Genomic DNA, 144,179 nt, shown 5'->3' with positions numbered 1-144,179 from the left:
TATCCACAAAACCCCTCAAATTCTGTTGTGCATCTACAGATGTACAGATATAGGGACCCTCTGAAAAGAACGACCTGACACCTTCTCTACTACTGACTGTGTTCTGTCCCCAGGGTAAAACAATCAGGATTTCTTGGAATTAAAAGAAATATTCTTCATGATACATAGAAAAATCCAAATCAGGAGAGCAGGTGAAACTCTGTGGCTTGTCTCTTTTTGGTCTTAAATTCTAGAGCTATCACTGTGGTTAACATGCAGATAGCTCCAGATAGTTTTTCTTTGTTCAGTGATTGCAAGATGGTTAAAAAAAAAAAAAGAAAATGACCCAGAAAGGAAGGTTCTGTAGAAAAAAGTCTGTGAAAACTTAAAAAGGTTCTGCCTGACTCATAAAGGTCATTTAGATTCAAGTGTCTGAGATGAATGGATTTATATAAATTGATTAGTTAGCCAAGTTTTGTACACTACTTTGAACATATATAGGCATCATAGCTGTTCCTAAATGGCCCTCATAAGTCATGCAGAAAATATTTTTCTCTGGGTCAGTTAACTAATGAGATATGATGCCATTCTTCAGTACCAAATGATTTTGACTTAGCTGTTACATGAATGCATAAGTGCACGGTTTTTTGTGTGTGCCAATTACAAATTTATATAAGTATCATGATTAATTTATTCTTAACATCTTAAGTTATTGTTATCTTGGTATTCTAATGCTTTCTAACAGATAACACTACATAAGTATTTAAATTAATAAGCACATCTTTAGTAATTGTAAGATTCATTTTTATGATGCTTTCAATTAGCGTGAATCAACTGGTTAGTGTGAAATGTCCAACTCCTTGCACATAGTGAAATCATTTTTTATTAGTCAAAGATAATAAAATAATATAATAAAAAAGGATAAGACGCTTCAATAAAATTATAGATATGCCCAGAGAACTAACATCTGAGTACCTCAATGTCTTCTGCAGAAAAGGATCAGAGTTCCTAAGAATGAGACAAAAAGAGGAGTATTTACTACCTCATGTATTGTGATTTCCACTTGGTAAGCACTCCAAAACTAAATTCAGTTCTAAATTTTCTTAGAAGATACTCTACAAACTTTTTTCACCTTATTTGATCCTTCTCTGTAGCAAAGCTTTCCAATAGCAAGAACATATTTAGTAGACAATCTTTAAGCAATGCATTCTTTGTGTATCCAATTCTCATTTCATGTTGTGAATGCCATTGACTTTGACCTTGTAACTAGTGACAATAAATGCCACATTCCTCTCTGACTGCATCATATTTCAGGACATACTCTCTGACAGCATCTCTCAGAAGGACATTACCAGTGCATTATGGGCCGTACTCTTACGCCTTTATTAGCCATAACAGAGAAGAGAGTGAAATTAAACCCTGGAGAACACTTAAACCATTGTCTTAAGCCAAGACAAGCTATAGAGATTGTACTAGTGATCTGGCAACTTGTATATCTGTAGAGCTTCAGGGTTTGTGATGAAGGGACAAGGCATCTAGGAGACAATAATGTGACACTCTGCAAGAATGCAAATGCTGTTACCTCAGAGACAATGGTTTGAAAGCTTACAAATTATACCTTCATTCTGGTGTCTGAATCAAATCCACTCCTGCATAATACCCTTGTAGGTATTTTTAATTGTATATTACTAGTGTGCCTCATTCTGATGAAGTGTTACTACAATAAATCATCAGTCTGCTGCTCCTTTGATGAGCTGTTGCTTCAGCATGCCATTGAATCTGTCATGCAAATGATATATTAATAAGGTGTGCCGATGGTGTGTTCTACAAAAGATGGCACTGCCTACAATACAAAGGGTTTTGGAATGTATTCAATATGATTGCAAGATAAAAATTCAGTCAGTATACAGCATGCTAGGAGCTGGTTTCCAAGCTACACTATAGAATCTTATGTTTCTTAACTATTTCTGGCATTATGTTTTCGCAAGCCTAATTTCCAGGAAATAGGCAGGGGAAAACACTTTTCAAAAGTACTGTTTCAGTTGAAGTAAGACAACCAGTATAAAAACAACTGCTAGCTTTTTATGAAGCAAGAGGTTTTAATTTCACTATACAAAGAACAGGGCAGAAGAGAAAGTACATAAATACGTGAATTTAGTTCTATGATGCAGCTAAATGAAGTAGTACAAAGCTGCTTTGATAGATATGAATCTTACACACATATTTAACTTTGTTCTGGAGTAGTAATCACAAGATCATTACTGTGACCTTAAAATTATGTCCATGATCTAAGTAATACCATAAGAACTTATAAAAAAATGATCAGGTCTCTACTCTAGTCCTTTGTTTTAATCTAGATGGAATAGAAGAAAACATTGTAACTAACAATAAAAGCAATCTGTGATCTTTGTAAGCACTTCGCTAAGCATTAAATTATAATCACAGATTGACAGCCATAGAATTATCCCATTTTTAACTTCTCTTGGTTTTTTGCTTGGGAAAAAATACATCTGTGAATATCAGATACCTTTGAATTCTAAATATCGTGGAATATCTTCAAACAGGTCATACTAGTAGAATCATACCCCTATAGCAGTAATATCTACTTTAAAGAAATCATAAATATTCCTCCAAAATTCTTGAAACTTAAATTAAATTTGGAGCATTTTTATCTTGTTTTGGAAAAGCAATGTGTAGAAATTTTAACTAATACAAATTCATGTGAAAGAATATTCCAATTACCTTTAGATTTTACAGTACACAAATTTTTTCAGCGGACAATGAAAAAATGTTAACTTACATTGACACAAATCTGATATTTTGTCAGAAAAATATTGATTATTATATAGACATATTATGTTATGGGTAAGAAACACCTGTTTTAGATTACACATAATACAAGATCTGAAAAATTGTGATAAAAATTGTTCATACCATCATATATATAGCTAATGGTGTCAGAACGATGTTATGTTGTTGCAAATACGATAAAATGTTTTCAAAATACCACCATTTTGAATTAATTCAGTAAACACATATGTCAAAATAATTTTCAGTATTTTCTCAAGTGAATATTGCTTGTTAGTGATAACTGTATGTTTTCCTCTGGTACTTACCTACTGTATAGCACAACAGCAATACAAAGAAACTAGATATTCATGGCAGTTTCTTTCAAAAGTATTTACTGTTTCATTCAAATCTAACACAGTAAACCAAAAGGCATGAGAATTATCAGAGACACCAGAATACCAGCACTGAGAATAGTTTAAAACTTCAAATACAGAGAAAATCTGAAACAAGTTTTATAGGGAAATGGTCTTTTACAAATTAAAATGTAAATTTTGTACTTAAATAATAAAAAAGTAGAATGCTTTGACAATTTTAAATTTGCTCTCGATTTTTTTACTGAGCTTTTTATCGAGACAATAGTTTTCTGGGAATAATTTCAGTTCTGACAACTCACTCACTGTCAGAAACACCTCAGCATAAAATTTCCAATCAATCACTTCACAAGCTCTCTTCTAAACACTAGCATCTATTTTCCACATAATATGATGTACATCAAAAATGTGTCTAGTATCTCTTCTTAGCTAAAAAACAATAATTTTTTTGTAATAAAAATTTTCAAGTTTAGATGAAGAACCTCTGAAAGAAGATGGTTTTCTCATTTTTCACAGCTTACAGACTCCATTTAAGATTCAGCTTGTTCCTTTCCTTGTGACTGGAGCATCTCCCCCACGAGGAGAGGTTGAGGGAACTGGGCTTGTTCAGCCTGAAGAAGAGAAGGCTGCGAGGGGACCTTATAAATGCCTACAAATATCTGAAGGGTGGGTGTCAGGAGGATGGGGCCAAGCTCTTTTCAGTGGTGCCCAGTGACAGGACAAGGGGCAATGGGCACAAACTGAGGCACAGGAAGTTCTGTCTGAACATGAGGAAGAACTTCTTCCCTCTGAGGGTGACGGAGCACTGGAACAGGCTGCCCAGGGAGGTTGTGGAGTCTCCTTCTCTGGAGATATTCAAGACCCGCCTGGACAAGGTCCTGTGCAGCCTACTGTAGGTGACCCTGCTTCGGCAGGGGGGTTGGACTAGATGACCCACAGAGGTCCCTTCCAACCCCTATTATTCTGTGATTCTGTGATTCTGTGATTCTGTGATGCCCATTCATTACATTTCTGGATAAAAAAAAAAAAGCAGCTGTTCATGCTATTGCCCCTTTACATGATATCTGACTGGGTGGATGCTTGAACTTCTTTCTGTTTTCTGAAGGTTTCTGTGGTAGTTCAGACAGTTCTAGTACATAGATATAATGCCTCACCCCACCCACCATCTTACACTGGGTGTCTAAATGTTAGGGAGCAGTGAGGGCAGGCAATTCCACAAGGGAGGCGAGCCAGCAGCCATGGGTGAGAGAATTGCTGGTAGGGCAGGGACCTCATGGGGGTGGGGTACAGCCCCACAGCTCCCAAACAAGGGAGGCAGAGCAGGACTGGTGCCAGAAACCATGGGCAGATGCAGCTCTAGGATGACCAGGCAGGTGTGTGGGGGCCATGGCAGTGGGTAGTTGTCCAGGTCAGCAGAGGCACCCCTACAGTGCAGTCTGGGTGAGGGCCAGGACTGAGGGCCAGGGTTCCAGTGCAGTCTGCACTGGAGGAGAAGAGGACCTACGGGGGTCAATCCCAGACTTGCTTCACTGCAGCCTTGTCCTAGATCATTGCTGCACTGCAGCAGAAAAGGCCCTCATCTTTTTCATAGACAGGTATTTTTTTAGTCATAAAGTTCCATGGACAATTTTCTTCATTATTATTGTTTTCCCCAAGTCAGTCTTTCAAAAATTCTTTTCTAGAAAAACCATAACAGCAGTCCAGTTGAGGATGACTGGCAGTCAGGCAGGGGTTTGTTAGTGACAGCACGCTGTGTTCCTAGTCCCTGAGACAGACTTCCCAAAAGTCTCTCTTCAGAAAAAACTCATGTTGTTTTCCCATCTCTGCTTGCTGTACTAGAAAGGAGGAAAAACTTGCAAAAAATGCAAGTTGTAAACTTTTTCTTTGTGCTGTAATCATCTGAGTGACAACTAATCTTTTTCTACAACTGAATTCAATGTGAATATTTCTATTTTCCTACAAGCTGATGAAATGAGTACTTGACGGATCGTAGTTAGTGTACAGCCTTGCTCCATCTGTAACAGGAATTAAAAAGAGATTTGGGAAAGGTCAGGTAGCTTCTTACCACCAAAAGTATTCCCCATACTCATGGAGGCATAAAATGCATCTCCTGCTTTCCTACACACTCTTGAAGGCATATGAGCAACAGTTAAGGTTTTTCTCAGGAGCTTTATGCTAAAGAAAAAACACAACTGTCCAGGAGCGAAAAAAGAAAATAGCTGTCAATAATATTTTAGGAAGTAATTAAAATATTGGGAATTGATCAGACCAGTTTATAAAGAAAGCAGAGTGAGAACCACAAAGTCACAGATCTAAATTCCTTTTCTTACGAGATTCCAAAAGTTGGGAAGAAAAACGCCTATTTTCTAAGAGTCAATTGAAAAAATACTTCTAAAAAGGACTTTGGAAACTAAAGTCTGAAAAGCAAAAGATTAATTTAAAAAACTGTTGGTACAAAATTCGTTATATAGCTAAATCTCTGAGACTCTTGGCTCCTTTTTTTTTTTTTTTTTCTCATTAATGCATCAAGAGACACAGGGTGTCTGGTCAATATTCTATAGCTGTGGTGGTACAGCTCCATCCCGCCTCAGCACTGGACCACCTGGCAATCTCAGAGTCAGCCGACATTGTATTCTTGCTTGTACTGCAAGAGAAATTAGCTGGGATAAGTAGTCACTTTTCTTGCCTTTAAACGAGAGTGGTGAGTTGGGATGATAAGGCACTCCCTGATCGTACCTGGAACTTCTGCTACCTCTTTGATAAGGGTCAAAACTGCACAGTCTGAGGAACACCAAAATTACACTATTGTTGGCAAGAATTGCTTCACACTTATCATGGCCAGGATAGAAATTTACTGACGAAAGTTAATCATCTTGAGACACTATAAACAGCAGTACCAAGACAGGCCCTTTGAGCTCTTCTGGACCGCAGCGGGCTGAGTCAAGGCTGTGGAGCCCCAGGCCAGGGTGGGCAATTGTCTCAAACACTCATCCTGAGAAACTGATGAAGATGCATGAATTAAGCAAACTCCTAAATCAGGCATTGTGCTTTGGGGACTTCCTCATCTTGATAAGTGGGTGTGGAAGGCATACCTTCGGAGGCAGGGTGTTGTATTGCAAAACCCAGCTATGTCAAGTGGGAAAGAAAGTTAAACACTTGCCTTTGGAGGGGGACTGTGAGACCACCAAGAACTCGCATCTGCCATGCCCACTGACTAATTTTTGAGAACTTTCGGGAAGCTGTGAAACAGGCACCCAGAGCGTATAAGAGCAGCGGGGGCCAACCTCTTGCTTTGCATGCTCACCGCCAGAGGACCCCGACCACCAGCTCGGAGACCATCACTGTATCCAAGGGTGGTGATATTTTTTCTCTTATTTCTTCTTTTATCTCTCCTTTCATTTTCCTCTCCATCTCTGACTTTCTGGACATATAAGGGTAAATATTGTTGCAAGTTTATTAACCTGCTATATTCTGTGGTTTTGTGGAATAAGACATTGTGTTGTTAAAACCTTCGTCAAGTCAATTTCCGCTTCCAATCCCACTGTGCTAAAAGTAATGCTATGAAGTTGCAAAGTTGTCATTTTTTTGTAATTCTACAGCCATTCCAAGCAAAGCTTTGTTTTTAGTCAAGCCTCTTGGTCATTGTTATGACTCTGCAGTATTGCACAGAGAATTAAAAAGCTCACCTTCCTTATTTCCTGCTGAGTGGGACAGGACAGATGTCTCTCAGTGCACTTCAAACTCTGAAGTTCAAAGTTACTGTCGCTGAAGGGACCTGGGCTGAACTACAGGGATCCCTAACTCCTGAAGGCTTGACTTTTGCCTGTTGACGAAAATCATTTGAAGTGAGTATTTCGCTGAACTCAAGGGGAATTTTTAACAAGTACCTTTATCTATGCATATTGTCTGCATACATGTGTGTGTGAATTGATTCAAATTATAATATTCTATTATTGTGATTGTAATGAATCCTTTTTAATGACTGCAAATGCTAAATCAACCAATGATTAATTTCTGCTAAATTCCTGAGATTTTCTCTCTCTCTTTCACTGTGAACAAACCTTAAATTGCTGCTAGACATGTCCTTTAGACATAAACCATTGCAGTCTAAGGCTAAGTCTGGATCCAGCCACACCTAGGCTCCTGTCTGAGGAGGAGTTTAGAAAGCAGGGGGGTCCATTCCAAACCTTTCTACTCAAAGGGAGGGTTTCCCTTACCCCTTACCTCTTTCTTCGGTCTCTGTATAAACCATTCTACCTCAATCCTACTTCAATTTTGTATTCCATTCTTTTAAGAAGTAATAGAGTGAATCTTGCCAATGAACTTTGTTAAATCACATTCTATAAATTTTTATTAAAATAATTTCTTGCAAATACCTTTGACAGTGATTCTTTAAGCAGCCTATCCACTCATTCGCGACAATAGTGAGGGCCTTAGAAAATCGAGTCTCTCCAGGTTTTAAAACATCCTGCTGCAGAGTCACAAACCTAGATTCTGAAAACCTCACTAAAAGCTAGTATCCGTTAGGATCTCAGTGAGTCCAGCTGTGTTACAAATGCCCAAGCTTTACATAGCTTAGACATCAGGAGTGTTTCTCTGTAGTTGACAATGAAAGCATCAGCTAGCCAAATGAAAGCCAGTACTGAAGTGACAGATTAGCAGAAACTAGTGGAGGTCACTGAAACGTGTTTCTGGATAATTAAAAATGTCATCAAATCAGGCCAACCCATGGACCCGCCTGGACAAGGTCCTCTACAACCTACTGCAGGTGACCCTGCTTCGGCAGGAGGGTTGGACTAGATGACCCACAGAGGTCCCTTCCAACCCCTACCATTCTGTGACTCTGTGATTCTGTGAAACTTTCAGTTATGATCAGAAAATTAGTATTTTGAAAAATTACAGATTCTCCTTTTCTTTGCCATTGATTTTACCTCCAAGATTCATGTTCTACCATACAGTAGAAATTATTTGGGGAAAACAAACAAACAAAAAGCAAGAAAACAATGCCTAAAGAATTTGGTGCAGAGAATCATTAGCAAGCATAAATCATACATGAAGGTCCTGTACAAAACTCCCAGAAATTAGTGACAAGATACTTCCCGTCTTCTCTTTGCAACACTCAGGCCAACACTCACAGATAGAAAACATGTAATCTCTTCATTATAAGTACTAGTACAGTAACAGTTAATAGCACACTTAATGGAACAGTTTGCTCCTCGTGTTGCCCTGGAAATATCACAGGCCTCTATTCAAACACAATGAATATAATGCATTTCCTGTATACTGAGGAAAGATGCAATAATCCTTAAGAAACTACATCTCTGAGGTTCCTTATTTCAAGGACTTTACCTACTCATCCGTTCCTGTGGAGCCACTCTCTGTGATATGATTTGCAGTGCAGATTTAAGAGAGTTTCTCAGAAGGTAACTGCCATTTGATAGAAGTTAAAATATATATAGCAGATGATGTACTTTCAGACCCAATGGAACCTGATGTCCATGTGTGAGGTATAATGATAACTGGTTTATATAAAAGACGTAAACAGTGTGGACACAAGCTGAAAGCTAAATTAAAAGAAAACATTTGGTTTCCAACACGTATGTTGAAGGAATCCTTGTGTGCAGATTGGCTAGTCTTTTATATGAGGCTTGAGCAACTGCCATACGATAGTCACTCTCAGTAGATATATTTGTAAACGATTATGTGGGAAACAGATTTTTAAATAGGCATTTATTTTAGTATAGATAAGAGTGAAACATATTCAATAGCAGAAACATTTCTCCTTTGAGGGGGAAACAAAGAGGCTTTCTCTGCCCATTATTGTTTTGGTGAAATTTCTTGCATAAGCTAAAATTTTCCGAAGTGTCAAATTGAAGGAAGTTCTTAGAATGTTATTTAGTCAGAAAAATCTCTAGAAAACCAATCCTTGGTCCAGCAGACTAACCCAAGTACTTGGACATATTTATTCTTTACCTGATTTTTTCAAAAAATGGAAAAACTTTTTTTTTGTTCTATTTACAAAGCTAAATAATATTATACAAGTATTTACTATCATGCTACTTTCCCAAGAAATTCTCTGGCTTTTTTTTTCATGTTCTGCACACAGCAAAAAAGTAAAGAAATATTTGTGGATGAATGTTGTTTCCTTGTAACTGACAAAGCAGGGTAAAACCAGGTATTTCTTAACAGCAACAACAGCTGTTAAAATGATATTTTTCAAAAAAATACAAATCAGCCTCCAATGAGTAAGACTCGTATTTGTGGAATAACAGCCACTTACAGTGTTAAGCGAAAGTAATCCTTTTTTATCTTAGAAGATGTGGCTTATGCATTCATAAGAATATTTTAGATGTTGCTTAAAGATGAAGTAGTTTCTATTATGAGTGCATAAAGGAAGATAAAAGGTTGCTGGAGTCTCCTAATTCTATGGCAGAAAATTTGTCTATTTATTAATATGTTTTTATTTATCTTTTGAAAAACACTTTTCACCAAGAGAATATGAAAGTCATGGAATGCATATCTGCAGAGGTGATGTATAAATGTGTTTTATAAATGTAAAGAAATAAATAGGAATTTATTATAAAGTTATATTCCTCTTTCAACTATGATTGTTCCTTTCCTGACTTGAGCCTAACTAATACCAGCACCGGAACTTGAAGATTCACACATGGTCTCTTTCTCTCTCCATCCCTCCCTGTATCTCTCCCCCCCTCTCCACTCTGTTTCCCATAATTTAAATGACAGCGTTTGGCAATATAATGCTAACTAGTAGGCCATAAGCCACGAGATGTCTCCATGATATGATCTGTTGTTCAAATTTTATAGCCAAACTTCATAGAAATATTCTCTGCAGTAAAAACATAAGTTTCTATTTAACATATAATAAAATATTTTTTAAAGAATTAAATAAGTTCTCTTTAGCCTACAGGTACCCCTCAGTGGAAAAAACATTTCCCTTGATTGATGGCTCCTCCTGGCTGGAATTCAGGTTTCATTCTTTCTGTCTGTGTTGATCTCCCTCCTTTTATATTCAGGAATGCACCATTTCATTTGTCGTTAACCTTTTTGATATGCTGCTCTTTGGACTTTAACTTCTTTAATATAGGATGCCTCTTAATGACAAGGACAGGTGACTGTTCAATTTAAGTGAACGTGCTTAACTAGAACGTGGGAGAGGAATTAAAATCAATAGGGGCTAAACATGAAAGGATATAGCAGGTTTAGAGGATATCACCAAAGACAGAAAGGGGAAGGAGGAGCTACGCAGAAATAGATAATGCTGGTTCTCCTGGGGAAAAAAAAAATCACTCCGAAACAGAACAAATGTAACTTCAGAGATAATAAAAAGGTCTAAACATCTTCTCTGAAGAGGTGCTGAGGAGGCTCAGTTCTTAAAGCTTTTCATGAGCAAATGTGCCTAGCCCTGATGAGAAACAGACAACACACTCTAACGTCACTTGAAGGCTTAAGACTGGGCAATAATGTCATGCTGTATCTCAAAACCTAGGATCTGAACTCAAACTCTTTATTTTCTGTGTTTCTTTAGGGAATTAATAAGAACTACTTGTATGTTTAGAGAGCTGTATACCAAGTGAGTAATACAGTTAAGACTTAAACTTTAAAAAAGGAAAAAAAAATGTATAATATTGGTGGAATGCTCTCCTACTGAATGAGTTCAACTTGGCTGAGTTTTTAAAGTAAAACTGTAGAGATTTTAATGAAAGTTTATAAGTGAAATTACAAAGGATATATCAATATTTAGCATAAAAATTTAGAGTCTTCACCACCGGAATTTTTTTCTCAATAAAAAACACCTGAGGTTTCAACTGCTCCCAGAGAGCTGTTTCATAGTCCTCTGGTTTCTGCTGGGAAGTTTGTTGAGACTGTGATTGGGGGAACTTTTGGGCATGATACTTTTCTTCATTGGAAAGGCATGAAAAGTTAATAATAGACTAGTAATAAATGTCTTACCTGAGACTAACCTCTATTCTTCAAAAATGTCCCCATTACAGGATAGTTGCTGACGTTCCTTCAAACTGTAGGCATATATACATAGCTGCAATTAACAGCCCCAAAGGCAGCTTATTTTCACTTCCTAATCACTGGTTTCAAAGAGTACCCTATCATCATGTTCGATTATCTCCAGTCCTTTACAGACCAACATTTTGTATTCATTCATTTTATGTTTGGGTCACCAGCTCCCAAACCTTTTTATCTGGGGTCTTTGGGGAAAACTTGTAATGCTTACACCAGTTTTTAGTTCTTTCTGACGAAGTCCCAACAAACGTTATCATTCCTTCTTTGTTATCAATTTTTTCTCATGGCTCTTTTGTGTATATTCCCTTTTTTTCCATTTGTCCATTTTTTTACAAAATACTTTCATGATACAGAAGAAAATTACACTGGAAAACTCACTAAATCAGTAAGAAATTATGTTCTTTTTTTATTTTTATTTTCTCTATTTCATTCAATAATTCCAGCTTTTCTGCCTTTAGAGAATCATAAACTCTTGTCCTATACTGTTTGTACACTTCAAAGTCTTGCTGATGGGTTTGAAAATCCTAGTTACTCAAAAGGGACAAGTAAAATTATATTTTCTACAGCAGAGGTGATTAAGAAGGATCTCAGTTTTTGCATAGATAGTTTCTTACTCAATATGAACGAGCAGAAGTAGGAATAAGTGGGAAGAGTCTCTGCTCAAGCTGTGTGTGGTGATTGAAAGACAAATGACTGCAATGCATTTGGAAGTAGAAAGGAGTGATCAAAGTGTCTATTTCCGAAGACCTTCTCTCCTCTGTGATTCCTTTTTTAATAGTTATAGATCCCATTGTGCACCTGGAGATGACAAGCTGCATGTTTTGCATTACTGTATGTATGGATTAGTTTAAAATGTCTGTATAAACTTAACTAAATATTTAACAACGAAAGGATTTTAAAAGTTTTTTATCTTTCTAGGAACACTGAAACAGAGAATATACAACTTCTGACCAGAAACGAGTGTAAGTGATACAGGAGGGGAATATGCTAAGTGAGAAGTTATGAGTCCAGAGGTCAAACAGAGGAGAGATTCAATCACAAATATGGATTTGTTTTGACTTAAAATTATTACCCACTTGGTTCAAAATATGTCTTAAAAATGATTTTGAAAAACTAACAGTTGATAGGTAGGGGAGATTTGATAGAAAATCTGTAAAATACTCTGCTCCAAACCTACCACAGTTAATAGTTACTGTAGGAGTTTTTAATCAATGGACACCTAGATATCCCTAGTCAGAATTTACTACAGCACCTAGACTTAGTATTACTGTATTAAAAGCTGATACTTCCTAATAAGAAAGTTTATCTACTTCACATCACTTTTACAGGACATCAGGATTTAACTATTTGCATAGTGTTCCTTTTATTGTATAGTCATATGAGTCTTATCCAGATCTGGTTCAGTGACTATGAGCATGAGAACTACAAGGTACTGTTAAGAAAATATGTAGCATTCACATCTACACATTTGCAAGGGAACTGTTTTATAAGATTAGAAATCTAAGCAATTATAACAAGACCCTCCCTAAAACATGTCTATAGTCAAATACAAGGATTTTATTTTATAAAAATGCCCTGTAGACATGTCAAATGAACAGTGATTTTCTAACGCTGCAACCAGGAGGTCAGAAATAACAGTAAATAAGGTGGGATTGTACTTGTTAAAAAGTTCAAGAGGTGGTAGCCTCTCTGCTCTACATATGTATATACTGCATCTTGCAACTGGAAAGCAAAATTAAAAAACACGATTTGTTACACTTACGTGCAGCTTTCTCACAGTATCATCTTTTTATTGCTTGCACTTAGAACAAAGAATGACCTTTCTTGCCAGCCTTAAGTTATTTGAAATATTTGCTTAGTTTTTGCATCTATAAAGTGTTATTGCCAGCACAACTACTGCATGTGATCATGTAGGAGGATGGTTACTTGTTAAAAGGGTGGGCATCTGCAAAACTCCTGAAGGAATAAGGCAGTGCACAAATAAGAAAATTTGAAGTCTTGGGCTCCTGCCTGTATTTACTGTCATAAAAAAGTAGCCTGCCTTCCAAAATGTTTGGATCCCAATGATTTTACTAGAAAATACGAGAAACTCAAATGTTCTTGATATTCATTGAAGATTAACATTCATCCTATACCTTTTACTGAAAACTAAACACAACGCTGATTTCTACTAATTCTATGTCCAATGAAGAGTTCTTCATACCCAGAACATCTGTAAGAACCTCTTCATTATTTATCTCTAACAAAGGAAATATCTTTGTTTCTTACATATATTTAAGAGTGCAACGAAACACTCGATAGTTATCTACTTTGTGTGATAGGACATGAAAACACACAAAATGAGATTACTTAATATTCTTCTTTTGGGAAATAAAATTATGAGAGTAGAATTTCAGTGAGCCAGTTAAAACCTGAGATAAAAATAAATTAAGAATAGCAAAGGTCATGGGGTTTTCAGGATGAGCATTAAATTCACTACTGAACAGAGGCCTGTTCAGAGGCCTCCTCATCAAGTTTATTATAATTTGTAGAAGCAAAGACAAGTTTAGGTACAATGGAAACTCTGAAGTTCACCTAGGCCAGCCTTCTGCTGAAAGCAGGGTTAAATTCAAGCTGAGATCAAGTTGCTCAGAATCTTGTCCAGCTGAGTTCTGAAGAAATGTCTGTAATGATATCAATAATGACAGTAGACAGAATGGGAAATTCCAAAACTATAAACATGAATTTCAACACCTTAAGCTAAAAAGAATATTTTAACAAGTCTTAGGTACTTACATATATGCATATATTTTGTGAATTGAGGAAGGTTAGGTGCTTAGCCCACATTCACCAGTCTGCTATACTTGTAACTGATCTTTAACAGGGATTAAGTTAGCTCCTGCCTGTACTGTGTAATAAAAAGTCTTGTGCCATATAACTAGGTCTTGTAATGCTGAGAGTTATGCTGACGAGGGCAATTTTAAACGTGTCTGTACCTGACACTATATACAAAAGAAATAGAAGCCCAGCAGCATACCACCTGATTGAAGGAAATGCTCTGATTCAGAATGAATTTTGGGAAATAAATTAAAGGAATCAAAGGACAGGAGAAAGTAGTTTACCTCTAAAAAGTGAGGAAGACCTGATGAGACAGCAGGTATCCAGTAAAGAAAATTCATTCCTCAGACGTCTCAAAAAGCAAGGCGTAGAGGATAGGTTTTTGCTAAAGAACACTCCGCATTCTGTTGCCAGCACAGGCAGAACATTAAAAACAGCAGCTGGGGAAAGTTATTGGCTATAGAAGAAAAGTGAGAAACCTTAAAAAAAAATAAAATTATAATTTTTTTCACTATTTTTTCACTTTCAGTGAAACTTTTTCCTCATCAAAACCTTTTACTTTTTCCCCTTAAAATTAATATTGGAAATCAAAGGTTTCACAGGGCTATTCTTTTTATGCTGTATGCATTTTCTCCCATCCTTTCTCCAGTGCAGTTGTTAATGTTTCTCAGGTGATAATTACCCCTCCCTTTCTGAAGACTAAAACACCTTTCTTACTTCTCCCATGCCTTAAATTTTTTTTCTGCTTGGCACAATCCAAGTCTGAAAGCATATAAAAGTAGTAAACATGGGTAAGTCAAACTCAGGGTGTGATCTGATGTAGTTCTTTCCACATTTGTTAGTTTTCAAGGCTTGTAATTATTCTGGATCATTTGACTCATCTGGTATATAACAGTGGCCTACAGAAATTTACTGTCTTAACTGAGGCACCCACAAGGGACCCTGGGAAGGAAAAGCCAGGGGCACAAGAAGCCAGGGGAAGGCGTATGAACCTTAACAATCACTACCATCCTGGCCTGAGTCTGAGGTTTGCTCCTTGTCTTTTAGATACAAAGCAGAAGTGGTGGGCTCAAAAGTTTAGTTTTCACAACTACACTACTTTTTTCTAATTAAGAATATTAATTGTCACTTGTTATAGTTTGGCTGCGGCCGGCAACAAAAGCACCACACGGCCGCCCCTCTCCCCGCCAGGGTGCGAAGGAGAATGGAAAGAAACAGGCAGAAACTGGTGGGTCGGGATAAAGGCAGTTTAACAGAACAGCAAACAAAGGGAACAGGAACAACAACGATACAGAAAAGGGGAATACACAACACAAACCGCACAACCCAGAGAGCCAATGTCCTGGACCACCGCCACACGCTCCTGAGCCGCAAGTGAGTTTCCGACGCGCAGCCCCTCCCCCCCACACTGGAGCCCAGCATGACAGCACATGGTATGGAATACCCGGCTCTGTTTGGCCAGGTGGGGTCAGCCCGCCCAGCTGTGCCCCCTTCCTGGATTCCAGTGAAAATTAACCCTGTCCTGGCTGAACCCAGGACATTCCTACAGCCTTATCTCACTTCCTTCCATGAAGTGTTTTCGTTTCGGAGGTGTAGTCTGCTCCTCCAACATCTTAATTTCAGAATAAATATTTTGATTTTCACTTGCTAAAATAGTAGCTGGAAAACAGAAGGGTTGAACAGTGTTCAGTTTTTAAAAGCCAGGAGGACAGATTTCTTTTATGGTTAGGACTATGTCTTAGTTATGCTTTGATTCTTTTAATTAAGAAGATAAAAATATGTTTTCTATCAAAACTTCCTGAAATGTAATTTCCCAGAAAGCTTCTGCTTTTCCATATGTGGGTTTTTACCCAGGTGGGGGTCCCTGGGCTGAGACGACGACCACAAAATGCACAGTACTTGTTGTCCTGAGCCCCCTGGGTCACCAGGGACCTTCACATGGACCAGATACCACATGCCAGCAGACCCCCCATAGGTGGACCAGATGAAACGGGAAAAGGGGGCCCCACATCACACCTGCCTGAAGAAGGGACAGAGGGCAGCCTTCCTGGACCTTGAGTAAAAGACCTCCGTACATGTGTACATCTCCATGAAATGATCACAGTAGTGCCATTCAGCAGGGCCCAGAGTGCAGGGTCCTGCCAAGGACTGAGGTCAGCTCAGAACTGGCATGACCGAGGGGGTCCTGTCTCTCTGGAGCACTGGGGACAAGCCCTGATGTGCTGTGGGGACACTCATGACTGGCCTCAGCCCATCCCTGTCCTCACGGCCCTGCCTTGGGCTCCACCAGGTTGGACCCATCCATGGGCTCATGTCCCAGCCCAGCCTTGGCCCGTCCCTGTCCCCAGCGAGGTGCCTGATGCTCAAGGCTGGGGCTGCCCCAGTGCCCCCCAGCTGCCTGCTCCTGGCTGGCACCATGGGAGGGGCCCTGGCTGCCAGGCCCTGCTGTGACTTGGTCCTGGGTCCCTGCAGCGCCCTGACATGTTCCTGCAAAGAACCAGGAATGAAGCCGCAGATCACTTTCAACTTGTTTTCTGCCTGTGCATGAACTTACTGTAGTAATAATATCAAAATTAAATAAACATTGAAGAGGAACAAGAAGGTGAGAGTTAATTATTTTCAATTAATTGCTGACATTTTGAGCAGCATTTCATTTCTCATCTCTCCCCTCCCCCCTCTCTGTATAACATTGGGACTTCTGCCAGTTTTTTATTGCTTTGATTTCCCTTAGTGCTTTTTGAAAAAGAAGAGCTTTAACAGGTGAGAAGTTTAAAATCCATTTTAGTCAAGTGACTACATGGAGGCAGGGCAGCATTTGAAAGCTTAGCAGTTTATTTCAGAGGGAAGAGGGATAAAAGGAACCAGCTCATCAGCAGCAGACTGAAATCCACCTTGCCAGTTTTGTGTACTTGTGTTATATATAGTCACTGCAGCCACACACTATACAAAAACAGCCTTTGGAACCATTTGGACTAATAAAAAGAAGGGGTTTTGCCTGGAATAAAAAGGGAGTTGGCTGTTTTTCTTCTCTTTCAGCTGCTGCTGCTGTTGTTAAAATAGGACAAACATTTTAAGGTAAATCTTATTAGACAAGATGGAAGAAGACCAGCAGCCAGAACTGACAACAAAAAGCATGTGGAGTTTTAGATACCATAATCCATTTATAGGTCTAGTCATTTTCAGATGAATATTTCTTAAGTAGCCCCTTGCAAACATTTGCAAAACTCCCTGCAGTTGTCAGCTAGTTTAGTCCCACATATTGTCCTACCCTTCACTGCGCATATGCTGACACCCTGCTTTTTTCTTAAATCCACAAGCCATTAGTTACTGAGAACTTGCCTTCTGCCTCTGAGGTACCTTTGTCACTATAAGATCTATTCCAAGTTCAAAGTTAACCATCTTATGTTATGTCAGGGTTTTTCTGCTGCTGTGGTTGTTTGCAGACAAATAATTGAAATGTTCCACCTACCTCATCTGAATCAATGTCTCTGTTTTATTTTACTTGTACAGCTCCACACCACTGACAGACTTCTTGGTGCCAGTGTTTCCAGCATTATAGCCAGCATAGTCATTGACTGCGCACATTAGCAATCATGACTCAAAGCTTTGTTAATTCGCTTGTTTGCTGTCAAGACATATTGCTAACCTCCTCCTCCCCCCCCCCCCCCCCATATAGCCCTCGTGGTCAAAAATTGCTAAATAATCAATGATGGGTGCACTGAAAATGGCAATGAGTCATACTGATTTTCTTGAAAGGCAGCATATTTCTATATTAAAATTAAAGAAATAAGTAAATTACTGAACATTCCTATATTATGGAAAGCGGTCACATACCGTACTTAGATAAAAGCGCAGCCGGATATTTATGAGGCACCAGTTTTCTATAAATATAGAAATTTGGTAATTATCACTGTTATGCAGCAGTAATAAGCACAGCTGGGGAATGCTGCTGCTGTTGTTTCACTGTCTACAAAGCTAAACTTCAGACTTGTAGGTCCTCTCTTGTCCTCATCTGCTTTTTTATTCTACATGGAAAAAAAAAACTGCAGGACGTCGGAGTTAAATCTGTGCCTGGTCCAAACATCTGACTGTTAATGGCATATTACAAGGCAAGTGGAGTCAGTGTGACTGCTTCTGTATCTTTGGATCAAGCCATGGACATTTTTCAGAATTGAATCACTGCAGTGTCTAAGCAAAGACGTGAGACAGAAAACAACAGTACTTCTCTCCCACTGTCCCATATGTAAGTTTCCTAGCTGTTATAACAAAAATCTGGAATTACATCATAGCTCCTAAGTCTTGCATGCTTGCTTCCTACCTTTCTGTCTCCCTCCTACTTTCCTTTCCTCCCTCCCTCTTTTTTTCTTGAGCAAATACCAGTGGTGTTGAAACTGGTGGGCAGTATAGTATTGAAGAACCGTAACTGTAAGATGATAAACAGTTAACCTGAACTAATAATATTCAGAAAGCCCTAATTACTTTGAAATTATCTGGACACATAGGCAGCTGGTGGATAACATTGCAAATTGTCACCTACTAATTAAATGTGAGAGATTCATGTACAGACTTCATTTATAGCTTATGGAGCTTGGAACAACTTGACTTGATAGAAATTGCAGTGTAATTTGGATTTGATTTGTTTTTTGGTTTTTTGTGTTTGTTTTTTTTTTTTTTAACAATAAAAAGGCATGTAACTGAGGTATTTCTTTTTATTTCCTCTCACTTTGGACTCACAGAACTAACACAGGGCTGGTGTCTTTTGTCCGCTCCCTCCAGCATACTGTGTTTTTGAGTACATCCTTCATGATCAGATACAATTATCTTTAATATCAGAGTTTACTTTATCTACACATCTTCCTTTAGAAATGAGATGTCCCCTAAAGCTGATTGGAAGAGTGCCTGTCTTGGTTTGGCCGTAGCCGGCAACAAAAGGGCCACGCGGTCACTCTGTCGCCCCTCCCCCCGCTGGGTTGGGGAGGAGAATGGAAAGAAAAAGGCAAAACTTATGGGTCGGGATAAGGGCAGTTTAACAGAAACAGCAAATAAAGGGAACAGTAATGACAGTAATACTGAGAAGGAGAATATACAAAATAAACAGTGAAATGCACAGAGCCACTCTCACTACCCGGTGCCCCATGCGTTCGCTAGCAGGGACTGCCTTCCCCCCAGCCAGCTCCCCAACCAACCGGAACCCAGCATGACGGCACATGGTATCGAATACCCTGTTCTGTTTGACCAGGCTGGGTCAGCCCGCCCGGCTGTGTCCCCTCCTGGCTTCTGGTGAAAACTAACCCTGTCCTGGCTGAACCAAGCACAGTGCCCTTTGTTGCCCCTTTGCACCGGCTTTCCAAACTGGCTGGCTATGCTGAGGACAGCTGCACTTCACACTGTGAAAACCATTGTAGATGTATTTCATTCCACTTCCATTTCTGCTTTTATAACCAAGAAATAAATTTGCTTTTTTGAATCTGCGGCTTTGACAAATTTTCAGTTTTCTGTGAACTACACAGATGGAGAAGTCCTGTAACAACCAAGTCAGACTAACCATTGAACCTCTACTGGATTCCACACAATGGTTTTCAAGAGAGTCCTACAAGATCTGTAAAGTACCAAAAGCCATACTGAATTTGATCCTCTGGACAGAAAGCGTCTTATTTAATGGCTGTTAAGGGAGAAATTTTTGGACCTTGTCCATAGTCTGGCTGTGCTTCAGTTTTCATCTTTCCTTCTTGTAAACCTCTACAGCTGGAAAGGGCTATCTGTGAAAAGAAATGTTTACAGACCACATATTAATTAGTGATTTGGGGTGTCTCGGGGCTTTTTGTTTGCTTTGTTTTGTTTTGTTTTCAGCTCATGCAGAAAGAGGATATGATAAAATAGAAAACAAGAAGAACAAAAGAGAAATAGAGAAGGCAGGAAGTAACGTTATAACATAATAGCAAAAATGCAGCAAAACTTCGTTCAGGCCTTCTGTGAGGCAAAGACGATTTTATTAAAAACCAAACCAAAAAACCCCGACTAATTTAACTCATTAATAGTCACACTCATGCTCACATAGTCACAGGCATCAAGATCTTTGTATCTTAGCAGCCTCTCCAGCATTCAGTGACTGAGGCACTCGTTCAATAACTGCTGGTGCCAGGATGATACAGATTCCAAGGAATACCATACTCATCATCTCCTCAGGTTTTCTTTGGTTGGTAACTACAGTTTTGCTTGTGTCCATTGGACTCTTCAGAGTTTAATCTCTCCGTCCTGTCCAATCTCTATGAGTCTTCAGAATTAACTCAGTTATTTGTCTATTGATATGGATGTTTTGCAAATCAACCTGTAGGGAGGTCTTGATGACCACCTGATAATTTATGCACTATTAGCTCATGCTAATCTTGTAGGTGTTATTTCTTCTTTCCCTTCCATTGCTTCTAAAGTTCAAAAAGCTGTTCATTCTCCATTCACACCAGTCTTCACAATTTTACTGCGGTTCCCTGCAAATGAAAGTTGCAAAACTGATTTCCTATGTTTCTGGTTTTTTCTCTTGTGTCAGCTAATAGATTAAAGCCATTTCTCAAAATGCGATGGTATGGTTTTTAAATAGTGTGTAAGCAAACTGTGTAAATCAGTAAACATTACTTTCTGGTCAGATGTGACAGCTGAGGAATATGTATGAACACTTAATGGTCCATGGTTCTCTGACCAGTAAACTGATCATTACTGAAGAATACGAAGTCTTTGAAGTGTCCTATGTTTATACAATGATGGGCAGATTGTTTTGAGGAAAACAAATTCTGACGGGAAGAAAAGGCAAGAAGGACATATCTGCCTAGAGATGTGAAAGCACTTTCCATTCCCAGCTTTCATCTGGGTAATACAGACAAGGACATATCAGCTGCCTTGAGTCCTGTAACTGCAATTCCCGTCTCAAGGCTGGGAAAGTCTACGGAGAATTTTTCAGCACATTCTCTTCTTTCTAGGTTTCTTCTATATTAATTTTTCACTTTTGATTATGGAGCCTTTAGTCGGAACCATGGCCATTCTTATGGTCTTCTGTATATTAACTTTTTAATCTCGTCTGTGCCTTGACTTACCTCTCCAAATTTTCAAGGCTTCTTTGAGTGACATTATCATCCTCTTACCTAGAACGCTGATGTAATATTAAAATTATTCACAGAAATTATATTGTCATTTCTAAAAAATATAGCAGAACATAGATATTTTATATTCTCTGCAGTTTCACCTAGACTACAATAATTGCCACATAAGAGTGTGTGAGGGGAGAGAAGAAAATAAATGATGGATGATTACTCTCCATTATAGTGCTGAGAGGCCCAGTCACATCTCACTTGACTGTAGGCCTCTACTTTCAATCTGTGAATTAAAATTTTAAGTATGAATGAGAAACAAATAGTTAATCACATCTTGTAAAAGCTTTTGTGGGACCTCACACAACAAGCCCACACAAAACTTTATACTGCAAATCCACAGTCCTTCACTGTAAGCCACCCTTAGAGAATGTGACAAATTGACTAAGGTGCAGCACGATATACTCAGAGACTCTAAAAGGTTAACAAGTAGATGTTCCATATTCAGTCTGTGCATTGATAGATATTGTAGTCCACTAGCAGTCTGAGCAAAGAACTAATAAGTACATTATAGCACCCAAAAGTAATACAGCAGGAATCTAGTTTTCTAAATCTGTGCATGGCTTTTAAACAGATCTTCTGCAAAGGTGATTAAGTTTTTATAGGTAAGCAACAAAAAATGTAATTTTAAGTGGGTTTGAATGCATTGGTAATCCACTGGAAAATTTTCTGCAGTTTGAATATTTTAACACCTTGAATTCATAATTAAAAAATCATTAACGTTATTGCAAAAACTGGAAAAAAGGTGAAAGCTCATGCAAATACATGTGTTGTTTGTTATTATTCTCTGTTTTCTCTTTTAAGTATCAATCATAAGGAAAGAGTCCTCTTCCCTGTCTTTCTTGGTCTGATTCTACACTGCCTTAGGTAGTCACTATCTTGTGGGCAAAGAAGTGTGAGTATGATCAGAATAGTAGTATTTTACATGCAGTCTGAAAAGCTATAAGAAATTACCCAGGCTGCAGGCAGTAGAGAATTGGATTCCCTGCCTACAGAGCATTGTACACTACTGGCTAGTGCCCTGTTTTGCAAAGGTAAAAGAAGCACACAAGATTTATTGACGGCTGTTTTGTCAGGCAGTGAAGCTTTAATCAAATACTCTTTCTTGCTCCTCCTGACTTTCTTACCAACTTATTTCTGTTCTTGTTTTTACTGGCATACAGAAGCACAGATCACTCAGGAAGCAGAACTAGAGATTGCCAGAAGACTACACGTATTTTCCTGGCAAACTTTTGCTAGTGAATATATAAAAGCCTGCGATAAGGAAAAATTCATCTAAAATAACTAAAATAATCTGGTGTTAGGAATGTTATGGGTCTGAACATCTTTCTGCACTGACTCATCCCTTGAAAGTTACACCTGCTTTTGGGAATTACGTTTCAGAAAGGCACATTTTGTTACCTGGGAAACAGCTGCGACTGCATGTCTATATTTAGCTAGAAGGTATTTCACTTAGTGCACATTTCAGTCTGATATGCCATTTACTTTTTATTTAAGCTGTTAATGCAGTCAGTCCTTTGCTATCACATCTGCTCTCTTTTACTCTTAAGTCTACACAGCTGCAAAAGATCGTGCTGTAAGGATGCACCTCTGGTGACACTGCCACATTTCTGTCATATCCAGAATTTCTACAGAAGAAAGAGTAAAAGAATATTATTAACATATTTTAGGCCATAAAGAAAAATTCTATGCACCATCTTCTGAGGATTCAATATTTCACCAAGGCAGGTGAGCTAATAAAATCACACAAGGTGACTTAATTTCCTTGTATTTCACATCACCATTGAGAACAAGGGTATTTGTCTATAAGACAGGTACTTGGCAGGAATAAGGTCTGGTGAGGAAAAAAGGAGACTTAAATTATGGAATCTTATTTTTGTTACTGGAATTGAATTGCTGTGTGGCCTTGGGTAAGTCACCTAAATTGTCTGTGCCCTGATTTTTAGCTTCATCTGTGTAAATAGACCTCTAACACTTCAGTAAATGCTATTAAGCTTGAAAAAGACTTTGAATTCTTCATGCACAATGCATAATATAAATGTGAAGTTTTATCACTATGATTGTTATTCTCATTCTGCACTGACCTTTCCCTAATTAAGGGAAACAATTGCATTACTGAATTAAATGTAGCATGATTCAGCTGTCAGTAAATCTAATATTATAAGGCATTCTGCTTTCTGTAGATGAATGATATTTATTTCAAAAACAGGTACTTTGTAAAGCCATTATGTATAAATTACTAAAAATTGATTTAAAACAGAAAATAAAAGAATTGAGAAAATATAACCACAATTTCCTACTACTTTCTTGTCGTGATAGAGCAGAGAAAGCAGTGGAGAGGACTAAGATTAAGAAATAAAAAAAATGTTATCATATAAGCCTGTTTCCATACTGGTCTACATTTGTTTATTTTTGCATTTAAAAATAGTAAAACTGCTGACTGAAATTATTAAAATCTTCTGTTTCCTCCTCAGTATTAAAAATATTAATTTCCCTTTGCTTAATCTCTTTTTATCTTTTTTTTTCTCTCTCTAAGAAAACCACTTTACTTTTTCTCCCATTTATCTTCTGGAACATGATACAGAAAAATGCTTGAGATGCCTTCTGAATTTCTTGATCTTTTCTATACAACAATATATAGAGCAGCTTTAGTCATGATAACTGAGTGATAAAGATTCCCATGCACAAATATCATGCGGCTAGAGCCTGCCAGGGTGAGCTGTCTTTTCCCAGTTAACTACTGGGAAAGTGGTCCTGAGTGGCACACAGTAAGGAAATGATAACACGTAGTTTCAGATATTCAGCCAGAAATGACAGAAATTTGGAAAGGTGCGATAAGTATCAGTAAAGCAAAAAAAAGATAACTCAAAGCTGCTTAACTAAAACCAGTGATTTTCTAGGTGTACACGTATGCAGTGTTTAAGGCACTCTAATGGCTAGAATTTTTTTCTTTACGATATCAATCATAAATTTTAAAATATTACATGAATTTAATCTAATCCCAAATGAGATTTATACCCATCCAGTAACATGGACTCAGAATGTTGCTTTAAGGCCACAAAGAATAAGAATTACACAAAATGTGATATTACTTCTGTTATCGGGTTGGAAGAACAGTCAATAATACAGCTTAAACTCATAAATAAGGAAATAGAGCTTGCAGGGGTGGGAGGAGGAAAAGCTATCACAATAGAGCCCAGTGCTCATCAGTTATAGATTAAAGAACATCTGCTTTGATAGGCACCAAAAATAAATTAGCTGAATGTCTCACAAGTCACAACACCATGTTCTTTCTACAAACCGAAGACTTCAGTATTACGACACCAGATCAAAAGCTAAAAAAATGTATGGAAGTACAGCTGAGAACATCAAGGGCATTGACATCGTCCCATATTCCTGGAAGTATGCGAGCATTTGTTAGATTAGACCATCTAGGTAAGGACACTGCATAGCAAATTACAAAAAACTTTCCAATGTTTTCTGCCAGTGAGTCTGTGATGACTTCCTGACTACTAATTTAACGATATGTGAGGATTACTTGAGTATCTAAGCAAAAAACACCATGTGGGCACTTGAAAAATTTTCAGTATTGCTAGAGCTACTTGTGAACTTGTACAGTAGCCTGTGATCATTCTCCAAGTGCTTTTTCGGATGGAGAGTAAAAAAAAAGAACATCAAAAAAAGAGACAATTTCTTTATCTAGGAGGCAATCTCAGCAACATATAACTTCTGTGTAGTACGAAAAAAATAGGGCTCATATTTTTGATCAATGAAACATTTAAGTTTATTTCGACAGCCATTGAAAATTTAAGTTGAATACACATAGTATTTTATCATGACGATTAGGACTGATGTATTTTTATCTTATGTGACCCCTTCTATAATCTTTTCATCTTTTGTGTTAAAGCCAAAAACATTAGAAAGGCTATCCCAGGACCTTTCTTAGAAACTTCTTTCTAACTGTGATGACAGAATTATTCATGACCATTTTATATCCAGATGATCATGCACAGGATTGTCTTCTAAAGCCGATCATACTTGTCCTTCTGATATTTCCACACTTACAAAGAAAGTCATCTTCTCTCAACATTTGTTTTACTATCTCTTCTAACATGATTTCATAGGGATTATTCCATTCTTATAGTCATCCTTATAGTCTTTTTCTACACCTAATAGAGGTTAATTTCACCATTATCAGATGCAAAATATTGCACAGAATATTTTGAGAAAGATCCTGCCAACATGTTAAAAAATGGGAGCAATGTTTTCCTATCTGTACAAGAATACCTTGCTTGACGCATCCCAGGATATAATTAGCATTTTCACATACATGTCACACTGTCATCCTATTACTCACCAATATATTCAGATTTTTCCTTTCCTTTGTCACATACAATTGATGTAGTTTACATTTATAGGCTCACATTCTTATTAATCCTAAAGTATATGTCTTTGTACTCTGTATTATTACATTTAATTCAGTTTCCACTGCATTAGTCCACAAGTTCATCTGATTCTTCCACTTATTGATCTGGTTTTTCAGAGTATGGATAATACTTTCAACTTTGTATCACATGCACATCTCAGACCACCCATTTACTTCCTGCATGAAGGTCTCTAATAAAAATATTAAACAAGTCTATCCCAAGAATAACGACTGAGGAAAATCACACTCTAATCTCTTTCTGGTCTGACCTGTTTGATGTAACTTGTGTCACTTTCCTGTTACCTAGCTATTCATAACTTATGATGAATATTAGTCCTTTTGAAATATCGCTTTCTATAAGGAGCTGTATGAAGTGCTTTTGTAAGTCGAGATAGATTGGACTGACTTGACCATGATGATCTAATAGATCTATGTCCTGGGTTCAGCCAGGACAGGGTTAATTTTCACGAGAATCCAGGAAGGGGCACAGTCGGGCGGGCTGACCCCACCTGGCCAAACAGAGCAGGGTATTCCATACCATGTGCTGTCATGCTGGGTTCCGGTGGGGGGGGGAGCTGCCCGTCGGAAACTCACTTGCGGCTCAGGAGCGTGTGGCGGCGGTTCAGGACATCGGCTCTCTGGGTTGTGTGGTTTGTGTTGTGTTTTCTCCTTATCTGTATCGTTGTTGCTCCTGTTCCCTTTGTTTGCTGTTCTGTTAAACTGCCCTTACCCCGACCCACCAATTTCTGCCTGTTTCTTTCCATTCTCCTTCGCACCCCAGCAGGGGGAGGGGCGGCCGCGTGGCACTTTTGCTGCCGGCTGCAGCCAAACCATAACAATCAGGAGTCAGAAAATATGCCTATATGTGTGCTTGCCAACATGTATATCTGGAGTGAATCTAACGTGCTATTGCTTAAATACAATTTTGTAGCTTACTGAAGGGTCTGTGGAGTTCCATGGATTTGGTAATTTTTTCTCCAAAATATTTTCTAAGCCATTATGCAGCACTGAGGCCTATTATGAACATACATGTGATGTACATACAGTGCTGTATTTCCCTGTCTCCATTCAAAGAGCATTGCCATCATTCATTCATAGAACTGGACTTTCAATTTCAAGTGATGATTCTTTTAAGGAATAGATTCTTCAGGACAGAGACTAAAGGACTATCTTGATTTTGTTAGAATGTGCAGTCTAAGATTTGTTTCAATTTTAGATACCCTTATTTCTGTTACACACTTTGTTGTTGTTGTTGTTGTTTTGTGCTACATAACCATTATTTTTTCTGAATAGCAGTCACATTAAAAAAAAAAAAAAAAACTGAGTCAAAAATACTCCTTTGGTAACAGGAATAGATTAACCTTGATCTTTCTTCCTTTCTGAGTATGTATTAGGATCACTTTTCCTCTGTTTCCTATCCCTCCTGACCCTTTTCTATTTTCATCTTTGTCATTGACTGCTGTAATTTTCTTTAAAATGTTGTTTAACTATATTTTGACTATTTTCACTTTGTTTCTGTACTTCCTTGCAATGGTGTCATAAGCATCTATCTTGAAGATTCTTTTTCCATACTTTGTGCTTGCCTTCCTAATATTCTTTTGGACCTGTTTGAGGTTGTTTTGGTTTTTTTTCATTCAGTAAGTCTTGCACTTCTTCCATATCAGTTCTTTTGCCCTTCTGCTTTGAATAAAAGATGCTGCTCAAATTTGCCCTTTGTACAGAAAAAAATTCTTTGTCTGTTCTGCATTCAAATCCTTGTGTTCCTCATTCAAGCTAACCAATACCACCATTTAGAAGTAAGAAACTAAAAATTCAGAGGCTTATTTTTGTCTTGGATTTCAATACATCAGTCACAGATTACTCTCTAATTCTGCTATAAATATACTTTCTGATTTAAAAGAATTTATTTCACTGTTCATTTCAGTATTTGGTAGAGATATCTGCCAGCTCCATGTACAGGAATATCTTGTCCCTACAGTAATTATGATATGTATTTCATAAAACATGTCTGGAAAATTGTAGTCTTTCATAAATATGTCACGTTTTACTTCTAGAATTTTACTAAGATTATTACCTAATGAGAATCTGTAATTTCATATAGGTTAAAGGAAAAAATATCTAAGAAAAAAAGAAGACATTGGAACTTTGTCAAAAATTAAATTTAAATTCTATCTAAAAACATACCTGCTTTAATTATTACTTTTCGCCTAATTTGAACATAACCACTAGAAGTTTTGAAAGTTGAGGATGGCAACTGATTAAACATCAGTTTTAGGACTGACCTTAACTTGAATTATTTTTGCTTAGTCAACTCTTTTCTTTTGTTTCCAATGCTATTATAAAAAAGCTGAATTAACCATCCATTAACATCTGAAGCTAACTTGATCTTGCTCTGTGATGGCTAATACAGGTTTTCTTCTCCAGTGTGGCTAAAAAAAAATGACCTGAAGGGAGCATTTTGAAATCAGAAGGAAAGAGAGAGGGTATTTTAGTGAGTGTGTTAATTCAGTACTTTTTGTCTTTATTGAGACTGCCAACAAGGATGTTGAATTAACGGTCAGCAGTTCTGTGAAGACTTATTCTCTGTGACCTAGTTTCAGAACACAATTCATTTGACATAGGCTCCCTAATAGCCAGCTGAAAGTAATGAAATGTCTTGCAAATATTATTGGCTAGTACCTGCTTCCCACTCACAACTCAATTTACATAGGTAGTGGGTCTTCTTAATTCATTATTAACTTCCTGAGACAAGAAGTCCCTTTTCTTACTCTGTCCTTTCTTCTACACAGTACCACTGTTTCTTAAAAACTTTTTCTTTTAGAACTCATAGAATACACAGGCAGAAGGAGAAGACATCAGGTAGTGTATAGGGTTTATGTCTTTTGCCTGTCTTTTGTAAGAACTAGGCAAAATTCTAACCACCTGTAGACACTGGTAGAGAATTTTTTCTAGACGGATCTAGGAGGCAGCTCTACCAGAAGCACTGATTACAAAAACCATTGCTGCAATTTAATTTTGCAACCCAAATAGTAAGAGTGTCCTGTGCATCTTAATATTTTAGAGATTAAAACGTTGTATAATGAAATTGATTTATTAAAGAAGAAAAGAAATGAAGGGGAAGAAGGAGAGCAAAATAACAGAGAAAGGTGAAGGAGTATGGGTTTAACAGAAGTTGATAAAATCATGTGACCAGTCATTTATTTTTCGAGCTGCCAACATAGCTAACCTGCATAATACTGATGGACTATCACTACTAACTGATCTTTAAATTGTACGCCAATATTACACTTTATACCTATTTTAGAGCTAGGAGAATGTTAAATTTATTTGCTTGCAGACTCTAATTTATTTTTTTTAGTCTCCCTTGTTCCATTACATCTTCTGAAGTGCACTAAGTTCAATAATTCATACTTAGCAGCTCTCTGATGAATACACTGCATTGCAAACAAGATGCCCTGTTTCTCAGCTGGTTAAAGTTGCATCCTTTTAGTCTAACATCATGTCATCTTGCACATATTCACCCTTCTGCCTGTTGGCTGTAAATAGAATGTGTCTCTAGCTCCTTGGACAATATGTGTAAAAACCATTAAATCTGCTTTCTGTCTTGTAATGTAGGATCTTATTTACAGAAAGATCATAGAAAGTAAAAATAGTAGGATGCTTCCAGAGCTATTACAGTTTTGTCCTAATTCCTGATAGCTTGCTATTCTAAACACAAGATATACTGATTTTACACTTCAGTTTACATTCAGTGTCAAAAGATTAGATTCTATTAAAAAAAAAAAAAACAAATAGAAAAAAGAGAAGCTTTATTATTGACTTACTGTATGGTTCTTCATGCAGCAGGTGGAGAAAGAAGGCATAGCAATGGAAAAACAATTAGAAATTATAAAAGATTTCATTGTGAACTACCAAAGATTCCAAGGAAAATCAAGGAGGCTTCTAAAGAATTTAGATTATGTAGTTCTAATGGGAATTGAGTAGATAAAGTTTCATGAAATGTTTTGGTTATTTGTAGATAAAAGACTGGTGCAATCTCTTTCACTATAATAAAGAAATACAAAAAGGTGAAAGTTACATATGACTTTTTTTTCTTTTATAACCAGATTTCCTAAGGTCTTGTCATATTTCACTGTCTAAAGACTGTTGTGATCAGATGTCTGGTCTCCAGGGAATTTGGAAGATGAGGGAACAATTCTGATCCTCACCCTTAGAGGTGTTTACCTGCCACACTGTCATTGATCATATGCCTAAATACCTTTGAAGATCTGAACCTGGCCTCATTCACTGAGAGACTTCTTGTTCTTTAGGTCAATTCATTGCTGCTCTAGTACAAAATTATTGTCATTACATTGCACAAATTCTGAGCTACTGGATAACAAGTAAACCAGCTGCTGTAGTTATAAAAAGTCGTCTTTGAGCCCTTCGAACTCCTATGTCTTCTGTTCCCCTGACTTTTTTTAATTTAAACCTGTTGAAAGCAAACAGTGGAACACATATTCTGTGAGATCCCATTTACCTTAGAAAATAATTTTGATATCAGAGTACTGGCATCCTTTCTAATTCACTCAGCAAAAATTTGAGCAGTCCATCTTTACTGGCCTGAATCTTGGTATATTATTTCACACAGAGTACTTTTGGACATTATGATCACCTTTAAAACTAACAATGTATCAATTCTGTCTGTATCAATTGGTTTATATCATTTCCATCTATCATCAAATTACAGAGATGAAGTGATAGAGCAAAACCTGTTTTGTTACTGAAGTCGATGATTGCTTACCTGAGCTGCCTGCACTTTGGTGGATGAATCAGCACAGCAGTGATTCATGATGCACATGGCAGACAAACTTTAGATATATTATTCAATGAGGTAGTCTGTTCAAAATCATTACCTTTTCCCTCACATTGCTTTGCCAATACAACTTGCTAGTGAGCAAGTCTTTAATTTGTCATTTCCAATGGGAGAGAGGTTTTTAAATTTCCAGAACTATTAGGGTATTTTATAATTTAATGGCAAGAAGGATAACTTAACTTTCCCTCCTCACGTGGGGCTTTCATGTTAATAAAGTTTATATTTGTTAGTCTCAGATTAGTTAAACCATATGGTTTACAAAGATACCTGTTTTACTGTAGGTATGGTTTTTAATAGGCTTCAGCTGTCAAAGTAAATTGGCTGAGGAGATCATACACTCTCAAAACCTTTCCTGGTTACTTGCAAATATGGCTTCTTCTGTATTAAAACATCAATCAAGTATTTGTCTTTATCTACTTGTATGCTCAACAGAAGGATATGCAGCTTTCTTTTACATCAGAACAAAACATATGAGCCATCCTATACACCACTGTTTCATTGTGGATTTGAGAGAACAGATACTCCAAAGACAGAATGAATAAGCAAATTAATTCAATCTGTCTTTTTCTGAAACTCTATGGGACACAAGATGCATGAAATTAAAATATTGGCAACCTTTATTTTTGATTTTTTCTACAATATTCCATCCCATTGGTATGACTATCATATTGCATTTGTATGCCTTCCTAATGCCAAATCATTGTCAGGAATGCTCGTTGTCTCTTGGTGCTCCCTTGCAATCCCATATACAACACTGAAATTACATTGTTGCTGACATTGGCTTAGGAATGATTTACTCCAGACTTACACCAGGACTGAATTCTATTCCCGAGTATACCTCATATCTTCAATTTAATAGAGAAAATAAACAAAGAAACACTTATTGCATAGATTTTATCATACTATTTTCATTCTCCGAAATACTGAAAATGCTCTGTTCGTCTTCGGGCCTTAATATCAACAGTTGACCAAGACAGACGAATCAACCAATGTCACAGAGCAGATCAGTGACAAGGCTGGGCAGATAATTCTGATTCCAAGACAAAAATGTCTCTTTTTGACAGCATCATTATTATTAGTAGTAAGTGTAACGGTAGTATTGCTGTTCTGTTTAGCAGGCCTAATCATCTTCTGTGATCAATTGTATGAAGAACCATACAGAGAGAATTCAAAAAGATAAAACTTTCCTCTAGGAAAGAGCAGCTGGAGAAAGAGATAAGCAGTGGGTGTACATAGGAAAGGATGAAGAATAAGGGAGCAAGGCATTGTCATTCAGCATGGTGTCCACGTGCCACCAGTCTTAACTACGCTGTAGGTGAGAACAGACTGCCAGTCAGCCACAGCTTTTGTACGTATTTGCTTTTCCTCTTCATGAATGCAAATTCAGCAGAAATCTTTTCAGTTGCTGAAGCTGTGGCCTTTGTAGTACAGAAAGGCCAAACTAAGGTAAGGCAACTCTTAATACAAAAGACAATAATTGGCTAAATGAGACTGATTAGAATGCATGCCATTGAAAGATGCCTTCTCTGCTTCTGTCTGCTTTCAGCTGTAAGTTGGATTTATGTACATATTCACTACAGGTGTTAAATTCTAAAAGCTTCCCCTTCCTGTCTTTTCTGTTCTCAGAAGGACAAGAAGTCTGGATTGTTGGTTATCTCTGTTTATTTCCAAGGAACCATGGCTTTTGAATGTTGAAATAACCCCATATTTCACAGTAGCTGTTTGAATTAAAATCCCTTCATGAAAGTGCTTTGTGCATGAGCCAAGGTGGTCTACATTAATTAATTATGCTGATAGAAAGTAGTTTGTGCCATTAAAAACATCCTATAAGCTACTTGTGTTAGCATTAAAAGGTGCAGATTGTGGCTTCTAGAAAGTCAGTAGAATATATTGTGTGAAAAGCAAGGGTGTCCAGTGCAAAGCAACAAACTCTTGTCTTGATGCTGTAAGTGGTCATTTATCAGTTTCCCCTAACAATGTATAAATCTTGACACCTCTTGAAAGCCATAGGGAGATCTGCCAAGTACTTCAACATGATCAGGATTTCACCTAGCATTTATGAGGTGTGTCAGTAAATACTTCTTCCTCCATATAATTTCAACAGTGTGATAATAATAAAGTATGTTTTGAAGATTAAGGAAATATTAGGACATTGAAATTCAGACTGACCATTCTTGTCAGTTTCAAACGGTCTAATGTGCCTTGAATGCCTGGCTGGGTATCACACTTATCCTAATTTATGAGTAGTCTCAATGAGAGGAAAAGTTGTCTATGTACTAGGGAGTACTAGGGTAGAGCAATAATTAAAACACTGTATTAAAACTTAGTGCACATAGAGGCATTTTGTACTTGTGCTGTTTTATTTTGTAACTTTTCCCTCTTTTTTTGTGCAAGACCATGATATAAATAATAATGATGAAACTGAGTTACAGGCAACAACCTTCGACAAATCTAAAACTTGATTTTGCTAAATGTGTAAAACTTGCTGATAGTAGTGCCAGAAAGTGACAGTATATTTTAAAGTTGAAAGATTAGACCCGTGTCATGATTTGAATGGTGTTAATGGAAGCTTAACTCTAGTGTTTGTGAGCTTGTGTTTAGAGAAAATGACAGATTAATTTCACTGCAGTCTGCTTATGCTATGTTTAGCTTTTTCTCCATAGCTTCTTGACATCAAAGAAAAGGAACATTTCGGGACTTTCATTTGTGCTATTAACAGAACAGAAAAAGGTAGGTTTGAAGTCAAAACTGAACAAAAGTCAGGATATACCTGGCTGGCATGTGTTTGACCAAAGAAAAAGAAAAATAAAAAATCCAGTGAAAAAAGTCAACTTATCAAAATGTAAGCTTTTCACCAAGAATACCCGCTTTAACAATAACAACAACAACAAAACAACCAATGACCTTAGTTAATCAACCAGATATTAAACTCTGTTAAACTTGACACCATTTCTAGGAATAGAATAGAATTTTCATTTTTATTATAAAGTAACCTATGGCTTTAAAACATCTTGGAAATATCTATCCTTGCAATATTTCTAACAGCTTCTAAACTATTTGGGGGTCAAAATATGAAAACAATTTGCTTTTATTGTGGGGGCAACCTCAAAAGTTTTGCCTTAGTTTAAACTATATTTTTCTACATCAGACATTAATGGGAATAGAAAAATTTCTTGAGAGTGGACCTCATTTTTTCAGATAGTCTCTGGTTAAATAAAGTATTTAAAAATAAATAGTGTGTGGGTGGAATGTTTAAGCATACATATAAATTTGGAAATATGTGCTCACATATGACATAAGAGAAGCAGCATGTATATGATACACCACTGTGGCTTCAAATCAGATTTTCTTCTTTTTCCAAGAAATTGCTATGCTGTTTTTTGCTTTCGTTATGTTTGATTAGATACATAAAGATTTAATTATAATCTTGTGTCATATAATGCTTAGGTAAATCAAGTTTTCTCAATGAATGTGTTTCTGTCTGCAATTGCATGGTCTAAGGTTTCACAGATTTTATGTACCACATTGGAGGGTTTTTTTTCTCTTATGTGAGAAATTATAAACTATAGTCACAAAGCAATATATAGCATTCATATGCAGATTTTTTTTTCATTCCTTCATCTAGGAAACATTATTCCTGTTGTGTGCTGTTATTCTCCTAGTTCAAACAACAAAATTGCAGGTAGATATCCACAAAATACTTTTCAGTAAATTACAGTACATTTTTAGTTACATTGACACTGAGCAGGGGAAGAATTCTTGCTGTGGAAGAAATGGTACTGGGGTGTAAATATACTTTAGGATATACCTGGCAAACTTTATGATGCCTTAGTTAGGACTGCAATTTATAGACCTCTGGGTAACTTACAGACTCTCCTGTTTCTGTCAAATAAAAAACCTGACATTTCTATCTTTTGCAAATCACTTTTAGAGTCACAGACCAATAAAAATGTACTTGACCCATCTAACTACCAGTAATGAGGTGAATACAATGTTGTCTCAAACCAGTATTACTGTGTAGATTATAATAATCTACACAGATTATAATCTGTGTAGATTATAGAGAAAAATTCTACCTATAGAAAAATAAAATCAGCCACATCTGCAACCAAGAATTTAATACTAGATTTGATAGAAGTAATTGTGTTCACCTTTCAACTCTTTAATGATCTTAAAAGTCAGTATAATTATGCACTTCAAAGTATATTTATTTCTTTTCAGAATCACAAAATACTACTTTTCTTTATATCATACAAGAGTACTTGTCCATAAAAATAAGATGCTGCCACTTTATATTTCATAACATGCTTTCATCCAAAATTGCTAAAAACAAAAAAGGACAGGAAATATTTCGCTGTTGATGAGTGCCAGCACCTGAAGGCGTGGATAGGATAAAATAACTGAGAAGAGACCTTCACTTTAAAGGGAAATTCCTATGAGTCCCCCTGCCCCTTTCAAAACAACAAAGAAAACAACCAGTAAACAGGAAGCATTTTTTTTTTCACTTTTAATTCTTAGGGAGAAGGAGAGGTTTTTGTTGGTATCATCAAATTTCATGAGTTCTGTAGTGATTGTATTAACCAAGCTATCAGAATTAGTAGGCTTAGGAAGGCCCATGCTATGTCTTAGTGGGGATATAACTTAGTAGAGTAAGTACACTAAGTTTATTTGTTTGAATAAAAAATTTAAGTCAGAGTGTCCACTGTGTAATTGTTGAATTCAGTAGTTTTACACTGGCCAAAGCAGAGTAAGGAGTCTTACCTTAAATCTTCTTCAAATGGATTAAATTTATGTGAATTTTTTTATTAGCACTCTGTATGCTTTTCAAGGTGCCTGGAAATCTCAATTTAAAATACGCCTATTCAATTGTCGTATGGTGGAAGGAAAGAGGTGTTGGCATTTCACTACAAGATGGGAGTGATTTCAATGTTTGGCATACTTTTTTAGGAGGACTTGTGTCTTCTAGTTAGACACTGGAGCTCTTCAGAAATTTAAATAAATAAATAAAATTGGAAGTCTTTTTAAAGGGCCTTTCTAATTAATTTGCTCAAATAATCTCATAACCTTTCCAGGACAGAGAAAATATTTCTTATATTTTACACTATTTAGTCAGTAGAATGCATTTTATGACATCAGGCTCTGCAATATAAATAACTATCAAAGAAAGAATTTGAATCAATTATAAGTTGTGAAAACCTATAGTTATGGTAACTTATGGACAGCATGTATTATGCATACCATATGTATACACTATAGCAGTATCTGTCATCAGATGTAAGGGATTTCCACCTTTCTTTCTTACTGCAATAATATAATACAATAGGTAAGCACATATAATATAACAATAAATTTACTTGATTAATTTAGAACTGTGCAACAGAAAACATACAAATGCAAGAGTTTTTACGGCATTAGAGTAAAGCATTTTTTTTCCATAGAAAACACACCAAAAAAAAAACCCCTAACACAGTTTCATAACAGGGGAGATTTTTTTTTTTACAGATATAGAAGATGGAAAAGCAAGGGAATGATGCTGTTTACTCTAAACCAAATTTAAATGTCCTTTGAGTGTTATGTGCTAAAACCAGCATTTTTGACATCTTAATCCAGATGCATGAATTATTGTCCCACAAACAAGGAGATTAATAAAAATCTGTTCTCTCAGCAGCTTGCTCATTTAATACCTGCATAACTCCTGCAGCATGTCTCGCTCTCATTAAACTGCATACACATGGTTCATTTTCTTTTTTTTTTTTAAACTTTTTATTGAAAATCTTACATATATGACTAAAAGTCATGGGTAATATGTTTGAGTTCCATTACAAAATCTGTCATATATATATATATATACCTATATATATATATTTAATACAACTAGAAGCAGATCCACTGAATTACAAAATAATGATTGTCTACCAAAATGTAACTCAAATTAAATATGTTGCAGATTATTAAAATTATTTTGTGTTCTCTGATGGAGCCGGAGGCCACTTTCACATAGTTAATTGGTAGTGCCTGGCTGCAAATATTACAAAGCCTTAATGATAATCTCCCATCTCCCAGCCTGGTGTCACCCGTATATTAGGATTTTAGTACAAGGATCCTTCTTTCAGAAAGACATACTTTTAGAGTGAGCATCATCATCTATGGAGTACCTTCTAGTCACAAACACAATCCTGAAAACAATTCTGTATGCCTCTCAGTAACTGCAGGCAAGTCAAGTCATTTCAAGTTAGGTACAAGCAAAAAAGTTGTGGTAGCAGAATCTAATTTAGGAACTCATCTACAGATTATCTAAAACAAAAAACCCCAAAACAATACTTAAAACCACTATTTTACTTGAATATACGCCTTATTATCTAGTAATAAGTCATGAAAGATGAAGTATAAATATTGTGAGAATCATAAAAAAGTTGTCGTATTCTAAGAAATCCTACTTCAAAATTGTACAGTATTTTAACCAACAGTCCTTCTGTTTTGGCACTCCTGAATCAGCGTAGAAATTATGTGTAGTGAGTTAACACCTTTGGGGAAAAATACTTATGTGCAGCAGGATCTAAAGATGATTTCTGGAGTTAATAGCATTCAATTTCTTAACATAAGAAAGAAATTGAAAAGAGTCTTTCGCTGTGATTCAGCAGCAGCAAAAAGAAGGGGAAGAAGAAAAGCAAGGTGTTTACAGTCTTTGAAGCATATAGCATGGTTAACCTTGAAAATTAAATCTTGCACTAAAGACACTCACCGCTACCTCTGTAGTCTTCTTTCCAAAAATTCAATGTACAAATATTTTATTTAAATGTCTCAGACTTTGTAATGGCTCAGAAGAACAACTGTATGTCCTTGGAGCTGCTCTCCTTTCTGAGAGATGAATGGCAGGCAAGATTGCTTTACTGTAATTTCTCCATTTCCATGCTTCATTTCCTACATTTATCTGAGACTGGAGAAAAATCAGCATGTTCTGACAAGTCTAATACCATGAGGCAGTAAAATGGACCTGAATTTAGTGGAGACTGGAGCTCCAAAATAAATATAACACTTTATGTCAAATAATAATAATAAAAAGGATAATTTCTCCTGTACAAATCAGAAGAGATAATAAAAAATAGCAAATAGATAGCAACATCTTTTCTATACCTACATGGGCATCACAAAACCTTTCAACCATAAGAATATCCCTCCATATTTCTCATTTCATGTGGTTTGTAAACTACTTCAGTAAGTTGATGACAAACATTGTGGAATTTCTTAGTCAGAACAGTAATTTTTCATAGATCTACCCCAGAAAATTACAAAGATTTCTAATTATATAGCTCTGAGGAGAAGCAAAAAAATGATCTGCTTGGCTTATGTTTGTTTTCTTGTCTGTCCTTCTCTTTTAGCCTACCAATCTGCATGCAACACTGTAAAAAACATTTGTTAAAAAAAACCTTGCATCTGTAAATACTATATATTGTAATGCTGTATTGAATGATACATTATATTTGTAAATTGTTTTCTTCTTACACTTATGTCATACCAGAAACTCTGTGTTCTAGATGTAGTAATACTGCGAATGCATCTACAGAGTCTCATTGGCTCAGTGAGGTCACAGTGCATAACACTCATGAAAGTCAGTTGCCTCTGCAGGTATCTGAGGGTTGCTATCTATTTGAACATGGCGGAGCATTTCATTTTATCAAAAACGCCACCAAATGCTCATATTCTGTGTGGTCAGTGCAGTCCCTAGGACAAGTCTAATGAAGATATGTTCCACCAAGGCAAAAAACCTAAGACGTTAAAAATGGAGAAATATTTACAACTTTCTTCAGTCTGTAAGGTTGAGTTTTCTGTTTTAGTATTCTTCAGTGCATTTTCAGAGAAAGGTTCCAAGGCTATGAGTATAAGCAGTCTGGTCCGGTCCCATACATATCCGCAAGCCTTTTAAAGCGAGGGCCCCAGTCACTGAGGTAATCGTAGTTCTGGTCAGAGTTTGAGCTGATCGAATCTAAGGAACTGAGCGACTCTGCCACCGAGCCATTCCCCTCAAATGCATATGTCTGCAGGGAGTCGTAGGGTGGCGCACAGGGGTCCACATCAGCTTCTTTTAGTCTTTCCCAGATAAATTCCCTAAAAATTACATTATCTGGAATGGTTTTAAAAGTTGGTCTGCTCAAGAACTGAATCTCGGGTGTCACATCCCTCCTGGTCTTGGTGTCTCGGATGATGTTGAGGTTTCTCAAGGCAGCCATGTCAAAAGCCTCCGTGTCTTCTTCTCCACCACCCTCATCATCATACCTGACGATGTTCTCTCTGATATCTCTCTCTTCATCAAAAATGAGGGGCTCTTTTTTCCGTCTCCTCATGGTGACAATCAGCAAGACAAGAACTGGAACACAGAAAGACTGGAGTTTTAGCAATGCTAAAATTTCCTCATATTTTTCCTTGTGGTGGAAGTACTCATTAATTCATATCTCAAAGACCCAAGGAAACAGAAGGCAATTAATACAGTTAGATTTAAAGCCTAGAAGGTTCTGAAACAGCTTTTAAACCATAAGATTTTTAGACATTAAAGAAGCTACTTCCCAAACAATTCTGGATTAACATCTTTGTCTCTAATTCTATATCCTATGCTGTCTGCCAAACATAAATTTTAGGACTGGTTCAGTCTAACTATTACAGTCTCACAGCCATGAAATAAAAGAAAGGCCTTTTCCTGAACTCTTAATTGTCCAAGTGATAAAAGCACATTCGTAAAGTAACTGACTAGAATTTAACAACCATGGTTTGGGAAGTGGGTGAATTAAAGTATATGGTCAATCTCTGCTGAAAAAAAAATATTAAAAATCGTAGACTGGAGAACACTGAATTGTTAAGTAATGTGTAAAATAAAACTGTCTTAGTTCATGGATTAAAAGTGTCTCTATATAAGACCTTACTTTTCTATAAAGTGCAAAGTACTGTACTTGAGGTTTATGAATTACATCCAATGAGAACTGCTAGGGCTGGAGTTTATTAGATCAGTCAGTGTTACAAATGTAATTTTAATCTTTGAAGTTTCTTTCAGCTTGAAAGGTAATATTAAACTTCAGTGACGGCCAAAAGAACTGGGAGAAACTAACTCAAGGCTCCTCTTGTTCAAATACAGTTTTGGTAGAGAAACATCATTGCTGACACAGAAAATATGGAACCAGTAATCTGAATATTGCACCCATCTGTGGAACATTATGGAGTGTGAATCATCCTCCTTGAAAATGATTAATACTATATTGTAGCATCTGGATAACATTTGCTGAGTTAATGCCACTCCTAGAAAATTGCAGGCATCGCTATGACTGTAAAAATAACAGCATGTTGAAAAGTGTCATTCCACATTCAATTTATCCCTTCTGATTTAATGTTTATTTTTAATCTTAAGAATATGTGATGATATGCATTCGTATGTCTAACGTTTACAATCTTTACTTACAGTATTTTGATATACCAACTAAATGCTGCAGAAACATCTGGAAAAGCAAAAGCTGATCTAGATAAAATTAAGCTTGAGTTTTCCCAGGTAGTCTCTAAAATGTCCTCCCTAAATTCTATGATGTAGGACTGCCATTCTTCAAAGCCCTTCTTTTCATGGAGGAATTTTTAAAATCAATATCAATCCACTCATTGTGAGGCATGATTTAATATTGGGATCACTTGGTTAGAATAAACCAGTCATTCAGAGACTGTACTTGCACATATGTCTACAGACATTATGGTACTATTTGGAATCGGCTAAAGCAAAAGAAGATTTAAAGGTAGACTTTCTTCAATTCTTTTTATTTTCCTTTGGAGCCATGCACGTCTAAAACTAAAACTTCAACAAGCTCAATTTTTTTCTAAACTTTTTGACAAATATATTAGCCAATATTTCCCCCCCCTGTTTTCAGTAGCTACCAGGCGTACATTTAATGATCCATCTACTAACAGATGCCTTGTGACTCTATATTATTGCAGCATCAGCATCACTCTCACTTTTTTCCCCCTGGCATTTCCCTGATTTGTGCTTTATTTATTCAGTTCAGAAGCCACCACTTTGTGGCTTTTTGCTTTGAACAATATTTACATAAGCAGTCTGACAATATGAGATTTTGACCTTTAAAGTGGCTTGTTGTAAAATTTCAAAACATTCTGATATTTGGATAATACAAATTGAGCTGTAAATTATACAGCAGAGAACATAAAATTATCCTTACAGAGACAACAATTGCACTCCACTCTTAATGTTTTCCCCTATTATAGAACATATTTTAAAGTGAAAGACAAATTAGCTTGCTGACAATACAAATATAAATTTAAGCCAAGATTGCTATTGACGTAACTTTTTAATTATTATTTTTAAAATTTACTGCCACAATTTTTATTGCCATATAAGTAAGCAGCTAATCATTTCCTTTACTCAAGTATAAATGCATTTTCACACTACTGTCCCATTTAACATACTTTATTTTGAAATTTAAATACCTGCTAATAAGTGAAAAATATGAAACTTAGTAGGCAGGTCCGCCTAAAGGTACAATAAAAATCAAAATAAAATGAATATTTTATATAGTATTCCTCGTACATCTCACACTTGCTTGAAGCCAAGAAAAATATGGAGTCTTTCTAAAGGTTAAATTTTTCAGCATTTAAGTGGTTTTATGAGATTATTATTTTCTACCCTTTCCATCATCTATGAACAATAAATTTTAACCTCTAAATGAACAAAGCTTTAGCTGCATTGCAGGAACTACAGAGATGAATACAAGTCCAAAACAAATTTCACTGATATCTAAATCAAGTGCAAATGGTTTTAAAGCTTATCCATTTCTAATTAAGCCACAGTGGGGGGGTTTTCTCACATTTATCACAAAAGCAGAGACTAGGTCAGTGATTAGTGACTGGCTGAACATCTAGAAAACCTAATTTTATGCTTTTTAGAGAAAAAAACTAAAACAATGGAAAAGTTTTAGAGACGTACATATTGCACATTGAGGCCACCAGTTTGGCACTCCGTACTGGTACACCGAACTCATGCTAGAGATGAAATGGCAATAATGATTTCATATGTGATTTAACAAATAAATAAACTGATCGATATTAGAAGTGATTAACTATAAAGACTAAATAACCAGAACTAATAAAGATAGATCTGAACTAACCTTTTTGTTCCGATTTACCTGAATTGTTAGAAATGTTGATTTTGTTTAATAGGTACATTAGCCAAGAGAAAATATTCATTTGTATTTATATTAGCTGTGGTAATACGTAGTTTTATCCATGTGTCAGTATAGATGTAATGATAATATCAGAAGATTCAGTTCACCTAAACCAATCTTTAAACAAACACCTCTGAATACAGAAGAAGATTTTTGCTTTGCCATTTTGCACCTGAGCATATTCCTCTGTTTTAGTATTAATCTTTCCCTTTTTACTCAAGGCAACTGCAACGTAATTGTAAGACAGCCATAATAACCCTGAGACAACCTGGGGGAGAAGAGTACATGCAGAGCTATACAGTAAGGGACAGAGCTAAATCCCAAGCATTATCATGCCGTTTATACAGTACACGCCTAAGCCTGGCATTTACTATAGAAATAAGCTGCATCAGCTATGAGAAAATCTGCACAGTGGTTTATGCCTTAGGTGTGCCATGATTCATAAAGCTGAAGACTGATGATCCTCAGTCATCTAAACAGCACACTAATAACCTGTTTAGTTACACCTTGCAGTTGCGAACTACAGTCAGATGAGATTTGGGGATTACAGAGGCCAAGACTCAGGAAACCTGCATTTAATTCCCAGTTAACAAGGTTCATACAGAACTGTTGTTTGATCAGTTTGGATTGATATTTGCAAAGTGACTGTGGCCTTTAAATGTCCACACTGGGTGACCCTCATAGGCTCTCCAACTTTCAGAAAACAGTTTCTGCACTGCATACTCAACCGACATTTAAATGACTAAATTGGATACTCACAAATTAAAACAGTTATAGATTTATCACTTTTAAAACTTCAAGATCAAAATCCACAAATAGTACATAGTCACATTCTGTACACATTTTATCTATTTAGAGAATAATAACCTGTAATCGATGGCCTTGCTGGACTTGTCAATGCCAGATGAAAGACATGCTCAGACTCAGGCGCCAAGAGCCAAAGAGTTAACAATGGGAGCAATTAACTTGCACTTGTCTTATCAGACAGAAGTAAGGGGGGATAGCCCATCACTGTAAATCAAGTGATCTGTGGAGCGCGGCAGAGGTTGCGTCGCCAGAGATTGCTTCGGATGAAGAACAGATGCCCCCAGAAGCGCATACCAAGACGCCCGCTCTGAAGGCGTGTCACACTGCTGAGTCCCGCTTCTGAGGACAGAACATTCCACGTCAAGAACCAATCGACACATACTAATTGACTTGGTCCCACCTGGCCAAAAGATTTTCGAAACATATAAAAATAGACACTTGAAAACACCCTTTGGGAGGAGGAGCCAAGCAAGAACTTTACCTGACGGACGGGTTGACGAGCCTGAACCTCTCTTCCCCCGCCAGGAAGGGACGCCTTATTGGTAAGAGTCGCGCCACTGACTTTGTCAGACTTATCCCCGGGAACACATCGTTAACTAAATCGCTAAACCATTACTTTGAGCTCAATTTTTTGTAGACAGTGCATTTATCAATTGCAATCCCAAATCTGTGATACCTGTCGATTGAATAAATTACCTATTGTTTCAACTTTGCAAAACTGTTTCAGTGGCAGTCCTTGGGAGGGCTCTGGCAGGCAAGTCAAATCTGATAAGTGGCTACACACTTAACCCTTTAGACATAAACCGTTGACCAAGTCTGGGACTAGGAGGTGATCCAGCCGCACCTAGACTCTCCTCTGAGAGAGATTTTAGAATGCAAGGGGGTCTGTTCTGAACCTCGTGACTCAACGGGAGGGCTTTCCTTTCGCTGCTTATCACACTGCTTTACCCCTTTTAATGTGACATAACCTCATGACTATTTCTTCTTATTTACAAACCACACTATTATGTGTACTGATTTAATTGGGTTCTTGTAGGTATTGTGATAATAACAAATTCAACATAAAAAATTATAATTTAAATCTGTATTTTGAAGTTTCATCAACGTATTATTAACTTGTAAAGTCTAGTACCACACTAATAGGAGGCTTTCTTTAATGTTTCTAAGAAAACATGTGGTAGTAACAGATTATATTCAGAAGAGTGAAAGATAACAATCATGAAAAAGCATTATGTGAATCTAGTTTTCCATTGTTTCAATACAAAGGCAATCTTAAACCTCTCAAATACAATCGGGTTAGCTACAGGTGAACATTCCGGTTTTGTGTGATTTTATGTACACATTTTATGCTAAACACTTGTTACAAAAGCAATTATTGTTTCTGAAAGATGCTAACTGAAAAGCAAATTACCTTGAATTAAATTACCATACAATTTTCAGAGGAGTTACAACATTCCTACTACTTCTCTACAAATTGTATACCATCTAAAAGGAATACAAACTAGCTTTTCATAGAACAAATTGCAAGCATTTTTAATCTTTTTTTTTTCTTTAAAACATGGCCTTACTGCAGAGTGAATAATTATAAAGCTGTTTTGAGTAATCAACAAAGTATAGGAACTTGCTTGTGGAATAAAATTTAGAATTTAATCTCTATCAGTCAATATGAGGAAAAAAGATTTTGGTAAAATGTTTTTAATTTTTAAAAATAATTTTAGTTTGAAAAAATAGTCTACACCACATTTTATGCAACTATAATGAATTAGTATGATTTAGTAACATTCTTCCTTCTTATTTATCTAAAATTCATTGGTTGCTTAAGTAAAAACAACTCTAAGAAATCCCACCGAGACAATCTGAGCCTTGGATAAGACAAATGGTTATTTATTAGACAAAGGGACGTATGGGGCAAGAACAAATATCAAAGTACATCATTTTAACTTTAAGAAGGTAAGAGCTTGTTGAGAATTCAAGATACTAGTGCAGAATGCATGTATCCATGACATTGATGCAAATCTCATGCCTCCTCCACTTTACAACTGTGTGGTCGTGCAACTCCCCCTCACACCTGGCAATCTCAGAACCAGCCAGCATTGTATTCTTGCTTACACTGCAAGAATAGCTATCTGGTGTGACTAGCAGTGATTAGCAGAACTGTACATTCTGGGAAGTACTGGAATTGTGTAGTTACAGTCTAAATATCGGAATTACGTCACGTGGATTGTGACCAGGATGGAAAAATACTAATGCCTGAAGTCAATCACCTTGAGACCCTATAAACAGAGGTACCAAGGAGAGCCCTTTGAATCCTTCTGGTCTGCAGTGGGCTGCGCCCAGTAATTCCCTCTGTGTGGGACGCCTTTCAGAGTGACTCGCGAACTGCCTGGGCTGATCTGCTTAAGAAATCATTTGATTTGAAGTAAGTATTTCACTGAAATTGAGGGCAATTTTTATGATTGGATGTGTGTGTGTGTGAGACTCTCGATTCAAAGCATAATATCCTATTACTGTGATTGTAATTGCAAACTCTTTCTAATCACTCTGTAAATGTGAAGTTAACCAGTGATTAACAGCCGCTAAACTCCTGTGATTCTCACTAAACTATGAATACAGCACAAATTATTGCCATACATATTCCTTAGGCATAAACCATTGTGGTCTAAGGCCGGTTCTGGATCCGGCCGCACCTAGGCTTCTCTCTGAGAAGTTTAAAAAGCAAGAGGGTCCAGTCCAAACCTGGTGACTCAATGCGAGGGTCTCCCTTACCCCTTACACTTTTCTTTTATTCTGTACAAATAATTTTCTACTCAAAGTCCCCTTTTGATCACAGAATCACAGAACGTTCGGGGTTAGAAGGGACCTCTGTGGGTCATCTAGTCCAAACACCCTGCCAAAGTAGGGTCAACTACAGCAGGCTGCACAGGACCTTGTCCAGGCGGGTCTTGAATATCTCCAGAGAAGGAGACTCCACAACCTCCCTGGGCAGACTGTTCCAGGGCTCCATCAATCTCAGAGGGAAGAAGTTCTTCCTCATGTTCAGACGGAACCTCCTATGCTTCAGTTTGTGCCCATTGCCCCTTGTCCTGTCACTGGGCACCACTGAAAAGAATCTGGCCCCATCCTCCTGACACCCATCCTTCAGATATTTATAAGCATTTATTAGGTCCCCGTCGCAGCCTTCTCTTCTTCAGGCTGAACAAGCCCAGCTCCCTCAGCCTTTCCTTGTAGGAGAGATGTTCTAGTCCCCTCATCATCCTCGTAGCCCTCCGCTGGACTCTCTCCAGTAGCTCTTCATCTTTCTTGAACTGGTGAGCCTAGAACTGGACACAGTACTCCAGATGAGGCCTCACAAGGGCAGTGTAGAGGGGAAGGAGAACCTCCCTCGACCTACTGGCCACACTCCTCCTAATGCACCCCAGGATCCCATTAGCCTTCTTGGCAGCCAGGGCACACTGCTGGCTCATGGTCAACCTGTTGTTCACCAGGACACCCAGGTCCCTCTCCACAGAGCTGCACTCCAGCAAGTCCGCCCCAAGCCTGTACTGGTGCATGGGGTTGTTCCTCCCCAGGTGCAGGACGCTGCATTTGTCCTTGTTGAACCTCATCAGGTTCATCTCTGTCCAACTTGATCTAGTATTCCATTCATTTAATAAGTAATAGAGTGAATCTTGCCAATAAACTTTGTAAGAGCACATTTTATAAATTTTCAGTAAAATCTTTTCTTGCAAAACCTTTGATTGATTATTTAAGTGACCTAACCACTCATTCGCGGCAAACTGGCACTCACATTGATGAATGTGACTGGATTTGCACTGCATGTTAAACTTGGGTCAGAAAAAAATTTGATCTGGTAGCCTGCCTCCTCACTTCTAAACTCTTACACAAAAAAGTGCATCAGGTGCACAGGTCCCAGCCCTGCTACCACTTGCCAACACCTGAAGCCTAATTTTTATGCTGTGCTGTTGGATCTTCAGGACTTTTTCTCAGGAATGGATGTGAAAATAAAAACGGAAAAAGAGAAAGTAAATTCCTAGCAGTACTACCATTCAGCTACTCCCAGAAAAAGTCTTCTAGGAATAAATGAGAGAAGAAGTAAGGCTCTGGAACCAGACAAGCAACACTTGACTGGGGTTTCACTGTGCAGCAGTGATGCTTAGGCACCTCCTCCTTTGTAAAGACTGGCAGCTGGCTGGGAACAAAACAGCAGCAGCAGGACACAGTTCCAAAATGCAGGACTCAAAGCTAGGGTTAGCATACAAATGCAGCCTAAACTCTGCCTGCAGCTTTGAACTGTACCCAAAAGGAACAGTTTAGATTGGAAGTGATGACCGCACATACATATGTCTACTTGGATAAACAATGGTGGTGCATTCAGACAGCTGAATTTGGAAGTCCTGTTCCTTGACAAATAAAATCAGTGTTAAGGTGGTCATATGACAGATTGTTTTTCAGTGCACAGCTCATTATTCAAATACTATGTTCAGAGAGCTTACCCTCAATTCTTTAACAAATGCTCATTTGGCACACTTTAAAAATGACCAGAATAAAACCTCAGGTTTCTTCATTTATTGGTTGTATTTGAACCGTGGTGTCAGTAAAATAAGCAAGGTATTGCCTGGTGAAATGCTGTGTCTCTATTCAATGTTCTTTAAGACATACGACTCCTATTTAAGCAAAACTTATGCCCAGGTCAAGCTGCAGTGTACATACAATAGTTTCTTATGTGATCTTCAGGAAGTCCCTTTTTATATATAACAGAAATAGTGACATTTCAGTTTGGAATGAAGTGAATTGCTATTGCAGAATTTTTCTTCTTAAGTACATTGGACCAAAGTTTTAAATGGGTTTTTCATTTCATGTATACATCTGGAGACACCTTGACATAGAAACAAAGTATCTGAGCTTGAAAATCCCAAACTAAATTTTTTGCGTGGCTCATCATACAAAATGGTGTTCTGCCTGGAATGTTAGGTGTCCCTGTTTACAGAAATCACAGTGGGTGGGTGTGTGGAGGGCTACTGTACATTGAATGGAAAATAAGAATAACAGGAAGCAGACGTACCTAGCAGTGTCAAGACACAAGCCAATATTGCTACTAGGGCTCCAGTGCTAAGTCCTGCGGGCAAGATATATGCTTCTGCATTGCATGTCTGAGCAATACCATCTGCATCACAATCACAGACTCTGATGGTGAGGGTATTAGTGCTACTAAGTGAAGGTGATCCACTGTCCACAATGAATATCGGCAAGTAGAAAACAGACTGTTCCTGTCTTCGGAACCCATTTCTTCTGGTTAATACTGTTGCAGTGTTGTCTAGATAAAGGAATAAAAACATACATATAAAGTACATGACCTTTCTAAAACACGAGCCTATAAATAATACGATCTTTCACTTAAAAGAATTTATGAACACATTTATATTATTTCAACAAGTTTATCTTTCCTGGTTACATATTTTTGAAGTGGCAGAGACAGGATCAGCTGAGAAATGATACCCAACTAAACAAAAAGATTTCTGTTTTCCTTTTTCAAAATTGCAGAGGTCTGTTTGGTTTTAGCTGAGCTCACAGTTCCACTTGCTTGATAGATAGCTAAAGATGAGATCATTATAAAAAAGAAAAAATTTACTCTTCAGTGATCAGATTAAGTATCTATATACCTGTTTCAGACAGGTCTAATTTTAAGGGATCTATTTCAATTATTCACAAATATAAATATCACATGAATGGAAGGGATGAACATATTAATAGGAGAATAAGTTCTAAAGACCAATGAATTATTTTTGAATGCAAAAAAAATCCAGTTGGTGCACAAATACAGATAATTGCACATGTAGCAAAGACGTGCACTTGTTTTCAGTCTGAGAGTCAAGATGACTAATATAATCAATCTGTAAGTGTGGTTTGATGCTGCTCTGAGTCGGATGATTAAAAAGTGCATGGGTTCCAGAAAATATGTGTAAAACTCACTGTGTTCAATACAGGTTGACAGCTCCTGAGTGGTAGGGAATTACATCTCCTAGAATGCATAGAAAACGTCGGTCGGTCTGTCTGTCTATCTATCTACTTATCGATCTATTTATAGACAGATATATCAGTAGTCCTGTAAAGTTATCTTATTGTGTCATCTGTTATGACCTATCTGGCAAAATATGCAAGCACTTCTTCATATAGCATCATATGAGATATGCATAAAATTAATTAACATTAAAAGAGGCAACTGCTGCTATGTGTTGTAATTTCATTGATTTTACTGGCATTGTAAAAGTCTATTATTACTTTTCCCAAATTGTAAGTTCTCTGGAAGAGAGCCTGTCTTTTCACTAAATACTTTACAATAGTTGTAACAACGTCAGATTTCTGAATAGAGTCTTATTCTAATGCATTTGTATTATTTTGATCATTATTCCTATCACAGTCTGTAGTTTTGAACTGCAAGCTGCTCATATGAAGAAAATTAAGCATGTCAGTAACTACATGCAGAGTAAAGCAATAAATAGCTGTGTGAGAGAACTTTATTAGGTGACATGTTATACTTAGTGAATGTTGTTCAAAGTCTGTCTGTACAAACAGTATCCGTTAGTCCACCATATGTCTGTTTTTCTTGTTTTATTAACAAGGACAACTTTGTAGCTCTGGTTTAGTACTGACCCACAAAAGAGCAATGCAAGAGTAATTTTGTGTCTATTTAGTCCTATTTGCTTCAGATATTAGCTGAACTGACTGACACATGCCCAGCTGTCATACGATGCAGTGCAACTAATGAGAACACTAATTAGAAGAGTGTTCTCAGATATTTTAACTAATGGAAACGTGATGTCAATGGGAGTCTTTGCATAAGTCTTTGGGGAAATAGTCATAAGAAGTCTGTGTAAATACTGTAGGCAGCTTGCATTATCAAAAGCTTTCTTCAATATGTGGTATACTTACTGAAAAGATTTGTTTTTCTAAAAAAAAAAGAAAACCTCTCAATTTATTGTGCACTCACTTTTTATGCCCTGAGTTATATCAATAAAACATGAATTCCTAGACATTTTTCAGTCACTGCCCCAAGGTAAAATCTAATTTGGATAAAAACCTATAAATACAAGGAAAAAATGTGAGAAGAGTGATTTCTGGAAAAAAAAAGAAGGAAAGATTTGAAGCTGTTCTGTTTGGCTCAAGGCTTTAAATCATTCAAACAGCAGCTTAATTCCCTTGACAATAACTCTATAGATAAAATTATTTTGCCAGTTGATAGTAGTTTAATTTATGTCCTTGCCAGAATAGAAGTTTATGTAGGTCACAATCAGCATGACATATTCAAAGTAAAAGGTACTAGCGGTGAATATTTACCCAGATAAAATGTCCTTACCTTTGTTGTCCTGCAGTGTAAAATTGTGGTTATTTGCTGCCTCTGCTGTTAAACTGAAGTAGAACTGATGACCATTTGGTGGGTCGTCTTTATCAATTGCACTGATTTTCTGGATCACCTGTTTTGAGATACATCTGGATTTCATTGTTTGGAATAGTAAGAAGTGTAAATACATGTACATTGTACAAGCCCTCTATAACCTATCAAAGTATCAACCCTCCCTTGAGTCCTGCTCATACTGCATTTTGGTTTTCTAATCTCCTAAGCATGTACAGACACTGTTAAAGCTAAAATGTGACTTGACTCTTTACTTTGCATGTACCAACTCTATTGGCCAGCTGCAGTGATCTGCAGGGCCTGTGAGACAGTTAGGTCCTGTCATTCACCAGAGCATGGAGCATGAACTGCACAACAGTGGAAGAAGTGTATCTTCTGGATGGTCCTTAATGCAGTGATCAGTGGCTGCAATCAAAGTTGTAAACTTTTGCAAGGAGAAGATTATACTTTTGAGCATTTTAATTATTATACTTTTTTTTTTTTAATATCATGAAAAATAAAAAGCCAAGTCATAAGTATATTAGAATTTTCTGGGATTTCATTTTTATGATAATCATTATTTTTCCAATTTTCTAAAATTCTGTAAAAATCTGTCTCTAAAAAAATGTGTCACCATTGCTTAAAACCCATAAAGAATGAGTATGCAGAGCTAACAGTTCTGACTAGATCATAGGGAAAACAAACAGGTGCTCCAATATGAGCATGCATATTTTGTGTTTCTTATGAGCACAAGCTAATAATCATAGTGTTTTCTGTTAAGGATTTAAATTACACTGTGATATTGAAATGTGCAATAAACAACATCTGCCACAGGAAGGACAACATTGTGGGAGAAGGCACAAAAGTCCAAAGTCTCCCAGGGAATATGTGGGATCTATGTGGGTGAAACATCTACTAGTTTTCTAGGAGAGAGAAGAACGAATGAGAAAATACACGAATTTTCTGAGGTCTTACAAAGTAGAGAGAAAAAGCCCAAATATTAGAGACACCAAGGATAAACAAGACCAAATACTTTTAGTTGAGACTAAGACTACTTGGAAGACATTCAATGAGTTAAAAAAACTGTGAAATACGATAGGAATATGTCTCACTTGTGAAATTGTGGCCTTATGGCCCATACTTCCTAAGTGAAATAAAAGTGTGTACTCATTTTAGGAATGGTAGGCAGGTAGTCTCAGAATAATCTTTGTGTCATGACTTCCCACTTCCCAGGAAAATTAGGAGGAAGCACGTATTCTATATATTATTCAAAATTAGGTGAGTTTAGCACAATGTGTCAGTTGTATCAGTAAGAAAGCCAGAGATTTTAACAGTACCTTCAATAAGCAGTTTTTACACCAGAGTCTTTTCTCCTTGGATTCGATTCATATTTTCTTGTGCTGCACATCAAAGTGTCATTTTTACTGCCATAAGCTGATTATATTTTATCTTAAAGCTGGTAGGCTTTCATAAGGAATGGCTGCTTATCTGATAAAAATAAACCTAAAAAATCCTATCAAGCCATACCTGACCAGGTTGAGCATTTTCACAGACAGTTGTTTCATACTCCATGGCAAACTCAGGGGCATTGTCATTGATGTCAAGGATAGTGATGGCTACATAGCCTCTCCCAATTTGTGCTGGATTCTCTATAGGAAAAGAAGCCAACAAAACAATCAAGAAGAGCTCCTTGCAAGTTATTCTCTGGGTCAGTACGGTTTTCATTTGCATTCTTCTTTTGCATATACATGTTAAATCAATTACAATACTTCCTAGAAAGACAAAAGAAACTCTTGGCTTGATCTTCTGGACCTAGTGGAAAAAAATGTTTATGTTTTCCAGCCACTTCAATTAAACTAAGATTTTACTCTAAGGGATAAACTGAAGATCTAACTCACTATTCACATCACTGAATCACATCATATGGAATGATGAGAGCAAGATGATGTAAAATCATCATCAAGGGGTATAGCTAGCCAGAACAGCACTATTCATACCAGGAATAGCATGGTTATTATGGGTTAAACAATTTTTTGTTGCAATTCCTATTGATTAGGCTATTAAAAAGTTAAAACAGATTTCCGTCAGCTATGTATAACAGAAAAGAGAGGAAGCTGTATTCCCAAGCAAATCCCAAAGTATTTAAAGTGCACACACAACTAAGCATTTCAATACTGTCATTAACACGATGAACACCTTAAATATGAATCACATTCTTAAACTGATGCACATCTCTAGCTAATGTATGAATCTGCTCAGGGTTCAATGTCACCATTTAATCTTAGACAGTAGATATTTTTGGACTAAGCATAAAGGAGATCAGTGAGTGCTATACTTATTTTGTTAGAGAACGCTTCTGTTTTGGAGCAGGGAAAAGAGAGATTGCATTATTTTTTTACCACGGGTAGTGATAGTAGTGATAGAGCAGGGAAGAGTGAAAAACTCTACAAACCTCTAAATATGTATCTACTGTTTTTGAGGGTATTGCATGTACATTTAAATAAATATTTTAAGTATTTAAAGCAATGCATCCAAATGTAGATCACAAAGTGTTTTGATTTGTTTTATTTTTTTTTTAATCCATATGTGAAATACCAGATGATTAAGCAATTTTGACACCAATTTTTTCCTCTGCTGATCTAAGCTTATTGAAAATCAAGCAGGCCGTGAACATAAAGTAAAGCATTGTAAGGTATTTCTTGTGCTCCTAGACTCTCACTTGTGTCAGATATGCTCCTTGGCTACCTTGTCATTTTTATTACTACCCAGGAAAATTTTTGGTATTCATGATGGCCTCCTAGACCAAAATTCTACCCCTGATAATACAGGTGAAATTCACAGACACTAAATGATAAACGTTAGCTTTCATGTTAAACATTAAATTAACCTCATTGAAAGCAAGAAGTGAGGATTTTTAAAATAGCAGGCCAGAGGACTGATAACTTTTTTATTATCAGGGCCCAACAGCGGAGTGATAAAGATGGCAACCTGAAGGCAAAAATACATAGTTTTTCACAGATTGTATTCGGAGCTGAACAAGTTTAGGTTTAAATCCGCATTAACAGAATTCTTGTTGTATGTGCTTGAAGGCTTCGATTCTTCAACACTTTTCATCTCACACCAGAAAAGACACCAAGTACAAAATATCCTCTACCGTCCTACCTTAGAGTCAGGAAAGTGAAACCACAGATGCGTTTACATTCCTTTTCCTTAATACATTTTAAGAATGTTGTGGTTGACCAACAGCAATCAACTCTAAAAGAGTGCCATCACTAAGATGGGCTAAATGGTCTCCTCTATACTCCATATCACTTTTCCTCTAATGACATTTGGTCTGAGACTGCCGACTTAACATTTAATCTTCCTTTGTACTTGTTTTTCAGAAGTCAAAAGACTACACAAGGTGTGAGGCAAAGGAAAGAGCAAATACTTCATCTGTTGTATTTCTCAATTTTTATCACAGAAGTTTCTTTTACATTGATTAAGAAGTCATTTTTATCTGACAGGGTTTGAAATTGTCATAATTTCTGATCACAACTGATCACTACCAAGCCTCAAGTTTTACAAATAAACAGCCAATAAATTGTTTAAATTGTTACTTACGACTCTCCATAGCCAAAACTGTGATATTATGAACTGCATTAGTTTCCCTGTCCAAAGATTTGGCAGTTGTAATGACTCCACTGTTGGCATCAATATTGAAATACCTCTCCAGGTCTGTGTTTCGATCTATCGAGTACCTAGGTGAAAGACGAAAGAAAATTTTTGATTTTTTTTCAGTTACAACTTGTAAAAATGTTTCACTGATTTCTTATTAGAGAGTATGAGTTTCCACTGTTTCCCCAATCTGAGTTTTGTTTTGTCCAGTTGCTCTGGGGTGCTGAGAGAAGCAAAGCCATATGCAAAGGCAAGACAGTTACACAGTGACCTGTGCTGACAGTGGCAGGCTCCATTGCCACAGTACTCAAGTGAGGTTGTAGATATTCCCCTCTCTCTTCTTTCTTCCTCTCTGCTATAAAGCAAACTTTCATTTATTCATGCAGTAGCATCCTCTTGAACCCCAGCTAAGGAGAAGGCAAGTTGGAAGTTTGCTGCATGGCTGTATCAGCTGGGCTCTGCTCCCATGCGGGCTGGTAATTGGAGCACAGAATGTTCTATCACCAGTAAAAGAGCCCCTGAGTCACCCAGAGTTGCAGAGGCAGGGAAAAAAAGAGACATGATGCAGAGTAGGTCAAGGGATTACGTGTCATCACTGTCAGCTCCAGGTGCTCTACTGTCATTAGACAAACGCAGGCTCATGCCCTTAACTCTTTGGCTTAACATAACTTTTACCTCCAGATTTGTTTCAGGAAGGGGAAACGAGCTCCTTAGCAAAGAGAAAATAGCATAAGGGAAAAGGTCAAAAAGCCTGTGAGTCATTTGCTTATAACCCTTTTGAGAGAAAAGGACAGTTGATTAGGCAGATTTAGATTTACAACTGGAATATTCTTTACATTCAATTTAATATTGGGTGAGATTCCTGCACTCTCGTTTGGATCAAGTATGTACTCCAGAGCACCTCCCTACACTCAGGATGAATTAAAATGTCTGAATCAGACCAAGTGTGATCATTACAATTACTGTCATACTGATGATATAGAGAAATTATTGATGTAACATTAATCAAACACTTCAAACAACGTGGAACAAGATTTACGGAAGTTAGTTTAAAAATGGGACTTCCCAGATATAACGATCTTATGACACTACTTGTTCTGTGTTGCATTTTACCAGCTTCTACTTTGCTGTATTACTGTTGTTCTACCTATGTCTCTTGGCTGCAACATCTTACAGCAGAGACTTATTACATGATTAGAATTGTTTTACCATATTATGTCATGGTGAGAGAATGGAGTAAAGAGTTGTAACAACAGTAACAGCAGTTTCCATGGATTAAGTCTTTCCTTCTTTCACTCCCCACCCCCACCTTTTATGTTTAACTGTAGTTCATTTTTTACTGGTTTTCATGCCAACATTGTTTATTTGGTCAGCAGTTCTTTTCAGCTGTTGTATGGCTGGCAGGCTTCCCCAGGAGACTATGGCTGGCACCTCTGCTATATTGTCAGTCTTGGCAGGCCCCGTAGCTGGGATTCAATTTCCTGCCAGCCCTTAGATTTCCCAATTATTGACACTATCACTATGCATTTTGAAGAGCCAAAGAACTTTCTTAAAAAAATAGTAAGAAAGAAAGAAAGGAAAAAAGACAATGACGAGAAGGAGGAGAAAGAGAAGGAGGAGGAGGAGGAGAGAGGTAAGAAAGAAAGAAAAAGCAAAAGAAAGCAAGGAAGCAATAAAAAAAAAAACAATGAAAAGGAGGAAGGAAGGAAGGAGGGAAGGGAGGGAAGGGAAAGCAAACAAGTTATATGAATTGGAAAACAGATTCTTATAAACCAAGAAGAAAAATAATTTTTATGCACAGGAAACAAGCAGTTTCCCTTAACTTATTTAGAAGTGTAGTATCCATATTCAAATTCTAAAAAACCTATTTTAAATACTTTTAATCCTTTAATTCCTTGTAGTCATTAATACTTGAAAATCTTTGAGCTGCAGGAGTTTTAAATCCTTTATTTAAGCTAGTTCAAACATCAGTAGTTCTCTGGTCCATATGAGATAACCTCTTATTTCCAAAATATTTATTGCTTCCCCCCCCCCATATTACTAAGATTTTAGTTGTGTCTGATCTCGTAATTTCAACATTTTTCTGATCTGTAACAAATCTAATTTTTAAACAATATCAATATAATCCAATGTTTCAAATTTAGAATACTTCTTTACAGACTAATAATTTAAACTTCTTAAATAGATCATGAAAAGTATTATGCATTAATCTTCCTTAACACATTCCAATTTTAGGTGAATCTGGCTCTGATGTGCATCATAGCAGATGCAGGACAGCTTTAAATTATATGATCTGTCAGGACCCCCAACAATGTACTTAGCAGGTTTGCAAGCATATAGATAAACTTTCACTATTTCTTATTTTCCTCCCTTTCAAATGCCAACCAACTTTGAAGCAGAAGAGATCTTCAATATGTTAGTGAAGATATTTTATGCTGGAATTATAAAAATTAACCAGATCAAGGCAAACAAACTCATCCTCATATTTACACAGGGGCCAAAAGCATTCTGAGTATGGAATGCATTTATGGATCCGGATTTAATCGTACTCTACATGACTCTACTAAACCAGATATTATAGACCAGTTGCTAACATCAGTGCCACAAAACACTGTCACAGCAAAGAAAGAGCTCAACAAAGATAAATTTCACAAGTAAATCCATGCCAACCATCCAGCTAGGACTTGTTTATACATGATAAGAATCAACTACATTGAATACGTTGCAAATACATTAGGAAAGAGAGAGGACACTTACGTCAGCTCTAGGAGTGAAACACACGCTTTATTTTTACAATTTAAGATTGCTGCTTTAGAAATTACAGAGCTACACTAGAGTCCCAAGTTCACCTTCTACGCACGAAAGTAAAAATTTAACATCACCAGAAAAGGTGACATCCAAATGAGTTCTGCACCTGTGAAGTTCTTTTCTATGTATGCCCTAAACAAACAATAATAACAAATGAAAGTTAGTACTAACTTTCAATTGTGTGTATGTTCCTCCTCCTGCAGATGTTTAAGTTCACAGAATGCCTGAGTCAGAACTATTACCTTCTAGATCCTTTGCACGTTCTTTTGACAATTAATGTTACTACTCTGCACAAGACAAGTAACTCCCTACTGGTTTAACTTCGGTAGAGAGTCTTTGTCCTCTACTTTGACCTTAGATACAAGCAAACATAAGTTTGATACTTTGTGTTTTCTTATGGTTTCTTTATGATCCTGGACATTAAGTTGCAGAAGACTTGCAGGTTCTCCGCACACTGAAAACAAAGGAAGAGGCCCTTGACAGTTTTCATGCGTCTGTAGTGTTCATAACTATTCCCATTCAAATGAAGATATTTGGCTGCGGTAGAATTTACAAAAGGCGAAAGATTATTGCCTTTAACCATTCTGACTAGGACAGGATGTGTCTTGTCCTATCCATTTCTCTCATGTAACGAGTTTTTTCTAATGTTTTTTTTCTGTGGGACCTCAGCTCTGTTTTTCCATGCAAGAGTCTATGTGCTATTATATTCTTCTGCATAGTGCACACAGAATATGAATTATTATGCACATACACACAGACACACACATATATGTATAATATACATATATTTCTTGGACCTTGTTGATTTAAGAGAACATAACTTATTATAGATAGTGCTAGACTCTTCCTAAACTTAGAGATAAATAAACATGAGTAACATGTTTAGATTGCTTTCTCTGGAATGCTGAAATTATATCTTCTTTTCTTTGTTTTACAGAGATTTAAATATATTATTTCTTCAAAGGTTCTGTAGTTCACGACAGTCAAAATATGGAAACTCTTAGGACATCTCTATCTCTCTCCGCAAGGGAAAAAAGCTAACAAACTGCTTTTAGTGCAAACAAAGTCCTTCCAACAACAAAATGAACAACTTCAATACAAAGGCTAAATAAATAAACAATTAAGACATCTTATGATTACCTGACAGGACTATTTGAGGCATCTGGATCATGGGCTGCTACAGTTCCAATGACAGTACCGACCTTTGCTGCTTCAGACACCACCACAGAGTACAAACGTGAAGTAAATATGGGTGGCTCATCAACATCTTCTACAATTATCTTCACTGTTGTCATGTCACTGAAGGGTCCCAGACTCAGGAAGCGAGGGTCAACATGCATATTGGCTGCTTCTATCCTCAGGCTATAGCTTGTCTTAGATTCGAAATCCAGTTCCTATACAGGTAAAGTTATTTGGAGATTTTATTATCCAGTGAATTGCTATTTGTACCCAACCAGCACTTCTGACTGGCAAAGTATAGTTGATTTTTTATTTTTTTCAAAATGCTGTTTGCAGTATCTCGCTAGTGAATATTCCCCAATGACTTCGATAGTAAAGGTAGTTCTACCCTGTGAAAGAAATAAGAATTCTCCGAGTTACCAGCAAAACTTTCTGTGACCTGTCTAAGGACCAAATTCTCCCTCATTATTTCATCACTGGGAATGAATATTTCTTTTGTCTTATTCATCTTTTATCTAAGGTAATGTCAAATACAATGTGCCATACTACCCAGGCCTAAGAACTCGATATAATATTCACTAAAGAAAGCACCTCATTCAGAAAATTGTGGGGGTTTTCTTTGCATAGCATTGAGATTGACTAATGAATTATTACTCCAAGCTCTGTATAAATTTGTGTAGAAAATGTGGCAATCAGTTAAACCACATTGTTTATATGACAATATTTTGTACTGAGATGCAGACTGAAGATTGTTTTGGTTTGCTTATTAAACAAAATGCACATAAATTTTTTTTCTGCCTGCATTCTGCTTTAGTTTTCTTTGATGCAAGTATAGTATCTTTGGGAATAAATACTGCATTAGAATTAAAAATTACCCCCCACAACTAATGAGAACTATGTGATCTGGAGGACAGTCCCATAAAGAAAATTATTTTGGAAGAAAAAAAAGCATCTTATCTCACAGGCAATTATTGAAAGAAAGCATCGTGTTAATGTTAGCACCATTTACCCTATATCTACAGTCTTAGTTTGTCAGCTAGCACACCTGGCTAGCTGTTCCTTTGCAATTCTAAGTTTCAGCATGAAGAACAGCAACTAAAGACTTAAACATTTCTAAAACTGCAGTGTGGTTACTCAACTATCTTTTCAAACTATAATTCCAAGTGTATAAAACATATTAAAAACGGTTTTCGGCAGTTCTGATTCTGCATACATCATAGGGATCTGAAATGTGCTTGCAGAATAATCTGGCAACATCTGCAAAACATTCCTGTACTCACTCAGGGGAGTGGCAGAGGTGAAACACACATCTGTTGACCTACACATACAAGGGTCTAAATTCTCCATCAAGTTACAGTAGCATAAATCCCAAAAGAGCATCTTAAAGTCAGCAGTTATCCTGACATTACAATATTTAAAAATGAAAAACAAATTGCAACACATCACACTCAGAAAGGCACTGAACTTTCATAAACTCTATGTGGCAGCAAAAGGCTTCTCCGAAAGGGAATACATGTGATCCTCATGTTAAGAAAGCACTTACTTCTTGCACAGAATCAGAGCCATAGTATCCATAGCTCTCCAAACACAGATACGCCATAAAAGAAATGTTGGCTGGATACTGGTCACTGTACTGGATACAACTGGTCAGTATTTATTACTAAAGCATGTTTAATTGTTTTTAACTTTATTTTTGCTTTTATATTTAAAGTACATGTCCTGGCTACAGTGACTTTTCACAGGAAGCTGAAGGGGACACAGCCAGGACAGCTGACCCATTCGCCAAACGGGATATTCAATACCTTGTGATGTCATGCTCAGTATGTAACCGGAGGAGCTGGCCGGAGGATGGGAATTGCTACTTGGGAGCAGACTGGGCATCGGACAGTGAGCAAAATCGCACTGTGTATCCCTCAGTTTGTGTATTCTAATTATCAATATGGTTGTTTTTATTATTCTCTTCATTTGCTGTTAAACTGTCTTTATCCCAAAACATGAGTTTTGCCCTTTTCTTCCAATTCTCCCCATCCCACCAATGGGAGAGGAGTGAGTGAGCAGGCGTATGGTTCTTTGCTGCTGTCTGGGACTGAGCCACAACAGTACAATATGTGTGCTATGAAACAAACCTTACAGCGATAATGCAAGTGCAATGGGGTGTCAGGATGACCAAAAATGTCTCAGAAACTGTATTGTGTGGTGACAACAATTAAGAAACCGGTATATCCAGGTGAGCAGCAAGGTTAAGGAGAAAACAATCAAGCACACAAATATCTTAATACTTCTCATTTTTCAAAAAAGGCATTATGTTAACTTAAGAAATGGTAGCTTGAAGAATGTCAAGACAAAAGGCTGAGGTGTGTTTAACCAAAGGAGAAAAAAGCAAAGCTTTAGCAAATAGCATATATTTTCAGTCAGAATGTACAAAAATACATAGCAGAGAAGGGAATCACAGAATCACAGAATCACAGAATGGTAGGGGTTGGAAGGGACCTCTGTGGGTCATCTAGTCCAAACACCCTGCCAAAGTAGGGTCACCTACAGCAGGCTGCACAGGACCTTGTCCAGGCGGGTCTTGAATATTTCCAGAGAAGGAGACTCCACAACCTCCCTGGGCAGACTGTTCAGTGCTCCATCACCCTCAGAGGGAAGAAATTCTTCCTCACGTTCAGACAGAACTTCCTATGCTTCAGTTTGTGCCCATTGCCCCTTGTCCTGTTGCTGGGCACCACTGAAAGGAGTTTGGTCCCATCCTCCTGACACCCATCCTTCAGATATTTATAAGCATTTATTAGGTCCCCGTCGCAGCCTTCTCTTCTTCAGGCTGAACAAGCCCAGCTCCCTCAGCCTTTCCTTGTAGGAGAGATGTTCCAGTCCCCTCACCGTCCTTGTAGCCCTCCGCTGGACTCTCTCCAGTAGCTCTTCATCTTTCTTGAATTGGGGAGCCCAGAACTGGACACAGTACTCCAGATGAGGCCTCACTAGGGCAGTGTAGAGGGGAAGGAGAACCTCCCTCGACCTGCTGGCCACACTCCTCCTAATGCATCCCAGAATGCCATTGGCCTTCTTGGCAGCCAGCGCACACTGCTGGCTCGTGGTTAACCTGTCGTCCACCAGGACACCCAGGTCCCTGTCGGCAGAGCTGCTCTCCAGCAGGTCCGCCCCAAGCCTGTACTGATGCATGGGGTTGTTACTCCCCAGGTGCAGGACCCTGCACTTGCCCTTGTTGAACCTCATCAGGTTCCTCTCTGTCCAACTTTCCAGCCTGTCCAGGTCACGCTGAATGGCAGCACAGCCTTCCGGTGTATCTACCACTGCTCCCAGTTTGGTGTCATTGGCAAACTTGCTGAGGGTACATTCTGACTCTTCATCCAGGTCATTGATGAAGAAGTTAAACAAGACTGGGCCCAGTACTGACCCCTGAGGGACACCACTAGTTACAGGCCTCCAACTAGACTCGGCGCCGCTGATGACAACCCTCTGAGTTCTGCCATTCAGCCAGTTCTCAATCCACCTCACCGACCACTCATCCAGCCCACACTTCCTGAGCTTCCCTAGGAGGATGTTATGGGAGACTGTGTCGAAAGCCTTGCTGAAGTCTAGGCAGACAACATCCATGGCTCTCCCTTCATCTACCCAGCCAGTAGGGAAGGCTAATTCATTGTCATTATTCAGTGATACCTGTTGAAATTCGATAATTGAGATCACAGTGATACTTAATGAAACGCATGGAAATAGATCATAAGACTGCAGACAAGATAGCTTCTTATGATTTACTAATGTCAATATCACAGTCATCCTATGAAAAAAAGATTATAAAAATTCTGATATAATAGAGAAAGTGCATAGAGCACAATATATGTAATTGGGTAAATTATATAAATTTTAATTTGAATAAACTAAGCACAATAATGAAGAAATATTATTTAAATTATTTTTAAGACATTCCCATGTTCCTCTATTGATTAGACTCATTTAGAACTTGAAATTATAAAAATGTGTTTTTCACGTCAAAGTTTGTCACAAGGGCTGACACACTTTTAAATCATATTTTACTCCTGCAATGTAGAAAGAAATCATTCGTTGGTTGATGTATTGCAAGAGTGTTAAACTAGCAGGGAACACACAAAACCCATTTTCATTTGAATGGTATTTCCTCACAGAGAAGGATGCAAACCTAACGATGGTGTAGATGCACATTTTAAAGAGGCTTTCTTACTACGAGCAGGTTTCACCTTCTCTAGATTAGCTATGTACATCTGAGAAAAGTACCATACAGTGCTTACTGTGAGCATAGCAAAAATCTTCCAGGGAAGAAACCAGCTGGTCAACTTATGAATGCCTGTTTTTCACCAGTCACTAGTAATGAAGTCTCAGTCATTGGAAGAAGTAAACATCTGCTTTCAGCAACATGAAGCCTGCCCTAGAATTCCCTCAGATATCTTCTGGTACCCAAAGCTGCTGACAATTTCCAAAAGCTATAACGGTCCTTGTTCATGAAAAATAAATAATAAAAAATCTAACATACGTACATATACAGTGGGGAACAACTGGTGTTTAGAAGACGTGAAGTATGGATTGGTAATGGGGTTTTACAACACCAAATGGTATTGTGTTATACAAGGGCAGTAAAATTGCTTTATTTTAGTTCTTTGTAGCAGAGTCTGTCTCCTGTGGGGTGTGATAATGTCTACAAAAGCTAGTCATCATCCTCAGATCCTATGGTCAATACACAGGTACCATGTTTTGAGTCAGAATATAATCTGGGAAAATATAAAAAACTTTTAAGATATAATTAGTAGGCAAGAGTTCTTGACCTGGTGGAAATGTTTTAACAATTCACAGATAATGAAGACGTTGTATACTACAGACACTAACGAAAGACTGAAAAAGTGAACTGCAAAGATTTCCTTTTTGTCTTTATTCTTCTCTATTTATGATTGATGTCTGTTATACAGAGAGTATTATTTAACTGGCCTTCAGATCATGTCTTCATTATTTCCTGCTATAATAAAAGCACAAGATTCCAATAACGGAATACCAAGTCAACAGTCTACAAATCACTACGGCAATGTTGAAGGTTATATGGACAATGTATACTTCAGTCCTTCAATACAGTGAATAGTGCTTGACATCTTCATTAATAGTTGTGCATTAGAGTTATCTGATTAGATTCTGTGCAGGATCCATTAATCATTCTCTCATTTGGGGGTTTGTGGGGTCTGTCTGTCTTTCTTTTTCCTTATTTTTTTTATCCCCCTTTTAACGGGTAAGAATTTTACCCTGTCTGAAGGAAATTACAAAACAAGTCATCTATATCACAGAGGCTGGATATGAAGTTATCATTCACAGGAAGCCCATTTTTGTACTGTTCATTATTTATTGTATGGTAACTTCCTACTAATATGCTTTTCAGAGGTGAAAATCCCATTTTTAAGCCCAGTTGAGGTTTTGTATTGAAAACTGCAGTAAATCAAGCAAATGCACATTTACTCTCAAAGGAACCATGGAAGCCTCAAATTCTTACATTGTAAAATCTTATTTGACTTAAAAGAAAATTTCCGAGCTGTAAAAAAACCTGAAATATTAACAGTAATAGAAAGAGAGCTTTTCACTCAAAAACCTGCACAAAACCTCCCCATTTTTATAATTGCCAGTATTAGTCTTAGAAGAAATTCAGATTTTAGAATAATCTCTGAGCAGTCAATTTCTGTAAGAAAGTACTTTGCAACATTATTTTTACATTTACCCCTCTAACATTCAGATTGGTGGGTGATATTGGTGGTAGGGCTGTGTATTAGGGGGAAAAGTGAAGGCAAAGTGAGCAAGAACTGTACCATGGGAAATCTTCTTGTTTGTCACTGGCTACAGTAAAACATAACAACCCTCTCTCTATAGAGTCTTCAGGCCTTTTTTCTTTTTGCACCTAAGTCCACTAAAATCCCTCCATAGACTTCAAAATGGCTTGAATCAGATCTCATAACCTTCCAAAAAGTCACATATGATACTTATAATAAAAATATCCCTTGCAGTCTTTTTTATTATTAAATTACCATTACTGCTTTAAGCACTAAGTATTTGATAAAGGTATAGGTAGATACAGCTCATCTATCAGGTTTATATCTTAAGATGTTTTGCTACTAAGCTATGGTTATTACTGAAGTCTAACTACAGCCTGCAACTTTGTGAATAACGTGATACTTGTACCTACACGATGCCTTTTTTCAGTGCACTACTTTAGAGAACAGTGCTTTGGAAACTACAAAAAATATTGTCTTGTGTATAAATTTTGCTTAGAAAGTGAAGCCAAGATTCCATGCATGTGTATTACAATGTGCAGTGACCATGAAATGGTGGAGTTCAGGATCATTCGTGGAGGAAGCAGGGCGATAAGCAGGATCAAAACCTTGGACCTCAGAAGGGCTAACTTTGGCCTCTTCAAGAAGCTACTGGGAGGAATCCCGTGGGCCAGGGCTCCCGAAGGCAGGGGGGTCCAAGAGTGCTGGTCGTTGTTTAAATGACACTTCCTCCATAAAGAAATCTAGCAAAGGAGGCAGGAGACCTGCATGGTTGAACAAGGAGCTTCTAGTGGAGATCAGGTGGAAGAGAAAGGTCCATGGAATGTGGAAAGAGGGACAGGCCACTTGGGAAGAGTACAGGAATGTGGTCAGAGCGTGCAGGGATGCCACGAGGAAGGCCAAAGCCCACCTGGAATTGAAGCTGGCAAGGGATGTCAAAAACAACAAGAAGGGCTTCTTCAACTACATCAGCAGCAAAAGGAAGGCTAGGGACAATGTGGGGCCGCTGCTGAATGAGGCGGGTGTCCTGCGGAGGATGCAGAGAAGGCAGAGCTACTGAATGCCTTCTTTGCTTCAGTCTTCAGTGCCAAGGCACGCCCTCAGGAATCCCAGGCCCCAGAGGTAAGAGAAGAAGCCCACAGAGAGGATGACTTTCCCTTGGTCGAGGAGGACTGTGTGAGGGATCGCTTAAGCGATCTGGACATCCACAAATCCATGGGCCCCGATGGAAAGCACCCACGAGTGCCGAGGGAGCTGGCGGATGTCACTGCTGAGCCACTCTCCATCATATTTGAGAGGTCCTGGAGGACAGGAGAGGTGCCCGAGGACTGGAGAAAGGCCAATGTCACTCCAATCTTCAAAAAGGGCCATCCTGGGAGAGGTGATGGAGCAGATTATCCTGGAGGTCATCAACAAGCAAGTGGAGGAAAAGAAGGTTATCAGGAGTAGTCATCATGGATTCACCAAGGGGAAATCATGCCTGACCAATCTGATAGCTTTCGATGCTGGCATGAGTGGCTGGGTAGATGAGGGGAGAGCCGTGGATGGTGTCTACCTCGACTTCAGCAAGGCTATCGACACTGTCTCCCGTAACATCCTCATAAGGAAGCTCAGGAAGTGACCCTGCTTCGGCAGGGGGGTTGGACTAGATGACACACAGAGGTCCCTTCCAACCCCTACCATTCTGTGATTCTGTGATTCTGTGTTTGCTGTGAACAGCCAACATGAATTTACTTTGAAATTGTATACATGAAGGTTTTCATGAAGACTTCAGAATCTGTTGTATTAAAAGACTGAATCATCATTCACTTGCATAAACATTTCCTGAAATCTAAGGTTGCTACTGTGGAGACAAATCCAATACATTTTTTAAAACTCCAGCATATTCAGAAAAATTCCACTTTTCTTCCAGACACCCTCACCACAGAGAGATGTAGCTATGCAAATGATCTGAGTCCTTACTAGCAGAGCATTGATAGCAGAATGTAAATTACAAATGAAACCACGGTAAGGAATTGACCCTACTCTACAGATGGAGAACTGAGTCACAGTGTGAACCAGGAAAATATTCTCAAATACTCTAAGAAATATAAATGCCCAACTCACGCTCAAAAACTGTACAAGACTTTTTTTTCTGAAAACATCACCTAAGATTGATGTTTTCCTAAACCCTGCTTAAAAGTAACTTACACATCTATTTTAGATTTGCTTAGGAATTCACTACAGAGAGTGTGTCTAACAGGGTGGAGAATAACCGAACTCTCCCATTATTTCCAACATCTGAACTCTAGCACAAAATTTAAGTAGGTGGTATCTTTAGACTGCTCTGTACAGGACAAAAACAAAGGAAAAGCTTTCTTCTATTTCATCTGACAAGAGAGAACTTGTCATTTATTTAATATTGTTATTTTATAAAAGCGAAAGTGTGAAAAGAAAAAAGTAGGAAGGTTTCTGGAGTGACTTGGAATGGCCAGGCAACAAATTGCATGAACATAGCAGGTTACAGGAAAAGACCCTCACTAGTTTTCCCACCACTTTACCACCCTTATTTTAAGGTGGCAGTACTGCTCTGAACTGTGCTTATGGGTCCCATTCACTTGTTGTTTATACCAGCTTCTGGAAAATAAAGTTTGTCTCCTATCATTTTCATATCCTATTGCAAGTTGGAAACGGAGCACAGCATCCTAAAAACAACACAGGTAGTTTTATATACCGTCCCAGATACATGCTGGATAAATATTTTTCATACGACCTCAGACAACGAATTCAGTTAATGTACTGCAGAAGAAGGCAGTCTTCATTTTTTAGTGCCAATAACCAAGTAAGTGGCTGAATACTAGCTCCTGTCATAAGATGAAATTCTGGCTTCACTGATCTCACAAAAAAAATCAATTCTACACAGACTTAACCTCTTATTATTTAGGCCGTATATTCATGAATGAAAGTTAGTCCTTGTCCCAAGGAATATTTTAAAAAAAGTTTTGGTGGTTTTTTTTTTTTTGTTAGTCTAGGATGAGCTTAAGCAACTTGCTGGAAATCATGAACGTCACATGTCATTCATTTAATCCTGATTCAAACATGCTAACCAGAGCAAAAGAAAATAGGGTGCCACAATGTCCTGGGTTTCGCCAGGACAGGGTTAATTTTCACCAGAACCCAGGAAGGGGCACAGCCGGGGGGTCGGGGCTGACCCCACCTGGCCAAACAGAGCTGGGTATTCCACACCATGTGACGTCACGCTGGGTTCCGGTGGGGGGGGGGGGCGCAGCGGGAACGCTCTCGCGGCTCGGGAGCGTGCGGCGCCGGTGCGGTCCGAGAGAGCGGGTCTGTTTTTGTCGTGTTTTCTCCTTATCTGTATCGTTGTTGTTGCTGTTCCCTCTGTTTGCTGTTCTGTTAAACTGCCCTTATCCCGACCCACCAGTTTCTGCCTGTTTTCTTTCCATTCTCCTCCGCACCCCGGCGGGGGGAGGGGCGGCCGCGTGGCACTTTTGTTGCCAGCGGCAGCCGAAACCAAGACATTAATTTGGCGCCCAAGCGTGGGGCGGGGATAACGGCAGGGCTGAGCAGCGGGTGTTAAAACTGCTTTCTTACATTTTTCTTAAAATCTTGTTATAGGCATTTTTCTGTGTTAGTTAAACAGTCGCCAGTAAAAATGTTTCTGTCTGTGATCAGATGGTTGTGGTTTTTGAATCCGTACTTGCACTATGTTTTCCCTGTGGTGCTGTTCATTACGTCGGGGAAAAGGATCAGGGTGATGCTTTTGCTATACTGTATGATATCGACTTATGACATGATAACGTCAATGTGCATGAAATTAGGCTTGTATTTGCATGTGGCACTGTGGTCATTTCCATACCTCGGATCCTATGTCCTAGAATTTGTTAATAATCAAACACAATCTGTGGGGAAAACCGAAGGGGATACCTTCCCCCACTCTTTCGCCCCCCCTCTCTCCTTCAGGCTAGTCCTAACGGCTTTTGAGAATTTCGAGTACCCGTGGGATGCTCAGGACAGCGGGTTTCTATTGTTATGCCTCCTGAATGGGTTTCAGGTTTTGTTTAGGGTTAAGCAAGCAGTTAAGAACATGGTGCAGAGACCTGCCCCGGGGCTGCATAGCTGTGAGTGGCTGGGTGTGTGGGACAGCATGGGCAAGTACCTAGGGCAGTGGACACCACCGGTGTTTTTTAAACTCACCCCTGAACAAATAAAGAATCCGGAAAAACTAGTAAAATATCTGCAAAAAGTGTGCTGCCACCCTGGGAACTCCAGAGAGACACAGATCACCGCAACGTGCTGGGGTCTGGCCCACGCCTACCAAGCCATGTTCAACCTGATTCAGTGCCCTAAAGGGGAAAGGGGGGGAAACGAATCGGCAGGCACTGCGACTGGCGCTGCCCCCCCAGCCGGCCCTGCAGCCCCTCCAGCCCAGCAGGCAGTCACAGCTCCCCCGACCGGCACCACGGCTGCTGCAGCCACTGGTGTGGTCCGGGCTCCCCCGGCGGGCACGGCAGCTGCTGCAGCTCCAGCCACAGGCACAGTGACTGAGCCCAATGACCAACCTGTGCCGGTTGCAGTCGCCCCTGTAAAACTAAAGAAAGACTCAAAGAGAGCAGATCGCTCTGGGAGGGATGATGATGAGCCAGGGTCATCACGGGAGATAGAGACAGAGATCGTCACCCGGTCCCTGTCCCTGGGCGAGCTGCGAGACATGCGGAAAGACTTCAGCCGCCACCCAGGCGAGCACATTGCCACCTGGAAGCTGCGGTGCTGGGATAATGGGGCCAGCAGCTTGGAATCAGAGGGCAAGGAAGCCAAGCAGCTGGGACCCCTGGCCAGGGATGAGGGCATTGACAAGGCCATTGGGAAAAAGGAACAAATCCTCAGCCTCTGGAGGAGACTTCTGTCAGGCGTGAGGGAGAGGTACCCCTTCAGTGACGATTTTGTATGATATCCTGGCAAGTGGACCAATATGGAAAGGGGGATTCAGTACTTGAGGGAATTAGCTGTGCAGGAGCTGGTTTACTGTGACACAGACGATGAGCAGGTACACACAGACCCAGATGAACTCCAGTGCTCACAATCCATGTGGAGGAAGTTTGTGCGGAGCGCACCCTCCTCATATGCCAACTCACTGGCAATAGTAGACTGGAAAGGTAAAGAGGCACCAACAGTGGATGAGGTGGCTGTCTGACTCCGGCAATATGAGGAAAGTCTCTCTTCCTCCCTTGTCTCAGCTGTGGAGAAACTGGTCAAGCGACTAGACAGGAATATGTCCTACTCCGCACCTGTACGGGCCAGTGTCTCAGCTATTAGGGGCAAGCGTTTCTCTGCTCAGGAGATGGAATACAGATGCTATACACCACGGGGCACCCTGTGGTTCTACCTGCGTGACCACGGAGAGGACATGAGGAAGTGGGATGGAAAACCCACCTCAAGTCTAGAGGCACGAGTGCGTGAGTTGCGAGGTAAAACAATCACAAAAGGGGATTCTGTTAGGAAAAATGCCGCTCCAGTTTCCAGCAGCCAGCTCTCCAGACCAGGTAGGCAGTTTGATCTTGATTCCGATCCTCTGGAGGGGACCTCCAAGTCATTTTTACAGCAGGTGAGCAGCAATTCTCTGACCAGGATTAGAGGGGCCCTGCCTCCAGCCAGGTGGAGGAAAGGGACAACCGCGTTTATTGGACGGTGTGGATTCGGTGGCCTGGCACGTCAGATCCACAAGAGTATAAAGCTCTAGTGGACACTGGTGCACAGTGTACTTTAATGCCATCAGAGTTCAAAGGGTCAGAGTCCATTTGCATTTCGGGACTGACAGGGGTGTCCCAAGAGCTGAGTGTATTGGAGGCTGAAGTGAGCCTCACTGGGCAGGACTGGCAGAAGCACCCCATTGTAACTGGCCCCGAGGCTCTGTGCATCCTTGGTATAGACTATCTTAGGAGAGGGTATTTCAAGGACCCAAAGGGGTATCGGTGGGCTTTTGGCATAGCTGCTGTGGAGACGGAAGAAATTAAACAGCTGTTCATTTTGCCTGGTCTCTCGGAGGATCCTTCCGTTGTGGGGTTGCTGAGGGTTGAAGAACAACAGGTGCCAATCGCGACCACAACGGTGCACCGGCGACAGTATCGTACCAACCAAGACTCCCTTCTCCCCATTCATCAGCTGATCCGCCAGCTGGAGAGTCAAGGAGTGATCAGCAAAACTCGCTCACCCTTTAATAGTCCCATATGGCCAGTGAGAAAATCTACTGGAGAGTGGAGACTGACAATAGACTACCGTGGCCTGAATGAAGTCACACCACCGCTGAGTGCTGCCGTGCCAGACATGTTAGAACTTCAATATCAGCTGGAGTCAAAGGCAGCCAAGTGGTATGCTACAATTGACATTGCTAATGCATTCTTCTCCATTCCTTTGGCAGCAGAGTGCAGGCCACAGTTTGCTTTCATCTGGAGGGGCATCCAGTACACCTGGAATCGACTGCCCCAGGGGTGGAAACACAGTCCCACCATTTGCCATGGACTAATCCAGACTGCACTGGAAAAAGGTGAAGCTCCAGAACATCTGCAGCACATCGACGACATCATTATATGGGGTAACACAGCGGAGGAGGTTTTTGAGAAAGGGGAGAAAATAGTTCAGATCCTTCTGAAAGCCGGTTTCGCCATTAAGCGAAGTAAAGTCAAGGGACCTGCGCAAGAGATCCAGTTTTTGGGAATAAAATGGCAGGATGGGTGCCGTCAAATCCCAATGGATGTCATCAACAAAATAGCAGCTATGTCTCCACCAACCAGCAAAAAGGAAGCACAGGCCTTCTCAGGTGTTGTGGGTTTTTGGAGGATGCACATCCCAAATTATAGCCAGATTGTGAGTCCTCTGTACCACGTGACCCGGCAGAAGAATGATTTTGAATGGGGCCCTGAGCAACGACAGGAGTTAGAACAAATTAAACGGGAGATAGTTCATGCCGTAGCCCTTGGTTCAGTCCGGTCAGGGCAAGATGTTAAAAACGTGCTCTACACCGCAGCCGGGGAGAATGGCCCAACCTGGAGTCTCTGGCAGAAAGCACCAGGGGAGACTCGAGGTCGACCCCTGGGGTTCTGGAGCCGGGGATACAAAGGATCCGAGGCCCGCTATACTCCCACTGAAAAAGAGATTCTGGCAGCATATGAAGGCATTCGAGCTGCTTCAGAAGTGGTCGGCACTGAAGCACAGCTCCTCCTAGCAGCACGATTGCCAGTCCTGGAATGGATGTTCAAAGAGAGGGTCCCCTCTACTCATCATGTCACCGATGCTACGTGGAGTAAGTGGGTCGCTCTGATCACCCAGTGCGCCCGAATGGGAAACCCCAGTCGCCCAGGAATTCTGGTGGTAATCATGGACTGGCCAGAAGGCAAAGATTTTGGAGCATCACCAGAGGAGGAGGCGACAGGTGCTGAAGAGGCCCCACTGTATAACCAGCTGCCAGAAGATAAGAAACAGTATGCCCTGTTCACGGATGGGTCCTGTCGCATTGTGCGGAAGGAGTGGAGGTGGAAGGCTGCTGTATGGAGCCCTACACGACAAGTCGCGGAAACTGCTGAGGGAGAAGGTGAGTCCAGCCAGTTTGCAGAGGTGAAAGCCATCCAGCTGGCTTTAGACATTGCCAGTCGAGAGAAGTGGCCAGTGCTCTATCTTTATACCGACTCTTGGATGGTGGCCAATGCCTTGTGAGGGTGGCCGCAGCAATGGAAGAAGAACAACTGGCAGCGCAGAGGCAAACCTATCTGGGCTGCCCCATTGTGGCAAGATATTGCTGCCCGGCTAGAGCAGTTGGCTGTAAAAGTCCGTCACGTGGACGCCCACATCCCTAGGAGTCGGGCCACTGAAGAACATCAAAACAACCACCAGGTAGATCAGGCTGCCAAGACTGAAGTGGCTCAGGTGGATCTGGATTGGCAACATAAGGGTGAACTCTTTATAGCTCGGTGGGCCCATGACACCTTGGGCCACCAAGGAAGAGACGTGACATACCGATGGGCTCGTGACCGAGGGGTGGACTTGACCATGGAGACCATCGCACAGGTTATCCATGAATGTGAAACATGCACTGCAATCACGCAAGCCAAGCGGGTAAAGCCTCAGTGGTATGGAGGACGATGGCTAAAATATAACTATGGGGAGGCTTGGCAGATTGACTACATCACACTGCCACAAACCCGCCAAGGCAAGCACTATGTACTCACAATGGTGGAGGCCACCACCAGATGGCTGGAAACCTACCCTGTGCTCCATGCCACTGCCCGGAATACCATACTGGGCCTGGAAAAACAAGTCCTGTGGCGACATGGCACTCCCGAAAGAATCGAGTCGGACAACGGGACTCACTTTCGCAACAGCCTCATAAACAACTGGGCCAAAGAACACAGTATTGAGTGGGTGTATCACATCCCCTACCATGCTCCAGCCTCTGGAAATATCGAATGTTAGAGTGGGCTGCTAAAAACCACTTTGAGGGCAATGGGGGCTGGGACTTTCAAAAATTGGGATACCCATTTAGCAAAGGCCACCTGCTTGGTTAACACCAGAGGATCCACCAACCGGGCTGGTCCTGCCCAGTCAAAACGTCAGCGCCCCGTAGAAGGGGATAAAGTCCCTGTAGTGCACATGCAGAACATGTTAGGGAAGACAGTTTGGGTTAGTCCTGCCTCGGGCAAAGGCAAGCCCGTCCGCAGGATTGCTTTTGCTCAAGGACCTGGGTGTACCTGGTGGGTAATGCAGAAGGATGGGGAAGTCCGATGTGTACCTCATGGGGATTTAATTTTGGGCGAGAATAGTCCATAAATCAATTGTATAAAGTTAATTGTTAAATAACCCTGTCACTGTCTGTTATCACTGTTATAATTGTTCTATTTGGTACCAGTAGTAGCATAGTAAGAATTCTCCAGATTAAAGAAGGATGGACTTTTTCGATGAAAACCTAGCAGAGCACAGCGATGATGGAACTGGACCTGGTTTTCAACAACTGGCATCCAGCAACTTCATCAAGATCAACATCTCCTGCAGACTGTGGGCACTGGCCGCACCAGATACATCAGCCGTGAGCTCTGGATGCAGCAAGTGACCGCCCATCACCACACATCACCTCCCCTGCCACCGAAGACCATTACGGCAGATGGAGCCTGAAGTCATGGATGAGTGATGATCCATAGACTAAAGGAATGATATCTGGAGACAGGAGAAGTGGTGGTGATCAACTGGACAATGAGGGACCTGGACATGACGTAGATGGTATGGAATAAGGGGTGGATAATGTCCTGGGTTTGGCCAGGACAGGGTTAATTTTCACCAGAACCCAGGAAGGGGCACAGCCGGGAGGTCGGGGCTGACCCCACCTGGCCAAACAGAGCTGGGTATTCCACACCATGTGACGTCACGCTGGGTTCCGGTGGGGGGGGGGGGGCACGGCGGGAACGCTCTCGCGGCTCGGGAGCGTGCGGCGCCGGTGCGGTCCGAGAGAGCGGGTCTGTTTTTGTCGTGTTTTCTCCTTATCTGTATCGTTGTTGTTGCTGTTCCCTCTGTTTGCTGTTCTGTTAAACTGCCCTTATCCCGACCCACCAGTTTCTGCCTGTTTTCTTTCCATTCTCCTCCGCACCCCGGCGGGGCGAGGGGCGGCCGCGTGGCGCTTTTTTTGCCGGCGGCAGCCGAAACCAAGACACACAAGCATGTGAAAAGCCATATAGCAGCAAATACTGTACAGTGGTACAACATGCATGCTCCTTGTTTGTGTTGCATAAAGTAGTACAACTCTATTTCTTACTCTTTGGAGGGATAAAGACAAACTAGATGAAAATGCAGAGAAGGTATTCCTCTCTTATCTGATTCCTTGTGGTCAAGGGATTTATTATGAGTTACAGTCTATTGTCAAAATGTTACCTTGAACAGAGGTTTAGTCTAGTACCGAGTATATACTGACATTAAGCACTAGACTAGCGCTTTCTTTCACATTCCATCCACTTGGAGCATACAAAAACCCTGCTTTTCTCACTGAATTTTTAAATCTCACTTCTCTCTTTTTTTAAAAAAATCCTAGTTTTAAAAATCATAGTTTTTAGCAAGGAAGTCAACTTTTCAAATTGTCTCAAAATTGTTATCCTTCTAAAAACGGAGTGTAAAATCCTCAGTCTACATGTGGAACTCCAATAACCAGGTGCCAAATTTTCTCCACAGCTCCCAGCACAAAAATGAATGGAGTAGTGCCTTCAGCTGCTCAGAGATACTGTGGTGATTTTCATGCCTAGCCTGCTGAGAGGTACGTATGATTGCAGCAAAAGTATGCAAAACTAAAGCATGCATTTGCATTTAGAACCAAAGCGTGCCGTTTCAGAATTCTTCGCCGTGGCATTTTACTGCTTGATTTAGATGCAGACATGTCATCTGAGTATTTAAATACACACAAGTTTAAAATGATGGGCATGTGTTTGGAGGCCAAGCTGTTTGTCAATGCCTCAGCTGATCTCATGGACATGAAAAGGAGAGAGCTGATTGCACCCAGAGGTGTACAGAATGTCATGTGCCAGACAGTAAAATGTTTAGGCAGATTCCATGCTACAGACTTAATTTCTTACCTGATTCCTTACTAACAAGCACATATTATCATGCAGGGATTACCTCTGCCTGACTCCATAGTGATATGGCAGGTTAGGCTTTGTGGTTGAAGCCCATTAACCCACATACGCTGTCATTGATGGTCTTCTGTGTATATGTCCTCCAGAGAACAGCAAGGCATTGTTGCCTGTTAGTCGCTGTGCTTGAGCTCTTCACTCTCTCTCTGCCCTCCTAGCCAATGTTCTCTGCCATTTTATCTGCAGGGCTGGCAGGGAGTATTGTTCAGCCTTGGGCAAGGCACCAGGATTTCTGGAGTCCAATTGAAGAGCTAAGGGCCTCCAGAGGTTTGGGAGGTATCCCTCAGCGTGTGGACTCCCCTTAGAGTATGGCAGGGGAAAGTAAGTCAGTAACAGTAGGTAAATGAGAGAAATGTTCTAATGCTGCAGAGAAAAAGGTCTGAATTCTTGTGACAATATATAGCAGCATCTAGGTTTAGAAATCATTAGCAAATTGCAGCATTTCATCAGGTCAAAATTTTGTAATGTCTTTAATGCAGTCCAATAGCCATTTCATAGAGTACTTCTCAGGATAAAAGTTCAGTACTGCAAAGTCCAGTTCAGCTGCCTGGTTAAACAATTACAGAAATAATACATAATAATTCTGTGGCCCACTGTAGAACATTGGAATCAGGAGATTCCAGGAGCAAACACCATGACTACAAGAGGATACTAAAACTTCGAATGAACTCAACAGTTCTCAAATTAGACTACTGAAGCCCCCGACTGATTCAGTGTTGCTCACTGTAGCACTGATAAATGCTCTCCCCCTAGGATAGGCATATTTCTTCCAGGTCTTTGCTCAAAAACCTTAAACAAGCAAACTGAAGGAGTTACATTGAATTTGGCTGTTGAACTAAGAGACAACTAACTTTTCATCACTTGTACTGCAAATGTGCTAAGCAGAAATTAGCACACGTTGCAAGAAGGTTAAGATGGATGGGTTTACCTAAAAAAAAGATTATTCACATTACACATATTAGAGCCTAATCTTTCAAGGGTGCTGTACACTGTCTATTTGTTGTGATATCTATGGGTGCTTACCAGCTCTCAGCAAGTGTGCAGGGCATCAGAGAACTAGCCCGATTCTTTGCAACATTGCTGAAGATTTATATTGCTGTAGAAAGGAATTGATGCACCAGAGGAGGAAAAAAAAACAAAACCAAACAACCCACACAAACAAAAAAACCCACAACCTGTAGGTGAAGTTTACAGATATTAAAGAGTATATAGGGAAAAAAAATCTGCTATGGAATCACATTAACTACAAATATAGGTCCTTGTTCTGTAATATACTTACACATATTCTAAAATGCCAAGTCCGTCCCACATTTTAGGGGGGGTTAAATTGCTTAGCAGAGTTCCTCTGTCTAAGGTGTTGGATTTTTTTTTCCTGCTCTCCTCAGAATTTAAATTGTTTTGTAAAATAGTTCAGCACACTTTTATTTTGTAAAAGGATACTCTTTAAAATGTGTTGCAGCAAGGTAGAGAATGCTGAAGTTTAATATTTTCATACAAACAAGATTCTTAAATTTTAAAATGTTAGTTTCCTAACTGTACATATAGAAAGTTAGGAATAAAAAATCTTTATTTCAATATTTCCATTTTTATGAAGTAATTTTTTTTATAATATGCTATCTTCTAATATATTACACATAATTTTACTGACATAACTTTCATGTAAGTAATGTTTGCCTCCTGAACAGAAAAATGTCAGGCAATGACAATTAGATTTTTTTTTATTACATTTGGGATCCATTTTGTACTTGGAGCTTGCATTTTTACTGTAAATTTTCAGATTTTCTCTTTAATACAAGGAAAAATGAGACTAAAGCTGAGATTCCCATCCAAACCTGTATGTGCAGGAGCTTTACAAAAAAACTCCGCAAAACAATACAGCTATTGCCAAAAAAACCTGCAAGAATTTTCAGTGTAAGTCATTAAACAGCTCAAAATCCCCCACACACGCACACATACTGAAGTCAAGATGAAATAAGCCAATGGAAAATTTTAAAGCAGATAAGGCTCTTAGAAACAAAAGCTCTTACTCGCATTACCTGCCCTTATCTTGCACAGATCCAAACAGAATCAGTGAGAAATATCAGTCTTACCTTCTGAATTGTTACGATTCCCTCCTGGGTGTCTTTGTCAACAGAAATTTTGAATACTCCCAAACCATCACCATCCACAATCTTGTACTCCATTTCAGCATTAGGTCCCACATCGGCATCTGCAGCTTTTATTCTGGCCACCACAGAAGCCACTGGCAAAGACTCTGGGACATTATACTGATATGATCCTGTGAAATTTAAAAATGTAATGAATTCAGAGTCTTCTGGGACTGTGGGCCAAAAAAAATCCAGCCTTCTTAAAATCTACCTTCCTTGAAATCATGCACTTGAATGTTCACTCAGGCTAACAAAATATATTCAGTTTAAAATAGAATTGCCCTTTTTTTGCTTGGTTTTCCTTGTGATGGACTCTACTTTAAGTACTATGGGCATGATATCTTCCTACAATGAGAGAAGAACAAGGCAAAGATGCAAAAACGTAATCAAAACTTGAGGTGAATGCTTGCTACAGAGTTCCAATGCAGAAAATATTTTACTTTGTTTTCCACAAAAGAGGAAAAAAAGCAAGTAAGTCGAATAATATCAATATAAACTGATATTCTTTCATAGCTGTGTATCTTGATTAGGTAGTTTGCAATCTGAATATGACTAGAAACTGATATATATTCTTTTCTTTAACAGTAAGTGCACCATCTGCATTCTTGAATATTCCATTTTTTTCATTCAAGTAGAAAATGATATATATGCTGTCAGAAGGGTATCTGAGTGCAGTCTGTAGCCAATAACACCCTCACCTTCAAAAATAACTTCAGTTATTCTAGTATTATTTCAAGCAGTTGGTGGCTTGAAATAACAGGAAATCTATTATGTACATATCTATTTTTTATATCATTGGAGGTGAGGCTAGAGTGGACATGAATATATTCTTCACATTATTTTAATTCTACTTAGCAAGGGCTTTCTTTTTTGTTTTTAAGAAATGAGCATCCCAGACAGAATGCTATTAAAAAGCTGAGCTCTTCAGGTTTGAGTCTACAACTGTGTAATCCTTTCTTTGGTTAGGATGAGAGCCCCCTTGATCTCAGAAAGTAAATGGAGAGAAGATGACTTTCCAGCTCTTCTATGATTAGCTCCTTAGGAAACACTGTGCGCACAAGAGAAATCCTGCTAAAATGCCACAGGAATATGAAGGATTAAGAGTCAAGTTAAAGAACTATGCATCCTAAAGTCCGACTGGAAAGAGCTAAAGAGCTATTAAAATGTATCTTTTTTTGTCTGCTTATTCACAGAGAGAAAGTAAAACAGATTAATAAATGCACCTACTATACATCATTTCAACTGATTGGGAACATACTATGTAAAGAGGAAAGATTCTTCCAATGTAATAATAATAATAGTAATATTAATAACAGTAGTAATAATAATAATAAACCTTGCTGTCAGTGATTCTTAAAATACTAAACATGGAAGCAGAGCACTTTTACGTTTTATTTAGAAACAGCATTGACATGTAAAGAAAATAGCAATGTTTATAAACAGCATTACAAGTCATACTTTACAAAGCAACTTACGTCGTGGAAAGCGGGGAGGGTTGTCATTAACATCAGTCAGGGTGACAGTTACAGATGTAGTCCCTGATAACCCACCATTCTGCCCAACCATGTCCTTTGCCTGAATAACTAATAGGTATTGGTCCTTGGCTTCTCTATCCATATTCGGAAGGGCAGTCTTGATAACACCTGCAGTAAGACAAGATATGTCAATGGTTGCACAAGCAACTACATTACTGCTAAAGCTGAGTTTGCCTTTAAAAGGTAGCAGCAGATCAATGACTGCAATAAGAGAGGAAAGAATTAATTTCAACACTAACATCTCTTTTTTTGACTAGGAGCTGAACTGACACACTACAAGATTATTTTAAGTAGTTACCAAAACCCACTAATTTCATTTAGTACTAGAATCTCTGGATAATGCCATCCATGACGGTTTTTTTTACAAGTATCTTCTCCCTGAACTACAGACTTCATAATGTCTTAGGTAACACTCCCTTCCCAGGAAGATATCATCTTCTGTGTTTGATTTCACACTCTTTTAGAGCTAAGAAGAACAGAATATTCAGCATTCAATTATAAGATTCCAAGATTAGTTTCACAATGTCTTGAATAGACATTCACCACTTTAACTCTTACTAATATTGATATCATGCCACACTCTGCAAATTTATGAAATTATCCTATTTTACTATATATTTGCTTTGACAATACCCAATTCTAAAGCATTAGTGTGATTTAAGAGATTTTTGATGTATTAATGGAAATACTGTAATACTGTAGTTTTTTGTTGTATCCATTTGATGATCTGCATACAATTTGTAACTAATTGATTTGAAATAAAACCAGAAGAAAGCTCCATGTTTCATCCTTTCTGTTCTGTTGACATAAATCAGAAAATAAATATGCCTTCTCAAAATGTGATGACTTTATGAATATTTCATGCTCAGTACACAGTACAGCTGCTAACTCTGATTTCCAGAGAGGCAAACATTTACTCCACCACTGCTTAGTGCCAGCAGCAAAGGAAACATAAACAAAATAAATAAAGAAGAGGCACATTAGGATACATATCTCTTCATCTGATATTTGTTGAATGTTTAGTTAGAGTTTTATTTCTTTATTCTTTTATGAATGCAGGACTTGCCATTAGTTATCTCTGAGTTGAAACATTTATTTCACTAACAGACCGTTTGGTACTATTTCACCCATTTTACAAGACATATTAAAATACAACTAATATGCAATTACATAACATCATTTTTTCCACATTGCTTTTTCTGGCCTGTGTGTTTTTCTATCAGAGTTAAATTGCCAGGCAACCTTAACCAATCATTTAGAAGCTAATTATCATGCACACAGGAAATTTGAGTATCACGTCAAAGTGAAAATCTACACCAACATTTCAGTGTGAATCCTTAAAGATTTTGATTTAGCAGAAACGACCATATTCTTCTTCAAGGGCTGTCTGCAGTCATTATGACAACATATATTGTACATACATATACACAGAGAGAGAGACAAACCCACTATAAGTCGTACTTACTGGGAGGAAAAATAAAGTGCTGCTGAGGATATAGCTGTTGCAATACGAAGATAATTATAGCCCTTCTTTCTGTAAATTTAGATGTTGTTAAATAGAGTGTGACATTTTGGTCATAGCATTGGGATTTAGGTCTCATTGACATTGTTTATGATAAATAGGGTAAAAAGTTTGTTTCTTTTTTATCTCAATTTGTCCATCTCTCAAATGAAGATCACAACTCTTCTCCATGTGGGTGTAAGTGAAGGCTCAGGCACCAAACTGAACTGAGCCAAGCAAGAACTCATTTTCCTGCATTTTACTGAAATAATACAGTAGCATGCATAATGTTTATTAAACCGACAGAGGATTAAATATTGCATCTTGTTGTGGCTTAATATATTCACAAAATTTCATTAAAATAGTAAAAAACATTCTACCAGTACTTTATTTTGAAAGTGGCAGCAAAATTTTATATCAGTTAAAGATGGGAAGCACAGTGCTTTCTTCCTTAAACTAATAAAGAAAAGATACATTTCCCATGACAAAACTTCAGTTTAAGAAGCAGAATGGAGAGGTGATCGTGCCATAAATCTACACCTAAAGAAATCTGGCTATGTGACCTTTAGATATTTCTAAAACAAGCATCTGCAAAAAAACTTGTTCACAGCATCTTGAAATTTTCATTGATCAGAAAGACAGACATCAGGCCAGGGTAGATTGACAAGAAGATAAAAATTACCACTCCAGCAATGTCTGCTTATCACATAGCTCAGACGTGAGCTCACAAGCACAACACAACCCAGAAATGTGTGTTCACAGCCCAGAAGGCAAACAGCATCCTGGGCTGCATCAAATACAGCATGACCAGAAGGTCAAGGGAGGCCCCTCTACTCTGCTCTGGTGAGACCCCACCTGGAGTCCTGTTTCCAGCTCTGGAGCCCTCAGCACAGGAAAGAAATGGACCTGTTGGAGCGGGTCCAGAGGAGGGCCATCAAAATGATCAGAGGGATGGAACACCTCTCCTTTGAGTAAAGGCTGAGAGAGCTGGGGTTCTTCAACCTGGAGAAGGCTCTGGGGAGAGCTTATTGCGGCCTTTCAGTACTTTAAGGGCGCCTATAGGAAAGATGGGGACAGGACTTTTTAGTAGGGCTTGTAGTGAGAAGAGAAGGAGTAATGGCTTTAATCTGAAAGAGGGTGGATTTAGACTAGATATAAGAATGAAACTCTCTACTACGAAGGTGGTGAGGCACTGAAACAGGTTGCCCAAAGAAGCTGTGGATGCCCGCTCCCTGGGAGTGTTCAAGGCCAGTCTGAATGAGGCTTTAAGCACCTTGGTCTAGTGGAAGGTGTCCCTGCTCATGGCAGGGAGGTTGGAACTAGATGATCTATGATGTCTCTTCCAACCCAAATCGTTCTATGATCTGATACAATACGACACATTTGGTTCTCTTAATCTATTCTGAAGAATAAGAGGATCAACAAAATCCATATGTATTCAATTGACCAAGATACCACATTAATAAGTTCCTAGTAAGTTTCAATGCCCATTTTCTTTTTTCTCAGCACTACTGCAGAGACTTTATGGAAATTTACCTGTTTTTGGCTCCACAGAAAAGTAAGGTTGTCCTTGCAATATGCTGTAAACCACTCGAGCACTGTTGCCATAAGTAGGATCATCTGCATCGGTGGCTGTCACTTGAACCACAGAGGTACCTGCAAAATGTTTAAGGGACTATTTTACATAAAAGATCCAAAAGTCTGAACTACATTTATTCAACATGCTGTGCCTGGAACAGTGAGAGGTGGCTTTTTCACAATCGTTCATCATTTCCATGCTGATTCAGCTTACAGCATAAGGTCCTCTTTGTAAACCAGTACTATAGGCTCTTACAGAGTTCTGTCTTCGCAAGTAGTCTCAACCTTTGACTCACAGCAATAAAAACCATCTCACTCAGTAGCTCCCTCTCTCTATCTCTGCCTTTGGTTGGTGGAGGGTATGTGAACAATATACCTTAAATAATGGTGATGCCTGAAATATGTTAAGTGTGAAATGTAGTAATAGTTTCCCTTTGAAGAGATATCTGCGTGCTAAAATTGTAAAGAATAAAGATCTAATTATGCTTATATATGTAAGTATTATATATTTTGATAATTGCACACATATATGTAAAATTAATTTTAGCCTATAAAATTATATACCCTTTTATAAAGAGATGGCTGAAGAGTTTCTGTTTCAGCGCAAAGAAAAACTGGTGAGAGCTGTCTCTAAATTCCTTTAAAATGTACTCGCTTCCTTCAGTAATCTGCAATAGCTTAGTACCAGTTGTGGTAATAATCTGCTGCATAAACATTTCTTGAGCAGGAAATGTCTCTATGTTGACAGGGATAAGAAAGTGAAATGTCTAACTGTCTAGCAAGAAGGGTATATTTTGTGAGGATCCCATTCGGCAGCCAGCTCCCATTCATTATGCTTTCCACATCAGTTCCCATTTGTTTTGTTCTGTACAACAGCTTCCATGATGTATTCTCGGAGCAGAATAAAAGAACGCTTGGGAGCCAGGGCCTTGGTCATGTTCACCACCCCTTGGTAGCCAGAAAGGATAATTTTTTTCTCACTGGCAGATTGTCTGGAACATTGAGACCTTCCATTCAACTGCCTGGGGATCCATTTGGAGGTTAGGTTACAAATTAATATTGGAGCAATTTGGCAGATGCCCAATAAAAGTCTTCAACAGAGGATCAGATTTCTTCATAAACTGGATTTAGATACAAGAGTAGAGAAAGGCATTTGTTAAAGAGAGTGTTCATTTTCCAAACAAACACATTTTTGACATGTGAAAAGGAGAGCGGCAAGTCTAGAAATCACTCTTTAAGTACAAACTGCACTAGCAAGTGCCCAGGGTAAATTTAACATAAATTGTATTCTGCTCCAGTTTTATTTGGATTTTTTCAGGAAATGAGTGGGATCAAGTTCTGAAGTTCTTCATGTCTGATGTAGTAAATTTCCCCATCCATTTTCCTCAGCTTTTCAATTCTCAGTTAAGTAGAGGATCATAAATGGGTCCTGGGACCAAGCTGAAAGTTTGGAAAGAGAGAGGATTAAGTGCAGCTCTCATTAAAATGGTACTGATTACAAAGGATGGGACCTGCTTGGATGAATTCTGACCAGAAATGATCATTCATAAGATAGCTTTATTCATTTAAGTTATCGCCTAGCTAACTAATGCTCCTGATCTCTCTTCCTGTAGTATTCATGACAAAGTATTATGACTGCAATTCTATTTTAAATGCAATTTTTCTCTCGTGTGGACTGTCTAATATTTTTGGACAGGGAAAAGGTTATTCTCAACCTGAAATTTCACATGAAACTATTAAGTAGATGGAAAGTTTCAAAAGAAAATTGGTAGTTAATCCACCAAGTCATTTATCAGTTATGGGGCTTAAAATACATCAACTTTCTGTTCACCAGTAACTAAGAGCTTTGATTCAATATGTCAAACTGATTTTACAGATTACTCTATAATGTAATTTCATACAGGGACCTATTTTAAACTCGCCAGAGTCTCTCCAGCTTTTGAGTACAAGGGTATCATAATGACTATCTGACATCCTGTGTTCTTTGCAAAAGCCAGGCTTACCACATTTACAAAGTCCCTAAGCCCTGCCAATGAAGCTGTCTGCAAATATTGGCAAAAGTGCTTATAAACCTCACACACAGTTACGCCTTTGCTCCTTGCTCTTGCTGCTTTCAAGGACTCCAGACCAATACAAGATCAAAGAAATTACAGGCTCTGTAACCTCAGCACAGACATTTTGGAAATCCTGCAAGCTTAGAAGTGTCTGTTTGCTGTAAAAATCTATTGCCGTAGCAGACAAACCCTCTACATTCTGTGAGATGAATAAAGACAGTATCTGAACCTAATTGGCTCTCTCCTAAAACACATAAATCCTTTAGAATTTTTTTTTTACTTAGAAATTTTAACACCAAACCCTTCTGCACTTACCCCACTTGAGTGCAACCAGCAACTGAAAAAAAATGATACTTTTCTAGTCCCTTTGTGTTAATCAACTTCTCTCAAGCATTATGGGGGAAAGATCTTTTAAAACAACTATTACCATTATTTCTTTACCAGTTGCACACAAAAACTTTGAGCTTCCAGAAGTCCCATGCCGAGAGGGAGATTTCTGCACAATATATGTTCTAAAAACAAGATGCAAGATAACATAAGGTATGCTAACTATGTGAAAAGCCCTACATGTAAGAAATCAGTTCCAAGGAAACATCATGCATGGAAAGATAACTATGTGAAGGTTTCCAGAGATTTTCCCAGAGGAAGCAGATATCTCTTGCAGAACAGGAATTCCTTCAGAGGACGATCAATGCAACACAAAGCTGTCCTAATTTTTCTTGCAATGGACTGATGTCAAATTCATATGCTTATTTTCCTTAAAAAAAAAGTAACTAATAAAGCTCTATGGATATTCATGGATAGTCAATAAATCTATAGGTTGAGGAAAAATGGGTAGTTGCATTGTAGTTCCAATTATGTCATCTTACAAAAGGAGAGTTTGCATTCCTGCACTGAAATTAAGTCTTCCTTTCATTCCTGAACACTTTATCCTACCACATAATACAAGCAGTCAGCTGTCACATATGCGTCCAAGATTATAACTTACAGGTCACATGGGACAGTCAATAAACGGCACCAGACCTTCTCTCCATCCAACAAAATGAGTGTCCCAGTAAAACTTGTTTAAGGCAACATTTTTCAGAGCCCTAGACTGCAGGCATAAACAGGACACTAACCCTACCCCAAACTTTCACTAGTGACTTGTTATTGTAGCTTCACAACTACAACTTTAAATATTTCTTACGATTTGTGTGTCCGATATGGGTTGAAAAAATAAATAGAGGCTATTTACTGAAAAAGAGTCTCTCCCTCTCAGATAAGGATTCCTATACAATTATTTTTCTCTATAATTATGTCTTTATAACAAAGCTTGAATATCAGTTCATGTAGCAACTTCACAAATTTTTTCAGCAATTGCAGCAAATACTGAGGGAATATCTGTGTCATTAATCAAAGTGTGTTCTGCATATTTATTTATTGATACTAGCTAATAACTCACCAAATTTTGTGTGGCCGGCACAGATTTCTGATTTTTTCCCGAATGTCTAAGCTATCATTTTTAACCTACCCTTTAACAGACAATGGTAGATATTACAGAATTGCAGTAATCTGAGAATTTAACCTATTTAAGTTCTGATATTAGGGCAAATGGAAGAGACGAGCTTTTGCAGAGAGGACCTTGAATTTTCAACACTATTTGTACTTGAATTTACCCAAGTCAAGATTCATCAATGCTTTGGACATATTGCAGAGACCAACTTTTTCTGTGATAGGGTCAGATAAAGGCAAACTGGTGTCTGAATGAGTTGCAGATCCTTCAGAGGGATCTTTGTCAAATCTCTGAATTGATTGTTTCAGAAACCTGTGCACGGAGCTTTTTAAAAATCTTGCTAGTAACATGTGGTATTTTGCCAAAGTTTTTAAATGTGTGAGAAGTGCTTGTCTGACTTCCATTTTTAACAGTGGTGAAGTCATTTAAGGGAAAACTGGTTTCGAAAACTAGATGAACTTAACAAATGCTTATTTTTGAAACTGCACAAACCCTTATCCATCGCATTGTAGCCACATGATCAAACGAAAAATACACTTTTAAAGGCAGTCAGTGATTAAAGGTATTGACTGGTATCAATTAATGATGTGGAATATGCCTAATAGACAAAACAATTCCATGACGGCATCACATTTCTATGTGACATCAGCTGCTACTAGAAATAGTAAACATCTTCACTATCAAGTTATCTGTAGTACCTGCTTAATCTTTACATACAAGAGCCCGGCCTGGTTCCGTTCTGTACCATCTGGTATTTCTGTGCTTCTGCCATTGGTGCTCACCCAGAGCCGATGCAGTGATGCCTCTATAGCCTTTCCCCTCCAGGAGTGTGAAGGGGGAGAGATAGCACCTGCAGGCAGGTTCTACCCTCTTCTCCTCATCTCTCTTGCCCCACAGGTTAAGTTGTTCTTACCTGGGGACAAGACTGGTTCCAGCCCAACAGCAAGGTTAGATAAAGAGAAGCTGAAGGGGCTTGTGACTGGAGAGAGACTCTCCTTTCATTCAGGCTCTCAAAACCCACTATCCACTTGTACCAAAGATTTAAGCATCATATAAAGATTTTTTTTATTTTTTATTTTTTTTCCCTCTGGTATAAAAATCAAATATTTCTATCCATCTCATTCAGAAATAATAAAAGGGGCAAGAAAGATATTCATTGTGCTGGATAACAAGCAAAGCTGTTGATATGTCTGGAGAATAGAGAAGATTAAACAAAACCAAAACTATGTTGGGTATTGGAATTTTTATCCCCAGTTCCCTTGGCTATAACCAAACAGATCGGTATTTCACATCAGCTATTGTTTTCATCAGCATCACAGGAACAGTCATTTAATACTCTTGTAACTATAATTTGCAATCTTTTTGTCTGAAATATAACACTGCTAGATTTTTTACATACTTCAAAAAAACCCCTTATGATTTTCAGATAAACCATATCTCTGAGGTTTTTGCTATGAATAGATTTACAAGCCATCAAGATATTTACCCTATCCAGGATAATCAATATAATTGGGCCAAACCCAAATATAATTTGAACCTGACCCAAAGTCGTTTCAAGTAACAGAAAAGACTGGCCTTAGATAATGCCCTAAAATATTTGCCAACTAAAATACAGAATCATCATACTTGCATAACTGCCTTTTAGGTTAAAGGTTATAGTTCTCCTAGCTTTATAGTTAATTTGGATTTATCACCCTCTGATCTCTTTCATTTTGTTTAATATCCAATTAAAAATCCTTGTCATGGATATAATTTTAAACAAAATTGGAGAGAGATACATTGTTTCTTCTTAATATTTCATGATTGTTCTAGGTGATTAATTAAAAATTGTATTATATGAATAAACTATGAATCGATGTAACTATGTAAGGCAAGTACCACACAGGCATTTCATGGTAATCCTTAATTCACTAACAATGCAGTATTCAGTAGCTGTGTGATACAAATAATGAAGATGTTTAAAATGTACAGTTTCAGGAAGCTCCCAAAGATGAAACCACCTTTAGTCGACACAAATCCCAGAGAGCGCACGAGTCTCAGCTAATAATTTTCCACAATATTCCACTTAAATTGAATACATATTTAGTGCTGCAGTCCATAAAGGAAAGAATTTCTTTTGATCATTTATGTGGTAAAGATTCAACAAATTATGCAAAAGCAGCTCAGTTTTTGAAATATAGTCCTCATGTTCTCCACTGAACACTCTGCACTCCCCAATATGTTTTTGGAAAAAAAGGAGTATGGATGAGGCATGGCTTTTTGTGTGTAGGTAAACCTCATACTTCTGTACTAGTTGTCTGTTTGTCAATATACCAGTAGAGGACAAAACAGAGGTAACTCACGCAAAAGGGAAATGTGCAGATATTGCTCTTCAGGGCACAAGACAAAGGGGGAAAAATCTAATCATTGCTGCAAGCTACAGCTCGCTTAAATAATCTAATTCTAAAATAGAACAGCATTTTTTTAAAAAAGAATGTATTTTTCACAGAACATTTCTGAAGTGCTGAATATTTAGATTTTACAGTCTTTGATTATCTGATTATCTCTGTTTTTCCAAAGTACAGCAGTAAAAAGTTCTCAGCAATGTATCACAACTTCACCTCCTCTCTGATACTCCTCAAAAGCTGTGGTGTCCATCTTTCTTTCCATGGCCACTATTGCCTCTTTAGCCATCCACATAGTGTTTGAGTGACAATGAACAAGTGCCAAGTATCGAATGAGGAATAGTGTCTGTAGTCACTGCTTAGTAGAACAAATAAATAGAAAACTTCTTAGCAATGTTTTACTTATCTCCTATTGGTTCCTAAGCCAAGTTTCAAATATAAAAGCAGTGTTGACTAATGAATGCTGCAGGGTACTTATGCAGGGAACATTCTTTTTCTTTCTCTAGCTCTAATTTCGAGGCATTGTTTAACATCCAAAAACACAGGAGATGGTATTGAGGAAACTATAGCAAATTCTGTCTCATCAGTCTTACTGTAAGAGTATCAAATTTTTATATGGTTTAAAATCAGTCAAGCAAAGAAAGTCCTAGTTTCAATCATGATATAACTCTCTTAACCCGGAGTGAAACTTCCCATACACTTATTTCCACTGAAGTACATTAAGTCCTTCTACGTTTTTTTAGCTTCATGCTTGCATTTATAATTTCATATTAAAGTCAAATTTACCAAAATGTCTCTGTGCCAAACTCCTGTCTGGTCTGAATCAGTCAGCTTTCAAAGGAATAGTGGCACCTGACAACAGATGAGCACTTTGTCTCTTTAAAATGAAGAGATAGTAGATTTGAGGTTGAAATTCTTCCTTAACTCAAACTCAGGAAAAATTAACATTCCTTCTTTTCCAACAGAGGGTCTGAAGCCTCTAAAAGCCATTCTTCTCTGATTCTACTGGAATTTTGAAACTGTCTTAAGTTGTACCCTAGTCCCTCCTGCTTGCATCTATTTCCCAGAGCGCTGATTTCAGTATTAGAAAAGTTATAAACTCTTACTGATATATGCAACACTTACAAAAAAAAAAAAAAATTGTTGTATGCACTAAAAGGAATTTGAAGAGTTTGTTAAGAATGGACTTTATCTGAACAAAATGATACATTATCTCCTCTGAGTACCATAGCATAGGTGTGAAACTTATTATTGTTAATGAGAATTATAAAACAAAGCCTCCGGGCACTGGAATGAGAAATACAACATAAAATGTTTATCTGAATCCCTACATAGCTATTTGAGTTTCATAACATTTTTGAAAGGATAAATACATAATCTAGCAGGTTATTTCCAGTTAAGTCTTGAAATATCTAACTGTTGCAGGTGCTTCATAGATAATTAAGTAGCTTAGTGCGATACGGTAAAAAATAATGAAATTTTTAAAAAGGCAATAGGACCAAATTGCCCACAACACCAACAGTGTATTTTGCACTTACCCACAGGAGACATCTCAGGAACTCCAGCAGTGTAAGGACCATCCAGAAATTTTGGCTCATTGTCATTGATGTCCTGAATCTTAATGACGAACTCAGATTCTGGTTCCACGGGTTTATTAGTCAGCCTATCTAGTGCTTGTGCTCGGAGTGTGTAGTAGGCCTGCTCTTCTCGATCCAGCCTCTTTGTAGCATGAATATCCCCCGTGTTCTCATCAATAATGAAAATGGAACTTGCCCCTTCGCCTGACAAGATGTATTTGATGGAACCATCTCCTTTATCAACATCAGAGTGAAGCTGGTGAAAAATTGATGAGAGATGAGATTAACTTACAAGACAGTCAGTGGCATGGAGATATGTAAAAATAATTCTTATGTCGAGCCGTAGTACATGAAATTTTATTGTTCTTGGAAAGATAAGCTGAATGTTTATTGTGCACAGCATGTGAGGGACCATTAGAATCTGTCAGCTTCCTCTTTTGAGTAAGATAATGTCATTCTCTCCTGCAAACAATATGATTTTCAAACGCATTTGATATTGTCTTGCAGTCTTCTCATACTAGAGTTTTACTTAACCACACACACACATGCACACATATGATTATAACCGTGACTTTATTCCTACCTGAATTTAACTATATTGTTGGTTTCAGCTTATTATCTCACTCAAGGGTGAGAATTTAAACAAATGTTATTATAAACTTAGTGTATGTTTGCTCCTGTGCATGTATGAGAAACAACATGCTGATTTCCTCAGTGTTTACTGTGTAGAGCAGTAAAACATATTGAATTAATTAAAATGGATTGACTGATAGATTTCTCACTACTATCTGATGTACCAGTAACTTCACTTGCGTATCTTCTTTTCCATTATCTAACCTCAGAAAAATGCAGAGTCTGAGAAAAACCAAGAAGTGTCCTGGCACCACCTGAACTACACAGAATCAAAAGTCAGGTGTAGTTTCTCTGGGACTACTTGTAGCAGGCACAGAGCAAATGTAGCTCAGTAGGTCAGTATGTATCTTCCATTAGAACCACAAGACAGATTTACAAAAAGAAACTTTCTTCCGCACCACACAAGCTATTTTAAGTTACAGAGCAAGATTCCGCAGGTTTTGTAGCTCTTTTCTCTCTACTGAATTGCACCTTCCTGTTACAGAACACAGACTCAAACAATGCTCACACACTTTTCAAACTTGTACCAGCAATGTTATTGATCTGGATATCGTGTTAAAGTAACATACACATGAAATATTTAGTATGGCACAAGCGAAAAGAAGATCAGCAAAATTCAAGTACTTGCTCACTGGTTAAAAAGGAAATTATTACTTGTAAATAACAGGACAATGTTAAAGATGTTCGCATTGTCTATGTCTCTTATCTACTTTGTACCTGCCCTAATTCCATGTTTGGAGGTAACTCTACTGTCATCATCATCATATTTCCTCCGCTAACATTTTTTTTTCTCTCAGCTGGGAGTATCACTGAGATAGTAATCACTTCCAGAATACATGCAGAAAATTGCTATCTCAGGCATAACTTAGTACAGCTGCAAAACCTTTTCCTATTTCAGCAGAGAAGTATTCATGATCAGCTTTGAATTTTTCAGCTGGCTAAAAAGCTGCCTATTTTTTACACATTATTTGACTTACACTGTCTGGATATCTTACACTTATGCGATTACGGTGCACTCCCTCTCTCTTTTAAGACAGAAATGGAGTCTGAGCTTTGGACTGGATCAAAAAACAGAACTATGGTGTCTAAATCAGATTAGCTACATTATTTCTAAATACGGTTTATCCTTGTTCTGCTGCTACCTAACTCCCAAGATACCTAAACAAGCCTGAGATTTCTTTGGCAGAGTTCCCCGAACATTTAAAGTCCTGCTTCTCAGCACACTAGGAATAGTCAGTGCTGATACTCTGAGCAGATCAAGGTAAAATCTATCTATCTCACATCCAGGCTCTTTGAAGATCTGAGGCACTGCATATTCCTCAGCTCCAATGGCTAGGGGTTTGTTCAGTAAACCATACCTCTGTTCATCTCACAAATCTGCCAGTTGGGGCTCTTGGTGCTTTTTCAAATTTGACTGCAAGAAGTACCCATCTTCCTTACAAAGGAGCAGTGGCCTGTGCAAGTAAGAATCTGTTTGTCTTGTGTTTGATGTTGTTTTGTTTTCCTTTTTTCTTTTTCTGAGACCTACTTCAGGATGCATGTCTCCTATGTGCTACAGAGGCATTGTGTGAGTTGCCCTGCATAGCAAAAATCCTACAGTCTAGACTGAAATGCTGAGCATCACATTACCCAAGAACTGAAGTTATGGGATACAAAGATTCAATGCTGTTGTAATTTAAGTCAGCAGCCGGCAACTAGGACCCAACAGCTGCTCACTCGCCCCTCCCCTTCCCCTCAGCAGGGTGGGCAGGAGAAACAGACAAAAGCGGAAAATCATAGGTTGAGATAAAGACAGTTTAATAAAACAACAAAGGAAATACTAATACTACTACTAATATTAATAATAACAAGAAAGATAATAATGACTATGCAAAATGAACAATATACAATACAATTATTCTCATTACCCGACAAATGATCTGCAGCCAATCCTCAAGCAGAGATTGCAGAACACTAAATTCGTAAATTTTGTGAATTTCACAAAACTCCTGAAAAAGACCAAACTCCAGGACAAGTTCGAACTCCCAGACAGGACAGAACTGAAAAGCACGGAAATGAAAAAAACAGATAGGTTCCTGTTCCCCCAGACAAGCCCCATTCATAAACTGAGCATGATGCCTATGCTATGGAATAATTCCATTGACCAGTTTCACTAGCTGTCTGGCTATGTTCCCTCCCAACTCCTGCACACCTGCTCATTAGCTGAATATGAGAAACTGGAAAAAGACCTTGATTTCATAGCAACAACTGAAAACATCAGTGTTATCAACATTCTTCTCGTACTATATCCAAAACACAGCAGCTACTGGGTGGAAAACTAACTCTGTCCCAGCAGAAAACAGGACAAATGCCTTTGTCTTCTTGAAGTGACTCAGTTCTCTCCATATCCCTTATTCTAGCAGAGTACTGGTCTTTCTGTGGTGGCTGAGACTCTCCCATTCTATCTGTAAAAGTTATTGCACCTTTTTTGGCATAGTTAAAGATGAGGTGGATGAGATACAAGCAGATGACACCAACATACCCAGCAGTTTACGGGGCAGAGCCATTTTCTGAAGTTTAGAGATGTGCAAGTACATCTCTTCAGGCAGAGAAGGGAAGGGATTCAATGTCTCAACTTGCTGAGAGCAACACAGCTCTCTCTCATGGGGGTGTAGCCAAGCCCATCAGCACACCAGACTGCAGCACTCACACCTGGATCTCACGCTGCAGGGCTACTCGGCCTCCCTTTCACCTTGTGTTTAGATCCAGCCCTATCCTGACAAACCTTCTAGTAGTGTTTTGAAAGAAAAGAGACCTTCAGGGGAGAGGCCAGAAGTGTAAATCCTCAAAGATGCACTGAGTAAGGTTTTCACGTCCCAAAGAAAGAAGAAATTCTGTAGCTTTAGTATTTTCCATTTGCTCACCCAGTGTCTCACTGACTAACACGTTTTTTAAGCAGTCCCACTCCAAGGTCCATAAATCTCCTCGTGGATTACACTACAGTGCCTGGTGCCCTGGAGTGAAATGCTGAACAGAAGCTACTTTTTGGAATGATGCCTTGGTAGAAAACTGCTACCACACGGATTAGCAAAGTGATTAGCAATGACTTTTTTTACTCCAAGGTTGAGGTTCTGGGAGAACAAACTTCTTTGTACCTTTCATTAAAACTTGTTAAGATTTTAAAAAACAATGCTGGCCCATGCTCAAGTTAGTAAAGCATCTTTCTCTACCTACTTAACCCCAGAAAGGTGATACAGCTCAAGAATCAGTTTATCTTTGGTACCATAGTACAATCAATTCTGTGTGAAACACACTAAAGAATTATTTTCAGCTCTTTAATGTGTATTCTAGTGTCAATCTGAGATAACTTAAAAGTACAATACAAGAGAACAATGCAAAAATAAACTAAGCTGACAGAATCCAGATGTATGTTTGGTGCAGTTTTCAGATCACCTTTATTGCAGTTCCACCCAATATAATCCTTCCAAACGATGATCTTCAATGTCATTAATGTAGAGACACAAGTGATTTGCAACTAAGAACAAAACTTCTGAATGCAGCAGTCCTATAGCATGTTTACAGCTCTGCTGCTACCAAATGTGACTTCAGACCACCTGTACTTCCAGCTATTTGGTTTAACATCCTAGAAAGTGAGTAGTAATATTTTCCTTATAATGATGACTTTAGAAATCATTTTGCACATTCTTTTTTTTGTTGTTGTTTTTTGGGAGTTTTGGGGGGGGGGTTTCCCACTTTTTTATGAAGAAGTAAATTTATCAATGAGACCTGGGATTTTTATTTGTTCTTGTGATTAATTTGGCAACAATTATATAGAATGAGAATAGTCCTCAGGACAGTTGTACTACATAGGAAGGCTCCGGAAAGTTGCTACGGCAATGCCATCTACTAGCTTGTCTGTCACTCCTCCCACTTTCAACAGAGACATTAATGTAGGGAACAAAACTGCAAGTCAGCCTCTAGCTGCACATGGGGACTACGATTTTAGAAATAGAGAGGATCAAGACAAAGGCAGTTTCAAATTCTGATTTCAATACACATGGAAGATTCAAGGATTCACGGGCTAAATCTCATCTGCTCCCATTCTGGAACACCCCAGACAAATCTTCTTTCAGAATTAGTTTGCAATAGATATTATAAATAAAATTCCTCCCTCTGTTTTATGAAAGAGGCATGCTATACGTAAAGATGGTTGCATACTTCCAGTTCATTTAGTCTGCCTCCATGCAATATCCATGATAGTCACTCTCCAGTTTGCCTTGGTTTTCAAATAGCCTTATTTCCAGTATGATAGTCATGATCCATTTATAGTATGCTGATCCTATTGCCTCTTTGTTACATTCCACACACATTTATCTTGAAGATTTTAAGAGTTTTGCTGTTAGGTGTTCCCTGCATTACACCAAGTATAAGAAAGAGTACACAAGAACAGAAAAAAGAAGCAGCAAGCTTCTGCAGAGAGATGCTGCATTTTTAACAGGAGGATAACTTCTTATGTTCTAAGACCGTTAGCAGAGTGAACAAATCTAATAAGAAATGCCACACAAGCCTTGTGGAGGCAGAGCGGTCCAGTGTGTATAAGAAATGCACTTTTAAATTTTTTTTTTTAGAAGATAATTTACTCAGTGCCCTCTACTGAATACAATTTTGTAGTCTCTTAGATTTTGGGGCCCTTCAACAGTATAGCTTAATACAGGGTCTCACCCAATGAATTTACGTTTATGTGGACACTTAGGATGATGATTATGCTAGGGAAACCTAAATAATACATTTCCTTCAAGATCCCTAATACTCAATAATTTCTGGATTTTGTCTCTTTGTAGGTACAGAACTGTACAATCAAAGATGATATCATTTTGCATTACTTGCCATTAAAGTATCCTAATAAAATATTTTCAATAGAGAAGGACATTTATTTTCATCAGTAAGCAAAGACACTGCACTGCATTAAAAGCAATTTATCTGGCCACCGCCAATCTGTTTGAGGTCTGAGAGGTTTTCTATTTCTCTGATTTTCAATTCAGGCTCCCTTAAAGTAGGTGCAATGCTCATATGCTTCTCTCCTCCATTTCTTCTTCCGCAAACACGTATCTTTGCAGCTGTTCCTTCCTGTGGCAGCATGGCTAATATTTCATTGCAGAGTTTACAGATTTTAGGTGAACAAGAAATGCACAGGGAGATCATGAGGAGCTGCCGAGTTTTCAGCACCAGCAGAACCACAGAGGTAATGGTGAGAAAGAGACAGACAGAGCAAACATGAGATGATTCAATACAAACCTCCACAGCTCTCTGAGACCATAAGAAATGTGCACTCACTTGCGGAACAACTGAAAAGTTTTCTCAAGAAGGAGCTAACTTGCCTGCACCCTTTCCTTTCTCTCTGTGAGGGTACATAGAAAGGCAGGACAGGAATAAAAACTGCCTCCTCATGACTGTGCAGGCATCCATAATTCTTGGTGATATGGAATTGATGCAACTGCAGCTTTATTGCTGCCTTCTCACTAGAAGCAAGGAAGGATTAGGAAGCAAAAAAGGACAAAAAGAAGACAGAACACCAAGCCAGGAACAATCTTCTTGTCCATTTTATAACCACAACTTACTATCACAAAAAAACTGAGAACTGATTGTGGAAGACTGCTTTCTGAGAAGACTTAAAAGGGGAACTTGTCAGGTGTGTAAAGATTAAACTTGTAATTGCCAGAAGATGAAAGAAAGTAGGTGATTTGAAACAAAGACATAATTTGGTTATTTCTATTATATCTTGCTCATCACAACAGCCAGGTTCTTAAAACTTCTGTTGTTGGATTCAGTATTTACTGTGATTGCACTTAGAAGGTTTTGAAATCCCTTTTCTCCTCAGATTATCACTGCTAGTAAGTTTTTGAACTGTGATGACTCATAAAGAACTAGGTATTTGGAATTTTTTCTTATTTTTTTTAAATATAACACTGTATTTCTTATCAGGATAACTAACGGTTCAATGTTGCTGATTTGGAACATTTCCAATGCAAATAATAACTAATATTTAAAATGCAGCATAGACAATGGAGTTAACATTTAAGTAAAATCCCACGTGCACAGATAATATGTTTCTGCAATGTTTAAGGACCTCACAAACACATTAGTTACCAATACAATTGCTTTCAGAGGCAGCTAGGAAACTCATCCTTTTAAACTGTAACCATATTTCAATATCAACAGCTTAAGACATCTTTTTTAATTTCCTTCTCAGTTTCATTACAGAAGTCATGTGGGACAGAAGCAGGTTCCTCAACATTTCATTGATGTCAGCAAAGGCTTGTGATTCATATAGTTGACTTCACACCCAGGCACTACTGAAGGTAGTATTCAGCAGGTAATGTCTTTCTTATAAAAGTCTTTTTTCCAAGAAATGTTGAGAAAGTGATAAAGGACCTCCTGAAGGGCTTTTGTTTCCTTTTGGTTTTATTAATTTGTGTAAACCTATAGTACAAGCCTGGGCTCAGAAGGAAATATGCTGGTCTATTTTCTGTGCTGTTAGTCTAACAGGTAATACTGAGGACAAGAGATTAAGTCAATATAAATGACTATACCCAAAACCCTAACATTTTTAATTAGAGTTTGAAAAGAAGGACTATGCTTGTAACGCTGCCAGAATTTCCTTGTCTCAGCAATGTTGCCAGTATAGTAGAAAACCAGCACAGAAAACTGTGCCACAGTGGCATTGTTTGCCACTTTGACATACTAGCAATTTCTTGCACTGTTCTGTTGCCTCCAGACTTTCTCCCTGTCAGGCAAGTGCAGAGATAGCCATGTGGGAATACAACAAGGTCCCATGCTCTAGGGCACAGTATAACCACATTATATTTCTCTAACACAGCAGCTGGTGACAGACTTGCTTAAAACCCAGTCATCCTAGACAAGACTTCTGCTCTGTGTTGATCTGAATCTCCCAAAATTGTGTCTAGAGTGCTCAGAGCTTACTGAAGACCTGCGAGCTGCTGAGACAATTTCGAGCACATTTCATGTTCAAGGTAAAACCAGGGCACATCCCTTTGGGAGTATCAGCTGTGTCATCCCACAGCTTGCCCTTAATAGCCCTCCTGCAGGCAAATTGTATGCCATTTTGTATTTTGACCTCCAAGATCTTCATATTCAACAGTTTATATAAAGCTAGTGAGAACAAAGCTCCATCTACAACCTAGGTGATTAAGAAAGCATAGGATAAGAGAGAAAATAAGTTAGAAGGATAAAGACGGAAGAGAGAAAACTGAATTTAATAAAAGCAGGGTAAAAAAATTCCACAAACCGAAAAAACAAAATGGATGAGAACATGGACAGGTCTGAAGGACCAGAAGAGAACTGGAATGGGAAACAGACCGGTGAAAGACCTGAAATGAATGTGATGAGGTAGAGAATACAGGGCAAAAGGATGATAAAAGGAGACAGGCAAAAGGAGGAATGACAAGTGAAATGAGAGGAAACAGTAAGGAAAAATTAAAAGTACAAATGAAAGAAAATGCTGAAGTAGTAAGTGGAGCTAATCTTCAGTGACTGATCAATGTTAGGCAAGAACAGTACTTGAGAGTAAAACTGTATAGCGTTACAAGCATCTTCTTTTCATGCTGTTTAATGTAACAAGAATTATAAAGGCTGATAACCTGAATCTGGTCAATCTGGCCAGGTGTTATTTTATCAAAGGTGTCTCTTACTACTACTCCAAACTCATAAAAAAAGCCTACACTGGAGGGGGGGGAGGGGGAAAGAGGGTGCAATTTAATTTGTCATTGATTTTAAAGTGCTGGAACCAGAGTAGTAAACATAACAAACATGACTGATGAGCAGGGAGAGTAGCATAAGTGTCAGCTTGTTCCGATTGAACTAGGCATCATTCTCAAAAAAAAAAAAAAAAAACCCACAAAAATCCTTATTCCCCCTATTAAAGTAGTTTCCGAACTTTTTTGCTGCTACAGAACCTATGTTTCTGTGCCTAAGAAACTAAAACAGCAAGAAAATTTTTATTAACTTACTAGGACTTATCGTCTCTCATGACTGAACTTGGAATAAGCAGTTAGGCTTGACTATCCCCTCCTTCCCCCATGTTATTTTAGCAGTAGAAGATTCAGAAACAATGGTGGAAGTGTTTAGTGAGAAATACATAGCCCCTATACTCCTAAATGACTGATGAGTGCTCCAGGAGGATAATAACCTTATCACCTCAGAAACATGAAATAAAGTGAATATTTTTGTCAACCTTTTGAAAAAGGGGGGTGAAGTGAGAAAGAGAACTGTGAAACTTCTTTACTTTCTTGATGGTTATTGTTCAAACAAAATTCAAAATAGAAGTACCAAAATTCTAAAACTTACTCTTCAGAAAATTCCACTTAGTATCTAAGTAAGCCCTCAAGGCTTCTAAGTGGAAGGCAAAGTTCAGATGAAAGGTTCCTCTAGGAATAAGAGATACAGTCATCTGAAGGCTATTGAGTTGAATAATTAATAGGAAATACAGAAAACTGGATGTGATAAGAGCAACCATGTCACATTTTTATGACATTTTTTCTCTTAATAACACTCAGTTGTGTCTATAGTGTTCTGTCTGTCTATACTTATATAATTTAGCTCTTTATATAGACAGTGATATAGTGTATGTGTACAATTAAGTGTATGTATGTATACATATATATGCACATGCACACACACATGTATATTTCCTTATTCTGTCCTCTTCCTTTCCCATCCCTGCAGACGCTTTCTTCACATATCTGTGCCTTCTCCCCCCCATTTTTAATAAGAATACAAAATGCCCTGTGGCAACAGGGAATTGTGCAGCCAGCCCATTAAGATTAGTGCAGCTACAGGAAGAACTCAGAAGCAGCTGCTGCTGTAGATGGAGCTGAGTGGGCATATGTAGCCGGCTGAGTATTCTCGAGGAGTTTTAATGGGCCATCATCATGACATGTCACTCTCTAAAATGACTATTTGTCATTCACACTCTTAAAAAGACAGTTTGGCAGCTTTGGGAGGTAAAAGCCATCTGTATACTGTGCATCATCACGTACTAATTGCATAATATTTATTGGGGGTAGGGGGACAGCAATACTGTATTGTAGCACCACCAAGAGCCTGCAAGCAACATAACACACTCAGAATAGGAATGGAAAAGAGAGATTTGATTACCCCTCACACACACTTCAAGCTTTTCAGAAATTACCTTGCTAGAATGTAGGAAGGGGAAACAGGCCAGTGCTTGTAAACAATATGCACATTGGAATCCTTATAGACCTGTTCCATATTCAGCTTTGTTTTTTTTTACTTTTTACTCAAACCACTCTCTGTCCATCAGTATTTATTCCTCAGAGTACTCATTTTGAGTATTTCAGTAACAAAATTGCGTCACTGACAAAACAAGCCATAGAACAGTGGATTTACTATATGACTTACCACAGGAAAACTGCTTCTGTTCTTACCCTAATAGATTTAATGTTTGATTAAAGAAACTAATAACTCAACCTTACTTACACAAGTGCCTAAAACAATTCAATCATGTGAAAATACCACTGGAGTGAAATTCTATTTACAAATTCCTGAAAGTTTATTCTTACCAGCTGTATTTGGGTCTCTGCATTTACTTATTCTCCAGGAAACAGACTAAGTTCTCTTCCATACATACCAACAGTATTTTCACATGATCCACATCTATTCATAATGCACCATACAACTTGCTGTTATATACTAAACCAATGTATTTACTGGTTCAGTGATTTGATTTATTTTGTTGCCAAGAATCACTGAAGCTGTAAGACAAAATTCTCTTAAAGTCACTACTCTCTATTTCAGCAGTGTAATAAAATTTTGTGATGATTCTCTCCCTGCATTCCCCGCATATAGCTTCTATGAAAGTGATCAGGCTTAAAAAATGTGGCATGTCAAATAAATACCAAAGACCCTAGTATACTTCATAGAAGAATATCTCTAGGCTAACAGAAGTTTATGGGCTTGAAAAGTTTATGCACATGTAGCAGCTTACAGAAACAGAGCTTTGAAGAAATGTCACTCATTCTTTTCTCAAATTACTTCCTCATTACACTTGAAACAATCTCTGCTTGCACAATATTAATATACATACATTAAAGAACTATTTTTCGAGCATATGCTTGAATGAAATATATACACTTATATGCATCAATATATATTTCTAGTGATATGAATATTTTATGTCCTTATACCACAAACATTGCAGAAGTATATTAACCCTTTATTAATTATTATTTTTAAGTCTTATTTATTTACTTATTTTTATGACTAAAGAATGCATGAATGCACTTTGCCTTATGGCACGGGAAAGAGAGAAAGAGGGGACATGAAACAAGAGAGACAAAAGCACGATTTTTATACCTGCAATAATGTAAAATGAACATTTTTACCTTTTCCCTGTTCTTGAAAATAGAAATAAGAAAAAAGAATACAAATATGTTGATTGGAAAGTTGTTTCTCTCATATTGCTTTTTCTACTTAATTGTGATAATTCAGGCCTAGGATTTCAACCTGAGAAAATGAGAGCATATTAGAGGATCTATTTTTTCATATCTTACTCTGTAATCTAAAGAATTGTCTGTAATAGCACTGAGCAGGAAAAATAATCATACACACTTCTTGTTTGACTACCATATCAATAATACCAAATTTACAAACAAAAAATTATTTGGTATTGCATTCTTTTCTGAGATATGTACTTACACTGAATGTATTTATTTTAGAGTTGAAATTGCACCTCCCATATTGTCTCTTCTTTGTCAGACTACTGATCTATAGTTTAGAGTGCTTATCTTGTTTCTGCTTCAAGTATCCAAAATAGCTCGCAGTGTTTCTGGGTTGATAATGATTTTTCTCATAGGAAACTGCTTCCAAAGTACGTTAGTACCAAAGAACAGATACCCGAAGGGTGTAGAGCTTTTTTCTGTTGTTTTTCATTTAGTATTATGTTGTATCAATTTCTCAAATTTCCTTTGCTCTTGAAGGTTTAGTGCTACTAAAAATCCGCTTACAATCTTACCTTGCGTGTTAGCGGGAAGTGCTGAAAACCTGACAGACTAGAAGACAACAGCAAAATATGTAATTAACTGGGTCCCCAGCAACACTAACCTATCATTCCCTGAAAACAGTTAAGGACTTGTTAAGAAAAATTTGTGAAACTGTTAAAACAAAGCAGAATTAACATGTTGGTCTACATGTCCATTTTTAACATACAAAAATGATAATATACATGTCAGGGCATCAGTGCTTGTTGTTGTGATTTGCTTCTTAAAAATTAAATTCCTGTTGTCTTTCTTGATAAAGTTTTATATGTTTGGATAAATGCAATACTTAGTGCTGACTTTCCTGAAATATTTATAATCAACTTGGAATTGACAATTCTTCATGTGATCGTATTGGTTATATGTTATAAAATGTTTCACACCACCCAGATATTTCTCAAAGTATTTCCACAAATCTAATCCCATTAGTATTCCCACTAAGATCAATAGGACTACTCCTAGATTTAAGGTGCAAAATTAAGAATTTGACACAATGCCCATATCACACATAAATAGTCCCTGGGAAGGTATGTTGGGGACAGAGTCATAACTGCCCAGAGCTGACAGTGGGTCAAGGAAATAAAGCAAGAACAGAGAATTTTGAATGTAATACTTTACTTTAACTTTTTAACACAAGTAAATTATTTCATATGAAAAGGGCAACAATGAAAATCTGCAGCAAAGCATTACAGTTTCATTGCTAGTACGACAACATAACACAAAAAACACTGCATGACCAAATAAAGTGCAGTATTAGGTATCTTCCTGTAGATACTTGTGTCTTTAAATGAGTTCACTTAAAAGGAGTAGAAGAATCCCTTGGTTAACTTACTATCCTAAAATACAAGCTACTGTTGTCAGTGTGTTTATATTTCATTTAGAATCTCTTTTTCAGTCAGGCTTGATTAAACACCCTAACATTTCTGTAATGCTTTCTATTTGCTACTATGACCAATTACTAACACTGCAGTTCAGAAAAGTTAAAACCCTGAACGACAAATGAGTTGTTCCTTTTTCAGCAGGCTATAGGACAATTTTTTTTTTTTCTTTTTTCCCCTATTCTGATGTATTTCACTGAAGATGGTTTATCATATCTATTTTTACTCAAAAGTGTTTCTAAAATACATATCCATCCATTTGTACATCCTGGCTATTTAATTAACAGCCCACCGTTCAAAATTTACTCCAAAGAGTAAGGAAATTTAGCCCTGTGCTATATCAAATTAAATCTGTTTCAAAATTCTCTAAGTTAGGAAATCATCCTTATCCGTGTACAGCATGTCACGACTTGCTTAACACTCATGAAAGTTGGTACTAAGCATATGCCTATGCTCCTTTCTGAAATAGAGCTTTAATCCCTATGCAAAGGAAGGGTGCTCTAATGAACAGAAGTGTGCATCACATAGACTAATTGTGAGAAGCAGAATCGAAAGCTTAAGTGATTCCATTACATAAATTCACACTGTAGCTGGTCAGTATTCAGAACAAGCTGAAGTAGGATATGCACAGTAAATATAGATATTTGCAAGTCTGCCTTAATCTGTTCAGACCATTTAAAGTGATCTTCTGTGAATAAATACTTTAAAAGGTTTGAGTTCTTTTTTTTTTAACCAAATTTGCAGGTCTGCCAAGGCTTTCATATATAATCAGACTGCTCTCAAAATAGTAACTCGTATTTTGATAGGCATTTTCACTTCATAGGATTAAGGGCTGGGAAAGAAATGCTTTTAATGCCTGTGTTTTGTGCTGTTTTTCAGAAAACATTTGAGGGTGAGGATAATGTAGTAGTATTTCAAAACCATAACAAACTGCCTTAATACAAACAATACTAGGTTAATTGTAAAGCCTTCCAGCTTAGAAGGATTTTAACAGCTGTATTAAAGGGCAGCGCTCTTCTGGTGCCTTTTTCTATTTTGGTGAGCACTATGAGTGTTTAATAAAGACGAACTCATCAAATTCCTATGCAGCCAGTACACCTTGCTTCCTTAAATCATGTTTTGACATTTCAAATGATGAAAGAAGATATTTATGGATTAAAATTGAAGTTCACTCCTAACTATTTTTTTTTTAAATCCATAGATATGAGCTTTGCCATGTACAATGCTGATGCCAACCCAGGATTTTTTGGTCTGTTCTTCGTGTTTTCACCAGAACACATTCCTGCTGTGTTTCTTAGCATTGCCATTAAATGCTGGCAATATAACCAATTTATGTGCCATTGATAGACAAATGACGAGAAAATACTGAAATGGCAGGTGTTATATCACATTGGTCAAGTATACTTGCTGAATCTACATTAAAATTCAAATTGTGCAGACCTGTTTCTAATTCTGAGAGCCATCTGGATTCTACCAAAAATGTTCAAAGTCTGAAGCATTGCGGTCCACATGAAGGTACAGGAGTTATTAGTATTATGTATTTCATTAACTGCCAAAAAGATCAATCATCTGAATCTACTCTCACGTACCTCAAATGTTTCAGTTCAGAAGACTGTTACTAATTTGTCTGTCATACTCCTTGTGTATACCATAAAATATCTCATAAAGGGGTCTTTTATTATAGTATCTGATTGTTTTATTATAGTTTCTGATCAGTTTTATAACCAAATCCAAAAACAATGAATTACTTTCAGAGACTAGAGTTTAAATCACTATAATACTTGCCTCTAGCATTCAAGACTGATCTTTGCTAAGTTTCACTTGATGCAGCATGTAAACTTTTCTACCAGATTGTCTGAGCATTCTCAAAGCTTAATTGATCCAATTTGCATGTCTCATCCTGGCAGAATTGTGCATCATTTCTATCCTCTTGGACTAAGTTATCACAATCTAATCACTTTGTATACAAAGCAGATGGAAAGTTTCCAGCTCCTTTGCAATCCCCTTGCATGCATCCATATTAAAGCAATTCTAATTCGACAAGCAATCTGATCTTTCTGTATTTTTATAGGATTACTGTCTCATTGATAGGCCTTCTGTCACCAATTGTAATGTTTAGAACTTTATACTCAAGGCATTTTCACTTTTGTCTTACACCTTCTGTGTGGTCCATTAAAATGAGCACTTAATTTAACAAACTGTGCTAAATATACCCCCTTAGGGAAGTTCTATACAGCTTGGTGTAAATCAGCACAGCTCTGTGCACTGGAAGGAGAAAGCAATTTCCGTTCTTTGAGGTACTGTTCCTATACTTTTAAAGGAAAACAAACCATTAAGTACATATCCATTCTTAAATTGTGAGCCTTGTACATTAAGAGACACTACCAAAAAGTTTATATCTTTTAAAAGGAAAATGTTATTATAAATTCAGTAGATATTTTCCAAATAGTAACTGTTTCTCCACATGAAACAGAAATCTCATATTTATGTTATTTTTCTGTAATTTTTCACTTCAAAAATGTGCAAATTGTCACTTAAATACAATGATGGTTTAGTAAAAAGTTATATTACTTATGAATAGGTGAAAACTAGTTTGTGAAAATAACACAAATAATTAAAAGCTTCTGCAAAGAAAAGTCACAACCAGATCAGTCAAAGTAATGAAGAACAAGGATGTATAAATTTTAAATATCATTAAAATCAAACTTTCTGAAGTGAACAGAAAATTCTACTTAGTAATCTCACTTGTAGTTCACAGCTGGAATTTATACTCCCCTACTATCTCTAATTTATATACATCTTCAAAGGTTATTGTGTGTCTTCAAATGAACTCTATTCCTCACATTTCTAACTGGAGAATCCTTTGTCCTCCTAATGGTCCCACAGATGCCCTGCTCTTCTGGGAGTCTGTGGTTGGCTGGTATTGTCTTATTTTTTTCCTACATATATCCTTTTTATTGTTTCTACCTCTTTTGTTTTCTCCACTAATCTCTATTCGTATTTGCTCAATAAAAATTACAAGAAGGCTAAAAGATTGTTCAGAGGGTATTTTTAATTTGTTTTCAGTGAAGAATATGTGAGAAACTCTAAAGCATGTTTTTCACAGAAGTGATCAAACACTGGTGGTCAGCGCTCATGACAGCACAAGATAAGGTATATCCTTCAGTCTGCCCTGCAGCTACTTTTAAAACAGGTGGAAGACTGGAAGGGAAAAACAATGGCTATATAAGAGAATGAAGGAACCAGAATGAACTATTAAATTCCCCAGTTTTTATCAAAGAGAAAGCATGCCAGTTCAGTAATAGAGCCATGTTATTGTGACCATATGTACACTACATACACAATAATAGCGGTACAAGCATAAGACTAGTAGCTGATCAATAGCAGATCTAGTGATTTCAAATATTAACTGGCAAAGAACAAACTGAATTAAACAAGAAAAGCAATTTGATAATAAAAAAGGCATTAAGACAGTAAACAGGTTTTCTATTAATGTGCTGCATGCTGAAAAGTGGTAGCATAAAACCAGCAATGCCTTTCTGTGACTTGCATTTCAAATAGATTCAATGGGTAAGTCATATGTGAGCTGTTCATATTGCAACCTTGGCTGAGTCTTGTACAGACAAGCTCTTTCTTTCCAGGAGAGGAATTACACCTCCAGTTACATAAGTAAGTAAAACCCCTGCTATCTGCAGATTCTGTTCTCATTGTAAAAATGTACTGTCCCATAGCTTACAACTGGGTTGTGCAGGTGCAAGTCAGTGGAACATAACAAACACTTCTGTGGATGACACTCAAGAAATAACAGAATGCAGTTTGTTGTCTCTCAGCTGTGTTAGCTCAGCAGGACTAATAGCAATAAGAAGTAGAAAAAAAATTATCACCAGATCAAGCAGGTGTGACTCACACATAGAATTCATCTACTGAATAACAAAGTATAATTTTATATAGCAACATTTAAGAGCAAATTTTCTGCTACTCTGTAAACAATCAGACACCTATCAGACCATCGTATTGTATTTAGTGAAGACACCCAGGGTTTCTAAGCCAACGTGAAAACTCATGACCCTGAGCTGTCTTTTCCATGTGGCAACCTGTTACTTCTTCTGACAGTCCCACACTCCACCCTGAAGGAATTTAATTCTTCAGTTGAGGTAAGAAAATCAACCATATTGAAAGTTTTCCTTGAGCCCAGCCTCACACTAAAATGTAAGGAAGGGTCCACGATTAATGAGACACACAACTTGAGGAGTATGAAGAACAGAACAACTCTTACTTTGTCTTCCAAAATATTGTCCATAAAATAGTTACCCTCTACTAAAAATTATTAAATAGTATCTTAACGTTTCAGGGTTTAAGAAAATCTGTCTCATGTTATTGTGTTACTTCTGTTGCCACAAAAAAAACCCCAAACGTGTACTTTGATTTTGAGACTAGATTAGGAAAACATTGAATGTAATGTTTATCATCAGTTGTATTTATATTTCCAAGAGATGCAGGTAATCATGGGAAAAAAAGATCTTATTTCGCCCCTTTGCTCTACAACGGCACTAGTATCGGTTGTGTCAGAGTTCTGTCATCAGTGAAGGTTATTTACAGGTGCAAGAGTATTTGACTCCAGGAAAATCTGTGATATTGCTGATCACTTTGTTCACTGTAATAAACTTAACTCTTCTGACCTTGATGGTTAAGCTGCAGCATGTTTCCCCTGTATCTTGCTAATTACCTTACAAAGTAATTTTCCGGAGAATTGAATCTGATCCACAACCTGTTAGCTCATCCTGCTACAGTCCAAAACTGTGTTCCAAATTGATATTTGCAGTACAAGCACAGTACAAAGCGTGCATGAAATGGTCAGAACTGGAAGGTGGGCTACTGAATCTAGTACACAGACGATAAATTATTTCAGAAGCAAAGGTAAATATCTTGAATTTTTAGTATAGTCTGCACATACAGACCCTTCTATCTCTAAAGGTATCGGAAGGATCTGTCATTAAGGTGAACATCTTAATCTTTCTGTCTTCCTCATAGCCTCATTGTCTGCTTGACAGATATTCTGGAAGCAAGACAAAGCACTGGGGCCCTCAGTCTGTACAATACCACATGAAAAGCAGTCATTGATTTCGCTTTGTGCTACTAGAAGTAAAACTGGCAAAAAAAAAACTATTCTGGAAAGACATTTTTGCCATCAGACTAGCAGAATGGACCATAATCTTCCACCCAGCTCTACGTACTAAAATAATAGAGGAAATTGTTGAATGTGATACTGTGGCTTACATACTATGGAAGAAAATTTAATTTTGTTGGGACATTGAAAATGGTCTTCAGGAAAAAATTCTCATGTAGACTGCAAATAGATTGAAGGAAACATAGTTAAATACAGTTACATGGAATGATGAAGGTCAAAATATCATTCTAGAAAGAAAGGTGTCTACTGAGGTCCTGAAAGATCTAGAAAACCCACAAGTGTCATTATTTCACCACCTTAACTCCAAACACAAATTTACTTCACAAGGTGCGGTCTGCCTTCATTAGTGGTAGACGAAAGCATTAAACCTTTTGATTTTCAGCTCGTAATTTGGAAACAGTCTGAACATGGCCCAGTTGCTGCTCTGACAGCTGTACATATTCGCATCCTTCCATCCACCCGCTGAGCACTCAGACTTTTCTGGACTCCTCCAGATCTGCATGTTGCTTTTATGCTTTTCCACACACTATACTGACACAGTAACTCTTGGAACCTCTAAGGACGGGAGGCTTTTCTTTCTTGTCCTATGTTGTCTGGTGCGATGTTGCTCATGTTGTAGGCATTTTTTTTGATCAAATCCCAAATTTTCTAGCCCTCTCCAGTAATCTTTTATAAGAAATATTTAGATCTTTCCTTTTCTATCCTTTTTTTCCCTGTTGCCGAAAAAGAAACATAAAATCACTTTTCTACTAGTTTCTGTCTAAATGGTACTCGGGTTTGCTGCTGTCTTCTGGGGTGCATCAAGAAGAGTGTGGCCAGCAGGACGAGGGAGGTTCTCCTTCCCCTCTACACTGCCCTAGTGAGGTCTCATCTGGAGTACTCTGTCCAGTTCTGGGCTCCCCACTTCAAGAAAGATGAAGAGCTACTGGAGGGAGTCCAGCGGAGGGCTACAAAGATGGTGAGTGGACTGGAACATCTCTCCTACGAGGAGAGGCTGAGGGAGCTGGGCTTGTTCAGCCTGAAGAAGAGAAGGCTGCGACGGGGACCTAATAAATGCTTATAAATATCTGAAGGGTGGGTGTCAGTAGGATGGGGCCAAGCTCTTTTCAGTGGTGCCCAGCAACAGGACAAGGGGCAATGGGCACAAACTGAGGCACAGGAAGTTCCGTCTGAACATGAGGAAAAATTTCTTCCCTCTGAGGGTGACGGAGCACTGGAACAGGCTGCCCAGGGAGGTTGTGGAGTCTCCTTCTCTGGAAATATTCAAGACCCGCCTGGACGAGGTCCTGTGCAGCCTGCTGTAGGTGACCCTGCTTTGGCAGGGAGGTTGGACTAGATGACCCACAGAGGTCCCTTCCAACCCCTACCATTCTGTGATTCTGTGATTCTTATATCACAGATTACTTTGCTGTACACAGTGTCTTCCTCTTTTGATTACATATAAGTTTTACTTCCTTTTTTGTCCCTTTCCACTGCATCTTCTAGTTAACAGACCTAGTCTCCTGCACATAACCTGGGTATTACTGGATCTCTGGCTAGCTGCCCTCCTTTCCAGTCCGTGTTAACATAACTAAGTCAGCTAGCACTGGTATATACAAGGCCTTGTTTCTAGAACCCCTGTGTGGCGGATTGATATGACTTAAACCAATGTATGCCCCATATACATGCATATAGCATTCTTAGCAAAGAACAAAGGGAATCAAGACCTATATATAGTGATTGTTATGCTGTAATCTAAATCTTTTTGTTGATTGCTTTGGTATGTTCTTTTCAGCTTTACATCAGGTTCTGGAGTGAAAAAACACAGCATATTGCTTCATTATGGCCCTTGCATTCTCACACTTACTCTTTGGGATGACTTTTCTTCTCTTAAACTTTTTCAATCTCTTTTTTCCTGCATTAATATCATTAAAAATAGAATCTTTACATTTTCTTTCAATCTTCAGATAAATCTGGATTGAATAAATGCGTCAGTACAAGTGGGAACTATTCCTCAATGTAAGGTGCCTCCTTTGTTTCCTACACATATACACACATGGACACATTTATGTACATGCTCCATCACTGCTATTGCTCCAATTCCTGCTGGCTTCCTCCATAAAACCTCCTTTGACATGGCTTTATTCAATTTATCAGTCAAACAGACAAATTGAAACAACTTTTTGAACAACTAATATTTCCTTTACTCTCCACAATATTCAAGAGGGACTGATATGCACTCAGCAGTACACTTCATGCAGCAAAAAGAATAAAACAGAAAAGCAATAAGACTTTGAGATCCTCAGAGTAGTAGTGGATGTGAGCTTGCAAAGAAAGAAACAAACATGAATTGTGCAATTTGAATCATACAATGAGAAAGGAAATAACAGTTACACTTGCCTTATTTCCTGTTTAGCTGAAGGTATAGTAGAGCGCTTCTATTCACAGCTTTTTATTGTCAGGAAGACATTGAAAAAACAGGGGGAATGAATAAAAGAGCAGTAAAGATGAACACAGGACTGCAGTGATAACTAATGAGGAAAACTTTTTAAAAGTGTGAAATACGTAATGCGTGGCTAAGCAATAGTTAAGTGGTAAAGGGTAAAAGATGGGTGGGGAGGACAACAGTCTACATATGCATGAAGATTATGAACATCCTGGAGCAAGAGGAATTATTTAACAGTTTTTAATATAAACACTATGCAGCATTATAGTCCTGCAAGTCAAAAAAAGAAACATAAAAAATATGCCAAGTACTTTCCCAAATGCCTACTCTGCCAGTATAATGTGTGCAAATTGTATAAGAAAGACAAGTTAAGTATTTTGCTAATTTATGGCATTGCATTTATATCATGATTATGGAAACTTAAGAAATGACCATCTGCTTTTCCCAACTATGTCTGAAAACTTTTCATTGTTACAGAATAGCAAGCTAAACTTTGCCTAATACAGCACCTGCCTACCTCGTAAGGAAAATGAACTGCTTGATTGCCTAGTCAGCAGGGTTACAATTTGGTACCTCAGTATGAAGTGTTTCAGCAGCTTATTCATGCTTACACACGTATCCAAGTACCAGATTTCCATATTTTGGAAGCATTTCAAATGGAAAATAACTATGTGGACTCAATTCTTCTCACACGCACTCCACAGCAACCAAATCGCATGTCTCTATAGTCCTCAGGGTAACTTCTCATGATTTACAGAAACAGGAAAACTAAGTGGGACAGTATGACTGTGGTAACATTTTGTGGAATTCGTGCAGCAGAATCTCCTTATATCACCTGGAAAATTACATTAAATTTATTTATTTCTACTCAGAGAGGGCCAAAAAATCTCCTTTGATGTAGGCAGAACATTATGTTATACTGCCATTAGCTGTGCTCAACATATGCTCTGTTCACCCATATGAAACATCACACCGCAGGCCTTCAGCGCTCTAAGAATACTATATGACCATACGAAAGGAAGGCACTATTCTTTCATTGTCAAAGTATGGAATACGTTGCTACCTGTCGACAATCAGTTCTCACTATTCCTCTTTCACTAATCTACAGAATAAAATATCAGTTAAATATTCAATTTCAAAACAGCCAGATAGTTATATTCCAAAATTAATATTCTCAAACGGTCTACTAGGATCGATAAAACTGATCTCAAGATGCTGGACTAAATTGTCAGTTGCTCTGTCAACTGCACAACTTAATAAAAAACACATACTAAAAAATTTTTGCCAGCTTCTTGAACGTTTAGAACTACCACCTTCTCCCAGGGGAGTTTTCTGAAAAAGACAGCCAGAGACTGAGCCAGTAAGGCATATTTTGTATTTTCTGGTACATGAATAATTGCAGATGAACTACTATATGCAAAAAAGAGCTATGTTTGTCTTGGTATTCCTATTTATCTGAAAGATAAAAAAAGTCTATTCTTTGCTATATTATTTATGATTTGTAGAGTACTACTATAGTGCTACGTGCTTTACACCCGTGCAAAAAATATTACTTTTGCAACAGCACAGGGCTGTAGCACCAGCAAACTCTTGAATACGGAAGGAACTCCTAACAGTAGTAGTTCTTTAGCTGAGTCAAAAATATCTGCAAGGGTTAATCATGAATATACTGTATAATTTTACAAGCATATTTATGGATTTTGGTGATCAGAATCTTTTCATGATGTGTTCTTCTGTTGTCAATGTAGCTTCTTCATTGGCTAAGTTTACACTTCGCCTGGGAAGGTTAACCCATTTATACATTGAGGTCAAGTGATCTATAGTTAGGTGTCAACAACATATTTTTAATATCTTGTAAACAAAAAAAGCCCTATTTTTAACTGTCTGATCCTCCTTCTTACAGCCTTGAAGCTATGAGAGATTAGGCATTATGACATCGCCAAACTTCTGCTTGTGGTGTAGGCTGGTATTCCCACCACTACCGTGGTTTGGACAATTGGGACAGAATTAGAGTTCTCCTAACAGCACAAACGCTGCTGCTTTTTCTAAGAGCTACTCGTCGCTAATTTACATGACAGTAAGTGTCTCTTCCAGTGCAAAAGTGGCAGAGAAGATGCTGGTAGCATAGTTATTCTGAGAGAAGTGAGCAACCTAGTGTGTTAACTTCTTTCTTCTCTCAGCAGTTCCACCATTAGTACTTAGCTCAGCCAGCTCTTCGAGGGAAATGCTTAATGCTGAGAGAAAAAGATTATACTGCAGAGATCTTCGAGGACTTATCATGAGTATATTTATGTAAAAGACAATGTACTGGACATGAAGGAACCACTCCCTGATCTTTTCAGAATCTCTAAATATGTTGCCCCAGGTACTCCCCTTAGCTGGTAAAAGTTAGCACTGAAAAACTGACGTGTACACAGGTACTATTTTAATAAGTGATTACTAACAAAAAAAAGGACTAGGAACTTAAGAAATGCAGTCTGATATTGAAAAAAGAAAAACAAACCACCAAAGAACCTCAATAGTGTGGAGCAAAGAAGAAATCCAGCAGAACAATTGTGACAAGGTAGCAATAGTTCTGGCAGCACTTTTAGACTGTGACACACGCAAAATACTAAATACATGGAATGAATGCCCACGGAGTCTGTAGACAGACACTTACATCTAACAGTGCAGGTATAAGAAAAAAGGCAACATGGAAAACATAGTGCTACAAGATTTAAAACTTTAAAGCACATGCAGTTCGATCTTTTGAAAGCAATGGAAAAATATCTGCACAGGTCTGAAAGAAGAAGTAGCCTTGTACTAACATAGATATCAAACAGATCTGCACTTACGAATTCCAAATAACTTGCCATCCATAAAGGAAGGAAAACAAAGGCAGGAAAAAATTCCTTGTTATCTGTTTATAATGTTTCAAAATGTTGCATGATTCTCGTTTTCAGAGCAAATAATATTCTATCTTCATAGCAAAGAACAATAGCGAGCTGTTATTCTCAAGCTATGTTCGGGATCACAGAATCACAGAATGTTAGGGGTTGGAAGGGACCTCTGCGGGTCATCTAGTCCAAACCCCTTGCCAAAGCAGGGTCACCTAAAGCAGGCTGCAAAAGACCTTGTCATGTTGACTGAATTGATGTTGACTAAGGTCTCCATATTTCTCTGAATTCTGTCGTTGATTCTTAGTTTACTATCAACTCTTGTCTTGTCTACAAGACCACTGCCTCAGGGCAGGGGTTGCATTTGCTTTCACTGTGCCTAGCACAGTGGGAATTTGGTTAATGACTGAACTTCCTTAGCCCAAGAATAATGAAGTACTCACAGTTCTTGGTAGCCCTAGTTTTACAGTGCTGTCTTTCCAATGTCATTAATACACAGATGTGAGACTAGAGGACGGAGGTAAAACTGCATATTGAGTGACAGCCAATAGCATGAACTAGAGGACTAAAAACAAGTACAGCAGAAGAAAAGGAGAAGGAACATAAGAACATGGCTAAAAAAAGGCAGCTGAAGCACCATGAGCTTGATTGACATCAAAACTGTAAATCTTATGCTCTCATGAAAAGAAAGCATTTTCTGATAACCAGCCAAGTGTACAGGAGACTTGCATCTACATATCGTTGTAAAATTAGCTTTTACTCTCACTTTTATTTTTGTCAGAAACCCATAAAATACAATTTTAAATAATGCCCAAAAGAAATTCAGAGCAGAGCACTGCAGGTAGAGCCTATTAGTCTACCAAAATACAGAGCTGGTATTACAGGATTATATAAACAGCACGGCTATGCCATTGAATAAAAAGCTACGATGAGGGCTACTTAATTTATGGATGTTGTCATCACCTTCAATAACCTTCCTCTTCTGTAATGCCACATGTTAAGGATCAATGTTCTATATTATACTAAAAGATCAAAAAGCTGCATGTTCTGGTGCAGTATCCAGCCATAAGTCTCTCAACTCTATTATCACTTCTAATAATGAAATTACATACAAAATTGTCTTTTAGTGCTTGAGCATGTGAAATTGTCATCACTTTAAATCCCCAGCATAAAACCCCTTTCAGTATCCGTTCAGCTATGTGAGAAGATGACTTCCTATAAAGAGGGAAAGAGGAAATTACACTATAGCTGTGCAGGCTAATGAAATCACCCAGCAAAAAGCAGTAGATTTTAGGTTATCCCTTTGGATAATTCTTCCTGTGTGCCTTAATCTCACCGTTCTCCCCAGAGACACTTCAGCCCTGAATGCTAAGTAGGAAACCTCGAGATTGACAGTCTGCTCTCAGTTATTCGGGGTAATCCAAATAAAGTAAAGCATGGAATAACGCAAAGTCCACAGTGACTATTCAGTGGAGAAAAGTGTGTGCTACTACTGACTGTGTAGTACAAACTGAGATGGTAAATTCAGACCACTGCTGTACAGCTGAAGTATCCCTTTACCAAGACCTATTCAATCCAGAAAGCAGGTAGGCAGAACTTGACTATTTTGTCTGTTCATTTGTAGCACTTGTGGTAGAAAAACAATGACAGGAATGGCATGTCCCATTTCACTTAGCAGGTCATTTGTTATCAATTTTCATAACACAGGACAACAAAGACTCCCTGAGATGGACGAACCAGAAATACAGCAGATTTGCTTTTTCACTTTCATAAATGGCCTTTTGGGAGTATATAAAACAACACTGCTTCAAAGATTATGCTAAAAGTAAAGATAACTTAAATAGAAAAGTAGCAAAAAATTGTAATAAAGGGGAAGTTTCTCTCAGAGTCATTATGCCATCTCTGTTTTCCACATAGTGTCCACAATGACAGATGAAGAATAGTTGGCTTGTTTGTTTTTTTTCTCCCAAAAGCACTTTGAAGGGGCAAAAAATAAATTAAAAAAAAACAAACCAACCTGTGCAGAGCTGTAGCTACTCTCAGCCCGAGAGCTTACTTGCAGAGCAGACGCGAGCATTTATTATGCACAGGACGCTCAGAGGGGTGAGACCCTAGGCTGAGGCTGGACAGAGTGTCCAGGTCCCCGGGAGCTGCCTCCCGAGGCAGCGGGAGGGACAGAGCCCTCCAGAGAATCGCACCCAACACACCTACTGCTCTGGTATCTGCAAATGAGGCAGCCTGGCCTCCTTTACCTACATTTAGCCTTCGTAATTTCACCCCATCTCCCCTCCATTTCCCAAAGGGTCAGTGGAATTGCTGTAGTGTAATTTCTAAAGAGAAGAAAAGCTATTTGGTCGAATTTCTATTGAGAGATCCTCAGCTCTTTCATCACAGCTGAAGTTCCCTCAGTTTCTCAGCAGCTGATGTTCCCGCGTACCGGTCCGAGTTTGACTGAGTGGCCGGTGCTTTCACAGTACTCACTGCCTTCAAGTATTTTAGCAAAGACACTTACTATTCAAGTCAGTCAAAAAGTCATCAGCTGCATCTGAAAGTGTCAGGCTATGATCCACAAAAAGAGCCCTACTTCTGAGTATATCTGTATGGCTTGACAGAAGGTCACACGACAGATAAATATCATATGTGAGTAATTCTGTCACCCTATTGACACATTCACCAACACCTTCAGGGAAAAACAAAAAACAAAAAAAACCAAACCAAAAAACAGTATCCTCCCCTATCCAGCCACCTTTCCCCCGAAATGATGAGTCTGGAAAAAAGACACCACATTCTATACTGACAATAACATGCACTTCTTTTTATTTTGCTGCTTGAAAAGCCGTTTCTCCACCCTGCCTGCAAACCCGTAAATTCTCTTAAATGCACCAATTTTTCCAGGAAATGTGTAAATTCACTGTATTTTTTTTAAGCTTCACACATTCTGTACTACTTCAGAAAACAGTAATGCAAATATTAGCTTTTATGCACTTTTGTCCATGTTTGAGAACTGAATCCAACAAGAATTTTTGTCTTAAAATAGAAGAAAAACAAAGACGCAGGTGAAATAGAACTGGAAGGCAATGACTGTGAGCTCTAGCAAGATACATGGTATTAGTCCATTCATTTAACCTTTTTTTCTTGACTTTACCACCTAGAAAATGCGGGTTAGGATTTATGCTTTCCTTCCCCATATATTATAAATAACATCTACAGGCAGGGCATCTTACAAGTTCCAAGTGTTATTTTTCAGAAGTACCAGTGAGCCTCTCAAAGTTGAATATCAACTTCTTGGGTTTGTGCTCAATCAAGCTTTTTCTCTTTCTCCTTTACTATGAGTCCTTCGTATCTTAGTGACATTTTAAGAAAGAGTTGAACTCAGCAAACAGCTTGAAATTGTCCCTGTTTTTAACTACACCTAAATACAGAGCCGTTGAGAAAGGAGCTTTAGTTTGTATCCAAAAGAAAACAGTGAAGCCAGCCATCAATCAGCATCTCACATGGAGGTTACAGCCTTCTTTCACTTCTTCAGGTTGATTTGTGGCTTCTTTTGATTTTTTTTTAAATTTTTTTAATAATAAAAAGAAAAGGATTACTGGCTGAGACTTTGTGTCATTATAATGCTTTTGAGGAGACTAACATTCTTACAGTAGTACATGTAAAACAAAACTAAAAATAACAACAAAAAAAAAATACCCAAAAGCAGACCGTGAATGTCTGACAGTTACGTAAAAAAAAAACAAGAGATACCAACAAAATTTTTAAGTTCTACTTTAACTGCATCCCTTTTTGCCAATGTGCACCCATATAGACTTTGATTACAAGATTGTATACAGCTTTTCAAATATTCAATATAATAGCATACACTTTTTCCTAATTTCAGATGTTTATGAACTGAATCTTCTAAAACTGCTCTGTATGATTTTGTTTATTCCCAAATAGAGTTCATTAAAGTCATTTGCATGGAAAACACAGAGTAAGGCATTTCACAAAACATATTACCAAGCAATAGTAAACATTTTCAGGCAAACAAAAGCCACCTATGCTTCTAGCTAAATTAGCATCATAGTTAACTGCCTCATCTCCTACATGGCATGTCTGGAAGATAACAGTTCCCATCTGAACAGGTAAATGGGCTAAATAGTTAAAAGCTTCAGCCCTTTAAGTGAACATAATAAATGGTGTGCTGATGGACAGAAAGAAATTGTGTATGGTTCAGTCCACAATCTGATTACATGTTAAGCACCTCCCAAGAGGCACTCGGAATTACTCAGGATTGAATCCAAGATGATTAAAATTCATAACATGGGGAGGAAAGACCTACATTAAAAAAAAAAAAAAAAAAGAGGCAAAAAAACTCAGTCACCTCTGACTCCTATTAGTGTAAAACGAATGGAAGTCCTCCAGAGGTTTCTCCAGAGACACAAGAAACATGTCCCTGCAGCCTTAAGAAAATAAAGACATTTTTTTCAAAAAACAAACAACAAGCATTCTGCCAATAAATGGATGTAAGGATGCAAGAAGGAAGGCTGCAACATACTTCAGATACGGATCTAAAATCTTGTTAAACAGGCATAAAAACACTGAAAAATTATTTTAAGTGAAAGATCTTACTGAGGTGAATAGGAATTCTGTTACATTATTCATAAGGAACAGGATTTTACCCTGCATGATCATGTAATTAAAGTGTCGGAATGCACACACCCAGGAGGACAGAGTTAACGCTGAACATGGAATTAACATTGGTATTTCACAACTCTTGAATGATTGGCCCTGTAACCCTAACATTCCCTGAATGCTGCCTTCCAAACAGGATCACCTAGGGCTTTGTGAAATTGAATAGTGGTAGGGAGAAAATAGTCCCTATTGCAGCTCCATTTGCCTGAGTGTTTCTGAAGCATTTTTATCTCACAGCCCTTAAAATCTGGAGGAAGCTTCCTTGTTCCTGGATGTGCAGTTAGATTGGCACCCTGCAAAACATCCTGAATGTAAGGCAGTGCAGGACTGACTTCCCCAGGAGCAGAGCACTCTGCAGAACACAAGGCAGAGTCTGGTTGCTGCTTCCACTTCACTTGATGAGAGAAGTGAGTAATGCCAGCTCTTTGCTTGCTGTAGCTTCCTCACCAAGCAGAGAAAAAAAAAAAAAAAAAAAAAAAACGAAAGAAAATCCCCAACATTCTTATCCAAATCTCAGTCTTCTCAGTCCCTACCTGCCTGCAAAGGATTTGAAACAAGATGGCAATATTTTTACAGGGAGAAGAGGGGGAGGAAGGTGACTGCTGCTCACTTCAGAGTGGTACTACACATAACATGTTAACATAGAGAAAGAAAACCACTTCTTCACCTCTTTGCTCCCCTGCGTGGGAATGCAGCTTCGGTCATGATTGCACCTCAGGAACCACACAGTAAAAAGCCTCTCCAGTGAGAAGGTTAGGAACTGGGCACATCTTATCTTATAAGGTGCTCAGCAAGGGCTCTGTTTCCAGGAAGATGGGCCTCATTTTGCAAGTGCAAATTTTTATCTGCTTCTCCTACAAAACGAATTGCTGGTATAAATGTGAGTTCTTGAGCCAAATATTCATACTGCCAATACAAAAGCAGGCTGGGCACAGACTGTTTCAGTAAAAAAAGATTTGTTTTGCAGAAGATATCTGCTTATGAATGCTAGGACTCCTGTAAAGGACGGGAAAGACCAGACTGTGAAGCTAAAAATAACCGCCCACATGCAAATACCATGTACTCTAGCACTGTCACGGCATCTTTGGCCATAACATATCAATTGCATGAGTAGGAGAATTGCTACAAATCAAAAGCAGTCTTCAGTCGAGTATTTAAAGACACTTCTTTTGTAGGAGAGAAATTCCAATTTGTAAGCTACACTCCGTTTTTATCACCGGGCAAGAATGCCAAATACGCCATTTTTCAGAGGCATAAGAGAAGCTCCAACCTGAGAATAAATTTGCCTAAAAGGCAAACTTATGAAGACAAGCAGCAGCTGCATGGCATCAGAATGAAAACTGCTACATAACCTAAAACTTAACAAAAGCTTTCAGGACTGCTGTAATAAGACACAATATTTCTGATTCCAGCACACCTTTCTTAAGGGCTCAATTGTGCAAAGTACCAGCCCCAGTTCAGAAAATCACCTAAACACAACCACAGCTCTAATACAAGAGCAGTTCCCTATTTAACTTGATTATTCAGTTGGCATGATTAAATTCTAAGTGCTTAACTGTGTTCACACAAACTTCAAGTTTTTTGTCTCAGTAGGACGAAATAAGTAAGATGAAACTCATTGCACTCATATATTTGAAGCAGTGGATTTCAGGTTACTTCATCTCCTTTTCTGTAAGCAAGCCATTCTGTCAAAAGCTGTCACTCCTTTGTTTTCTATGCATTTGCTATATTTTAACAAAAAACTCTATTTATTGATTCTGATATGGCATAGAAAAATGGGGTTTTCTTTCAATAAGGTGATTACACATAAACCTTAAATACAAACACAAGAGGGGTTTTTGGTTGGTTGTTTGGTTGTTTTTTCCTTTATAATCGCTGAAGGAAGTGTCTTACCCACCAGCACAAGGCGGTGAATGAGCTGAGGCCCAGATTCACAGCTGTGCTCAGTGTGCTCCATGTGAAGTGACGGGCGTGCAGAAAGAGCCATTTGGGATGCCCTGATGGAAGGGCTTGCTCTGCACTGGCCTGGTGCCCGTCAGAGGGAAGGTAAAGCCGCAGGGCTGTGCTAAGCACGGAGGGCAGTGAGGCCCCCAAGGTACCAATCTGCCAGTCAGACAATGTCAAAGCAAAGCAGTAGCACAGACATGTCCTCCTTTTTACTTGTCACATCCCCAGACACCTGATGCTTTCTCTCTTGCCTTCAGTAGTGCTGATCATCAGGGAGCAAACAACATAACCCAGAAGTTGTATTTTCTGGAAGCAACTGTTAGCTCTTGTAAAAGAGGATACATCCTTATGTTTCCCTATTCCTATGTAAAAAAATACATCTCATATCAGTAACAAAACATTTTCTTTGTATTAGTTGTGGTAAAACACTTTCATTATCATACTCGTTAAAGAAGCACAGCTAATATGTAGAGCTCTTAAGGAAAATTGCAAAAGGAATCGGGAATGTAACGTGTTGCTGTTTTCAAGTGTTAAACACGTTTCTTTTTCAAAATAGGAAATTTTGCCCCATCCTGCCTTAAATCAACCGTGCTAACAGAATTACAATTTTCAGCTTGCACCACACAAACACATCAAAAAGCAAGCATCTGCACTCTCCAAAGGTTGTTTAAATCCCCTACCTTTCCTACATAGAGTGGGTCTGTACCCATGTATTCTTCCAGCACAAAGAACTGATTCCACACCCAGCTGCGTTTGGTTCTCGTCCTCCCTGATTGAAAGTAGGGCTTTGACCTGGACCTCGAGAGCTCTGCTTGATTCATCCCAGCAAGGCACAGGAGAAGAGCCAGTATTTGCAGAAAATGGCAGAATTCCACTTTGCCCAACTTCATCTTTTTTTTTTTTCCCCCGTGAAAGAAAAAACCTTGACAAGAGCAGACACAATTCCAGTTGTCTCAGTAGCTCTAGCCTCCGGCAGGGTGTCAGCTGGGAGTCCAGAGATAATAATTTGTGGAGTGGTCAATTGGAAGAAGTCACCACTGCTGAATAGCCTTCACCCTAGAAATGGTGTAATAGGTACCTGTCCAGGAAAAAGACAAGAACTGTTGTCAGAACTTTTTTTTCTTTTTAAATAGAATGTAAATTCTTTGCAGCTTTCACATAATGCATCAAAAATGTTTATGTACAATTTTTCTCATCACCAGAACAGTTGACTTCACATAATAGGTCTCAGAGTTTAGAGCGCATTCCTTGGATGGCATTACTGCTGCTGACACAGCCGTATTCATAGCTGTAAAGTTTTCTCACGACTGTTCTCTTAATACACCTGTTTCCCCAGTACAAATGCTGAAATTTTTTCTCTTCAAAATAATTAAAGCAAGTGTAGTTATTCACAGTTATTTGGCTTGATTTTTCCTCCTCTATCTGCTACAGTCTGCTTTACTTGCCATTACCATGACGTACTTACAAACCAGCTACAGGCAAGAAGTTGTATTAATGGCAAGGACATATGCTGGCTTAGCTCTCTTCCACATAACCGAAAAGTAAAATAAAGGAATATAAGATGAATCAGAACAATTTGATTGATTCTTAGTCACAGTACACCAGATGTTACGATTTATTCTCATCTGAACCTGACCCGCTAAAAAGCCCTCAGTCTCCCCAGTCATTTTTACTACATTCCTAAAGCAAATGTCAGGCATGGTTAAGAAGGACATTGGACTGGTTTATATACTTATACACAAATATGTTCAGAAAGATCAGAGGATAATGTGATTTTGCGATTTCAATGAAACCTTGAATTAATGACGACTGATTTGTCAGCACTAACACATACAATTTTTATCTTTTTGTGCATCTTGTCCCTTTTTTATTTAAAAATCTTGATCATTTAATAAGTGGTAGAAATCACTAAAAAAACTATCATTTACAAAAAAAACCCTTCAGTACTTAAACAAGTCTTTTTTCTGCTTTTTACAATCGTGACCCTTCTCTGGCCAAGTAAAAATAGTAAAATATAAATAAGTAAAAACTTAGTATAAGGTTTTTAAAGGTATAAGTTCTGTCAGTCAGAACCAAATGTAGCTTTGCCTTTCAGAAGAATCACCTGCATCAACCCCAGGTAAGTAACGCTCTCTCTGAAATAGGCATCCTCCTTGTCTGAGTGAGCTGTGAGGCCGATGAGAAGTATTTAAGAAGTGCCAAATGCAAGGTGAAAATGAGGATGGAATTAAAACAGAAAGCAGGGCATTATTTTGGAGTGAACCGCTGCTACTTAGGAAGCCATGGAAGAAAGAAGCTTTCATCCTTTCTACATTTAATTAATCTAAAAAGGCTAGACATTAAATCACGTACATATTAAATGCTCTAGATAGATTATCATTATATCCCTACCCACTACTACTAAAACTGAGTGAAATGTGATCTCGGCTATCTGTTTTCAGTATGCCAGGCTCTTTTAGCTGCAGAACGCCTATGCATCGTGCTGCCAAAGGTACCTAGAGTGCAGAAACACGAAACAAATAAAAAGCTCTTCTGATTACAGACTATATGTAAAGCCTTTTTCTAGTAATCCCTTCTGTGGTACTGCCCTGCACCAGAAAGGCTTTGTTTAGAGACTGGTGGGATAAACCACAAACCCACTGGGCATGTTTGCTAAGCAGTAGCAATTTGAAAGCTTCCATATGTGAAAATTCAGTGTCTCCCTATAGGCAACACAAAAACAATAGCCAATGCCTTACCTAAAGACCCTAACTTCCGAAATGTGATGCTACAGCTATAGAAGATGTCTCTCCAACATGACCGACTCTTTTCACAGCGGGATTAACACCCAGGTGTCATCCTCACTAGCAGAGCATAGTTTAACATGATTAATCCCAACCAGTCATACCTCAGTTTTGATCTGGGCCTTTGTGTAAATCGTGACCACATGACATTGTAATTACTGAGAGGGCTGCTATGACTGTTAAGGAGAGTAGCTGTGCTTCCTCCATGAGCAGTTCACTTCCTACCACTCAGTTCAAATAAGATAAGCGTTGTTTGTAGTAGAGGCTGTTCGTGCATCCTCTAGTCTTTCCCTCACTGTGCCCAAGTTACATCAGGTTAAAGACAGCTGATATTGATAAACTGTCAGTTTATTTCAGAGAGGCAGCAGATTGTTATTTAACAGAGATAAAAATACGAAATGGATTTTCTTAAGAAATGTCAGTAAAACATTTACAATATGTTAGAGTCTTTTCACTAAGCAGTTTGAAATGTCTTGTTCTTGCTCTGAACAGACATTTCAAAACTAGAATTGCTCTAACCTTTATCGCGAACAGTGTTCTCTTATATCCTTTCTTTTACACCTGCAGGAAAGTATGAAAGCCACCATATGGAGTGCCACGGTCCCCAGCCACACGCCACAGCGCATAACTGAAAAACGCACCCAAAATACCAACTGAAAACCAGTCCATATGCTAGACAGCACAATCTGATGAAAAGCAGAATACTCACACCCCCTAGAAAAAAAATTGTTGTTGTTTACTCATTCTCAAATACTTTCACCACAGTCTCCAGAATTCCAATTATTTTTATTCAGCTGTGTGGCAGCACTTTCTGCTCTGACACCCTCTTCCCTCCCTTCCTCCCCTTCTTCAGGATAAGTCTTTCTATTCTTATTAGAGCCCTTTTTTTTAGGTTTTTATTTATAGTTCTTTCAGCACATTGCCTTTTGAGTGCGATACTTCCCAAAGCAGAAGTAAAAGTGTCTAGTGTTTAAAAATCTTTTATATTTTGGGAATAATTATTTATTAAATTGCATGTCATCACCTTTCTTACTGATATACATATTTATATGGATTTTTTAATATTAAAAAAATATGTTTCTGTCCAAGCATAACTAGCTCTTCAACTATCACCTGTTCTATGAAATTCATAAGCATGAAGTCCACAAGTCCACATAATCAACATCACATCATTCATAAAAACTGAAAAGTAAAAGGTGCTGTTGGGTTTTTTTTCCCCTCGTCAAGACATAACTTCAATGTTCAGAGTTGTACTCGCAGAAGTGGATATGACTAACACTGACAGCAATAGAGGGAATGCGGTGCTCTGATTCCAGTGCCTTCTCTGTCAGCTGCGTTTACAGGCTTGAGCGTGAAGTGAAGGCAAAGCTGACCTGCAACCATTTTGTATTTTGTGTTTAAAGATGCTCTTTTATAAAATGGTATCACTTTCTGCACAAACAGGACTCAGAGTACACAGAACTGAGAAATATTTGCACTTGTAATTGATGTCATTAATTACGCTAGGACACAAGTGCACCTTTATATCTTGTTTCTGGATCTCCAAAATGCTACTCCCTCCCCCTAAACAGAGGCAAAATGCAATCATGTCTCCTCACTCATGCTTTGCCCCCATAAAAAGTAATTTAGGCTTTCAAAATAGTCTGCTGGTATATTTAAAGCACTAGGCTCTACCTTCTACATCTAAGCTTGTATTCCCTATTTACTTTGCATATAGTCCTGAAAATCACAAATATGAAAAATGTAAAGTATAAAACCTGGTGTGTAATTCAAAGAGTATGTTATGTGATCTGGACTGTGCACGCAGTATGTCTTACTAACATTAACATTATTAACTAACATTATTAACACGCTGTCTACATGAACAGGCAGAAAAATAAAAAAAAATTATAAAAAAAATCCTCTAAATACCTAATCACTCATGTTTGTGTTCTTAAATAGCTAGTTAATATATAAAACATCAGACTGAAGAATATACTTTTGAAAAAATAATAACGTCCTTATTCAATATATGTCTTAAAACTTACATTTTCTCCCATCTGCTGTATAGAAATTGAACTATATTTAAGCCACTATAGTAGAAGTAGTGTGCTAGTGAACACTGCTAATCTGAAAAATGTTACTACTCTACTTTGCCAAAACAATCTGCTAGTGTCAAAAAGACACTATTATGCGCTGTCTCCAAGGGGCAATCTTGATTTGTTGAAAACATTCAGATCATGAATAAGATCCTCAGCTTTAAGGAATAGTTCCCCTCACTGCAAGCAATTAAGGGTAATTTACACCCACTGAAAATCTCTCCGAATATTTTGCTTCACTCCGTAATTTCTAAAACAACGCATCAAGCCTAGTCCTCACTGTTCGCGTGTAGCAGCGAGCACCAGTAGATACGGGCAAAACATGCCTTGGGTCTCCTAGATATCCTTATGGAAGCCCTCTTTCCCCACCCCTGAGATTTTTCCTGCCTTGTAAAGCTGTTTGCTGAAGGCTTTTGAGATCTTCTTCGTACCACCTAACCTTTGCAACCAAAGTGAAAATTCCTGAAGACTTCCACTCACACATTGCTATCAGTGTCACAGTGGCAGCTTAATCTATGAAACATATCATTTCCCTGTCAACCTCTTCATCCCAACAGGGACTTTTGTCCTTCACCATATACTGTCTTAAATTCTTTCCAATGTGCAAAATTCTTCACAAAGAAGTGGAAATACAAAACCTTTTCCATTACTGAACTCCACCAGTCTGGATTACATTTCTCTGTTTTGAAATCTCGCTGTCAGCTCAAGGCATCCATTGAAGGTGTAGCTGAAGAGTCTTCCACTCCTATTGCCTTCCCTCTCCCCACTCCATTATTCTCCTCTCATCAAATTGCTTCAACTTTTGACACCAATGCAAAATTTACTGTGTAAACCTGGACCTCACTGTCTCTGAAAGTGCAGCTCAGACACCACCTGCTAGTAAATCTTGCTTTACCTTGGTCAATAGTGCACAGTTATCTCCTGTTTGGGGTTTTTTTTGTTTACTGTAGTCATTCATAAAATAAGACCCTGTGTGTTGAGGTAATTCTGAGGGTGACTGTTGCAACTGGATCTTGAACCACGATCCCTTAAACACAGTGGAATCAGTAGGTGAGCCCCCTGACAGTTGAACTACTATTCAATTTTACAATGCCCATTGGAAAAGGTGTCAATTTCCGTGGCAGAGAAAATTCCCCTTTGTTATGAGCCTGCAGCTCCTCTGTGTCACACATCCTAAATATCACGGGAGACTCCTTCACAGGCACACAAACTCTGTGATCCTTGAGACTAAGTGTTTAGAGAAGATAACGTGTCTAATTATGGTGTAGATTGCAATGTCTGGTTATCATTTTTTTCAGGCAAAGGGAAAAAGAAAAAAAGGAGGGTGCCTTGGAGCAAGTGAGGTGGGGACCCTTCCATGAAATGCAGCTCTGTGAGTCAAGGCAGTATGATGAAACCTATTAACTCCCTGTGCCAGATGACATTACAGCTACAGACCACAACCTCCTGCCACTAACTGGCCTAAATATTCACATGGGAGATCTGTAAATGTAGTGCACATCCTGCAGTATGCATCTGGTTACAAAGCAAAAAACTCACTGCTCCAAACATATGGCGCTGTTACACTATAAACTTGCTCAAATACCCTCTGACGCAGGTGAAAGGACCTAATGAGGCAACAGAAAAAACTAGGCACACTTCAATAAATGATATGGCTTCAACAAATGCGTAAAGAAAACTAGGCAACAGCTTTTGGTCTTCCATATTGCTCTGCAGTTGATCATAAGATTGTATGTGGCTAGAGTAGTAAATTGTTTGCGTTGCTGGTAGGCTGCTTCTTTTCCCCCAAGAAAAAAATAACCAAAGAAAGATTTTTCTTTTTAACATAATTTTCTCCATGTGTAAGTGCTTTGTTAGTTTTTTCACCTTGCTATGGTACATTTTATAGATCTAAGTTGCTGGAAAAGACTATGCTAATTTGATCAGTTATTGAAAAGAAACGCCAGCAGTAATCGTATACCTGTGGCCAATCAAGTCAAATATTTAAATTGCCACGAGCTCAATTTCTGCAGCCTCATTTAAGCTGAGGAACTTCTCATAATACCTAAGGATGACTTTCTTGCAGAACCACTGAATTCCCAGAGGAGGCACTCCTGCATTACTGCTTAAAATTAAGCCTGATCTGACAGGAAGAACAGAAGCAACCATCATCTCTTTTATGCGTCCTTCCTCAGCTAGAATTTAATGATTTTCATTGCCACGAGAAAACAATACCCAGTAGCAGTATGAAAGCATACATGAAAATAAATGTGCATGATAAACTAAAGGAAACTGAATGGCTCAAGAAAGGCCTTCATTGAAGAACTGCTGAATACACCAGATATTGAAGCCAATAGCCAAAAACATACACAGAAACTTACTAGCCAAACTGTCACTAAAACCAACTCCCAGGCAGTATATAGATCTGCAAACCATGTGAAGTTTAAAATATGTTCTATTTTCATTGCACACTGGAGTCACATTGTGAGTTGAATACCTTTGAGAAAAGACTTAGCCAGGTCTATAGCAAAGTAGGACTTCAAGTTAGAGTAGAACAACCTGAGGTTTTGCATTGATAATGATTTTCTTCAGTCAAGACTGACTGTTGAAGAAATAAAAAAATATGGACACAACACGCACACAGTTACACATAAAAAGGACAGGCGAAAATCTACATGGATGCTATATCCATTCTTCTTACCAGATAATTCATGGATAATCTGCAGTTATACAAATGCTTTACAATTACTTTTTTTTTGAAAGATAGGAATGCTTTGCTATTAAATCAGTAGCAAATAATCAAGAGTGCTTTGCTATTAAATAAATAAAAGTAGACTTAAGAGAGTTGTGAGGCTGTCATCTGACTCTTAACACAATTCTAATGACCTACATCAGCCTTTAATTACAGTAAAGTCTCCCATTATAAGGGTAAAATGCCCTCTGATTCAAACTGCAATCTTTAATGACTTTTTGCAAGAAAATAGTCTACATTACTAATGTTCGTATTTTTATTCACATTAAGTGAGAAGCAATTCTAACATGCAGTGGTAGCTCAGATTATTACCTTTGGTATTTCCCTAATATTCTAGGTAGCTTTTAATCTATATTAAGTACTCAGGCCCAAGATATTTCACATATTTAACACTAAAAGTTGTCAGAGTCAGCTTTAAACCTCTTTGCTCTTCTCCCCTTGCTGTGGATTTTATTGCAATTGTTTTTTAAATCTTACTTAGCAATTCTTCTGGACCTTAAAAAAGAAGTGTGTCTAGATTAGATCCTCTGGTAGTTGCACGCTGGAGAGCTAGAAAAGTGTGTACCAGGACTTTAAACAATATGTCACATTTGGTCCCTAGATAGTTCTTTGTGATTTGTTTAGTGGGGTTTTGTTCTTTTTTACCCCAAAGATGATAACACACTCGTTGCACTGAACTGGCTCAGATGAGACACCGTCGTATTATTTCTAAACATCCTTACTTCACTTTTGCATCTTTAAAATGGTTACGATACAGCTAAGAGCAAACCAGCACCATTTCCCAACTGATCTTTATCTGTTGACCTGTTGTACCTTCAGAAGCTAGAAGAAACTAAATTTACGTATGCAACTTTTACGCTATTGCCCATCTGAATAGCTCTTCACCCGAGATTATGTAGACCTGTCTTTTTCAGAAACAGAGTAAGTATCTAGCTTTCACCAGTAACAATTCCGTGCAAACTTCAAACACTGTAACAGAGGGACAATTAGTAAATGTAATAAGGGTAGAAAAGTAAAGTCACACATCACTGCCAAGGAGAGACCGTTTCAGAAACTGGCATTCTTAAGAGTTTGGCTCCCTTATGCATTTACTTATTTGTCCCGGAAAAGCGATTTATTTTCTGCAAAGCTGTGCAATCACCTATGTTTTAGCTGAAAAATGTCAAGGCAGTATGTCTTGTTAGAGAGACTATAAAGTATATGCTGCCCTTTCAAGCCTCTGCTTTGACTTGGGAAGTTATCTATCAGAACACAAGATTTTATCCTTGCACTAGGTAAAGATTAAAGTATCAACATTTCAGCTCCCAGAATCAGAGTGCCTCCCTGGCCTCCATCTCACACCCCTCCAGAAATCCCCCGATTTACCGGGAAGACATCATTTGCGGAATCTTGGCTCACCTGAACTACCTCACCTTTTGAAAGCACAAGCATAAAGGCTCAATCTTATCTAAAAAAGGGATATTTTTTCCTCCATTTAGCAACTAGAAGTCTGAGGATCCGGATCACAAACGCTTGCTACCGGTGCACACCACCTATTACAGGAAAGCAGGACACGTCCATGTGTGGATACGTGGATAGATGGGGGGATGGGGCGGAGGGGGAAGGGTCAGTATCAAACGGCCAAGCACCGCATAGCCAGCCTTACCAGCTGAATACTAATCAAAGAAATAAGCTCCCATCATTTCAACATTTGCAAACTCTAGAACACCCTTGACATAACAGGAGGAAAGCTCTGGGAAATAACTCGGGAAAATTCCTGGCCTCAGTAAGCTTTTGCTCTGCAGCATCAGTGCCGGACTCTCAGATCAAGCAGGACAGCCGCTTCGGCTCGGCAGAAAGGACCGAGCCAGCCGGGACTTGGCGCTGCCCGTATTTGGCAGAAGTCTGTGGTCCTCCCTTCCCCCACCTCACCTCCCGGCTCGTCCACCAGACTTCTCCAAAGAGTCAGAGAGGTGCTATTGTTCTCTTACGAGGCATTATCGCTTTTACCTCGCACCGCTTCCCCGCCGCCCCCGCGGCCGTTCCCAGCCGCGCTCGCCGGGCCGCCTCCTCGGCCCCTTCCCCGCCGCCCCCGAGCACCGGGGGAACCGAAACTTACCGCTGCGCCCGCGGCCGCGCCGCCGGCCCCGCAGAGCCGCAGCCCCGCTGCCGAGCGGGAGCCGCTTCGGGGCGCGGGGGGTGGTGGGGGGGGAAGAACCGCGCACAGCCCCTTCCTGCAACTACTCCGATCTCCCTCTGCCTGCGCGGGAGGGGAAGGGGGAGGAGGAAAGCAAGGAGGGGCACAGGTGCAGCCAGCGCTTACCTGCTCCCCCTCTCCCTCGGCCGCCCGGCGCAGCGAGTGTTTTAATCCCGAGGGCCGGCGGTGCCTCCGCGGCGAAGCGCCGACGGGCTGCTCCCGGGCGGGGGCCGGGCTGCGGGCGGCGGGGCGTCCGCCTGGCATCGGGGCTGCTCGCCCGCCCGCACCCGCGGAGGCAGGAGCGCTGCGGACGCTCCGCTCCTCCTCCTCCGCGGCGCGGCCAACCGCTGGGCAGACGGAGGGAGAAGTGGGCGCCGGTGCCAAGCCCAGCTCCGACTGGGTGCGGATCGTGGCTGCCGGAGGAGGAGGGAGAGGAGGGAGGGAAGGAAGGAAGGAGGGAGGGGACAAGGAGGGATGGAAGGCGGCAGAGGAGGTGGGGATGCTGCTCTGGGCAGGGAATGTCACCGCTCGGCGGCCCGAACCGGCGGGCAGCTCCGTCCGAGGGCGCGGGGGGGAGGCGCCGGGACTCTTTGTACCTCCCGAAGACCCGGCGGTGGCTGCTGAAAAGGGATCCAAGGGAGCAAGCAGCCTGCCCGGCCCCGCTCCCCCCCGCCTCTCCTCCTCCTCCTTGACAGGATATACAGATGGTGTCCTTTGGCTAAAAATCAGGAGCCGGGCCAGGGGGTGGGGCGGGAGCCAATCTATCTCCCGACTTGCGTTTGAAACGCGGAGCTGAAGGAGAGAGTTTAAGGTTTGGGTTTGGCTTTTTTTATCCCCCACCCCCCTCAACTTGTCCTGGAAGCCGCGATCAGTTGAGCTCCCCGAGGCGTGAAGGCAAAGTCGCAAAACTACTCCGAACTTGCGGGGTCCCTGCTTTACAGTTTTGCCCCTTCAGTTTCCCCAGCCTGCCCTGCAAAACCTCCCGCCCAGGCCCGTCGGCCTGTCCGGCGGTGGGGAAGCTGGGGGCCGCGGGGCAGCGAGCGGGGCCGGGCCGGGGTCCCTTCTCCGGGGCCGAGGGGCGAGGCACAGACCTGCCACCGACCTGTTCAAGGGACCTAAAAGCCCGCACCCCTGCTGCCTTCCGCCTCCCCGGTGCTGCCGTCCCTCCTACCCAGCTCCTGTTTAAACCTGGGGGGGGGGGGAGAGAGCGTAAAAAAAAAAAAAAACACGGACTAAATAAAACAGGTGCTTTTGTAGAATAAACAGTGGAGAGAGGCGACTGTGGCCGTGCTGAGGCTCTGCGCATCGGCAGGAGGAGAAGGCGCAGTGTCACGCCGGGGCTGATGCCCGGCAGCATCCACGCGCAGCCCCGCCGCCCCGGAGCTGCCCGCTCTGGGGAAGGAACACCAGCTTCGTCCGGGCTTGGTCCGGCTGAGGAAGCGTCAGCGCAAACTTTCCGCCTCCTCTCAGCACTGCTGAAGCCTTTCGGGTCTGCAGAATGAAACGGGTCTGTCTGCAACTGAAACGTGACCAGCCGGGAGTCAGGACGCCTCCTGCACAGCCAAAAAAGAAAAAAAAAAAGGCAGAGGTTCCAAGTGTTAGCGGAGCTGCTGATCTGACATTTTCCACTGGCAAAAATATTTTTAACACCTACTGTTTTTAGAACAATGGATCGTACCAAGGGCAACTGTGAGAAATGAGACTTGGCCAATGTCTTTTGATTTATAGCTTTACCAGAAAAGCTTTCTCAACATACTACGAACAAACCAATAATACGCATTTATAACTAATTTTCATTCCTATTATACATTATACTGTGAAGTGTGGTGTCAACAATAATAAAGTAATGTAAGGATAAACTCACTTCTTAAAAAAAAACAAACAAAATGATTTAGATTACAAAGCATTTTTTAGTAACTTTAATTTCTGATTTGTTTGTAGCCTTTGAATACACAAGTGCAAACACTCATGAGTATTTTAATAAATGTGATACGCAACTGCTATGTGTTTCTATCTTTTAGCTTCATTTTCAGACATGTTCCAACGTCGGTCTTCTAATCAGAGAGAGGCAATTCAGCATCACGGCATTTGTGAACTGAAGAAGTGGTTTAAAGAGGGCAACTAGAAGCAATCTTCTTCGAGTTATGGAGCAGCTGAGTGCATGGTTGCAATGTAATAAGATGTATTCAAGCAAGAAAATCCTGAAACATGATTGCACACAGTTGCTTAAGATTGTAATTAAGGAGTCTTCTTTCTTTTGTCCTCCTTCCCCCAGTCTGTAATTCGTCTTTCACAAGTTAATCAAAATAAAGACTCTTTGCACTGATCCTTAGAGGACAAGGTTCAAGGACAGATTATCTTTTTTCATCACTGAATATCACAAACACCTCTGCTTTCTCTTCTCAGATTCATTCTGAGATGTAACCAGTACTTGGAAACCTTATCTTTTCCTACTTAATTCAGCAGCTATGACTTCAACAGCAAAAATAGAACAGTTTAAAAAGAGAGAGTAAACAAAAAATCGTTTGGGAATGGGATGATACAAAAAGAGAATCTACAAGGGGTCACAAGCTTCATAAATTTTTCCTAACATCTTCAAACTTTTCCTTCACTCTTCAGGTTCAAAACAGGGACTAAATATTTCTACGATCACTTAAAATCTTTATAAAGGCAGGATTCTTTCTCATTAATTTTGATTCTGATCCAGATATTACTAATGGAGAATTGGAATAGCCAATTATCACCCAATTAAAAGCTTTCATGTGTAGACCTTCACAGAGTATTTCATGGTGTCCTTACTAACTTAATAGACCTCTCTCAAGGATGTGTTTTATGTTTCAAGAATCTACATTCTCTCAAGCCAAACCTTACATTAAACTGTATGTCTGTGAAAACATTTGAACTTATTTTTACTGTGTTGGAAATAGGATAGATATTTTTGTCTGATTGTTTTCCTAAATGCTTATGCTGTCGTGTCAAAATATATTGTATTAAACCCTTTGACTTTCATGGGAGCAAAACAGCCCAGCGACTCCAAGCAAAAAGTGTGACTAAGCAGACCAATTTAATTTCATTGCACAGGCAGAATAAAATATAAATAAGTAATTATTCTTAGTCACTTTTGGCAATCTACCATTTTTAGTAACATAAAAAAAGTATTTTTTTAATACAATTTGTTCTTGACTGTCTTGGTGATGGGTTTTTGCCAATGAGTCAGTCCATTCCAATACATTGACTGGATCATTTTGGCTCTAGTCCATATTTATAGTTCTGTTGTATTTCTTTCTAATAGGTTTTGTAGTACATTTAGTCGTCTTGAGAGATATGGGTGTACCACTTCCGAAGTAAATTCTACTGTTCATGAAAACAAATGCTGGACCATGCTAGACTGTCTCTTAGGTAGGCCCTGTAAAGAAAGACTGCAGGTATCAAAGGGTGCATTGGCACTGGCACCTTTACTGTGTTTTGACTTCTGAAAGTGTCAAGGGTGCCTCTTCACAGTACGAGTTGTGTTCCTGTTCTGTATAGTGGATCCATAGACAGATTTAGGACCACAAAACCTGCTCTGAAACATGCTCTCAAAGCCTTCTCAGACAGTGTGAGCTTTGGTGGCCACTGCTTAGAGAGGGTTTTCACTTCAGGCAGAACACGGACAAGTGTTACAGTTGTCCTCAGTCCCCTGAGCAACTGTTGGTCTCTCAACACTAACATTTCTACCTGTACACTCATAATATAGATTCTGAAAAAAGCAATGTCAGGTAACTGCTACTTGGATGCTGATAACTCGTTGACTGTGTGAGCAGGAAGAACTTCCATTATGCACTCAGTAACAGCTTGCAGAGTTCCTTCGATATGAGAATGCATTAGACGCAGAGGTAAAATGATAACTTTTCCTTACTTTTCCTGAAAATTTATATGAATATTAGGCTTTCATGAGGCAAGTAGAAGAGCTTGAAGTTTAAGATCTCTTTTAAAGGAAAACACTTCTTACCATCATGAGCACGTGGTTGCCCTGTACAAGTATTAGTGTCTCTATATAAGTGACTGTTAAGTAAGGACTTCTGCTCTACAGACGTATTATTTACAGGTGGCTATAATTCTGATGTGCATTTCTTACCTTCTGTATCACATAGGAAGTCACTGTCCATGGCTGTGGTTGTACTAGCTTCAGTTCAAATCTTGAACCAAGCATTGCTTGTCTTCAGTCTTCTTTGGTTCTAATTTCTACAAATAGCAGAAGGAAAATCAAAAGACCTGTTGAAATTTAAGACACTTACTGCCTTTAACAAGATACTCAGCACAGGAATATCTCTGCCTTTCTGTGTCCTCCTGGTTATGGCTTAATTCCCAATTTAAACTGATTTTTTGAGGGAACTACATGGTTGTCTCTATTTCAGAAGTTTTTCATACCACCTGTGGAGCCGTAGTAATTATGGGGACCCACCTATTAACTGCCAAAACTTCAGCAACCTGTTCTTTAGAAGGTATTTTGTAGAATATCCTTTAAAGATTTGGCATCCCAATATACATAATTTGAACTAAATTTTAGCAAATAACAACAGTGGCAATTCAATTGGTGAATTAATGAGGTTTCTTTATGTATTCATAACCACTATTCCACTTAGGAAGTATTACCTTATCAATTCAACTTTAACACCAGGGCTCCACCTGTTACTCTCTGGTTCCGGTGTATCTTCTCTTGAGTTTTCACAGTCTTTTGATGACATGTTTTGGCCCACATACACTGGCAAATCTGCATAACTCATATGCTTGGAAGAATGGTATTCTTCTTTAGAAGAAAATCTAGTTAATCTAAGGCAATGTAATTGTGAAAGTAGTATGAAGTTACTGTTGTCTAAGGTAATAAATCTGAATGCAGATAAAAAATGGAGTTTGTGTTGTCAGGAAGAACAGAGAAAGGCAACAGAAGGAGTTGCAGGAAAGGAACCTATAAAGTTAGGAAAATGTAGACAGAAAACAAACTCATTTAATCATAAGGAGGCTTCAAAATTAAAAGAAAATATTCTGCCATTGAGGGTAATTTATTATTCACATAGCAGTAGAAACAGCATGAGGAGGAATCAACTGAAAAACAATGCACAGAAAGAATTTTGAAAATGTCACAAGAAGATGACGGCAAATGGCAGGTAGGCTGTCAGAAGAGTGAAAAGAGAAATGGAGAATTTCATTATGGACACACAGGAATGGGCTATTTGTACAAGCAAGGATAGATGGGTTAAAAAAGCCCTAGAACCATAATGCAGGCTGCGTGGCCAGGCTTCAGATGCTATTCATCATATTATAAGTGGATGTACCAAGCTGGCCAGCACTGAGATAGAATACAGCAGGACAAAGCTGGCAGTGTTGTGCACTGAGCCCTTGCAAGAAGTATGGATTATTAATAGGGGAAGAAAAAAAACAAAAAAAACACCCAAACAAACCCAGCAGCAACCAAAGAAAGGTTTGCAAATGCAAAGAAAGCATTACAACTATTTTAAAAATGTGAAGATTAAAAAAAAAACGAACAAAAAAGAACTAGGAATAAGAGCTAAGAAATGAGTTATAACCAAATTTAAAAGGGAGGAAGAATGCTTAAAAAAGTCTTTTTTTTCTGTTTGATTGAAGCAGATTGTTCAAACAAAAATGCTAGGAAAGGCACAGTCAGGGCAGAAGAAAATCCAGTTTCTGAGAAGTGCAAACAAAGTGCCAACTCCTTGTCTATCCTTGCACTTGCACTAACATTGTAATGGCACTGAGTTAAACAGCAGCTCTGTAACAGACCTCACATAGCTACATTTATGAGCATCTCTAGATGGATAAAGCAGTTCAAATGGTAAATAAATAAATCCACAAATACTTGGGTCTCGGATTAATGCTTCATGCCAGCAAGATCCTGCTGGTGGAGAAGAAGCATCACCATTTTTATAATAAGCACTCCTCTCTTCTCTGATGTATGCAGAAAAAAATTAGGTTAGATAAGTTTCTGATGGATATTAAGTTCAATTCTGCAGGGCATTCGCAATGTGGCACAACTAAGGTCAATTTTTCAGAGGAATTGCAATCTAGACTGGAAACATTTGTCTGATCCTATGAAGTTATACATAGGAAGTCCAAATGACTTCAGGGAGTTTTGCATGCTTCAGGGGGCTGCTACTGTGCAGCAGTTGTCTGAAAATCTGTGGAGAAATTACTTGTGAAAAATACCAATATATTCACAAAGAAACAAGTAAATACCCATACACGGCAATATGTATCACTTCAGTGAGAGTCTATACTCTGCATCAGCTATACAAAATTAATGTGGATAACTCCTCCACTGATCTCTAAACCCAAACCAGTTTTACTGTACCTTGTCAATACAAGCTTGAATACTCGCATGAACAAAGCCAGAGATTACAGATGCAATTTTAGAAGATTTTTCTGAATAATTGGCCCAAATTATGTGTATTCTGGCATCAGGACTGGTATTCAAGATGCTCATAACCTTCCCTGTGTGAACACATTAGCTAATTAAGCAAATTTATTTATTTGTGTGTTTTTCCCCTGACCACAGCAATAATTGGACAAGTGCTCTTTCTCTTTAAAGTAAAAAAAAAAAACTAAAGACAAAACCAAGCAAAAAAAAAAAAACAACCAACCAACTCCGAAACACTAAACAATTACTAAATGTTCAATCTGATAATTATAAGCACAAGAAACACTACAAGCAAGGAGCATACTTGTGAACTTTGTTTTTCACCATCAGGCAACAAAAAATTTTCTTGTCTGAATGTTAACCTAAATGCTAAACTCCTATACCTGAATATATATGGAGACATAATTCCAAAATGACATGTAAGTGATTGTATAGGAAGCAGATGGAAATAGCTTCTAAGTGAGTTAGAGAAAAAATGTGACTATCTTCATCATCTTGAACTGCCCACTCTCAAAATTACTTGGTGTGAGTGCTGAAGGAGACATAATTCAATATGTCAATTTTCCACCCAGCTAATGTATCCATCAATTTTTTTAGTCCTTAGGAATGACAACTCAGACATTACTTTTGTACTTAAAATGTTGAAATCATTAAAAGTCCCTTAATCCTATCCAGCTTCTACCTGTTTTTGGGATAGATTCTGTATTCATTAAAATCTGTGGGAAACATGTTTTGGTTCAATGAGAGAAGAATAAGCTTTGTGAAAGATCTGTGTCATTGTCAGCTAGAAAATTAGCTCAGAGTATGGAGCACAGAAATTTGTCCACTTCCGCAGAAGGTGGTGGAAGTCTTTGCCCTTTGCTATGAAGATGCAAGTCCCAAGGCATTACACCAATGGTTGTGCTGCAAGGATAAAACCAGAGGTTGTTTGGTTCCTATTTCCTCCTACTTCTAGCCATGCCTATATCTGTAAGGGGCAAAAAAATGGCTGAGGGCAGATGAAAGAAAACTGCAGTTCTCTGCAACTGCTTCCTCCCACACTTATCAGGTTAATGTTACAGTGCCCCTGCATCCAAAGTAAGAGCCATTCAACCCCCTTCACTGTTCTAGTGTATATCCTCCAGTCTAGCCTTTGGAGACATCAGGCATTGGTCACTAGGATGCTGTGTCTAATCATTCAGCAACTGTGACCTTACTGTTACCAGTCCTACATGCCTTCATTTTTTGACACAAATACTGCTTTTGTTTTTCTTTGAGTCACTGAAGTTTGTTGTATGTATTTCTACTGTGAACTTTCTGAGACAAGGCTTTTTTAGGTCAATCGTGGAACACAGAGCACAAGCACCAAAATTTCAGTGTGAATTACCAAGATACAGATAAATGTTAATAATTTACTACACATATGTGTACAATGCACACAGAAGTCAGCTACTTTAAGTCATCTCCTGTCATGGAGCTTGTGTTTGTCCATACATATTCATGTTGCTTTGAACTTAATGACCGTGGCCTGATCAACTAAGATTCAGTGAAACTGGAGGCACTGCAAGATCTCTTCCTGAGGACTCTAACACTATATTCTTTGTCTAAAAACTTGTACTTATCTAAAGCTTTAATGCTATTCTATGTAATTGAGTAACTCTATTAGACTTCTTTTGAGTAGCATTTATTTAATTTACAATGCTTACCTTCAAAATAGTGGAAGGCTGATAAGAATGACTTCACATGTAGGATGCAATATACATCTTCAGTCCCAAGGCCAACAAAAGAAGAGGTGCCTTTTCAGCAGTAGATGCCTTCAGGAGGATAATATACCCACCAGTTACTCAGCTGCTTCATCTGTCATTTTTATGAAGGCATGTCATGGTTGGACAGAGCAAAATTGCCTGTGAAAAACTGTGTGAGGAAAAAAAGGGAGAGAGAAACAGGTAACTGCCTCTTCCTAAGTGCTGGATGAAATTAACGTTTATGACAGGGGGAAGAACACACAGGAAAACAAACATAACAACTTTACAAAATATAACTTCCTACAGTATCAGTCATCGCAACAGTGCTAAAATGCTGCAGTTGCTCCACTGCTATTAGTAGTAGTTTTAGAAGACAAATTCATGTGGAAATTAGAAAGTAACAGATGTGAAACAATCTTAAGCATAAATTCCTTCACACTTCTTACTGAGTGTGGTTAAGATTTCCATTGTCAAACACCCTTTGGTTCAGAGAATAAAAGCAAACAAGGGAAAATTTAACTGTTCTTGAGCGTTGTAAGCCCACTGAGCTCTGTAATTTGCTGAAGATTTGTTTTCTGACACTTTCACCAGAAAAGGGAGAGAGGGAGGGGAAAAAAGTGTTTCTCCAAAAGCATTCTGACCCATAAAAAGTCCCAACTATGTGTGTTGGGAAACACGTCCAGACGCTTCTTTATTTAAGGCTCTTTTCTCTTTCAATAAAATGTCAGTACCTCTCTGAATAGATATTGTCCTTGGCCAAGACCCTAGTGAAAGGCAACAGATGTTGCTAAGATTGTACCCTGGCTATCCTCTATCCTGTTTCATTTCTGAAAGGGAAAAAGAGAGAAAGAGAGAAGAAAACTTGCTTTAAATCACTGGACCATTTTGTAGTTCAGCAAATCTGTTTGCACATGCTCGACTGGCCTCGCAGAAAAGGCTGAGCCTTTTGCATTCAGCCTGAGGTCAGTCCTAATGCTCTGTTCAGTGGTCCACACTCCTTTCACATGGAGCAGCTGCCTCTGATTGCTAGAACAAATTGAGGTGATTCAGGCCACCAGCAGGGCCACAGTACAAGTGCTTTTCACCAGGAAGGGAGGGAAAGCCTTAGAACAGGACCGACTGGGGCTGCCCACAATAAACCGTAGGATTAGATTTGATACACTCAATATTAAGACATGCTCTTGCTGAAAAGCAGGCCATAGTGACACAAACTACAAGACGGTTGGACTGAAAGAAGAAGTGAGAAAATGGTTTTCAAACATTTATGAAGTTACACCTAATTATTTAATTGGGGAACATTTGAAATAGTAACACTGACAGTTCAGGCTCGGGAACATCTTGTTGTTTAACCCTTGGCAGAATACTCTTGATACATGATTCAAGATCAGTTGCGTCCCTCCCACCCCACCCCAATACTGTTTGAAACATTGTCTACAAGCTCTCTAAACTATTTCTGAGATTAATTTACAGAAAAGAATAATTACTATCACCATTTCCTACCATATTATCAACCTGTTTCGGTGACTGGAAACTGCTACATGACTGTTATCCAAGGGAAACAAAAAGAAAATGAAGAAAGAAAGAAAGAAACAAAAAAAGAGAAGATTTGATATTTACCACTTTTTAAATTCTTTTTAATGTACTAAATGAGATAAGAGCACACAGCAGGCATTTGCAGGGAAAGATGAAGGCATAACCCTCCTCCTCTCCCTGGTGCAGCCAAGCTCCTGCACTTACTTGGTTCAGTCCCAGATATCAGATCATCATATTTTCTGCTGTGTGAAGGATCAGACCAACAGCTCTCTGAGGCTGAGGCCAAACAAAACAATACTGTACTGCATTAAGCCACGATACCAAGCACTTACCACTTCAAAAGGAAGCACTCTTTGATGCCTCTAAAAGGAAAGCAAAGTCTCTGTGGATATATATAGGTAATTTTACCAGACTGGTCAAAAAATGGATGTTTATGTTAATTCATAAAACCACGGATTTAAGATCGGGGGAAATTAGGAATTACAGCATTTAGTCTGGCTCCACATTTAGACGGAATGACTGGGTATAACACATGGCTTTTGAAGTACAGTTATCCCTGAGATAGCTTAGTAAGCTGGAGAAGAAAGGAAAAAGATCTTAGTGTTTACTCAATTAGCAGGTTTTGAAATGGAAGCTTAAGGGAAAATATACATAAAAATCTGCCTGTTGACTCAGAAACATTGAGATGTAGAAAACAAAGTGTCCAAATGGTGTGCTAGAGTCTCTGATGTATGACTTGACAAAGAAAAAAAAATCCTCTTTTAACTCCTGAGTTACAGACACAAAACTGAGGTAGAGCTTGATATTTCTTTACTAGTATTTCATTTATTACTTGCTACTTTTTTCACACAGAAAATGGAAAAAAAAAAAGCTATATATTAAAAAAAATTTTTAAAACAAAAGGCCAGGAAGAACTGTATCTTCAACAGAAAATTCACTTCTTTTTCTCTGTGAAAAATATAAGTAAATATATATGTGTATCACTAAATCTCCTTCATAGTGCTTCTTAAATCTTTCTTTTCTTTAAGGCACTGGATGGACTAAGTATAGGAGTTTTGAAGAGCTGCATCTGAAAACTCACTCCTGTGTGTAAGATATGTGGTTTTCATCTAGGCAAGGGCTGGAATTGTGTGTTGCGGTGTCACTGGCAACAAAGTCAGCTGAGACAGTCCTCCTCTTCTTCCTTCCTACCCCCGGGTTGCCACTCAGCATCCCGTCAGATGGGATGACATCACATATATAAAGCTAGATTGTAAAACAGATCAGTTCAATGATTCAAGATAAACCAGGCAATAAAAAAAAAAGAGAAGTTTCCAATTTGTTTTGTTTAACATAGGTAGCTTCCCTGACCAACTTTACAGCACAAGTCCATATGTAACTATGCAGAACAGAAATCAGGGACGAGCGGGCAGAAGCAAGGAAATTAAACCTGCACTTTTCCTTCAGAAGCTTTATACATACTTCTCTGGGAAGCTCAATATATAAAAGGAATTTGGGCACATTTGCTAGTATATTACCTGGTTTTCATCTCGTTCTGCTAGTGGGATACATGTTCTTCTTCCTGGTCTTTTCACAAGCCTCTGCCAACTCCTAGGTTCCCAAAGTATAGATATTGAATGAGAAAGAGGAAGGAATTGAAGCTTAGCAAGTTCTTCAATAACAAGTTCTGGACATGGAAATGAGGCCTTCTGGGATTAATCTGACAAGAAAGATCAGAGTCACTTCAGCGTGCTTCTGCCTACACTTGCCAGATTTGTACAGCATGTAAGCAGGAATGTATGACTGACAGCATCAAACACTGCTGAGGAGAGCAGTAGAAAGGGTATGGGCATTTGCCAGTTATCAGTCTAAGGTGATACGCATTTTAATAAGCTAAGCACCAGGAAACAGAAATGGACTGAATTCATGGTTTCAGGAAGCAAGTTCCCATTTGGGTTTCTACACAGTTTCTTTCTATGCATTAAAAAAAAAAAAAAAAAGTAATATTGAGTGTGCAAAACCTTGTGCCTTCCTTTTGTGGGAAGCAAATCCTATTTAAAAACTAATATCAGTTCCCACATACTCATTTTGAAGGTACGAGTCTTAATAAACAGGTGTGCACAAATTTTTTGGTGATATCTAAAAAAAGTCTGTCTTGGTTTCGGCTGCCGCCGGCAACAAAAGCGCCACGCAGCTGCCCGTCCCCCCGCCGGCATGCGGAGGAGAATGAAAAAGAAACAGGCAGAAACTGGCGGGTCGGGATAAGGGCAGTTTAACAGAACAGCAAGCAGAGGGAAACAGGAACAACAACGATACAGATAAGGAGAAAACACAACAACGAACCGTACGACCCAGACAGCCGCTCTCCCGAAACAGGACCGGTGCTGCACCCCCCCAAGCCGCGAGTGAGTCCCCACCGCGCCGCCCCCCCTCCACCGGAACCCAGCGTGACATCACATGGTATGGAATACCCAGCTCTGTTTGGCCAGGTGGGGTCAGCCCCCACCCCCCGGCTGTGCCCCTTCCTGGAGTCCGGTGAAAATTAACCTTGTCCTGGCCAAACCCAGGACAAAGTCATATACATCTATACAGGCCTCAGCAGAATGTAGCCAAAACCCCAAATACTCAAGCCCTTAAAATTTAAGCAGATAGGCTACTTATGAAAAGAAATTTTAAAAACCACACTGTTCAAGAGAATTCATGGATGGTTATTACTACGCTGTGTTTTAATAAAACTATTATCCATATATTATTAATTGCACTCCAGACACTCTCAGTACTGATAGGAACAGCCAAGGACTGTATGGAGCTAAGTCTGATCTCCTGTATGTGTATGGCTCTTGACTGATGTCACTGACCAAGGATCCATGAGAATCTCTGAGAAGTACAACATGAAAAGGAAAAAAACTACAAAGCTTGTTGTTACAGATATTTTTACATTATTAAAGGGATAATTAAAATGCATAATAGAAGAAGGCAATACAACTGATTTAGAATTTCAAGAGCCTTTTGAAAAATTTCTTCTTTTGAGGATATTAAGCAATGAGAAGGTATGATGCACAGTCATGTCATGGATTAAAAACTAGTTAGGAGACAGAAAACAGAGCAGGAATGTACTGCAGCTCACAACCCAGAAGTGAGTGTCTTTACACAGCAGTGCCAGAGCAAGCCTTATTTGCACCAAACTGTATTCATTGCTCTTCAGTATTCTTACAAATAGAAAAACAAATCATTATTTCCAATCTTTATTCTTTCCTTTTTCACAGGGACCGGGTATACAGTGATGTTCTGGTCCAAAGGATACAATGTGTTATAGTTTTGTCCTTAATTATTTATCTGGAAGAAAGAAGTTATAAGGAAATTACAACATTTGCATGGTCTTTATTTTTCTGCCTGAAGCAGGCTGATGGAAACCGAAGCGGAGTGTTCAGCTCTGAAGCGGCTCCTTTATGTGCAGAGGCTACAGTTTTCACTGGTTGAAATCAACATGCAGAATGATCACCTGCCTACTTCAGTGTTTATGTGACGTGCTTACATTTGCTAAGTTGGTAGTCTCAGGCAAATCAAGGACCTTCAAGCAGACAGGGCAGCAGTTCAGAGATTTAGCCCACTATGGATCCACGCGAACCCGTCTGGGTGAACTGTACTCATTCTTTCTGTTTCTAGCCCTTCATTGGCTGAAGGGAAGCCACTGCCTTCAGTCATGATTATTTGCTAACCAGAACCTCTGGAACTCATTTGCTTATGGCCATACTGAAGGGATGGGTGATGCTTGTAACACCATGCCAGCTGCAGAGCACACCCCCGTGAGAACTCATTCTCTCAGTTTAGTTCACAAGTCTCACTCTGTTGGGCCCTTGAGGCCGCCAACTGGAGTTAGTCTCCTAATGAAGTTAGGAGCCAAAGGCAACTAACTTCTCTACAAAGTAAAAAATCTTTTACTGTACAGGAAACTACAGTCCTACATCTTTTTAAAATTGAATAGAGCCTAATAAGGGATACAATGAATACAGACCGAAATGCCAACAAAATAGGAACATAATCAGGGCTTGAGTATCAACTTCAGTCATATTTTCACAGAGAAGGGTCTTCATGCATTCCCACTTTGCAATATCCTTTTAGTCTTTGTACAGTATCTATAAGATCTATCAAAAAGTTATTCAAATGAAACATAAACCAAAAACTTCTGAAGGTTTTTGATGTTGGTTTAGTTTTAAGCCCAGAATAAAGAAATGATTTGTGAGTGAGAGGATTAGCAAATACATAAAGTTACACTGCACTATAGTCCCCAGATAGTGCAACAAAACATCAGAGAAGTAAAACCAGAACATGGATGCAAATTAGTTGACTGAAAAGGAGATGATGGATAATGGGGCAGATGATGGTTATAGGGAATGAAAAGCAACTAAGGGTTGAAGTTTGCTTGCACACACCATTATTCCTTGAGCATCCCTCACATGGTTATGAGAATTATGGCAGCCCACTGGTTCACTCAGCTGCCTCTGTGTACAATTGCCGAAAACTTTTCTTCATCCACCTCTACCCGGAGAACTTTGGTTTTTTGCACACAATATATCAACTGTTAGATTTTCGTATATTGAGACATATTAAAGTACTTCATGCTTCACAGTTGAATCTCTGCTTGCAACAAAAAAAACCAACCAAAAAGTAGAGACAGACTAAATGATATGGAGTGCCTATGGAGAGGGCTCCAGGACTTTAAAGCATCTGACACCAGCCAATTGCACAGCGAGGGATTCTGCTCAAGATACACTTTGTATCTGAATCAATATTGCAGTTCCTGTGTATTAATAGACTAAGGCAGTCCAAGAAATAGTTGTAACTTTGCATTTCTAAGCATATGTATAAGTTATCATGGTGTCACTTGGTTACTTTTCTAGAACAGTCCAATGATGAGCTCTTTCACACAAGTTTTGTCCAAGAAGGAAGGCTGTATCTGTTACTACACAGTTTAAAATGGTATACTGTGAAAGTGGGAAATCGCTAGAGGAGTTGCAAGATCTTATGGTAAAAATATGTCTCCTTCTGTGTAATAATATACTTCCTCAGAGCCCTTCATAAGCATGAATTTGTTAATGTTTACTCAACAAAGTATACACTAACACTATTTTTCTTTTGTGAATTACCCTTAAATATTTTACTTGAACAGTCAAGACAAACCAATGCTAAAAATTCCTTATAAAGCCCCAATTAATGTCTTCAGCTTCCTTTTTGATGGATCAATATCACTGACATCTTGAAATGAAAGGGTTTCACTATTGTTGTATTTCAATGTAGTCTTTACCTGGCAGCTGGAATGGTACTCTCACCAGTTCTAAAAACTGACACTCACATTATTTTCTTTTTTTTTTTTAATTCTTCTTCTTCTTCATTTATCATATTTTAAGATTTGCCTATTCCATCTTTATATATGTACATTTATGCATCTGTGTGTGCATGTGCGTAAATATATATATTTTTATGTGAACACTTCCTTCAGTACTTATTCAGACAGAACTCGCACTAAAGACAAGAAGAATTTTACTAGCCATAAAGTGAAGATTTAGGATATAGAAGTCTCTCCAAGAGAAAGTGTTCCATAAAGTAATATTACCCAGCTCCTCCAGGCCACTTAAGCTTGAATATATGTCACTGGGTTGAGTATCACAAAAAAACAAGAACAAGCTCCCTTCCAGTCCAGAGATTTTCCTTTAATATATTAATTTATATTCAGGATATTTTGACATCTTTCCAAATCTTAGCTGGTACTTCTTTTGGTGTTACGCAGGTTAAAAATAAATAAGGGAGGAGAAAAAATACTAAGCCATAGAATAACTTGAGACCAAGCCATCTTGAGAGCACACACTTCTTAAAATACTTGAAATGCAGTTTTGGACTACTTTTGATATTTTCAGTTCAGAGTAAAAGACTGTTCTCAGTTTGACTAGACTTCAAGTATAATTGTGATTATTTTTCATTAGGAGACAGTTACAAAGGTGATACAACTACTTACCTGACCTAGAAGCCTCCAACCCATTTTATGCTCTTACTTAGGACATTCAAAGGTGTTTGAATGTTTTTTCAAATCACAAATTTATAATTAAATTCCAATTTCAAAGGCAACTCCCACAAAAAAAACGCTACAAAACAAGGTATTTGTAATACCCTCTTAATAAATGTATCAGCTGCTCTGATGTAACAAAATAAATTTGAAAAAATTTTTCCCTTTGTAGAGTAGCTGAGGGGTATACAGGTTACCTGAGCTTATAATCAGAAACAGTAAGAATGCTCACACAATTACTGCAGAAGAACTCTGCTATAGATTCACATCCAAAAGTATTTGCTCCTTAGCAGTCCAATTACTTGGTCCAATAGCAGTCCTTACATTTTGAAAAAAAAGAGTACAGAAGAAATTAAATGAAGAATACATCCTAATGTAGCAGGAGATACCTATCAAAAAGTAACAGGAATAAGCCATAGTTTAGGCCCACTACAATCAATTAAAAATTTTAAAATGTAAAACACAAACCGTGAAACCTTACATATCCAATTAAATACATTTAAAATAAATTTCTCTTTCCTGAAACTGAATTCTGATTCTGGTTTTGGTCACCCAAGAAATATTTATGAGCATCTTAAAGTCTTTTATATAGAGAGAGATTAAGAAGATATTTTCTTAAGAAGTAGAGGAAGAGGTGAAATGTTTCTAGATTTTTTTAAGTTCAGTGATTGATAAAAAATTCAGTGTTAAAGAACCTAAACTGTATTTTTTGTGGGGGTTTTATGTTCAGTAAATATAGCAATCTTAACACAGAAATGGTCCCAAATAGAACACAAACTAAATTTCTTCTTCAGAAGTTTCATGAATACACAGGGTTGCTTTGTCCCAAGCATGATCTCTAATTATG

General features: G+C 38.6%; 1 protein-coding gene across 2 annotated transcripts; it reads right to left on the bottom strand.

The window, feature by feature from the left end:
- Positions 1-34,791: 34,791 nt before the first annotated feature.
- CDH7 (cadherin 7) lies at positions 34,792-127,940 on the bottom strand. 2 transcript variants are annotated; one of them, XM_075416527.1, is made up of 12 exons: positions 127,747-127,939; positions 118,533-118,930; positions 88,145-88,439; positions 80,635-80,754; positions 77,538-77,705; positions 76,006-76,193; positions 57,424-57,677; positions 53,422-53,558; positions 51,346-51,467; positions 49,783-49,900; positions 47,491-47,742; positions 34,792-38,779 (listed from the first exon to the last, which is right to left on the bottom strand). In XM_075416527.1, exons 2-12 carry the CDS (start codon positions 118,740-118,742, stop codon positions 38,286-38,288), a joined length of 2,358 nt encoding a protein of 785 aa, XP_075272642.1. In that variant the 5' UTR covers positions 118,743-118,930; positions 127,747-127,939; the 3' UTR covers positions 34,792-38,285. The 2 variants fall into 2 exon arrangements, with proteins under 2 accessions (XP_075272642.1, XP_075272643.1); XM_075416528.1 differs by lacking the exon at positions 34,792-38,779 and adding an exon at positions 48,399-48,447 and having other exon boundaries at positions 47,680-47,742; positions 127,747-127,940.
- Positions 127,941-144,179: the final 16,239 nt, after the last annotated feature.

This window comes from Opisthocomus hoazin, chromosome 3 (genome assembly GCF_030867145.1).
Source record: "Opisthocomus hoazin isolate bOpiHoa1 chromosome 3, bOpiHoa1.hap1, whole genome shotgun sequence".
NCBI classification, from domain to species: Eukaryota; Metazoa; Chordata; class Aves; order Opisthocomiformes; family Opisthocomidae; genus Opisthocomus; species Opisthocomus hoazin.
This window is presented reverse-complemented; position numbering and strand designations above follow the sequence as displayed.

Coding starts and splice junctions, on each gene's coding strand:
- CDH7 (XM_075416527.1), bottom strand. CDS start 118,742: ATGAAGTTGGGCAAAGTGGAATTCTGCCATTTTCTGCAAATACTGGCT. Junction 80,755..88,144: donor TCCTGAGATGTCTCCTGTGG/GTAAGTGCAAAA, acceptor AACATTTTGCAG/GTACCTCTGTGGTTCAAGTG. Junction 49,901..51,345: donor AAAATGCTCAACCTGGTCAG/GTATGGCTTGAT, acceptor ATCTCAAAACAG/GTGATCCAGAAAATCAGTGC.